This window comes from Ornithodoros turicata, chromosome 8 (assembly GCF_037126465.1).
Source record: "Ornithodoros turicata isolate Travis chromosome 8, ASM3712646v1, whole genome shotgun sequence".
Taxonomy (NCBI): Eukaryota; Metazoa; Arthropoda; class Arachnida; order Ixodida; family Argasidae; genus Ornithodoros; species Ornithodoros turicata.
The window spans coordinates 853913-964416 of record NC_088208.1 but is presented as its reverse complement, the minus strand read 5'-3'; the positions used below and the strand labels follow the sequence as shown (position 1 = coordinate 964416).

Sequence of the window (110504 nt, the reverse complement as noted above, 5' to 3'; positions counted from 1 at the left end):
CTTTTCCAAAAGCTGGCTAGCGTTTTTGCTGCCTTATATGTCAAGAAGCGACTCATTCGGAACGGCTCATTTTGCCGATATATTCGTAATGCTGTAAAGACCGAATGTTATACAGGGTGTCCCAGAAAATGTGTCATTGAATTATAATAATAAAAACTACGCCATCTAGAATCATGCGGTCAAGAGCATTTGTTCTTATTGGGTTTTTGCCACCTCCTAATGTGAATGTCATGTACTCCAAGTTTAATTATGTAAATATTTGCGAACTCAACTCGAAAATTTGCCAAGTAAAGGTCACTTTTTTACCCCACCAATACGAAGAGCGTGCCGAATTCACTCAAATTCATGATAATTCACAGTGATATTCACGAGCTATCCCATCGGAATATATAGCCGAATATCATGCTTTTCCGAGCACCGGACCATAGCGCGCGATGACTTTTTGAGCGCAATCGCTCTCAGTGCGACGAAAGGAGGTTCCGAAGCCAGCCCACAGAGTGATAGTAGAAAAAGTAACAGTTCCTAAAATTGGGAGAGGGAAAGCATTATCCCAGCGAAAGTCGGACGCGATAAGCCGTGCCTGTTTTATCTCTTTCTGCGATGTCGGGGAGGGCTGGGTTTCCAACCTCCTTTCGTCGTACTGACAAAGATTGCGCTGAAAAATTCATCGTGCGGTATTCTGTGCGACCTCCGTAGAGCATGATGTTCGGCTATTTTTTCCGATGGGATAGCTCCTGAATATCTCTGTCAATTACCATTAATCGAATTAATTAGACACGCTCTTCACATTGGTGGGGTAAAAAAGTTACCTTTGCTAGGCAAATTTCCGACTTAAGCTCGCAAAAATTTACATAATTAAACAAAAATAAGCGTTACACGACATTCGCATGAGGAGGTGGCAAAAACCCAGTAAGAACAAATGCCATTAACCTCATGACTCTGGGTGGTGTAGTTTTTTAATGATGTATAATTCAATGACACGTTTTCTGGGACACCCTGAGTAGTATACGACTTGTGTTAAACAAGCCGGGTGAGAGTTAGAAACCTGGACCCCCTCTGCCCTGCGCGTATTTTTCCCCGCGCGGCGCGTCCCTGCGCGTATTCTTCCCTGCGCGGCGCGTGTGCGGAGGGTTGTCCACGTGATTATCGGCGGGGGAGGGCTGCGCGTGCGCTCATCGTAGCATATTTTTCAGCCTGGGCAGACTTCTTTGGCCATACTTGGGCCGAATTCACATATTTTTCCGATACAACAGGTGAGCGGTTTACATGCAGAGACATGCAAAGAAGGGTCATACACAAAAAGTACAAGTCAAAATATATTTATCAATGCCAATCAAGTTGAGATATATTTATTAAAGCCAATAGTGCTGGGAATTGTGATGCCAATCAGGTGAAGGAGAAAAACCCAGCCAAAAAAACCTTCACCACCTGTAACAGGGCGGTGCTTGGGTGGAGGGTTGCTGTGGTGGGCGGAGCGTGACCGGAGGGCTGCGTGCGCTTACCATTCACCCTGTGCTGACTTCTTTCACCATTTTCCTACTTGGGTCGACTTCCTTCCCGCGACAGGTGGGCGGGCCTCGGGTGGAGGGCTGCTGTGGTGGGCGGAGCGTGACAGGAGGGCTGCGTGCGTGCTTACCCTTCACCCTGGGCTGACTTCTTTCACAATTATCCTACTTGGGCGTTGCGTGGCCGGAGGGCTGCGTGTGCGTTTACCATTCAGCCTGGGCCGCCGACTTTCGTCATTTTTCAGCCGGAGTCGACTTGAATCGTAATTTTTCCAGCTACAACAGGTGTGTAGTTTACATGCAAAGGATAGCCATACACAAAAGTACAAGTGAAAATATATTTATTAAAGTCATTAAGAATTATGTTATGACTCTGCGTGAATGGGAAAAACTTAGCCAAAAATCTGAAATAGAAGGAACACAATACACGTAACAATACTTATTACAGGTATGATACACTAGCATTGAATAGGTATCACAAATCAAACAATATTTTTATTAGTGGAAGTTTTCAATGAATCAGAATTGATAGCGCATTTAAGATATTCTTAATAAGATTACAATCAAAATTTCAAGTGCTATTATAAAAAGTCTGAGATGTCCGAATCTGATAGGTGTAAGTAATTTCGAGCACAGTAGCTAAGTTTAATATTCCAATGTGACACAAATTTAATTTCTATTGAAGTGAATAGCACAGACATAAGGCAATAATTCGAATCAACACACATCACTAATATAGAACCTAACCGACATGTAGGGAAATAATAGCTACACCATATCAAAACGAGAAACGATCACCACATCTAATCAAAAAAGATATTCTTAATCAATATGATTATAAACAAAATTTCAACTTGTATTATAAAAAGTCGAATATTCCCATACGTGAGAACCATCTTTGCAATGGCGGGAAGTTCTGATAGTTGTATGTAATTAACCGTGAACAGCAGAGACACTGGAAGACTATGGGACACGAACACAAGACGAAATAAAATCTATACCACTACAATCAAGATATTCCACTTCACCACATAGCACGCTCCTAGCCAACAAACAGAACAAGGAACGACACGAACACAAGAGGAAAGAAAATCTATACCACTACAAAGAAGATATTCCACTTCACCACATAGCACACTCCTATCCAACAAACAGAACAAAGAACGACGTGAACACAAGAGGAAATAAAATCTATGACAATACAAAGAAGATATTCCACTTCACCACATAGCACGCTCCTGGCCAACAAACAGAATAAAGAACGACACGAACACAAGAGGAAATAAAATCTATACCAATACAAAGAAGATATTCCACTTCACCACATAGCACACTCCTAGCCAACAAACAGAACAAAGAACGACACGAACACAAGAGGAAATAAAATCTATACCACTACAACGAAGATATTCCTGATCAAAACAACAGAGTAATCTATCATGCAGAAAATCAGAAGAAGAAAAAGTCAATCTCATCAGAAAATAGACATGTTAAAAATGAACCTCACCACATAGCACGCTCCTAGCCAACAACCAGATCTGATGATATTTACCATGATTTGTTGAAGACAGCTGCCAATAGATGTATGGAAGACCATGGAACACGAACGACAAGGACGACACGAACACAAGAGGAAATAAAATCTATACCACTACATTGATTAATCAAAACAACATAGCAATCTATCATTCAGAAAATCAGAAGAAAAAATCAAACTCATCAGAAAATAGACTGAGACGTGAGAACCATCTTTGCAATAGCGTGAATATCTGTCATAACATTTCGAGCGCAATAGGGAATCTCAGTTTCATATTCCAACATTACTCAACTTTTAATTTCTTATTAAGTGAACAGCATAGACGTAAGGAAATAACGAGAAACAACACAATCAACAGCTACAATTAATAGAGAGCCAAAACCTGCGCACTATCCAACACATAGAGAAATAATAGCTAATCAATTTATCAAAGGCGAAATAGCACAGACTTAACAACATAGCACAGACTTAACGCTGAAGAACAGAGGAACACGCGGCGACACGTAAACAACAACAGAGGAAAATAATCATCACTGAACCATCATAAAATCGACCAATATACATTTTTCATTCTAACAAACACTACGAACCTTGATGGAGGTATCCAAGACGTGGAAAATATGCACTGTTTTCACTCTTTTCCTCAAAGCCAGGAGACTTTATGTCTCTATCTAAGTGACCATAGCACCGCGCATGCTTTATCACTCAAAGGGTTAGGGGCTATATTACTTCGTCCAGCAAACGGGACGCTCTAGAGGTCAGATAAGAGAGTTCAAAGGCGATATATTTTATTGTGCAGCGCAAATAGACGTCGATATCACTCGCTGGGGTCACTATCTTTTCGCATCCTTTCCCTGAAACGGAAATCTTTCGTCAAAGTGGTTGACAAGTCGGCTAAGTTTGTGGAGATGCGATATTGTTATTGAAGATGTAGAGAAAGTCCAAATTATTAATTGATAGCGACGATTTAATTACATCAATTTTTGTAATATCTTGCAATAGAAATTTCTAATGAACCACACAGAAATATCAAATGTGAAATGCAACTCAGAGTTATGAGGCATTCCAATCTTAGAGATACTTACGAAAGCTTGTACAAATTAAACTTAACCAAAAATCTTCAGTGTCGGTTTCTGTATTTTGTTTATGTCAATCGAGTGAACAATTGAAGCAAATGCAAGACAATAATTATTTCAGGCAGTAAGTTCACAACTCATAGAGTATCAGACGAGTGAATACTTGAAACAAAGTCAAAACAATCATTTTCACGACAGGTGGAGATTATAGCATTCTAAACCAGATAAAATTTTAACCAATAAAATAAACATAGATATGCTTTTAATTAAGTGTAGACGTGCACTTGAAAACAGAAGAGACAATTGCTCTACTTTGAAAAGATGGACAGATTTTGTACTCGGTACCATAAGTCATGGGAAGATTTGATAAAAAACTGCTTCGAAAAGGAGGAGCCGCGAAACGATTTCATTATCGCTGCATTTCAATACGTCCTAGACATGGTCGTATTCGGAGATATGGTACAAACTACAGAACTGAAGGTGCAAGAATTTATATGCCGAATCTACAATACTTATAAAAATACCTGCACATCAACGTCGGAAGGGCCATTGGGATTGATGGCGGAGTTTTTGAGGTTTGCCAACGAAGAATGCAAATACACTAGACCAGATGTAATTGTAATCATTGCAATGGGCATTGCGTACATCAAGAAAGCAGTCGGATCAAATTATCATATACAAGCGGTCTATATCGCACGATTCATTACGGATTTGTTGAAATTACACATATCTGAGATGGAAAGTACATAAAATCTTATCACGTGCTATATTCCACTACCACGGCAACGCAATTATTTTCTATCAGTCTTTGCAACGATGTCGAATGAACAGAAGTTCAATATTGTCGTGCAAGGTCTGATGTATCATCACCTGTTGAAACTCAACAAACATATCAATTGCGGTGGACCACCGGACGATTTTCATCTAATACTCTCTTGTACGCCATTCAAGAATCATCATACAAACAAAGGAAACATCAATAAGAGACTGTGCAAGTTCATCGCGACAAAGCGCAAGTTGTTGAAGCAATACAAACACGGCGACAACATAGCGATTGCGTAAATCAACGCTGGATTCAAGCGCCCAATAATCAGAATAAACTATTTAATGTCTTCGGAATTCATCAAAGAAGACAACAAACGAAAACTTCAGAGTTTGAAATAGAACTGTAATTAATCGAAATAAACAAGTGTATAACTGAAACAATAAATGTAATCTTTGTCATCATTATAATGAATTCTGCGCATCACAATGAAAACACCTTATGATTAGATTGAAGATCGCTAAGCAAACGAATATTCCACAATTTGTGTAAGAATTCTCATATGGAATGAGACCCCACCACCAAATAGGTTTTACTCAACTACACTCTGTACAAGTTCATCATCCGAAGGATGGAATTGCCGGAGAAGGATCGGTCATCTATGATTACAAAAAAGGATCACTAAGCTCATGTGAAAACTTATCATATTTCTCAATCAGTTGCACTAGCCTAGACATAGTAAAAGGAGAAGAAAAGGCGTCTTTGAAAAGCAACTCGATTGGTGTCCGGAACAAATAAATAAATATTTTTGTCAGCAGAGTTGTCCATTTGTATGACTGGATAGGAAAAATGAGCCGTCCAAGATACGGCAAAACGGGAAATAAGGCAAGATAACTGATCGCGGCGGGATAAGTCAAAGCGTTCGCGACACAGTGTCATCGACTTTTACAATCGCATTCGGGTTCAGTGCCTGGGAGATAATACGAAGCCTTCGCGAAAAGCGAATCTATTATCAGATGCCACAATGCAAACGAAAGATTTTACGAGCATGACCTGCAGGCCAAGTCTACATTTCTAATCACGTAGTCTTCGTAACACACGGCACACAAACGTATATGAAATAATTTCCAAGTGGCAATCAGATTTTGGGAGCAGCGGATCACACAGCCGTCATCAGAAGTGCTTATCCAATAATAAGCAGATCAGCGCATGTCACACATAAACGTAGATCCAATTCACAAAATATACTAGAGATTTCCCGTAACCATACAGAAAAACTATCACATTATTTTAGTGTCATAGCATCCGGGCACTACAAATGGAAAGCCCATACTTTATAAGTCTTTAGCTCATAACATTGTAAAATGCAACTTCCACACTAAAGATCATTTTCTTCTTTAAATTTTCAAAGTCGAAACTGCACGCTATTTCTCGCATTTTTCTAAAGATATAGATTAAAAAGTTGTGCATATACTCACACATACTATGCAAGATATTTGATTGTGGATTAATTGCTAAAATTTATCGGTTCACATTCAGGAGAAGTGGTGGGTACCACACATCAGTAAGAGTTTAATTACAATTTGAACAGGTATTGCGATTTATGATCAGTGTTGTAGAATGTGTAATTTCACAATACGCAAGCTTTAGGTCGCTCACTTTGACGAGCACTCTTTCACGATGTCAGAGAATTTATTCGAATGGATTGATATTTTCTGTATACACTATAACATAATGCGAATTCTTTATGTCGTGGATATTAAAAGTTACGAATATTTTTCGAACGAAAATTTACTTAAGACTCGAAGAAAGGGTCACCCGCGTCGACGAACCCGTTTCCGGAAAAAGCAACACGCTCGCGTGCGGTACCGCGTTAACGCGTCGGGCGCAGAATCGCGTTCGGTTTCGGGTACGGCATTAGGGAAACGCGGCCCGGCGTGTTGCCGAAACGTCTTCGACGACGCGGGTGACCCTTTCTTCGAGTCTTAAGTAAATTTTCGTTGCGAAAATAGTTAAAAATAGTTGCGAGAGGTGATGGGGGGTTGTTCCATTCGATGGCAGTTGAACAAAAGAATGCTCTGGATAATGTATTGGTATTAGAATGAAAGCGTGTGACCTTATTAGTGTGATCGATGCGAGGAAAAATGACACTCAGGCGGGTGATGGGCGATTGGTGCGGTGCCAAGATGAAAAAGAACCTATAGAAGAGGGCTAACTTGGCAAGACGAGTGAGTCGAGATTAAGATTAATGCGGTTACAGAGATATCGAATTAGTAGTCGTTGGAAATGAAACGGGCAGCCCGACTCTGGATGGGTTCTATGGCGTCGCCGAGATACTTTTGGGGAGGGTCCCAAATAGGTGATGCATATTCCAGCTTGCTTCGTACAAGAGCCGTGAAGGTTAGGAGCTTAAGATGGAGGGCGCCAACCTGAGGGTGCGTCTAACAAAGCCTAGGGAGCGAGAAGCGTTAGTTATTATGTGGTTGATGTGCTCATTCTCAGTTCGGTTGGAGGAAAGGTGGATTCCAAGATATTTGTAAGAATATGCTCGGGTTAATGTGATATCACTTAGAATGTAGGGGAAGGGAGGAAGACAGGAGACCTGTCTTCGAGAAAACGACAAAATGCGACACTTTGCAATGTTCAGAGGCATTTGCCACTCATTGTACCAACGCCGGATTAGTGAAAGGTTGCTTTGTAAGGTTAGTTGGTCAGAAAAAGAGAGGATTTGCCTGTACACTACACAGTCGTGAGCAAAGAGACGAATCGTGGAAGAGATGCCTGAAGGAAGGTCATTTATATAGATAAGGAAAAGGAGAGGGCCGAGGACTGAACCCTGAGGGACATCAGAAAGCACAGGTACATCTGGGGATAGGTGGTTGTTGCAAGGTGACAAATAACGTACGATTAGTCAGAAATTGAGCTATCCAACGGACGACATACGGGTCGAGGTTAAGCAGATAGAGTTTCTATAGAAGCTTAGAGTGAGGCACCATAGCGAAGGCCTTGCGAAAGTGGCGTCAGTCTGATGATTATTGTCCGCGTGGAGAAAGATGTCGTGAACAAAACTGGCTACTTGAGTTTCACACGAAAAGAGCTTTCGAAACCCGTGCTGCAAGGGATAGAAGAAGCATTTTTCTTCAACGTACTTAACTACGTTGGAGTATGCGTTCGAGAATTTTACATACTATAGAAGTGAGTGAAATGGGGCGGTAGTTATTAACGATGTGGCAACATAGAATCTTGCTGGAAATAGATCTCGTGTTGTATAGAACCTTCAGGTTAATAGAGTCCAGACCAGCACTTGACGACAGCTTAAGTGACCCAATGATTTTACAAATGCCATGAGTGCTGATATGAATGGGGACCATAGGTGAGGAGGCGATTACTGATAATGGAGTTTGGGTGTACCCGTCATCGGTGTTGAAAACGGATGAAAACAAGAAAGCGAAAGCGTTGGCGCAGTCGTTGTCGGCGGGTGTCAGTTGGACTGATAAATTGGGATTTTGAGATAAAATTTTCCAAAATTGTTTTGGTTTATTCGTCAAGAGAGACGGGAGGTCGATGGTAAAGAACTTATGTTTCCTTGATCGAGCGCCTGTATTCCCGTTCACAGTAGTGAAATTTAGCCCGTGATACGTCGTCGCCAAGACGCTTTGCCTTCCTGAATAAACGCTTTTTCTTGGTTAGCAAGATTTTAAGACTTTTCGTGAACCAAGGATAGTGATCATAAGATTTCACTCTTACCCAGGGATTTCTCTACACTCCCCCCAGGGGGGGTGTACACCCTCCCTGCATTTTTGCAACACCCCCCCCCCCCCCCTGAAATTTCTCAGGTGACCCCAGCCAGCTGGCCACCAACACGTTCTGATAGTGAGTCCGGCGCAGCGAATTACATCCTGTACTGTCAAACTAGGGCTGTAGGACCACAGACATGCATATGATCGTACCATGCATTTGTTCAAAATCATTTGAAAGTGACAGTTCAATGCATATATTGCGCGCATATACGAGCAAAAATGCGTGCGGGCACGCAAACTCAATGTGGATCATCAAGAAGCATTTGCGCCCAAATCAATCAAGCGAGGTATTCTGCTTTTTTCGCATAAGGTTTTCACCGTTGGTTGCTAGGTATTCATTGAGCTTCGTGAGACAAGGCGCTAGTCTTTTTTCTTTGTCGGTCGTGTGATTATGCATCTTAATGTTGAAATGCCGTTCATAATGAATCTGTATTCTAATGTACTGTGTCCTAACGTAATAACATGTACAACTAAAACGGGAAAGCTGTCCAAATATGTCAGCATTGTGCCACGATTATTTCCGTGTCTAAAGAAAATTCCGCAAGTGGAACCTTCACCAAGCATACCCCCCCCCCCTTAAAAGCTCGGCCCACCCCCCAGCAGTGAATTTCTGGGGAAATCACTGCTCTTACCTTTGGAACATTGTACTCGGTAAGGTAGTTTATGTTGTCACGAAAGAGGGACCAGTTATCCTCAATGAAGTGAGGCGAGGTGCCATGAAAGGAATTTTCAAGCACCTCAAGCATTTCAAGCACAGAGCTTCAAGACCCTCGTTGATGGCTTGGAAGTTAGCTCCGAGCGTAGTCGTATATGGTTTTATCTTTGAATTTATGAACATTTGGACGACTTGAAGAGATATCGAAGAAAATGGCCTTGTGGTCACTGAGACCATCGGTGACATGCAAAGAAGTGATGTGAATATGTTGGCTTTTGCAAAGTTACAACTGCCAAAGTGTCTCAAAAGATAACAGAAAATGTGGAAGAAAGATATACAATCCTGTATTTCCTAAAAAATAATAGCAAAACATTGTAGATAAGATGCATCTGATTTCAGGTTTCATTCTTTTCTTTATATGAGCTTATTTGCATTGCATTCATTTGTCCATTGCGGCCTTCCACTTACTGTCCATTACATATCAATACAGAAAGCTAGCAGACAATGATCAGTGCTGCTGTTTGCTTTGATATTCCACGGTGTTGTTTCTTAAGAAATAGCACAATCTCTCAGCACACAGCTGTGCAGTATATAACTCCGTAACTACGCAGTGCACAAATGCATGGGGCACATGCACAAATTTTTCAGAGCTTTACCATCTGTATTTCAGGTTGTCTGCAATACAGGACATTGTAGAAAACTGGGAACAGTCAGAGAACTATAGCAAGACTTAAAAGCTAAAAAAGAAAATTCTCAAGAACGCTGTATAGAGCTGCTGATGTAATCGTGCAATACCTTAATTTGCACAATTGGACAGTGGCAGTTCTCAGAGCAGCCTTGCCAAAGGAGAAGCATAGGTCACACGGGCCTCTCATGTGATTTTACAGTCAAAGTTGAGCTATCTGTGTCAGATTGAAGTGGTAAATGCAACTGCATCACCATAGAAATTCTTTCTGAACAAAAAGTCTAAATGAAAAGCCTCAGCTGGCATATTATAGCATGGCATCAGCTGTGGGGAGTTTTTAGGCATTGGTGGTGGTGATTGTTTGGCATGTAATGGTGCAATGATAATGGAAGTGAGATTGTTTACAATGGCAGTATGAAGTCAAGAGAGGAGCTTATAAAGAATGAGCGCAGAAAAAGACCCTGACCAGGTATGCAAGTGTTTCCTCAATAATATATGACTCTGAACAAGCAAGCACAATGCAAAGAACAGCACGGATTTGCTTGTAGCTGATGTTGCAGCTGTTGTTGTATGTGTTTGCCAGTGTCCATTGTATGTTTGCTCCACCCTTGAAACACCATTATTGAGACAAATAAGACCTTCTGTATGAGATATTTGATCCATTTTAACAGCAAAGAGAAGATTGTTTGTATTTTGTGCATGGTGGTCTCAATAAACAACAAACTCTGAATGGCTCGGATTTATTGTAACGACACTAAAGTGTGCCCTTTAATTTTTGCATATATGGCGTCTGTGATGTCAAATGCGCTCAATATATGACTGTAGGACAAGTGTGTACATTCCCATTCTATTAAGTTCCAGCAACTGACAGTCTTTGTTAGCTGAACAGAATAAATCAATTCAGTGCTTGATGATTTGTACAAGAATGTTATTTGCAGAGATACGGGGATAAATGAGGTCACAATTAACCATAGCACCGCACTGATAGAACGACAGGAAGTCACGACACTGGCAACTTCCACGCAACTCACAGGCAGGGGCACCCTGGGTAACATAACGAAAACAGCGCTAACACGCACACACACAGGACGCGGATGTAAACAGGACTGCACAGTTCGTTTTCAGTCGTGCGCCCGAACAAACGCAGCCAGCAAAGCGATGCTTTAAGGTGTTCCAGATTTGTGACACCTTGTAAAGTACCACGTCAATTTCTTGAAACCATAACACTATAAAAGTTATGCCTGTGGAAGTCCGATGCAGGATATGGCCACCCTTGCATCAATGTTATTGCTGTTTACTTACAGGCAGCGTACCGTGATGATGCTCCTGCACACACGCTGCGCACATGACACCAGACTTGAAAGCGTAAAAACACGCTGCTGACATGCCCCAGCGATCGAAAGACGATCTTGATCGTTGCAATTCACCACACAGGCCGCACAACAAACGATAAACAAGCGATGGTCCATGGAGGTGCAGTTATTATACGCAACCACAATCGACGACCGAACACTGACAAAAGTACAACGACCGCCTTCACGAGAATACGTACTCCTGCCTCTTCAATAACATGGCAAACGCGCTCTTTGTACATTGTTTTACCTATCATATTAACAAACACAAAGGCAGGCTTAACTGCCGGCCACCCGCACACCATCCAGCAAGCACCTGTAGCACCGCCAGCCAGCGCCGCCTGAACTTTTCTTTATCAACCTCATAACAAAATATATATGTATATAAAACGGGGGTCTTCCTCTTCGCGGCTCTTCCGTCGTCTGCTAATTTCTCCCTCCCCTTAACCATGTCCTGACAATGTGAATAATGCGCATGCGTTGTGGTCAAACGGCTTCAGAGCCGGAGAGATCACCTGATCAACTTAAACCAGACGTCACTAAACCAGTGGCTAAGTGGGACTGGTGAATACGGGCATTGGGGTCCAAGGTAATGACGGAAGGGCTATACCGCATGACTTCAGGTTCCCTGTGCAGTAGTAGTAGAGATGTGATCACAATGACTTCTAATATCGAGACGGACACCATGGCTATAATACATAAGGTGTGGCATGTTATGATGGTACGTCGCTGTCCGTCCATGGTGGTGGTGGTACTGCTGGTGGTAAGATGTTCTAAGGAGTAGCAGTGAGGTCTACCTGCTCAGACAAGGCCTCACTCCAGGCTTCTTGAGTCGAACCGGAAGTGTTTCTTGACGTCGCACGTTACTCTTGCGGCGTGACGGCGTAAGGTATTGCTCGTTTTGTTCCCCCTCCAGCAGCGTACCTTCCTCGTTTCTGGTAAAATGGGGTCTTTTGCGCTCTGTTTCGACTTCTTCTTCTTCTTCCACCATTAAGCGACCAACTGCGAAGAGATCTCCATTTGCGCTCCGAGGGCATCTATTTCGCATTCTTCCAAGACGCTTTCAACATATGTCGGCACAGTTCCGTTAGAAGTCGGCCCAGGACGCACATTCCTCCAGGGCTTAAGTCGAGAAGTTTGCCACATCAGTGAGGCCGACAACGGCGAGCCCTTCCACCACCACCATCACCTGCACTGGCTAAAAAGAAGGTAAAACAACAACTTTAATTTTGGCCTAATGAATGTTTTTTTAGAAAAACATCTTCCGAGGAACAGCACTGGAAAGGGTACTGTCTCTGACGACAGTGTTAGAGGTTGCGCATTCCAGGACACACTATCAAGCGGACCTAGACCGGCAAACGAGAAAGTATGTGTGCTGCCGTGGTGTACTCGTAGCACATATGACGATCACCAACCCCGAAGATGTGGGTTCGAGTACTGCTACTGCTAACCTTTGCAATGACGACTGCCTTCTTTCTTAATGCATTCTTCTTATTCACTTGAGGTTCTGTGTGTTCGTCCTTCTGCCTTCCAGCCTCAGAATATAAATTTTTCAACCTGTTCAAGGGGCTCTTCTCCAGTACACCAGGAATTTCATCGCCAGAAGGTATCCCAACGCTGGTGGTGTTGAACCAAAGAAGGAGCCAATTGCAATGGTGTCTAAAAAGGCCAAAAGAGATACGAGGGCAGAGCGTTGGTGGGCTGGATTTGACCAGGGACTAAGCAATCTTGACGGAGAGAGAGCACATGAGTCCAGCCGACTACAAGCCCCGGAGAGTAAGATGCGGGAAGTTGGTGGCGTGAGCGATGGAGCGATGGACTGGCAAGGCATAGGGTTAAACCTTAAGGCATAGCCTTTGTTTCGCACTCTCCCCACGTCCTTCGATAAAGACGCTGGACCCTGTAGCACCATAGGGAAAAAAGGAGGTGGGCGGAAAGTGTACCGAAGCGGAGCTTTTTGAACTTGACCTTTTTCGTTTCCACGCCGAAGAAAAGGCGTAGTTCAAACAACACAGGGAGCTCGGCCTATATGATGATCTACGGAGAACCGGCGAAAGCAAGACCTCAGCACGACCAATGCAGGGGTTAGCACGTGGCTATAGCTGATGGGCTAGCGCAGCAGAAGATAAACGAAAACGGACCTTCGTCTCCTTCTTTGATTCGATTGGTTGGTGATTGCTGACCAGCGGTGTTGGGAGCATGCAGTATCTGGGGTGAGAGGGTTAGGGCCCACGGATGGCTTCCTCGATTTTTTTCGAGGTTTTATCCAACAGTGTCTTTGTAGAATTTTTAGTTATGTCCGTTTTAACTCGACTGTTGACAAATCCAAAAAGATGAGACAGAACGCAAAGCAGGCCTCACCTGTTCCCGTTCCCGTGCAACCGATGTATAAGGACTATAGAGACGCGTGCAGCACACTCCTCTTCCAGCACATTGCATTCGTGCCGTTGTGGCACGTTGTCTGTGCCGGCGCGGCGAAGCTTTTTGATGTAGTGTCTTTGGGTGGATACCGGCATCTTCGAGTTTCCAATTAGCTTCCAAATTTGTAACGTCCAGACAAGGTTGAAAAGTCAGTCCTTTTTCCAAAGCCCTTTTTCAAACTGTAACAATATTCTGGAACACCATATCTTTTTTTATTCCGCGTTAGCGCCGCGAAGCAACTGTGGCTATGAGTGGCGTACAGACGTGGATAGATTGACAGAGGACAGCAGGAAGGAGTGGGGGACAGGGGAGATAGTATGCGTCCTGGGCCGACTTCAGGAGGAACTGTGACGAGATTCGCCTGGAAGGTCTTCGGAAAACCCAGGGAAAACCTCCACAGTCAGCACAGCCGGTGACGGGATTCGAACCCGTGTCCCCTCCCAGTCTCTGCGTAGAAAAGCGGTCATCCTAACCACTATGCCACGGGAGCTGGTGGAAGACCATGTCTAACTGTGTCGGAAACCACCCTTCGTTTCTGCAAATTAAAACTGCAAATTAACCATGCCGAAACACACTTGGATGTCGCCATATTTATGGCGGAATTAGGTTAGGTTAGGCTGTCTGTATCGTCAACGTAAGTAGTATCAGTGTTCTTCAAGACATCCTGCCCTCCCTATGTAGACAAGCCGTGATGGCAGAAAGCGCCTGCTCGACCGACGGGACTTCTTGATTGCAGAGTTCTCTTTGTTTTTGTTTTTTTTTTTTTCTATTTATTTATTTGTGGGATGGCTTGCCAACGCCAAAACACGTTGTTGCCAGCTGTGCGCCTACGATACGTACAAGTGTGCTCTTGCGTTGCCAGCCTGCAGCTAAGTAGTGAAGAGCGCCATGAACGTCACATTTGTTAAGCGAACTGTGCCACGCTCACGTACACTGCATGATTTGCTGCTTACGAAGTCACGCACAATGTCTCTCTTGAATGCATCGCGTTTGACATTCCAAGAACAGTAATTAAGCTTTTTTTAAGGGCATTATAATCCTGTAACAGTGTCGTATTTGGAAATGACGTGGTATCGTCACTGTAGGTACATACGGAAGAATTACGAATGAATGACAACTCTAGCCGGCAGGCTCCTGATTGACGTATTTGACAAAATTATGCATTGTCGACAGCATACCTCGGCAAAATTCACTCATGCTCATTTTGGCAAATGAGCTGAGCATGAGTTAGCGAACGGACAGCCGGGGTCGAGTGAGTGAGCATGAGTGAGCAAGCATAGAATTGAGCAGAGGATGAGTGAGATTGGGTGAGCAAGCGCGAAGTTGAGTGAGCATGGATGAGGTCCAAAGTGCCGACCTCTGGTCGACAGAGGGCAAGCACCAGATACAAGAACAAACAAGACACATGGAGGCATACATGGTGAGAGCTCAAGATCAGGATAAAATGGAAGAATGACCAAATAAAAGCGTAATACATTGCGCAGTACACAGTGAAAGTATTATTGTCGGGGATATCTTTGCATCTCACTTCCGCTAGTTCACAAGACCAATGGAGTCAGGCCACACGCATTATTCAACCACTAGAAAAAGATGACGATGAGTTGCTTGCATACCTAATGTCATTACTACATCTGGATCTGTATATTGGTTTCAGCAGCCAGGTTACTTCTAGTATCGATGCAAATTCCCCCACATTCCACAGTTACTGTAGTTTCATACATAACCCATAATTTGATCGCCATAAAGAGCGACCATAGAACTGCCTAAGTGATCTGCATAATGCTCATCGCTAGTGAACACTGACATTACAAGAGGGACAAATCCACGGTGCAGTTGAGGTGTTCTATGGTCAGTCCCAAAATGAAGTCAACCTCTTTAATCTTTCTGTGACATTTCATATACGAGAGGTGCTCAAGTCAAACCTTATTACCTTACCTTCCTATGCGTTTTCCTTGTGCCGAGGACCTCTTACGTACCATTAACAAATATCACATGATCCATTTTCATTGTAGCTGATGACGTACCAGACTCCTGATTCATCGCGCACACATTTCGTTCCGCAGCCGCCGGCAACCGCACAGCAACCGCAAAGCACCACCTGGGTACAATTGCGAGCGAGGCAACTGTGAAAGAATACAAGGAATCTCCAACTTTGCCTTCTGCTTCAAACTCTGTCGTCCGCAGCGTTGCGCGTGTCAGCCAGCTAGTACGTTGTGTGTGTATGTTGAAGTGACTGCTTGCCATCACGTTCTGCCATTTGGGTGTAGTTCCGTATCGGGACCACTGGCTTTTAAAAATTAGTGAAACGGCTAGGAAAGTGAATATTGCATAGAAGTGGAAGAAGATCATATACTGAATCTAAAGATGTAACAATTATAAAATTCTGTGGACTAGAAGTATTTTTATATGCATTTGAACAACCCCATCTGATTCACTTTTAGCGCAGGAGAAACACGGGAATCCTAAGCCTAACGGATTCGAAACTTGCCGTCTTGCGAAAGGTAGGGCCGTTGAAATGGGCTAAATCACCTCACTTTAGTGAGGTTAGGTTAAGTTAGGTTCTACAGATTTGGGGGGTCTGGGGGGCGCCCCCTCCCCCCCAGGCACTCACTAGGCGGTGCGGGCGTCGAGACTGTGCCTCGGGTTAGGTCAGTAAGGTCCTCAGCCGGGATGGCGGATCGCCATCAAGAAACCGGCGATAAAATTCAATTTTTATACGGTTTACGCAATATACGAGGGTCATTCCTGTTTAATTTCGTTACTAATTACTTCCGCTTTCACGTAAAAGCGTTTGATTTTTGTTTTTATTAGGTTTTCTTTAAAAAAGCCAGTGGTCCCGATACGGAACTACATCCTGCCATTTCATAGAGGTTGCGTCCACGTTGTCCAACTACATGGTCACGCCCTACCCACCGTGGTGCAAACTTTTCAACAATATCCTCTCTAGCATCGGACAGTCATCGTCTGTATTCTTCTTCTTCTTCTTCTTCTACCACTAGGTACAGTGGCCACCACTGATCTCGATTGTAACAGGCTGGATTGCGGATAGGGAGCGCGAGCGTGAAGAAACCGGCCGCCATCTTACGGTGCCCACAACAGCCGCCGCAGCGATCATGGCAACTTCTTGCAATTACGGTCGTACCAACCGTACTGGCAAGGTTACAGGGCCTAAACTTATACAGGTGAGTCACTCTTCATCAAGGAATAAATAGGCGTCCATTCTGTACATTTATTTGACCATTATGAAGTGTTTTTTTGCCCAAAACGAGCACTGGATGCAGGTTGCTTGATCGCTCTTCCGACGTTCAATGGAGCACACTTGCATTTTACCCGGCGGCAAATACAGTTTGAGTGCATAATATGCTTGAAAGAACATGTTACACTACACAGGTAGTGTTGTCATCAATATATGTGCGAGCACTCGAGCGCTTTTTTGCATGCATTGCTAGCATGGTACACGGTGTTCTCTGCGGAAGCAAGTGCCACATTCATTTCTTTGAATTACCGTCGCGCACAAGTTCGGTATTACGTCATAATAAGACCACGATTATCACATTTTTTCATGTATTGGTATTGTTTTGTGCCTTGGTTTGATTTGTGACAAAGAATCCTACGTAACGGTGGTGTGGCGCGACTTGAATAACGCCTTTGTGTCTGAGCTGTATCGTCAGCTTGTTACGATAGTAATAATTTGTAGCGTGTCGTGCTATTTGTAGCAGTTTTAAGGCAAAAGTGGTCTCTCAATACAGGTTTCGTCATGAGGGCTGCCCAGTGAATAATCTGTGCAGTGTGATACGCCTGGGTGTACAGGTAAGTATCACGTTCCTCATCCACTGGTTTCTACTTTACAGGAAGGAACAACCTCAGTGCACGCACTGTGGTTAGCCTCTCTCAGTTTTGCATATTTTCTTACATGTTCACATCAGAAACACACCTTACACTTTAGGCTCGTTCACCCAGCAATATAATAATTAGAGATTATAATTCTTTTTAGGAGAGTTCCCCATATTCTTTTTAGAATAGTTTTTAATCTTTTTAATTATTAGAAGATACAGTTATTGTAAACCATGTTTTAAACTGATGTTTTAACATTTGTCCAATGCATTTATTAAACAACATATTCATTTTTAACTGGTTCCACCCAAACCAATGTTCTGATGTATTATTTCCTTTGTTGTCGATGCACCATAAAAATTGGAATAATCATCATCAATGCAGGTTACTTCACAGCTGCCTCGACATACTCAAGAAATGGGTGCAGAACCTGCGTAATGCCCACAAACTTTGACTACCACTCCAGAAAGTAAAGGGGTATGTGTCACATGGAGGAGCAACTAATATTTATTCGAACAAGAACTTTCGTGCAAGAGACTGCACTTCTTCAGGTGAAGAAGTGCACCTGAAGAAGTCGACCTGAAGAAGTGCAGTCTCTCGCACGAAAGTTCTTGTTCGAATAAATATTAGTTGCTCCTAACTGTTTTTCATGTTACGTGTGTGATTCCCTCTTCGCGGGCTCCTTGACAGTGTTTCATTTTTTCCCCTTTTCGACGTATATAATACCTTGTATGAACTGTTGTAGATCTAAGCAGCTTCTACAGTACACTCTCAGAAATTAAAACTTGTCAGGGAACTGTGATAATTGTTTCAGTTAATAGGCATGCACATATACGCTATAAGAAGACAATTATTTATTGAGAATGCACTTCTCTGGCTACTCATGTTGTTTACATTTACTGTTGGTCACATTCATTTATCACATATTATATTCTTATATATTATTATTATATTATCACATATTCGATCACATTAAATTTAAAATTTAGCATATATGAGAAAATATCAGTGGGGAAGTTGCTATTCATTGCTCATTCCAACCTAAAATTGAGTGCTAAAAATTTAGAGAGCGTACCTGACCATTGTCATTCCTAAAATATATATTGCCATTGTAGCAAGGTCACAAAACAATAAATGTAGCCTTTTGAGACCTCCCTGCACGTTCATTGTATCCTGAAACGCATAAGTGCAAGAAATAAATCTTGAACTTGAATAAACTTGATGTTGTATAAACTTGACATAAAATGTTGAATAATATAATGAATGATATAAAATATTGAATAAACTTGAACTCGTATATTCTCTTTACTCATCATCAGTGATCTTCATTACAAAAGCATATCGTGTTAGACTTTTTTGTTTGCGTTTCACAGACTGGGTACACAAGGGCCAAAATGACAAAATCACAACTGTTTCAACCTCCAAATAGTCCTGTTGCAATTTGAAGACCATACGTGGAGCTGCATTGTTTGGAACATGCTCCACAGAACAAGCATGACAAAGTCAGCACTGGATAGCAGGACCCCGTCCCCAAGCAGCTTTTCTCACTCTGCAGTTGTATTCAACAAAAGCATGTGAGTGCTGGAGAAGGACATTCAGTTTGGCACAACCGCGCCTGCAAATAATCAGAACAAATAAAGGAAGAAGCAAACAAACATAGAAGGGCTGTACTTCAAAAAGAGATAAGTCCTGTGTCTCAAGGAGGTGTTACCACTTTCTAAGTAACTTAATTGATTAAGCTTACATCACTACCTGATTAACTATCCTAACGAGTGTGATCTAATTGCGTGAAGTAATTATTTGGGCTGCTTCGGTGTGTCCATATTTGCGAGGCAAAGCACCGCTGTCGTTTACTAAAAGACTCTTTCTAAGGCGATGCTTGATATAAATCATACTACACGCATACACGGCTAAAACAACGGCTGTGATTCTACAGAACGATCTCTTTCTGCCATGCGAGTATATCTTTTCCCGGACTGTTCTTTATGGAACAATTTTTGTCCAGAACGCAGTACGGGATATTATATACATGGTTGTTGTTAACCTCAAGTCGTTTCTTATCGAAATATTGGCTGGGAAACGTGCTGTAGTACAATCCCCAGCGCTGCACTGCAGTGACGGTCTAGTTCCGGAATGCAAAACATAACGTAATTACGAATCGAACGGCAGTACACCTGTGAAACACTGTTAGGATACATCAGTATACTGGTACCTTACAAAATTGTGCGATGACAAACAACGATCAATGCTAGCAGTGCAATAAATACTCACAATCTCTGTTGCCTCCCATTGTTTTCTATGGGCACACACAGCACTTTACGGCACCCCAACATGGCGGCCCGAAGGCACGCCTCTCCCCCACGAGCCCCTCTCCCATGCGCGATCCAGCCTTTATACTAGAGATCAGTGGTGGCCACTAGCCACACCCTGTCGGCCGTGATTTGCCCTACATCTTCTTTTTCCTTCTCCTGTCTTCTTTCAGAGCTATTCATAGTTTCCACTCATTCGACAAAATTTGTGATAAACATTTTCTCAAAAGTGTCGTGAATGAAAGTCAATCACGGCAGAAGCTAACTTCCTCGTACATTGGGAACTCTTTGAAATGTTTGCTCCATCTCCACGCGTTAGCTCTAAGAATACCGCACGGGGCTGCTGTCCCCTGCATCTCCATTGCACAGGGAAGATGTTTTCCTCGTATTCTTAGACATAAGGAATTTTTATTTGTCCCTGGACACTACTCTCTTACTGTCCCGCGTTAGGTCAACTATTGGACAGCACCTCATCCCCTGTCAGACTAATGCTGGCGTTTCTTCTTCTTCTTCTTCTTCTTCGTCTTTCTCCACAGTGGCGCATAGCACGGGGCAATTGGCCACGGATCGTGACATGAGGACCCAATTAATGACGGTTATGCGAAGCGATGAGAGGATGAGATGAATAAAATGACTGAATAAAAGATGGGCGGGGGAGCGGAATGACGACCTGATAATCTACCAAAAGACAAAATGGAAGATGCCGACAGTGGAATTTCTCACGCTTCATCTCAACTGCACTGTCCTCTTCTTCAACGACCCTGTCCTGACGCAGTCAAAAGGCATACACGTAACATTCTCCATTCCTCCCAAACTTTACCCATGTAAATTATTTATATGCGTTAAACATATATTTGTAGGCATATTCGCCTCGAACCATCCCCGTGCGCTGATGAGCGGTATGTTGACGACATCCTTATATTGACGTCCAACGGCCACCTCTTGCCAGAGGTATCCCAGCTGGCTCAGTCTACTTGCGAATAGTTAATTTTTGCAACTCAGATGCCGGTGCACGGCTCCTTTAAGTTCACGGGTCCCTTAGTTAGGTTACAGTCTAACCTATCAGACCAAAGGTCTCCCCTGTTGGGAGTGCGACCGGACAGACTTAAGACGTCTGATTTAAACCGCCTCATAGAATGACGGTATGATGACAATGGAACATGAATGAGGAACCTGTAGAAGACACGGCCCGTGGCTTTCCAGTTCCTATCGCCATATGGCAACGAGTTCGCCTGACTTTCCGCGAACATAAGATGACGACAATAGGGTTTCACTTCTGATGCACGTGTATCCCATTCAAAAATGACATTCTCCATACTAAGAACAGCGCAACAACCCAGCCAACGACAACAATAACACAAACACATTAGAAACTGGAACGGTTAAATACTGTGAGACAACCTTTCTTTTTCATTACTTTTGTGTTTGTTTGTTTCAATTAACATACCCCATCCCCCATCCGCGACATAACTACCGTTTACTCGTGTTGTATTACCCCTCTTAAATCAACGATAGCATCTTCGCCAACTAACATATCTTATTACTTTTGCAGTGTCACACTACAACAGTGCTACTTCGTTTCGCAGTCAGCAGTGTACCTCGTTCTTTGTTCTGTCTTCATATTAGAAGAGGAAGCAGATCGTTCCATTCCATGTTCTGACTGATCGGTGCTTGCTCCCTGTTTCGAACCATCATCTGACCATCAGTCTCTTCAAAACAAAGTACGTGGATTCGTATTTTTTCACCCGAACATATGCGCTTGGCTTACAGCCAGGTATACACTCCAGCACTATACCAAACGGATAAAATACGGCAACAGCACTCTGAATCATGGGTCCAACTCGTACTGTAGGAGCAAGATGCACGAACCTAGCCTAACGTAACCTAAGTATAACCTAGGTTATTTGACCCCTGCAGCCTCCCTGTCATTGTCACTGGTAGAAGTGTCGTTACCGTAGTTTAGCCGACACAACTAGCAACGCTCCAGCCTGAGAATACCTGCCTGTGTGATGTTCGGGTCAGTCAAATTAAGACAATAGTCTTGAGGCACTGAGCGTATGACATTTGCTTAATGTGCTTTATTATCACGTCCTATACAAAGAAAAATGTAGTGCCAGGGAGGTGGTATATGTTGATGGCGTTACAACTATATACTTCCGTGGTGGCGTTACTGTCCGTATGCTTGACTTTATTCTTGGATCCTTACAGTACGCAGGCTAGTACCCATTCACTAGGTATGAGTACAGATATTGGCGTGCCCAAGGTTGGGGAACATTAGAGCGTTTTAGTACATCGTACGCAAAGGCGATTATGTACGCAACAGATAGCGTTCGTGATTCTGCGCACTGCGCGAAATTCTCTTTCTGTTATGGGCGTGCGCAGAGACATCAACGCTATGCCTTACGTACGCAAAGGCGATAGCGCACGAATTACGAAAACTCTCTATGGGTTACTTGGCTACTTGGTCTCTATTGGTTGGTTATTTTGCGAAAGTCTTATTTCTAGGTGACAATTATTTGCAACTCTTGCGACAACGAACGAGTTATCTGCAACAACCCACAACTTTGTGTGCATAAATTGGACGTTTCTTGCCTACAGCGTCTTTTAACCATTTGAGATGGAAAGTTTAGAAAGATATATTTTGTTATCAGTGACATTTCTCCAGTGAAAAGAAAAAAAAGCTACACAGGCCACGCTTGACCGAAGCTGAGAAATTTGTATCACGTGAGGTGCCAAACCGCTGAAACGCTTTTTTTTCTTTTTTCTTTTTTTTTTTTGATACAGGAGTAGCTACTGATACTACTGGATTGTGCCTTCGAAGTCGACAGACGCAAACTTTGCCTCTTGAGATTCGCGGGCGTTTAGAGCAAGGCTGCTTATGCAGTTTGATGACAGTATTTTCGTCTACGCGTATTGAACACTAGCATTATAGGAGCGGATTTTAACCCCGGCGGGCCGCACATCAAACAACACACGTTTAGCTGGTCTATTCGGACTGTGCGTCGCCTAGAGGGCGCTGTCCTCTTCATATGTCCTCAAGTGGATGTGTACAGCTTCGTCCAACCTTAACTTGAACACGGCGCCGGCCTGCGGAGCAAGAGGGACGACACCCTAGCGGCTCTAACTGGAATTGACCGGAGACATGTTGAGGGCTGCCCTATACTCCCGTCACGGGGGTGGCCGTTGCTCCGCTTCGAACGGGCGCTTACTGTTACGTAGATATTTGTTATCTACACATAGTTCCAGTCTGTTTTTGAGATTGCTGCGGGCTATTGAAATCTTCGCCATCTGATTAGTGATTGACCGCGTCGTTAGCAACCACGTTAACAAACATGTCACTGGTATGCGTCACATTGCTGTAGCAGCGTCACATTGATTGGAATTAAACAATAGAGTGAAAGCAGTGGAATAATAACACACGTGAATGCATTGCGCTGGAAAAGAGTGTTGCTTAAAGCACCACGTTCCGCGCGACGTTGTATCATGTGTTCGCGATGGCCAGCCAGTTGACAAGCTTGTTCCATATTCTCCCAGTGATTCCCCTTGTGTCGCAGTCGATAATACATGCTAGCGAAGAAAATAAACGTGTTAACTAAATAATGTTGAGTAGCCGGTGCTCTTGTGAGTGCTACCCTTTATTTATTTCACCAAACAACAACAACGAGGATGAGCGGCTTGCTATACGTCGAAATAATTCATAGTAAAGAAAGCCTTGTAGAACGTCGTAAGAATGGAATTTTCCATGCGACGTCACAGTGTGGTTACTTGCCCGCTTTATTCACACTGTTCACTGTCCATTACCACTTCCATGCTGCTTCAAGAATAAATCAAGTCCGTTATGCGAGCGAAATTATCTTGTAGCGCTTGAACGCACAAAGCCTTTCCCGTTTTAATAGTAAGGAAACGGCAGTCTTGAGGCGACTGATGTCGCTTCACAAGGATATCAGATGGCACAAGCTCACGTAATCACCGCAAACAAGCTGGAGCGTTACGTCTCCTACACTCTTAAAAATGAACTTCACCGCATAGCACGCTCCTAGCCAACCATTATCTCGAATGATATCATTATCTGCCCTGATTTGTTGAAAACAGGGGGCGTACGCCTTTTCTGTGACAATTATGAACAGCATAAGTGTCACAGAAATGGCGTACGCCCCCCGTTTTCAACAAATCAGGGCAGATAACGATATCATTCGAGATAATGGTTGGCTAGGAGCGTGCAATGCGGTGAAGTTCATTTTTAAGAGTGTATCATTGCCCGTTCGAAGCGGAGCACCAGTTCTCAGACGGGCACCCCCGTGATGCGAGTAGGACTGCCCTCAACGCTCTCTCCCGATAATTCCAGTTGAAGCCGCTAGGGTGTCGTCCCTTTTGCTCCGCAGGCCGGCGCCGTGTTCAAGTTAAGGTTGGACGAAGCTGTACGTCAGCACTGGCCACGGAAGTAATTTCAAGGCCTGGACTTCTTAATCTCAACACTGTGGACCCATACCGCTGGTTCGCCATCAACGAAGCGACCACTACAAATTCGCAACCATTTCGCATCGCATCATATGCGATTTCGTCGAAAGCGAAAGAACATAAATCTGGGCATTTTCACTCATGTTACGTACTAGGCTATGTGGTGGCATTAATTATTATTATTATTATTATTATTATTATTATTATTATTATTATTATTATTATTATTATTTATTGGTCCATCAAGGGGCCTTTAGGCCATTACATGAGGGAGTGAGCACGTATGCAACACACTGGCACTGTACATCAAACAATGAACATAGACTAAAAAAAAAAAGGACAGCAGACAGAAAAAGATTATAACAAGATGAAAAGCAAAGAATATATCTACATTAGAGACCAATGATGTGCGTGTACATGGGGCGACAATGGTCAAGTGAACTCGGCGATTAATGCGTTGGTAAATTGGATATGATCCGTGAGTTCTGCAATATGCCGTGGGAATTTATTCCAATCTGATGATGTTCGTTGAAAGAAGGATGCCTCGAATGATGTTGTACGTGACCGAGTTAGTAGTACCTTATGTTGATGGTCAACGCGGCAGGAAAGGTAAGAAGGGGAGCGGGTGTAACTACTGCGGAGCGCGGGAGAGTGACAGAACTTGTGAAATAATGACAGCCGTTGAATCGTGCGACGTGTTTTAAGGTCGGTGAGCTCAGCTCGGACCTTGAGTGAGGTTAATTAATGTCAACAAGCGCTTTCTTCATGTGACATGCGCTGCGATTCTCGTAGTTATTTGCGTACTCACCAATGCAACAGCGTTATCGCGACTCTTCAAATGTTCGCACGCTACATGTCCACGCTGCGCTGTCTTCGAGAACGCTGTCGTGTCAGATAATTTCGTTATACAGGGTGTTTCACGAAAATAGCCCGGCTGAATAATTCGAAAACGTCGCCACCTATCGGGAAACTTTTCTTTGTTTTTGTTAGCATCCTTGATGCGCCGCCCACAAACTAGTGTACAGGGTGTCCCAGAAAACGTGTCATTGAATTCTTACTATCATATGAAAAAGAAACTACGCCACCCAGAATCATGCGGTCAACGGCATTTATTCTTACTAGGTTTTGGCCACCTCCTGATGGGCATGTCGTGCAAAGTTTAATTATGGAAATTTGTGCAGTGTGAACTCGGATATTTGCCAAGTAACGGTCACTTTTTTACCCCACCAACATGAAGAGTGTGCCGAATTTACTCAAATTCAAGATAATTGACAGTGATATTCAGAATCTATCCTGTCGGGAAGAATAGCCGACATTGCCGTACACTCTTAAAAATGATGGTGGTGGTGGTGGTGATGCTGAAAGGGCTTGCCGTTGTCGGCCTCACGTATGTGGGCAACGTCACGACTGACGCCCTGGGGAAATGTGCGTCCTGGGCCGACTTCTAGGGGAACTGTGCCGACATATGTCTGAAAGCGTCTGAGGAAAACCCAGGAAAAACCCCAGACAGCACAGCCGGCACCGGGAATCGAACCCGGGTACCTTAAAAATGAACTTCACCACATAGCACGCTCCTAGCCAACCATCATCAAGAATGACAACATTCTCTCCCCTGATTTGCTGAAAACGCGAGGCGGAGCCTATTTTGTGCCATTATGTACGGCACAAAATTATGTACGGCCTCTCGTTTTCAGCAAATCAGGGGAGAGAATGTTGTCATTCTTGATCATGGTCGGCTAGGAGTGTGCTATGTGGTGAAGTTCATTTTTAAGAGTGTAGCGACTGGGGCAGCCGCCCACGGCGACCTCGTCAGAGAGGGTGCTGAACGGCAACCTCTGGTAGGTTGGTTGGACAGTATTGTGATAGAGCTTCAGGTGACGAAGCTACGGTTGATTTTGGCTCGCGCTGAGCGGTTGTTTTGTGTGCTTGTTGTGCCGGTCCGCGCTGCATTCCAGTCGCGGTTCCACTTTGTAATAAACGTTGCTGTTGCTACTCAATGTCTCTACTAGTTATCACAACTGGCTTCGTGAATTTGGAAAAGCGAAAGTGGAAGTGGAAATTTGGAAGTGGATACTGGTTCACGGGCCACGTTGCTGGATGACCGCACGTTTATAAAGCTTGGGAAGCCGAAGCCAGAGACTTCGCCTTATCGACTACGCGGTTTGAATAAGGGCGAAATTCCACTTCGTGGACAAACGGAATTGGATGTTTCGTTCGGAAACCGAACGCAAAGGTTGCAGGTGTTGTTCACACGAATGGAACACACGAATTTACTTGGAAGAGAGTGGATTAGGCGACTGGATATCGACCTCAACAGGCTGTTTGTGGGGAGCGTCGGTATTGCCAAGGAGTCACAAAACGAGATTTTGGGAAAATTTTCAGCGCTCTTCCGCCCTCGCCTCGGAAGGTGCACGAAGTTGCTGGTCCATCTTCATGTACGTGAGGGGTCACAACCGAAGTTCTTCAAACCACGTCCTATACCTTTTGCCACAAGACAGGCAGTAGAGACCGATTTACAACGTCAGGTGAAGAATGGAGTGTTGCAACCGGTGGAGGTATCAGATTGGGCGACACCAATCGTGACCGTGCCCAAACCAAACGTGGCCGTGGGTGTCTGCGGAGACTTTAGTGTCACGGTTAACCCGCAGCTGGCCATTGCACAATGTCCCATTCCAAGGCCGGAAGAGCATACCTTCAAATTAAACTCGACGAAGAAGCAAAAAAAAAATGCTTGTTACAATTACGCACAAGGGTCTCTTCCAATTCCATCGTATGCCTTTCGGGATAGCCTCGGCACCTGCTGTTTTCCAGCGCACAATGGAACAAGTTATCTCAGGACTGCCGTCTGTGGCTTGCTATCTCGACGATATTATTGTCACGGGCCGTAACGACGAAGAGTCATCCAGCTCGACGAGTCGAGTACCTCAGAGACTTCGCGGCTTGCGTGGACCGGGAACGTTCGATCCTTCGAAGGAAGAATGGAACATGTTTCAAGTGAGGTTCCTCGCTGCTATTCGGGTAGGAAGAGTTACCGACGACACCGACAAGAGAGATCTCCTCCTTCTTCGTTGAGCCCGGAAGTTTTCATGCGCCGGTACAATCTGCAACCCAAGGACGTTATGGAAGTTTCTTCCAGTGACATCATGGCAAAGCTGTCGGAACATTACACACCGAAGCGGTTCAAAGAATTTGAGCATTTAAAGCTCTTCGACAGGAAGAAAACGAGTCGGTAGACTCTCAGCCATTGTTGACCGCTGCGAATATGAAGGCGAGAGGGACACCCGGACTTGCTCGTTGTTGACAGCTTTCATCGTTCGCGGATCCGAGGGTGCGAGCAAGACTTGTCCTGGAAAAAGAGTTGATGTTGGAGTCAGCCATTCGTTTGGCGGAGAGTTCGTTGGCGGCTGAAGCAGAATGACGCCAGCTTCATTCTAAAGTTCCTGTCCATAAGATTGCGGGACCAGTAACCGTCAGTCGCAGGTGCTTCCGCTGTGGAAATACCAACCACGGACCCGATGCATGTAGATTCAAAAAAGAAGGATGCCACTCTTGCGGGAAGGCTGGTCATATAGCTAAGATATGTCAGAATGGACGTGCATCGATGTCCACCGGGAAACACAAGCCTAAGCACTCGAGCAGAGTCAAGCTGGTTACGGACGTGTTGCTGGCAGATGAACAGGACGGACGATATCTGACTTGTTACCTTTTGGGCAAGGATATCACAAATGGCGACGAGTCTGAGCTTCTACGATGCTAGTAGCGGACCGGCAAACAAGCACACAAAACAACCACTCAGCGCGAGCCAAAGTCAACCTTAGCTTCGTCACCTGAAGCTCTGTCACAAGTATAAAGTAGGAATCAAGATAATTTGAATTTACGGTCTACGGGAGTTTTCCTTTCTTTGTTTACAAGGCTTCTGACGACAGTGAGGCAGTGTGTGTCTGCGCGGGGGAGAAGGCCCTGGCCCGGGCGCAAACTCCCCTCCCTCGCGACGGCTGTGAGTGCCCCCTAACGAGAGGATTCACCCTAACGACGCGCTGTGTTGCCTGCAGTACCAATGGATAGCAGTACTTGCCTCACTTTCATTCTTGTATGGTGCAGGACATGGGATGCCTAAAACAGATCCGGATTATGCTCTGGAAAAACATTTGGATTCAAACCATTCTGCGTCACCCGTGCCTAACTGCTGTGGAGATCGTCTTTGCGTTTCTGTTTACGATCGCGCTTCTAAACGCTGCCTACTTGCCAGACACTGGAGGGGCATCCTACGTTCCTGCAAAGGTTCATCCGCCTGTGGTTCCCCCAGTGCTTGCGAAATTGAGGCTGGTGTACGGACCGTCGTCTCCATATGCTGCTTTTATGGTATCGAATGCGTTTCCAGATTTGGAGGGTAGGTATCACATTTCTCTAATATTCGACGTGATGGGAGGTTAGCATAAACATGACTGTAACGAAACTTATAGTGGACTTAGAAACCCAATATCCCTAAAAAGGATAAAAGTTCCTGAAGGAGGTATAAGAGGTTCATCACCCAGCAATAGGGCCGCATATAGTGGCGTGTGATCTCGATAAAATTCATGAAAATAATGACGACGATGAGGTTCGGGTAATGGACAAGTGATCAGGATGTGTAGAAGAGAGAGCTATACCCCACAGCTGGGAGATCCGCATTAATAACTGACAATACTGACAATACCTAAACTGACAGCGGGGAGTGGAATGTACTTGATATTGATCAGCGCTATGTCATCACATCGTGGAAGGATCGTCGATAGACGTGCACAGGAGACTGTCACACAGGAGATATAACTGCACGAAACGAAGCATGACTGGAGAATGACTGTACTCAATAACCAGCGGACAAATTATGTATATTGGTGCTTTTTAGGAAGCCATGTATTACAGGTAATACACATCAGCTAGAAGCATCGGCATTATAATACCTCACAATACTGTTTTATGTCAAGTACCATGCACTCAACGCATCATAATACAAAATGTGAGTATTGCATCTCATCCTTGGTGTATGTGGTGTCATCACTATACCTCGAATTATAATACCTCAGAATACTGTTTTATGTCAAGTACCATGCACTTAACGCATCATAATACAAAATGTGAGTATTGCATCTCATCCTTGGCGTATGTGGTGTCATCACTATACCTCGAATACAATTGTACGAAACAGAGCCACCAATATACTGATGCATTGCTTAGTCCTCATCGAGAACGAGTTCATCTTTTGCAAGAGTCGGAGGCATTTGTATCAATGTTATATAACTTTTCTTCAAAGCATTGTTCCACCTTGTAGCTTTAAAACGAAACTATGAGAATGCAAAAAAGAAAAAAAAAACTGGAACTGGAAGTTAAGCTGTACGGCCGATGTTTTTAAATATGTCTTGGATGGTTGCCACGTGATGGTGCGACATATGAGCCAAGATCGAATAGCAGTGTTTTCCACGTTAAAGGGACTATGAAACGATTTTTTTCTTCGTTTCGTTCGAAAGAATACATTTTTCTGAGTCTAGAACCGAAATTTTACTTTCGTCGCGCGAGCGGACTTCTCGGGAGCGAATTTAAACGGAGCGGCGAAGGGAGGACAGCTGGCGCCGCGCCGTGGGGAGCTGCCGAGCGGAGACACAACGGGTAACTTGACGCGACCACGGCCGGCTCAGCAACACGTCATCGTGACGTGTTGCCGAGCCGAGGAATTCCACCAGGAGCATGCGCCGTAGGATCCCGCATATGCGTTCATCGGGAGTGGAAATCTCCATGACAGCAGCTTTCGCGCGATCGGCAGATTTCGGCAGTGGCGGCAGCCACAGCGCGAGCTCGCGGCATTACTTGCCATTGTGCAACACCGGTGACGTAACGGAGAACCGAAGTGCGGTCCGTACAGTTACACCATCGGCAGGGAAATATGCGCGGGAGAGGAGGAACGCCGAAGAGACATTTGCAGCGCGCGCTCCTCGCAGAGTGGAGCGATTTCGTCGGGAAAAATTTGTGGCATATTAGTTTCTCTGCGGGAAGAACAGTTTCCATCGAAAAAAAGTATGGGGGTTCGGGAAATTTCATAGTCCCTTTAATATGACTTACTAAATACACATCTGTCTGACTTTGTGCAGATCCTACACAGATCCCGCCTGACCCGAAGAAGTCACGACCATTTGTGGAGCTCGGCGAAATGAGCGAGGTGCAAGAGAATTGCCAAACGAACGACTATTGCGTGTTCCTACATTCAGATGGATCCAACACGAACGACCTGAACTACAGTGTCGTGGTTCACGTTAACATGACGGATGACCTCGGCGTATTCAGACAGTCGTACTACGAACCGGTGTCACCCGCACTTCCAATGATCGTCTCTCTTCAGGCGCAGATTGAACGGGCTCACTTGAAATGGGTTGAACGAAACGTGGCTCCGTCAGCGCTAAGCGACCAGGTGAGACCAAAGGTTTAATGGGAGAGTTTCAGAAAAAGAGGTTAGGTGGCGACTACAACTATACTTCGTTATGACGTCCGTGACACGACTGTAGAGTAGGCTCCTACATTCTGGTTCGTGGTAATGGTGAAGCGAAGACCAAAACGAGGTTGGGGTGGGGTTAGGTTGTGTCGAGACACGGCAAATTTTTTTAATGGAGAGGACTTAAAAATGGTACTTCGAATGAACTCTGTATAATTTCAATATCACAGTCTTACTTTTGTTCGAGTTTAACACACGTTTATTACAGTAAATGTAGGAAATGCAATAGCTTGTGGAAACCCGTGTCTCCACAACCTCGGGGCGTCAGAGACTGGGAGATTCCAACGGTATACCGCCAACACCGTCAAACAAAAAGGAAGACAGAAGAACCACCGCACCCAAGCAGTGCCCGTGTATTTATATGTACCTGACCCGCCCCCCTAACACGTGTCGTCAACCACCTGTCCCGCCATCTCGTGGCAAAATCAATAAACGAGAGCGATAGCTCATATCCCCCCACTCTCAGGCGTCCCACCCGTCACTCATAGTTCATCGGCGGACATCTCTAGGACTACGTCCGCATTCGTCCTCGTTGGGGAGGAGGCCTTCAGAAGGTGAGGCCTGAGCGTTCTGAGCGTGGCCAATGCTGTGGCGACATCTCCGTGGGTCGGCTGCTGCTTGGCCTTCTGTAGTGGGCCACGTCGGCGGGTGCTGCGATGAATTTCTGGTACACCGCAAAGCGCTTGTGCTGAATGCCTAAGACAGTGCAAGAGTCTGAGAACACCTTACTTGAAGTAGGTTGCATTGCCAGTGATCAACTGAACGGGAAACCCGAACCGGCAACAGGTGTCGAGTAGTTGTTTTCATACTCTCTAAGAAGTCAGCGTCCTGAGAGGAAGAGCGCTCAACCCACTTTGTGAAATGATCAGTAACCGTGCACAAACAAGTACTGGTTAGCTCTAGGACTACTAAGGGAAAAGGTCCCGTCACATCACAAGCAACTATTTGCCAGGGCCTATTGCTATGAACTGGCTGTAAGCGCCCAGGGGGTAAACCACCACGAGGTTTTGCTCTCTGCATATCGAACAAGTACGAACATACTTAGTTACATCCTGCCTCATTTCGGGCCATGTCGCAACCTGACATAACTTTTCATAAGTTTTCCTGGCACTGCTGTGACCTGCCAATGCCGAGTCATGAAAGTAACCTATGAAAGACTTACGCAACTTCCGTGGCACCACGACTCTGCTTGGGGATGAGCCGTCATCGTCTCCTGGGGTATGTATCTGAACAGGACGCCATCCTCGCCCAGCAGATAGGAGTCCTGCCGTCCGTCAGTCGTTCCGGTGCCTGCCGAGTCCTGCTCAGCTAACCATTGAGACACCCGCTGACAAAGGCCGTCCGCTCTCTGAGCGTCTAGGAGCTGCTCTCTGCTCACGACCGTGCCCCAAGACGAAGATACGTCTTGTGCCACTTGGGCTGCTGCCAGACGTTGAAAAGGCGCCTCGGTGCCTTCCTCTTCCCCCTCCTACAGAGGCGTACGGGATAGCGCGTCTGCTACCACGTTCATCAAGCCCCGCCTGTACTCCACATTGAAGGAGTAGCCTTGTGGCATCAGGGCCCACATGGCAAGACGTCCAGACGGGTTGTGGAACTGCTGCAGCCAAGGAAGTGCCTGGTGGTCAGTGTCTACGGTGGAAGTGGTGCCGTCCAGGCAGGGATCAAACTTCCTGTGAGCGAAGGTGATCGCTAGGCACTCATTTTCCGTGACGGAATAATTCCGTTCTGCCGGATTCAGCGTGCGACTTGCAAAAGCCAGTAGACACAGAATAGCGTCATGCCCCTGCAAGAGAACTGCGCCTACACAATAAACGCTAGCATCTGTTTCCACAACAAACGGTTTGTTCAGGTCGGGCAAATATAGCTTGGCCGTATTAGCGATTGCGTGAGAAAGAGCTCGAAAGGATCGTTCCCGCTCTTCTCCCCACTGCCAGCGTGGTATCGTTGAGCAACAGCTGGTTAAGCGGCTGCGCAAACTAAGCACAATTAGGATTGAAATGTCTGTAGAAACCATGCCCAAGGAATGTTACAAGGTTTTACGTTACCGGGAAGAGGATAATCCATGATCGCCTTTAGCTCGTCATCGCTAGGACTGATGGTCCTCCACCACGAAGACCAGACGGCTGATCCTAGGCGATGCTAACTGCACCTTGCGGGGGTTGATGGTTAGCCCAGCCTGCTTCATCCTTGCGAGGACGATTTACAGGTGTTCCTGAAAGTTTCTGGAAAACACTACGGCATCATCCATGTACGCCATTGCGAAGTTATACTTCGCATCTCCCAATACGGAATCCATTAGCCGTTGGAAACTGGCGGGAGAGTTAGACAAACCGAAAGGCATCCGAACAAACTCAAACAAACCCCTATGACAGGTAAAGGCTGTTTTCGGGACACCCTCCAGATGTCGCGAAAATGAACCATCACATCAAGTTCAAACATCAGAGTGTTCCCGTTGTTGTTCTTATCACATTGCCCCGGATGAGCATCCGGGGCTGTGTGTGTCCTGATAGAATATCAGGTGTATTCAGGTGTATTCAGGTATCAGAAGGTGTACTTTTGAAGTACTTTTTTATAATCGATTTCTAATGTGAATACCCTAAGGTATGTTATTACATTTGTTATTACAGGTCCTAACCAGGCACGTACCTATGCCAACATTAGTAGATGCTCCACGTCTCTTTTACCGCTTCAGCACGTTCATTCTTTTGGCGCTGGTGTTCGTGGTGCCCTTCTGCATGCAAGTCAGCATTATAGTTACGGAAACAGGATCTGGCATAAAGGTTAGGTATACCATATTCCTTCCGCATTGCGACATCTTCAACTCAGTATCTGATAGAACTCGCTGAACAATGCATCAATCTCGTCAAAAGTGGCATCTCCGTCGTGTCTGAAAATAGACGTACTTGCACGCAAATGACGTGAGACGGTACAACTGGTTTGGTATGCTGGAACTAAGAGGGTGGAAGAAAAACAAAGTCACAAGAAAAACCCTATGGATCACAGCGTTGTACTTTAGAGCGTTGTGTAATCGATAATAATTTTGTGGTTTTGTGCGATCACTACATATATTATTAGTCTTGCTCTGTTCTGTTTCTAAAAATGGCTACCGAACTTCCCATATTTGTGTCCACGTGGCCTTTCCCACAAAGTCAACAAGAACTAGGTACAGTGCTGGACAAAAGTTTACGAAACGCGCGAGCGGCGTATTTTCTCTGTGCAGAGACACCCTAGCGGCGAGCGGAAGCGGGCGAGTCCACTCGTTCAGAGGGATGGAAGAGTGCGCTTGTGGCGACCCACCGTGGTAGTAGTGGTAACTTTGCTTTTGAGTGTAACGAACGCCAAAATGGTTTCGTTTTCGGTCTACTGCACCGAGCGCGAGTGGCTATCGCGGGAAGGAAGTCTCTCCGCTATCGGAGAGATAACAGGGCGCTAAGATGAATTGAGGTGACAACGGGCTCGCAGTGCCTAGCTTTTTTCTTTTTTTATTAGACAAAAACAGAAGAAAAGAGCGTATACCCTTGAACACACACAAAAAAAGAGGCAGGGGGAGACGATACTGTCTCAATACTTTGTCGGCCCCCTTTCGCAGCAATAACTGGGGCCATACGCACAGGAAGGGAATCGTATAGCCGACGGACAAGGTCCACGTCTTCACGTAGCAAGCGCCACTCTGCTTCTATAAATTCCCAGAGTGTGTCCTTGGTCCTTGTAGGCGTCCGTCTCTTGCTCATCCTATTCTTCAGGCTGCCCCAGACGTTTTCGATGATGTTTAAGTCCGGGCTCTGCGCCATGTCAGCTACATTACGCTGAGGCGTAAAAAAAGAAAAAAGCTAGGCACTGCAGCCCGTTGTCACCCCAATTCATCTTAGCGCCCTGTTATCTCTCCGATAGCGGAGGGACTTCCACTCGCGCTCGGTGCAGCAGACCGAAAACGAAGCCATTTTGGCGTTCGTTACACTCAAAAGCAAAGTTACCACTACTACCACGGTGGGTCGCCACAAGCACACTCTTTCATCCCTCTGAACGCGTGGACTCGCCCGCTTCCGCTCGCCGCTAGGGTGTCTCTGCCCAGAGAAAATACGCCGCTCGCGCGTTCCGTAAACTTATGTCCAGCACAGTACACACATTCCACACAGAATCAGGAGCGGATCAAGGAGGGCGGCCGGACCCCCTCAATTCCAGACTTGAAGATAGGGTTCAGTGGACAAATCCCAGCATGCACGTGGCACTTGTCCACAGCCGACCCCCCCCCCCCCCCCGGGAAAATCCTACATCCGCCCCTGCACAGGATTACGACATCGACTTCTTGGGTGGGAGCAGTCTTTTCTTTCAGTAGCGGCTGAGAATGCGAGGCGCATGGTCGCGAAGGCACCAGAGCGACTATACGAACGTCAACTCATTTGCGTCGACTTCCAATAGAAATTACAAACGAGCAACTCATAAGCTATGCGAAGGAGGAAGGAAGGAGCTGTTGCCAGTAAGACGACGACGTTCTTCGTGCGCGTTGTTTCGGTCTCACTATGTCATCCAACGTCGTGATTGCGTCACGGTGACGTTTCTTGGGTAGAGGTCTATTAATTTTTCGTGAAAACTAATTGGAAACGGACAGACGTGAGAGCAGATTGTCATACTCTCACTGTGCCGCGAAAGGCAACCGGTCCCACAGTATGCCTTATATGCAAGGCTCAGCAGGCCTGTTTTCCATATACCTATGTAACACTGGCGCCGCATAGCTGAACACCTGTTCCAACAGACCTACCTCGGGTCTCGCACCTCGAGACGCAGGCACTTCATCATAACGTCTCTCTGGGGGAATGCTTCATAGTGATGTCACGAGATGATGGGGTTGCCATGGAGGGAACCAGTGGACCCGCCGATGGGACGGCTAAGAGGCAATTATACAAGGTGCTCCGAAAATGCAATGCCACAATAAAATGTCATCCAGCGATGGGCAAAACATCAGCATTGTCTTAAAATAAGTACAAAGTACCAGGCTTCATTAGTACTTCAAGTAAAAACTGACGCGCGAAGAAAGGCACACTCTAGCTTCGATGTAATAAAACAAAGTAAAGTACGAAGTACTATGCAAAGTACGTTAAGTACTCATTAGGCACACTGTCAATTTGGGTGTCAACACTGGCTGATACCGCTGAGCAACGGTGACTTTCTTACTGAAGCGAACATTCCACCTGTCACAATTTGACGAACTGGTAACCGCTTCAGATTCATTAAAGTTACGCAGTAGAAAAATAATATAGGTTCGGATTTGTTCGGTTGATCAATAAGACTACTGTTCTTAGCAGCTCTCTGTTCCGATTCACCTGCGTTTTCGACCTCTGCGGCAGGATGGCTATGCTCCCGCTCCGCCAACTTGCTCTCAAGCAATGTTTGTAAGTCGACCGTCGCCATGCCAGTACTAGACAGCTGTCTCGACCTTCTTGGGCCTCATCAGCAGTACGCAGGCAGGCAACGTTTCAGCGGATGGCGTCAGAAGGTCACGTTACACGTGATTCCTCCGGTCAGGGTGAGCTAACTCACCACTGAAAGCCCAGTGCAAAGGCAGTGAAGTATACTAGGGAAAAAAATAGCCGGAGCTCTTTGGCTGCACGTATAGCATATGTTTGTAAGTCAAACGCCGCTTTGCCAGTACTGGGCAGCTGCTTCGTCCTTCTTGGGCCTCATCAGCAGTACGCAGGCAGGCAACGTTTGAGTGGATGGCGTCAGAAGGTCACATAACACGTGATTCCTCCCGTCAGGGTGAGCTAACTCACCACTGAGAGCCATAACATATACTATACGTGCAGCCAAAGAGCTCCGGCTATTTTTTCTCTAGTGCTCTCAAGCTAATACTATAGGGACCGTGCAGTAAAGTTTCGGAGCGGAGAATGCAGGCGCTAAGCGGTCGTGTAGCTTCCGCGAGCGTGCACGTGCAGCGGCCGTGTTTTGTCCTATTTTTCTCCTTTTTTTTTCTGAATGGAAGTGAAGTCGGTAGTGATGAAAAGACGAAGCAGGGAGCGACCAGAGATTAAAATTCTCGCACTTTGGCACTGTCGCCACTGTGTTTAGCGCGCCACCTAGAGAAGTGCACGTCTCCTATATCATGCAGCACACAAAGGCTTAAACATGTGCTTCGTTCATTTGCGTGTGTTCATCTCACACACTGGTTATGATATGCCGCATGCTTCGTTGCCTTAATGGAGGAATGCCTGAGAAGGCGTCTTCCTCAATTGTAGTGGACTTGCTACAAAAGACTGTGAGAATTGAGCTCGTGCTATCAGTGGTGATGAGAGCGGCCACCTTCCGGCTACGCCGTCCTGATATCTTCAGATGGCACTTTATCAAATATTCTGTTAAAATTATGTGTCCCCAACACCAGCTCGGAACGTCATCGGCACCACCGCTCGTGAGCGGGCCTGCTTCATTGTTAGTTCATTCCATTAAATGTTGTGTATAGTTTACTATACCGTGTCCTTCTTTATATTCATGCACATATGTCTCATGCCGCTATCACGGAGGCATGCTGTCTTTAATGATAATTGAAATCAATGCCATTTGAGCATACACAGAGCACCACCTAGTGTCTAAGGTGCCAGCTTCTCAAAAAGCGTGGATCCAATGCTTCCTGACAGGTCGACAGGTTACACGCTAGTTCAATGCACTGCCGTGTAGTAAAATGTATTGTGACTAATGGGAGGAGCCTAAAAAAGAGGCTCGACTTGTCCATCGCGGATGCGCACCGCTCGTTGGTTTGCTGTTGGCCACTGGGACCGCCATGACACCTGACCGTCGCCCCAAAATTGGGATGAAAACAAACACAGTGAAGCGGGAATCTTGCGACAAAAAAGTTTTCACAAATTGTTATGGGTTAGGCAGTCTTATATTATTGAGCAGGGAAGAGAAACGCTTAGAGAAACGCTGCTTGGTTGCACTTGCGTTCGGTATTGTTGGGTATTGTTTGGAAAAGAATAAATCTGCATTCTAATACTAGCGGCGACAGAGCAGCGCAAATCACGCAAGACTTGCGGAATTCACTCCCGAATGAAACTGGACACCATGGCGCGAACGTCTGGAATTTATGTTCGAAGCAAACCACGTACGGGACGTCGCAAAAAAAGCGGCGTAAAAAATTTTCTCTTTCATCGGTGAAGAAACCAACTAAAAAAAATCGGGATTCGATAGATCTGCCATAGCCCTCATAGGTACCACGCCACGAAATTATGGACAGATTAAATATTCCATGTTGGCCAATGAGGATGCCCTTCAACGATGACGCTGCGGAAGCCGTGAAGTTGCTTCCGCATTTCACATCACACAGACCACAATGGAACCTTCGAAACTGTCACCCATGTGTGGGAATTTTTCGTTCATTCAGTTGATCGAACTTGTTCGTGCGCATGCTCCGAAGGCGTTGTGATGGGAGATACCGGAAACGACCCCCAAACTTCCGCTATATTGTGGCGCTAGTGCTGCTTTGGGAGTGTGAACCGTCCGACACTGTTTTTGCGTGATGTTTTGGAGCGCTATATTAGCACGCTGCTATATGGCGGATTAGGCCTTAAAGGGGCAGTCCGGGAAAACAGGAAGTTGATTTTTTTCCAACTGCCACGGAAGCTTACATGCTGGGTGGAAAGTTTCAGCTCACAAAATGGCGTGGTTTACGAGATATCGAATAAAAAATACTCCTCTGAAGACATCCGGTTTCGTTTTTCTCCCTCGCATACTCCTTGCCCCAAGGATCCTCTATGTACGTCAGCCGTCACGTGAGCATGACTTCCCCAATGGACAAAGTGGAGCGGAGGACTGCGCCGTTGCTGGGAATGCAGAGAGGTGTTTTTGTCTATGAGTGTACTGAACAGAAGGCTACGTCGTGATCCATGCGTTTACATTGACGCTATTCTGCATTTTAGTCTACATAACGCATGATTGCTACTCAAAAACATCATAATGGACAAATGCTAGCACGCAACAATCAACTATCGCGCAAACAGGCATGCGCAAGTCACGTGCGGCATTGCTCTTATGCACGTCACGCGAGAGCTCGCTGCGGCCTTTACTCGGGACCAACTGCGGCATAGAAAAAAGTCGATTATAAATCGTTGGATACGATTTCTTCTTAAATATTTTGCACAGTTGTTGTGAGGAGTATTAGAAATCATAAGGCGGTGTTTCCCAGACCTATGTTTTCGACAGGACTGTCACTTTAAGTGACCAGAGTCAAAAACTGCAAATAAGACGGTAGGGCAGGACACAGCAGCCAGTCTGTGCGTCCTGCATTACCGTCATTTTTTGCCGCTTTTGCCTCAGATATGCATCAACCTGCCCAGCTGTTGTTATCAACATTGTTCACACGTCAAAGCACACGTCATGCCATACTAAGCTAGTGTGACCAGGGATGCGGATTTGCCGTTTGGAGTAGAACGTATACGACATGCAGCAGCGATTGAGTGCTCAAACTGCTTACTGCTCGTTTTAGATGACTTTGACTCTGGTACGTCTTCCAAACTAATGGTAGTCTTGACACGGGGGTGGGGGGAGGGAAAATACTCCATTCAAGAGCCGTAGCGACAGGCGCAGCCGCCCTGGGCGCCGTCGCCAAAGAGGGCGCCGAAGTCCAGTGTTGCGGATTTGAATCCACGGATTTGATTTAAATCCGGATTTAAATCCACCGGAGAGCTGGCAGATTTGATTTGCGATTTGATTTGCGCAAAAAAATATGGGCAGGATTTGGATTTGGAATCAATCGCATATTCCAGGTATGATTTGGATTTGGATGCAATCGCATTTTCCACGAATGATTTGGATTTGGATTGAATCGCCCCTTTTTCAGCGGATTTGCGCGTGGATTTCGCCAAGCTCCCTCACAAGATGCATGGATTTGAAATTGACCGAAGCGCCATTTCGCATTTGTACATTCTACGCGAATTGATGTGACCTTGTCCGAAATCTGCGGCGTCCTCTCCCCAGAGCGACAGGAGTAGCCGTTTTGTTCCAATCACTTCCCCTCACCGCACCGAGGGAACACCAGGCGCAGTTCTTTGAACGCAGTTAACGTTATTCTGTCGATTGGACGGCACCTTTCCCGTGGACCTCTAGCTGAGTTTTCAAGCACGACACGTTTCAAGCTTGCCAAATGATGTCGCGAAATTCTTGGTCTTCGCCGTCATACTGAACGCATATAGGTACACGCATTCACGTCAAAACAAAGTAAAAACGAACAATAAATATATCACATCCTATCATTTCGTGATTTCGGGAAGGCAAGCCTTCCCTACTCCCACAGACAATCATGGCAAGGTGTGCCACTCTCTCTGCCTCGCATGCCCCCCCCCCTTTTTTTTCCCTTGATTACAACAGTCTGTGCTGCGCGAGGAAAATTTTTACAAAGCCCTGAAACGTCAGCATTAAAATAGACCCATGGGCTACATGTTTAGTATAAATATTCGTAACATGTCCGACGATTTATAAACGATCCATTTAATTGTGACCCCCAGAGTATAGTAACCAACGACCTGTGGTCTTTTGAGTACTGATGGTAGAAATCGACGCAGGCGTGTGTTTTTGGGCGTAGCTGAGCCTATGCCCGCGATAGGAATTCCTTCAGTCGGGCGTGTTCGCTCGGTGCTAAATGACGAGGAGGTTCCTGACCCAAAATCCGGTTTTTTGAAGGTGTATCATACCTACCAACCCCACACTGCTCATGCCCCGTGAAGCCCGAGTCAACACCAACACGATACGTGATGATGGAGATGGGGGTTGTGCACCGCCCCTCCCAGAGTGAGCCAGTCATCTACGATCCAATACACTTTTATCAGTATCACTTTTTCTATTTTGGTGTAACACAAAAATTTAAGGGCACTTAACGAATTACGCGTTGGCAGTGCAACAGAAAGTGCGGCTGATTTTCGATAAAGTTTTACTATTTTCTTTCTGGATGCCTTCAACTCAACTCACATCATTCATTCATTACATGTATTTTCGTTGGGCTTCCCTTTGCGCCCCTCTTCCACTGGCATTGCACAGATCCGCGCGGCGGAGTGGCCAGCTGTCGGCTACGCGCCGGCGAGGAGAGCCGTCTGAGCCCACGAGGGAATTAAATGACGGAGGACGAGTTTTTTTCGTGAGGAGGAATCTAATTCTATCACACTGCAGGCCGACGCAGCTCTGGGCTCGGCCAATGCTCGGGACTGCCTAGCTCGGGGGGAAGTATTCATGCCCTCTAAAGCGCGGCCGGTGTTAGCTTCCAGCTAATCGTACGGCGGCTGGTCGCGCGTGAAATACAACATCCACATTCAACGATCCCAACGATCCGACCCGTTGCCCGCACGGGGCGTGCGAATGCTAGAGGTGACACAGTGAGGTCGCCTTCTGTCCACTCTTGGGTAGTTCCATTTTAAATCGACAAGGGTAGGAAATTGACAATTTTTAATTTCCATGAAAAAAATATGTTAGACAGCATCTCGATTGATGACAAATGCAACAATTTCAAGCTCCATCCGATGAACCGTTTCCGATATGGAGAGGCGGAAGGTTGCGGCGGCAAATGTTGGTACGAATTTTTTCCCAACTTTGACCTCATAGCAACGCGCTTCTTGTTTTACCACATCCTTCAAATTTGGCTGATAAAAACTGTGGGTTCAAGACAGCACGCGGAAAAAGTCCCGTGACTCCTACTCTAAAGGGGCGCTACGAAACGATTAGCGAACACACCACTTCCTGCAAAAAATGTACAAATTCGAACTTTTATTGTTCATGAGCAGGTACACGCATTCCCTTAAAGGTAGATTCATTAGAACCGCTAACTCATTCTCTATCGAATGGTATAGATATAATTTATATAGCTCCTGTGGTAGAGCGAGCAGACGGCTGTAAGTAGAAGCAACTCGACAAATTGCTCACCCCCAATTGCACCCCCCAAAACATAAGTTTATACATTGAATTTCCCTCTCCCCCCCCCCCCAAACCGAGCGTCTGGATCCGCCCCTGACACAGGCTGATACGTGGTGACTGATAGTCTGGTACACGCCGAGCAGGCGTAACCGAAAATGTCTTTCTAAAATTTGTCCTGAAATATGAATGAAATTTCGGCCAGCGGATTGATATGTTGGCCCTTTATATCCTCGTCAATCAGACGAAATTTATTGCACTTTGTGCCACGTCACGCTGTTATTTAAGCGTTGTTTAGTGAATACGTGCAGTATTAGTAATTTGTAGACATGGTTATAGGTCTAGTAATGCTACTGCACGAATTTTGGCTCCCGGATTTGTCAAAAGATTCGATAAATCCGGATTTAAAAGCGGATTTGATTTAGGGCCGGACAAACAAATCCGGATTTAAAAGGATTTGATATAACGTGCCAAAATTAAATCCGGACTTGATTTGGATTTGATTTACTACCTTCAGAAAAAAGTGCGGATTTGATTTAAATCCGTTTTGAGCGGCCAAATCCGCAACACTGCGCCGAACGGCAGGCCCTGACATGTTGGCTGGACAGAATAAAGCGGGAACGAAGAAAATTTAGAAAGAAAACTAGTAAAAAATGAACTAGGACCACTCCTTCTACATCGCCTACAGCATACTGCCACTCAAGTTCATGGCTGGTATACCTGATTCTTGGTGACTTCGCACATCTAATTGTACCTGAACCTATTTTCCCTTTTTGTGTGGCACACTCTGTATGTGTACAACGTGACGTGTCTTCTTTTGTTTCAGGAAATGCTGAAATTAATGGGTCTACATGAGTGCATCTACTGGATCGCCCACTTGTGCACTCAACTTTTGATTACCACATTCTGCTCTCTGCTCATATCGTTAATTCTGGTGTATGTGAGATTTGGGAGTGAGAACCAACAGTACCTCTCGGATGCCGATTTCCGGCTCGTTATGTTTACGATGCTCATGTTTTGCTTCCACGTGGGAATGCACACGCTGCTGGTATCCTGCATGTTCCAGAGGTGTAAGTGTTACGTATCCTGCATGTTCCAGAGGTGTAAGCTGCGCTCGTATATAACAATGTTTCCAGTCAAACTTGACGGTGTTTCTTTCGCGAAATGTTTATACTTATGGCGTGTTCGGGTGGTCATATTGTGGCAACACGGCCTAGTGCTAGGATATTGCGAGGTCGGAGGCCGAGCTGGATCACGTGACCGTTGCCACCCGACCATGAGTGTTAGGAATCTTATGGTTTTAGTTACATGGATAAGGGCATCGCGGTCGCCCCTCTTCGCGTCCGTCGCCCGCTAATCCACGTGATTTCAACAGGCGGGCCAGTGAGGGCACTCGCCACCGTTGCAACGCGGATGTGACGACACCGGATGAAGTTGGGCAACCCGCTGCTCGATCGTTTTGAGACCGGGCGAAAAAAGTGCTAGCTGGGAAATTCCGGGTAGAGCCCTGCACCATCCGCGGATGGAAGCGGATATCCGCACGATACTTGCGGATTCGGATGAAAATTTAGCACTTTCTGCGGTGTGCGGATCGGATGCGGATATACCGCGTGCTGTAATTTTTCCATCAGCAATTTATTTGTATTGCGCGCCGACAGCGAGCGCATGCTCGGGTTCACCTTTGGCCATGCGCCGTCAAGACGGGAGAGGAGGCATTCTAGCGTTTTGAACCACGGAGAACCAGCGAGGTAGCGTTCCACGCGTTCCAGAGGTATGTCCTTATCACGTTTGTTGAAAGGTTCACCTTTGCTTGTCGTCGTGAGTCCTTCCGTAACAGAGTGGAGGCATCCGAAATTATACCAACATGCTTCTGGTGGTCTTTACGCGTCCTTCTAAACGTGCGGATTTCGCGGATTGGATATGGACTGTGCGTTTTGCTCAGCGGTTCGGATGCGGTTGTAAAATTGTTGTGTATGCTGCGGATCGGATGCGGATGCCAAAAACCTCATCCGCGCAGGGCTCAAATTCCTCGGAAAGCGCCACGCGAGCAGGCGAGATTGCTTCGCTTTGACAAAGAAAACATGACTGCTCGGGATCTGGCAAAAAATGTTGCCACGAAATGACCACCCGAATTCGCCATTATTGAGGTCGGCAAAAACCTAGAACCCAGTGTGCTGGGTACTCCGTGGCTGGGTGAACAAGAAAGGATGGCACACGAACGTCGTACATTTTTCTGTACCCATATAAGTGGAAAAACCTGCGAACCGGTGAGCGAATGTCAAAGAAGGTACTTCAGGGCGAGAGCCGACCATATTTCGAACACATAAAATTCTGGTGCTTCGATAAAACTCCGGACAGCAGATGACAGATAAAATTCCGTATACAAATTTTCTTGCTTCGCCGGGCAGTACAGCGCTCTCTGTTGGAAATATGGAATTCGTCTGCCGTGCCTCGCTCCTAGTCAAGGTATATCTAAACAGGTAGCGTAGCGCCAATCGTCCCTTATGTCTTGAGAACGACGCCATGATATCGACCGTCAGCGCCATCCATCCATTTACGGACTACTACGAATGTAAATAAATGATGTCAGAGATTACGTTTACATGCTCGCACTTGGTTTGCTAGGTATTTCCTTTTCCTCAGTGAACCATACTACTCATCCGAGTAAGAATACCAGACGAGAACAGAGAAAAATAGATCATGTCAGGTATAATGACATGTATCAATTCGAAATACACACAGTTGTTGTGGAGCTTGACAACTCCAAACAGAAGGGCATCGTGATAACCACACAGAAATTACGAAGGTTCACTTAAGGTCCATCTCTCACCTAGGGCTATATGAACATTCTGATTAGACGTTTGCATTTCTTCAATGAGTGGCCATAATGGGTCCGTCGCAAAAAGCACGACATCGTTGGTGCACAGCTGATTCCTGCCAGTACTCACGCCATCATGGCCGGTAGTAGAACCATGACGATTTTTTTTTTCGCCGGACCGGCAACAGGGCATGCACTGTATCCATCTGTTCACACGTGTTAATATTGGTCTACAGCTCCGAGATGTGGACGTGACTCCCTGGCTAACCCCACAAATACACGAAGTGCGTGTTACAGTACACGGGCATACTGCACGGATAAACAAGTCCACTGACACATGCACAGGAGAGCAGGATACGGAAACGTACTCGGGTGGTAGATGAGTTTGTATATGTGCACTAGTGGGGTAACAGATGGCTTTTGTACATTGAAATTATGAATAACCTTTTAGTACACATACACGCCATGCCCACGTTGTACAGTACTTTTGTTTACGGTCGTACCTCTACCACCAACGCCTATGATCGCCGATGGTATATTCGACATCACGTCGCTCTCCATGATGTTACTGTGAGTGAGGTCGATGAAGATCATCAATTAATTCGCCGACCTATGCGCGCCACAGGCCAAAACAAAACAAATTTTGGAAGCCACCACAGTGCTCTTTTAACGACGTGGTCATGTCGTTTAAGAGATAAGGCTCTGTTTACTCTAGGCAATACTGGCAGGTGTCGCTTTGTACTTTCACTGTTGGCAGTGAACTTACGTGGTTTCAATTAACCCACGTCAAGTAGCAGCACACCAATCGCACTTGATTGCAATTAGGCTCGTATGGCGTTGTATTTGGTGTCGCATATATACAGCGCTCTTCAACAGCATGCAGAGCACACATGCAGCATCCTGCTCGTAGCCCTGTGGTGGTAGCTGCAAAAGCGAAACACCGCGAATCAATTCTGCCATTCGGTACACACATGATGTCTTTCATAGATAAAAAAAGAAACTCCCGCGCGAGCCGCTAACGCACGTTCTGACTCCAAAAACTCGTGTTACGGGCTCAGAAACGTACCGCACCTAAAAACCAAATATAGTTAAATCCAGTTCCACGAGTATATTTTGTGTTTTGATAAAGTTCTCGGTTGACATCATGATGGTGTAATAGACAATTTTACAAAATTGCGTTCGCCAGCAAGAGCGCGGCGAAAAGTAGCACGGGAACTTTGAGGTATACCGCTCCGTCGTCTGCTTCTGTTATGGTTTACCCCGGCTGACGCTGCTGCTGCGCAAACCCATAGTGTTGTTGTTGTTCTTCTTCTACCTCCGCCTCTGGATGTCTTTCGGACGTCTGGACGTTTGGATGCTTTTAGGCGCTCGAAGTTCCCATGAGCCCTTTCGCGCCACAGGTGGCGCTTGCAGTTTGTAAAAAGATCTGTGGGAGTGCGATGCAATGCATGCTATGCAAAGTGGTTAATGGTTTCGTTATCAATTTCTTAATTGTAGCGAACGTTGGTGTAACGTTCTCCATCCTGTACTGGGTTGTGCTGTCATTCTACCCCGTGATTGAAATCGGATCAGACCTATCTTCTTTTTACTTCGCTTCGGTTGGGAAGAAGCTGCTGCTGTGTATCACTCCTGTTGCAGCAACGCATTGGACATTGTGGAACATCGGATTGTACAGTGACCTAACAGGTATTTCAGAACAACATTTTGCTTCTAATTTATGCCGTGCATGCACCGGGAAGTTTATAAGGTTAACGTACCGCGTGACACCAGGCTCTTTCGGAACATCATAAGTGTTGTCAGTACGAGTATTACAGCCGCTGCCAACTAAGCAAAGGAACCCAGAAAGGAAAGGTTGGTACATGACTTGAAGCGAGGCGGCACCACGACCTACTAGATTTTAACGACCATGTCATAATCGGCAACCCCTATAAGGAGCCCGTCCACACAACCCGCTAGGGGTGCTACTCATCGACACGCGAGATCTGCATCACGATTGGACGATGGAAATTTGAATTCTGAACGCGCAGAAGCGTACGTACGACTATTGTAGCACACGAGAGCAATAGCTCCTATGGAAACGCGTAGAATGATCATAGGGATCAACCTCAGAATGAAACATCTTCCGCGGAATATTCACCGCTTGTACAGAAGTACTAAGGTAAGCTGAAGTACAAAGTATTCTAGAAGCTGAGGAAGCAATAACTGGGACGATTAATAGCGCCACCGCTACCTTCCAAGTGCGGCGCTGGGAAGGGATGCCGTGACATGGTAGTTATAACCTGGTAGGTCGTGGTCGACACACAGGATAAGACTACACAGACACACTCTCTAATGCCAGTCTACAAAAATGGCGCAATGAAACACTGATGGTTGGAGTATAATCTGTATAATCTGTACCTGTAATTCATTATCACGGCGTGTCTCATCTTACCGCGAGGGTTGGGGCAAGATGAGATAATCTGCATTTTTTAACTTCTTTTTCTGAGCTTATTTCAGACCGCCTAAATCTGTTCTGCATTTACAGATCAGAAGCTGTAGACCCCTGAGAATACGCCCTTGGCTAGTTTTTTTTTAACACAAAAAATAATAATTCATACTCAACTGCAAACTTCTGTCTTACCCCAACGTTCCCTACTTTCGTGTATGCATGATGGATGACGCCTGATGTGTAGGCAGCTTTGAATTTTTAGTCCACCCTCTCACCGTCTAGCATGTTGGGTTTGGTGTTTGCTGTGTAATACCTCTTCCACACGGCAACTTCAAATGCCCTTCCCAGCGAATGATATTAGCACCGAAGAACATCCTTTCCGTATCACACGGTGAAAACAAATGCGATTACATGCGAGTGGCATTCACCCATCTAATGCTTTCAAGGAACTCATTAACTTTTCCATCTCGCACCGACTGTGTGCCGTCGTCTGTTGAGAGGTGTGCAAAATCAGCAACGATAGACCGCTAGGATAAATTTAACATGAATTAAAAGTTGTACTTCAGTACATTATCACGAATTTAATATTTTTTTACATGAAGGAAGGAAGGATTAACACTTTTTCCGGCCGTACGAACCCTTTCTTCCCTCCGGGCTGCTGACCAACAATTCGCATGAACCTTTAAACACGTCACACCTAACCCTTTAAATACCATGCCAATGATGAGGACGGTGCCCAGAAGAACAACAGTCTCTGTTCGAAATATCGGCGGCTTCTGTCCTGAGGCAACTCCCTTCCTGAGAAAAATTACGGTTTCCGAGTAGCAGTCCCGTCGAGTAATCAAATGACAAAACTGAAATCGTCCTAGGGCAACTCCCGTTTTTACGAAAATGTACACTCTTAAAAATGAACTTCACCGCATAGCACGCTCCTAGCCAACCATCATCCCGGGTGATATCGTTATCTGCCCTGATTTGGTGAAAACGGTAGGCGTACGCCTTTTTTGTGACAATTGTGAACAGCATAAGTGTCACAAAAAAGGCGTACGCTTCCCCCTTTCAACAAATCAGGGCAGATAACGATATCATTCGAGATGATGGTTGGCGAAGAGCGTGCTATGTGGTGAAGTTCATTTTTAAGAGTGTATTGCTGCTAAAAAGAACCACCCCGTATAAGGTACCTATGTCTGAGGTTACAAAGCTGAGTAAACCTAAGATTAACTGAATTGAACTTTGGCTGTGTCTTGAACTATAGTACTGGAGTACTGTACAATCCGTTGTCAATTCATGTCTGTATCCTGTCGTGTGCCATTGAACTGATTAACATACGTGTTATGTGTGTTCACTCGCTCCTGTTCAGGTATCCTGTTTTCGACACTGTCATGTTGTTCTATCTGAATTATTGACTTTTGGCATGAAAAATTGTGTTTCCAAATATTTTGAAACGAACGATCAATTACAATTGGTGGGTTTTCTCGAACGCGTCATAGCATACACTCTAAAAACTGAACTTCACCGCATAGCACGCTGTGCGCCGACCATTACCACGAATGATAGGGTTATCGCTTTTGATTCGAGGAGAGAGGGAGGCGTACGCCTTTTTGTGTCAACTTGGGCATATGATAATTGACACAAAAAGGCGTACACCTCCCTCTCTCTTCGAATCAAAAGCTATAACCCTATCATTCATGGCAGTGGTTTGGCGCACAGTGTGCTATGCGGTGAAATTCAGTTTTCAGGGTGTACGTTCGGAGGTACCTTACTCACAACTGTGTGCTCCATTGAAAACTCAAACTTGTTCCCAGGTACTCCGACATGGTCTATTGTAACAAGACATGTGACACCGCACGATAACATCACCATATCAGAAATGTGGACAGTCATGGTCCTTTCCTGGTTCGCTATTGCCATTCTTGTGTGGTACCTGACCCGCGTGCTGCCGTGGGTCACTGGAATTCCACAACCATTCTATTTTCCCGTACTGGTAAGACGCAAGCTCCACTTACCTCTGTTACAGGGATGGACAGTATTTAAATACATTGTAATTAAAATAATACTTAAAATATAAAGACATGTATTTATAATCATCTTTATAAATACCAATTATCCGTTATTTATTCCTGTAAATACTTTATACATACTCCTAAATATAAAACACACTCTTAAAAATGAACTTCACCGCATAGCAAGCACCTTGCCAACCAACATCTCGAATGATATCGTTATCTGCCATGATTTGTTGAAAATAGGGGGCGTACGCCTTTTTTGTGACACTTATGCTGTTCGTCATTGTTACAAGGAAGGCATACGCCCCCCGTTTTCAACAAATATATTCTTCGTTTATAGAATGGCATACTGCGAACCAATTCAAACGAATGTGAAGAACACTCTTAAAGGGGCACTAAACACTTCCAGGAATATTCTCCAGTTATTATGCTCTATGAAAGAACGTGGCTCACGATATCCAATTATGAAATTCAATTACTTCTAGCGAGCGCCTTTACCACGAAGCAGTGCCATTCAAAGAGCATAATCCGCGTGAGTCTCTCCTTCCTGCTCGGAGAGCACCTACGTCACACGTCTCGCACGTGTAGCAAAGCTGCATTCCAGTCACTGGAGATGGGGGAGATTTCGGACTCCTAACCAATGACGGGCCTCGTTGACGCAAACAGCAGCGTGCGGGGAGAAGCGGTTGTGAGAACACCGCTGTGACCTCGCGAAGCAATACAGCGCTGAAAACATAGTGCGCACATGAAATGGAATATTGTGGGCTTTTGGTACCTTTTGATCTGGCTACCTTGTGTTTGACAAGTGTAAATATGTTTAGAATTGACCTCACTTCTCGATATTAAAACAAAATTAGTGTATAGGCGCCCCGCATTTTGAATGGTTGATGGTGCGCGACGTCAAAATGACGTGTGGCTATTGTCGCCGGGGCATCGCAGGGCGGGGCTTGAGCGCGAAAGAGTGCAGTGAATATTCGGTTGGTTTTGAGCCATTATTTACATTTTTGTGACAAAAAATTTTGCTAAACGTCACTGTAGGAAACGAATCACACTGCATTACAAAAAAGTGCACCTTGCATACCTGTTTATTGCCCCTTTAAAGAAAAGGGGTGTGTTGTAGGTCCTTTTTGGTCAGTGCATACATGTGCCACATAGTATATCACTCCCTTTAGAGTGTACAATTACTCTTCATTACCCTCGTTAAAGAGTCTCCCACTCTCTTAACAGCTATGAAGGGAGTGAGGAGACTCCTTAAAGGGAGTGATATATGTGGCAAGGGTATGCTCCCCAAAAAGGAGTTACAACACACCCCTTTTTTTAAGAGTGTTGTGCATGCGGATTCTCTCTTATTGCGATATTATACGCAGAGATTTTTTTTTCAAAGACGAATAATTTTTAATAAATAAATAAATAAATAAATAAATAATAAATAATAATAAATAAATAATAAAATAAATAAATAATAAATAATAATAAATAAATAATAAAATAAATAAATAATTTTTAATACACTTATACTGTTGCTAATGCAACGGACATATCATGATCATCATGAGTACAACACGACTGAGCGCATGTCTCGCACATCACATCCTGACTATCATCCGTCGCGAGCGTTATTCATTCTGGAAATAAACATCGTCGTAACTAGTCACGTCTCTTCTCGACTTGGTATCAACAGAAATTGGTGCCGTGACCAGGATACTCAAGGTTAAAAGAACGAAGGATACAAGGATTGCTGCTCTGGTTCTCGCATTGTTGGCCACGGTGAGTTTTACGGTTTGACTTACTCCCGTGGATATTCGAATCGAGTCGGCCATGGACAAGTTGAAGAGAGACAGGAAATTTTTACGTTCACAAGCAACAAGATTGAGGAACGATATCGACGAGAAATTGGGAGCTGCCGGTACAACCGCGCAAGATATTGCTATACTAAGAGAGAAGCTCCAAGATATTTCCAGAGATTTGAAGGCTGTTGACAGCGAGCTCAAGGATAAATTCTCTGACGAAGAATATGAACGCGAGATGACTGCCACGACCGAATACCGCCATCAGATTTTGGAGACCATCACTCGCATAGATCTGCGCTCCCAAGTAGTTTCGACGGGCGCGTCGACTTCGGTGGCTTTGAACCCCAGCCCTGTTCCAGCTGCTTCTGTCCATAGGGACAATAAGATAAAGCTGCCAAAATTAGAGCTCCCGAAGTTTCATGGCGCCATAGACGCATGGCTTCCTTTTTGGACACGTTATGAAGTTGCAGTACACCACAACAACGCGCTTACCGCCACTGAGAAGTTCTGTTACTTGACGTCTCTGTTAACTGGGAACGCCGCTGATCTCATCCGTGGATTAAATTTGAATGAGGGCTGCTATAACGAGGCAATTGAACTTCTCAAGAAGGAATATGGATCATCCACACGCATAGCTGATGAGCACATAAGGAAACTGACAAACATGGTCCCAGTCACGGATCCTGCAGATATTTCGAAACTGCGGCAATTCTATAACGAAATTCAATCCCGGGCACGAAGCCTTCAGGTTTTGGGCATATCAACCGATGCCTACAGCGCACTACTTAGACCCATCATTTTAAGCAAGCTGCCCCAAGACATGGTCATTGAACATCAGGAACGACAAGAATTTAATGACAGTACTCGCGGTGCAGATGTGGCCAGTGGCAGTGCGGTACACCTTTACAGCCAGGACTTCCAGGACCTGATGGACTACTTGCGAGTAAAAATAGTGTCCAAGGAACGTGCATTAGGGTATACCGGTGAGGAGAAGCACGAAGGGAAACCGAATATTCGTAAGGTCAAAACCACCGATATGCCAACGGCCTCTGCTCTTTTAAACGCCAACAATGCACGGACACCAAATAATGCAAATCATGAATCGTGTTTATTTTGCAAGTCAGATCAACATCGGACGGTCACTTGCGACAGCGATATCCCACTACAGGAGAAGAAGCGGCTATTAATTGAAGCAAGATGCTGTTTAAAATGTACGAGACGAAATCACATTGCTAGTCGCTGTCAGTCGTACATCAGGTGTCGCAAGTGCAGCCGAAGACACGCTACGAGCCTCTGTGACCCAGACTACATACGCAATAGGAGTACCCAGCAAGTACAAGTCAACACTGTTCCGGTCGACCCCCCGGGAGAGGTGGTTTTAGCAGCCTCTGCAGTTCCCTCTAAACAGTCAAGCACGATAATTCTAGGCACAACAATGGCATGCGCGAAGGGACCTGAAAACACATGCTGGGTACGCGTTCTGTTTGACAGCGGTAGCCAACGCAGTTTCATCACCGAAGAGCTCGCGAAGCAATTAGGATGCCACTCTCACGGAGTCGAAAAAATCAGCATAGGGTCGTTCGGAGGAGCAACAGTCACCAAGGCATTGAGCAAAACTTCGGTCAAGCTGCAAACTACACAGGGCACTGCCGTAGAAATTGACGTCCTGCAAACGCAGCAAATATGCGCCAACGTACTTCCTGCCATCGGTCAAGAGCATCTCAAGGGCACTTTCCTACTTGAGGGAACATCGAATGTCACCACGGCAGATCAAGAACTTCCTATCTCCATTCTCATTGGAACCGATTGGTACTGGAGACTCGTGCAAGATGACATCAGGAGAATTAATGATGATCTAGTCTGTGTCCCCACCGAATTAGGATGGTTTGTGCATGGCGTCGTAAACGACACGATGAATTCTCAAGCCCAGGAGCAAGCTGTAATGCTCTTTGTCCGGCAAGGCCTGCAACGTCAATTCATTAACAACATTTGGGGTCCAGAGGACGAAGCCGATTACGACGACAAAACCGCAGAAGAGGTATTGAACAGGTTTAATAGTACAGTCAGGAACGTCAACGGAAGGTACGAAGTACGGCTACCTTGGAAAGACGACATAGACCTTGGAACAAATGAACGAAACGCACGGAAACGACTTAAAGGTTTGACGGACCGTTTACTTCGTACGCCCGACCTGCTCAAGACGTATGATGATGCTATCCGCAAATATCTAATTGACGGCGTCGCAGAAAAGGTGCCAGAGAACGAATACAATCACGTACAAGTTGATAGACCAGTGTACTACTTACCTCACCACGCAGTCATTCGCACGGACCGCATTACAACGAAATGTCGTATCGTGTTTGACGCTTCCGCTCATGAAACTCAAGAGATCAGCTTGAACGAGAATCTTCACATCGGACCCAATATGAACCCGAATGTAAGCGTTCTCCTACTGAGATTTAGACTACATGCTGTTGCTTTTACTGCCGACATAGAAAAGGCATTCCTCCAAATACTCATCCACAAAAGAGACCGAGATGCCCTGCGATTCCTCTGGTATCAAGCTATGCCCACAGGAGTGGACGATAAGTTGGAAATATATGCGAATGACGAGAGTCACGTTCGGGACTGGCCCTAGCACATTCCTGTTGGCGGCGACATTGAAGAAACTGCTGAGAAAGTCCGAAGTAGAGTATCCGGAAACAACAAGACTGTTGAACGATTGTACGTATGTCGATGATTTTATATCTGGTGCTGACTGCGAGGAAGCCGCTATCAACGTGTACAACGAGGTGAAGAATATAATGCAGAAGGGAAGCATGAACATGCGAAAATGGGCCTCCAACTCAGCACGGCTGAACGCTTTGTACCTGCAGGACCCGGAGGAAGTCTCACCCTTCGCTGGAGATTCCCGCGTGATAAAGGTTCTGGGCATGAAGTGGGATACGGAACAGGACTCCCTCTTTTACAATGCTACCAACCTTCTTCAAGGTGGAAGGCCTGCTGTATGGACGAAGAGGAAGGTGTTGCAGACGGCTCAAAGCATATACGACCCGCTAGGTTTGATGTCACCGTATACGATCGCTGCAAGGATCTACATGCAAAAAATGTGGCAACAAAGTCTCACTTGGGATCAACCTATTCCGGCGGACCTACAGGAGAGTTGGGAAAGGTGGTATGAAGACTTACAGTACCTTACTGAGATCAAGATCAACAGGTACTACGGCATGTGGACGACGAATGTATCGTTGCATGTTTTCTGTGACGCAAGTTGCAACGCGTATGGCGCCGTTGCGTACCTGGTTATTAAAACATCGGACTCTGCTTCTTCAAACATAGTGCTGGCAAAGGCCAGGGTAGCACCAGTCAAGAAGCAGACGCTTCCAAGGTTGGAACTCCAAGCCGCTGTTGTAGCTGTGAAAATTTCAAGAATGTTGATGGACGCATTCCCAGGCATCAAACAAGTTTTCTTCTGGACTGACTCGACAATCGTACTGTATTGGCTACACGGTAAGAGTGAGAATTGGAAGGAGTACGTTCGAAGGAGAGTTAACGAAGTCAAGAAGTATACGAAGCCAACACAATGGAGGCACTGTCCTGGGACCGAAAACGTCGCGGACATGGTCACTCGAGGTCTTCGACTGACTACACTCACGACCAACGACAAGTGGTGGAACGGCCCTAATTGGCTCACAGATGAACAAGCATGGCCTGAAGAGTGCTTCGAAGCACCAAGCTGCCGGGAAGAAGCGAAACATGAGCAAACAGCACTTGCAACAACGACGGCGCCAGCGGAAGAAGTTACTAGCTGCACGAACTTCAGCTCACTAAATAGACTCCACAGAGTAACAGCGTGGATAAAGAGATTTTGTGGAAACTGTAAAGGGGCTTCTATCGATGGACCACTTAGTACGGAAGAGATTGAAAACGCTAAGAACTATTGGCTCCGACATGTACAAGTCACAGCTTTCCCTGAAGAATATCAAACCCTGAAGGCCGCGAAATCACTAAAAAGACGACACTTCATGCAGAAGTACAGACCGTTTCTTGATGAGAACGGCATAATGAGGGTTGAAGGGAGGTTACAGATGGCAAATCTTACGTTCGATGAAAAGCACCCCATAATCATGCCACGAAATGCTCACTACGTCTCATTACTCGTCGAGCAAGCTCATCGAAGGGTCATGCATGGAGGAGTAGCAGACACCCTTGCAAAGCTCAGGGAAAACTATTGGATAGTTCGAGGAAGGCAGGTGGTGAAGAACATTCTTCATAGGTGCACCGTTTGCAGGAGATTCAACCAGACAAAAACGTCTGAGAACACGCCACCACTTCCTGCTGACAGAGTGCAACAATGCCATCCATTTACTGTTGTAGGAGTGGATTTTACAGGACCTCTATACGTCAGAAACACGCACGGTCATCAACGCAACGTGAAAATGTACATTGCCATGTTTACTTGTGCTGTCGTAAGGGCTGTCCACCTAGAAGTTTCCCGCGACATGTCGGTGGCAAGCTTCGTTCACGTACTACGAAGATTCTTCGCACGGCGAGGGATGCCTAGAGTGATATACAGCGACAACGCACCCACCTTCAAAAGATGTAACAAGGACCTTGCTGCATTATGGCGACGTATACGAGACGATGAAGTGCTGGACTGGCTTGGGACCAACAGCGTGAGCTGGAAGTTCATTCCTACAAATGCACCGTGGTGGGGTGGATTCTATGAAAGATTGATAAGGTCTGTGAAACAGGCATTGAGGAAAACCATCGGCAGAAAATCATTGACGTATGAAGACCTGGTCTCAATCGTAGCAGAGGTGGAAGCCGTCATTAATTCTCGACCGCTTTCTTACGTGTACGATGACCCAAATGAGATTCTTCCGCTAACACCAGCGGAGTTCATCACAGGGAGACGCCTTACCATAGTGCCTCCAGAGATGACAACAGAGGAGACTGAACCCATCCATCGCACATGGCAGAAACGTGCAACATTGCTCCAAGCAGCATGGCGAAGGTGGCAGAGGCATTACCTTATGGAGCTCCGCTCAGCCAACCAGTGCAAACAAAACAGGGGGAAGACTATGTCGCCAGGCGACGTCGTGATTTCCGAAGACAGAAAGCCAAGGATGTTCTGGCCTCTGGTCCGCATTCAATCCGGACACAAGGGACAAGACGGGACGGTACGGTCATATACAGTGCGAACGTCTACTGGGCATGTGACTAGAAGCGCTAGCAGGTCGCTGTACCCACTTGAGATACAACAGCATGACGTTGCCGGTCCGCAGTCTGTTGCTAATGCAACGGACATATCATGATCATCATGAGTACAACACGACTGAGCGCATGTCTCGCACATCACATCCTGACTATCATCCGTCGCGAGCGTTATTCATTCTGGAAATAAACATCGTCGTAACTAGTCACGTCTCTTCTCGACTTGGTATCAACATATACTGTATTAGAAACTTTCAGGACATGGGCTTGATCATTACACAACTGACATCCTTTTTAAACACGGTCCGTAAACGAGCGCTGACCTGATTATTTGTAAAATTATTTATCCATGCGTTCTATAGGTTCCCAAACATCAAAATATTTGGCTCTATATTGGCTATATATCGGCAATACTGGTCCAAGATTGGACCAGTATTGGACCGGTATTGCCAATGTTCAGCCGATATTGGGCCAATATGTTGTGCTGCTTAGGTTGAAGTGGTGGTGGTTGAGGTGGTGGTAACAGCTTGCCGTTGTTGGCCTCACAGCTGTGGGCATCGTCACGACTGTAGCTGAAGATGATGATGACATGATGATGACAAGAAGATGAAAGATATAGGCAGGTATAGGCAGTACCGGTGGTTTTGTGAGTCTTCCGATTAGAAACCCGAGTTCGGCTTGAATGATTATATAGAGGCCCCCAAGGCAGACTGGTTACCCAAAGAAAGCGCCCTAAATTCTGGGCCCTCGTGCGTCTCGCGGAGAGGCGCGCTGCCGTTGGGACGTGTAAAATGGCGTGCAAGGTATCGTTCTTGCAGTCTGCAAGAAATTTTTGGCGCGCCACTTCGTGTGCGCGGCAGTCCTTTATAGGATGTGCTCGATTGTTTCAAGCTCATGGGAGCGCCTGCAATTAGCATCATCCACAGCGGCAATAGATTGATTGATTGATTTTGCAGATATGGCGCCCGTCCCTCGAATCAATACCTTTTTTTTTTCTTATCAGAATGAAACACGTCGGCTTTTGCAGCCACAGTTTCTGCCATTTTGGGGGATTTTACTTTATTTAGAGTCTTCCCCACTGCACCGAATACGCACACATTCCGTGCAGAAATCATCCCGAAAGCGCGACATGCTTAACGAAACTTCTTGTACCACATAAGGTGACTCATCCTTTGATAATAAAAGAAGTAACTGCACTTCGTCTTTCTAGACTCTAGAGAGGGGAGGACGGTGCAGCGGAGCCAGTTGGTGCCGGTATTCGTTGCAAACTGCCTATAGGTTTATATGCACAAAATACTAGAAGCATCTCAGTAATATTACTCATGACGTGGACGTGGAAGTACACTCTTCACCCTCTGTGCACGATTCCCCCAGGGAATATAGAATGCGCCGGGCTTATCCCTCAGATGTGGGCGTACCGACGTGGTGGCCTCTCGCCATAACCATTTTGAACGACTCCCATGCATGTACCCAACGACGCTATACGTTCAGAGCTTCAGCCGTCTATACTATAAAGCGCGAATAATAATAACAACAAAAACAACAACAAAAGTATGATTGCATCTTTGTTCGTTGCTCCAAACTCGTTTAAGTGCGGTAGATATACAGGGTGTCCCAGCTAAATGCGAACATATTTCTTGAAAAAAAATATATATATATGTATCACTTTATCCCAGGTGAAATCAATTGCAATATAGCATATGCCGGAGGGCACTCCTTAGGAGGACATTAGCAAACTCCTAAGGCAATGAATTAATTAACTTTCGATAATTCGAAAACTTTTTAATTATAAAAGCTACGAAGTTGTCCCAATGAGAACATCTGGTCCCTTCGGTTACCTGATACAGAGCTGTTTTCAGAACAAAAATCCGTTCGACAGATCTTCCGCAAAAAATTCATGAAGGAAGGCCATTTTTTGTCGTTATTTTGTTCATTGCGCATCTTCAGAGACGCGTCTTTCCTTCACCCCCAATGTGAGAGGGTGAAAAAGCACACTATCGCCTCTTGCGCCCTGGAAAAAGATTAACAGAAAACAGAAAGTGCAACCCAAGGTAAGGGCAGTTCCTATATCATTCGAGATGATGGTTGGCTAGGAGCGTGCTACGCGGTGAATTTCATTTTTAAGAGTGTATACTGACTCCTGTCCTAAAATTGCCGTGCATTTGATCTTTCGTAAAGAAGGGCGAGTTTCGAGCACAGTTATACCACGTTTGCGCCAACATACACACGCGACAATCATTCTAGATGGCTAGTTTTCCATTGCTGTTGCGCACAACCGTCGCGACTGCCCAGTTACATTGTTGCACGAAGCATCTCAGTCAAATTTAATACGAGCCTTTGTTCATCGTCCCCTGTTGAGGGGCTGTCCTCCTGTGAGAATCTGATTGTACGTCCGAACAGATGCAGTCTTCGAGAAACTTATGGTATTAACATGGTCATGATAATTTAACAAATGATTTGTTATGATCATTGTGTGTAATTCCAGGTGCCATCTTGCTCACACTATTTATCGTAGTAGTTACCGTACTTAAATACTGTATTTATATTTTGTATTTATAATAATAATAATAAGAACTTTATTTTTGTTCAGGTGCCCCAAAACAACCACTAGGGTCTTCTTATTGGTGCACCACAAAGGTTATATTACGGAAAACAAAGACATTCAAATATACAATAAGGCAACAAGGTTAACAGAGAAACACGAAGTTAAACAGAAACAATGGCACTAATACTTGTAAGAAACTCATGAGAAGGAGCGAAAATGTCAATGTCATAATGTTGTAACGCGGAGTTCAAGGTTAGTTGTAAACGGTTTATTGGATGAAGCTTTGCAGAAGAGTGAGGATAAAAAACAAGAGCATTTATGAAGAGTATTCAAATACTGCTTTCAGCAAAATGCTAAAAAATGTCCATCCCTGCTAGTGTATTGCCACTACCAATAACGATTGTCGTGCACGTATAGAGCACAACACACAAATACATGCAAATAGTGGGCAAGCCACGCCAACACCACTAAGATACAGAAGGCATCTCCATAGCTGACGTCACCGCATCCCGCCCGACGGGAAGGCAACATGGCGTCCGCTTGTTGGCTCTTTCAAAGACCAACTCACCCGGGTTTTTTATCTTTTCTTCTCTTTCTTCTTCTTTTTTTTTTTTTGAAGTGAAACAGTGGGCTAGCGTGTGCTCTCAACGAATGAGATTCCTGGGCTCATAACTTAAGGAATGATAGCTACACAGCGGCAAGCCGAGCGACTTACAGCTTCTTTTGTTACGAGCATACGAAAACACGAAGGGAGGTGAGTGGAACAGCTTTACTACTCGAGATACGCCTAGTAGAAGAGGTGCATAATTACAGGTACATGTGATTTTGGATGCAGCATTGACTACGTTATGAATGGCACCCGGAAAACGCTCTGATCGGATGGCACTATTACTATTCGCCTTGTTGAGTTTTGTCTTTTATTTCTGAGAAATTCCTTGTTGCTCCCTGTGCAACTCCTCTTCTGCAGATTGGTGTAGCTATTCAACAATGCCTTTAGTGCTATAACGTGTTAAAGCAAAAGTTTCCAAATATATCCAAAGTTCAACACCAATTGCTCTCTTATTTCTCCCAAATGTATTGATGCAGAATGTCCCTTTTTGATTATTCAGGATAGCTATTTCCGATTTCTGAGGGACTTGTCGGATTACTGATGCGTACAGAACGGCATTGACAATAAATGTGTTTCTGCTACAAACGGGATTTACATTCACGTGCTGTTGCTGAATGTTTTCCTCATTGAGGCCTTTGAATGTCAGCAAAAGAGCATGCTTCTTTTAGGTTGCTTCTTCCAGTAGTAACTCTATAGAGTAATTACATAGCACACTAAATGATGCTATTCCAACATTGATTTCCTTGCTGATGCCATTGAAGTTTAGTTAGAAGAAGCAACTTACAACGTTCTTCTTGCTATTCTTTTGGTGCTCTTGGTTGTTTCAGGTACATTTCAGGAGCTGAACTGGGTCAACAATGCAAGAAAAAGAGTTGGTTTTTCGTTTTGTGTGATATAGTTGAGAACGTTTTTGATATCATTGGCTTTCTTGCACTTGCTCCAGCACTCGCTCTCTTTTTTTATTTCTTCTCAGGTGCTTCTTGTAACGTGGTTTCAGTGGGCACATAACAGGGGCAAGCGGTGAACATATACATGGCACGCCATCAAGAGTTAGCCGTGGGACCTTCAGCAGGACTACAACTTCCTCCCCTGTCTTGTGGTCAGCAGAGCGTGATGTTCTTGTGTGATTTTTTTTCTTTTCTGTCATAAAATGATGCTCGCAAACCTATGTAGCAATGTTGAATTGTTACAACTAAAGTGTCGTATGCAGTACTGTACTTTGTGCCATTAAACCCATAATCCCATCCCACTTCATGAGGTAAATATGTATTGATATATCTGTGCATCTCCTTACTTCTTTTTCCTATTGTTGAGGTCCAGTGGTAGTTGACCAAAAAGGAAAATCGCATTAAAACGGTTGACAGCCTTTTATTTCGTACATTTGTCCTTGAGGCTTCACACAAGGATTAAAATTCCTCCATTTCGAACGAGTATCGTAATTGGCCTGGCACCCCCGGGCTCGTCGATCAAGCAGGCTACAACGCAAGAAGCTCGAGTTATAAGATAATCACGCACGCAGTGGGACACGGGCATCTAGCAATGTAATATATCTCGGTGCAAGGCATGATCTTCACGGCGCGGGAGAGGGAGGCATGAAGTGGCCTCGTCCTATCTAGGTCGTGTTGGCCGTACCTTTCGTGGGCTTGAGGGTCGTCATTGTGCATACGGGACTACGGCATTTAATTTCGTATTGTTGTCGTACCTTGTTGTCGCACTCGCGCAATAGACGCACCCCTAACTTGGGTGCAAGAAGAATGTTGGTATTTCTCAGTGCTCACTCATACGTCTGTCTTTGTCGTCCGTTTTGCTTTAAAAATAGAAGCTAAGGGCAATCGATCCCGTTATTTGTTTTCAACGAAAACAAAACTCACTCATTGCAAGCTACGGGTGAGTGCGTTTTGTTTTCGTTAAAAACACGAACAAGGAAAAAGCGTTAGTGTGAAACAGGCCTTATGCAGCATTTTCACTGAAGCTTGAACTAACTGCGAATTCTATTGGATGAACTGGATGAAACCTTTGCGCCGCAAAGGACTGTTAAAACAGAACTCCACCACAACACCATTTTCCCAGCTAGCCAAACATCATTCTGAATGATATCATCCTGGGAGATGGCGCTTACTTTGGACGCAATACGCACGTCCAAGATAGGCTCCTCTTCCCGTTTCAACAAATCAAGCGACACCATCTCGAATGGTGGTTGGTTGGGGAATGTTTTATGTCGTGAGGTTCTACTGTAACAGTGATTAGAAGCAAGAGGGACCCAATCTTCAACTTCTTATCTCATACAACACTACACTCTAAAAACAGAGCTTCACCGCAATGCATGCCGTGCGCCAACCATTGCCACTAACGGAAGGGTTATGGCCTCTGATTCGGGAAGGGAGGGTGCGTACGCCTTTTTGTGGAAATTTGGATATATGGTAATTGCCACAAAAAGGCGTTACGCCTCCCTCTCTCCTCGAATGGAGAGCGATAACCCTATCATTCGCGGTAATGGTTGGTGCACAACATGTTATGCGGTGAAGCACTACACTCGGCACGAGCTCTCGTGCAAACCTGTTTGCAAAGCACCTATGGAGTGCACGATCTTTAAATCTAAAGATAATGATCGTTGTGTGAAAGTTGAAGATCAGGGCTGAGGGCCGTGACCTTTACCTTGTCTCAAAATGCGGGTTAAATGCGCCACTTCTCTGTGAATCTCTTATGTGAAGTCCAATAGCAGCTCTTATTTGAAATATCCGCCTACCAAAACTCATGTGCACCCATGTTCTCATGTGAACCCACGTGATGTTTGGACCGCGCCAAGACAAAGACAACGCTTGCTATGTGCTAGTTCAAGCTTGAGGTCCTGGGAAGATGCGCAGCTTTCCATTGGCGAGGGAAAGGCAATACAGTTGCTCCAAGGTGGCAATACGCAATACTTTTTGACCTGCCCATTTTCAAGGAGTAAAGCAAGCAGAACAAGAAGGATAAGGATGAACAGACGCTCTATACATTTGAGGACTGTAACACTGAATATCTGTTTCCAGAAGATTCACGTTGTCAGAGGCTCCAAAATGATTGTTGTACTATCGAATAAGTATAATACCCATTCAAGCCAGTGACCACTGAATGCTCGCGTAGTGCCCCACGTTGAGCGTAACATGTGAACTTCTCAAAGAGCATATGATCCAATGCTCTTCGACAAGTTGAATGGATATGTGCTTGGCATAATTGTCATTAGTTTTAATGGTCATTGAAGCCTACCCATATTACAGGACTATTACAGTCTTCGGTATATCCTGATTTGCAGCATGCTTAGGGTGACAATATGTCGTCATATGGAGCAACGCGGACGAAGGAAGCCAAGAAAACGCACACGCAATTCAGAACTGTACAAACTGAGAATTTTGTTTGCATGTTGTGTGCGCACGCGCTGACAGCAAGGATACCTCAACAAGTTGCGTGCACTTTTTCTTTTGGAATCCTATTCACAAAACACTTTATGTTGTTTCCACGCGGCACTGGCGGCATCTTGGCTTACTGGAATGCGGAAGTACCCGTCAATGTGTCACTATTACCAGCTCCGGTGGCGCAGCGGTAACGCGTGCGCTTGGAGACTGGGAGGTCCGCGGTTCGAATCCGCGGGCCTGCTGTGCCGTCTGGGGTTTTTCCTGGGTTTCCCTCAGATGTGTAATAGGCGTATGCCGGCACAGTTCCCCTGAAGTCGGCCCATAGACGCAGCTATCCTCCCCCCGAGCGGATTCCGCTCGGTCTTCCACTTCCTCTCCTCCTCTCCACCACCTTTCCCTTCCCGAGAAACAAGCCGCCTAATCAGGCAGGCAGACCTCTCGGGTTCCTCCCAACGACACACCTCCTCCTCCTCCTCCGTGTCACTATCGATCGAGCCGTAAGCATTTGCGTTATATGCGACACAACGTTATACTACTCCTCTCACTTACGGGTCGCACTCGCGCTCGCACTCGCACTCGCGCTCTTTTGGTGTGGTGCACGCCCCCCAAAAGGTGCATTCTCATTACTGAAACACTGTAATGTCACGAATATGAAGCACACGTGTACACGCACAGACACCAGTGAATCACTAATGATACCCAATAAATGCGCAGCCTTCGTACTGGGTGGAAAAGACAGTGACTGTTTCCAAAGCCCCTGCCCATCGTGCTCCTGAACTGGAAGCTGGTTTCGAAGCTGAACCGACCGCGGAGGCTGTCATCTCAATCGTAGGACTGCGAAAAGTGAGTTCATTCTACCTAGTGGGCAGGAGGAGATTTTTGTTCATTAAAACGAAAAGGTTAAGAAGAAGGAATGGTCAATCAGTCGCAAGGCTGAATTTCTATTCCAGGTGGAGCGACCTCCGCGAAAATATCCTATCTTGGATGTAGAACCTGCAATAACGCAGTGATGTGTGACTTTGTGAGCCACTTTACGAGTCACAAACCTTGTATGGAGTGTTCTGGGGTTTCGAACTTTATAGTTTCTCCTATCCTGATGGCGTTTTTCGAAGTTAATTTTCAATTCTATCGTTAGTACTCGAAATTCAGAGAAAGAGAAAAACAGAAAGGCTGTGAGACGGCATACTGAAAAAAGAAAAAAACGCGATAAGGTGCCTTGCCTATGACATGCAGCACTTTCATCCGCAGCGCTACGAAAGAGCACTGTTTTTATCCCCCTGTTCCGGCTAGAAAGCGCTTGAAAACAGCTCTTCTCTTTGATGTGCCACTGTCAAAATTTTAGCAGTTTCTAGCGCCAATTTCTGATGGCCAATCGAGACGATATTTTACCCAAGACGTCCTGGGCACTGTGGTATTGTTTTGCTTCCTGGTTTTGCGGTCTTGTGTTGGTGTCGCGGTGAGCTGAACATGACGTCCAATTTGCTTCCGCAACGACATCCGCATCGACATCCGCATCGCTTGCACGTTATTGTAGCTAGCACTGTACGTACGTCTTTTAAACACCACGAATTCACTTTTTTTGTCTTGACGGCTGTTTTTCACAGAACTTCGGAAGCAATGTAGCGTTGGACGGCATCGACATAAAATTTTACGCAGGAGAAATCACTGTCCTGCTTGGACATAACGGTGCGGGGAAAACCACCATGATTAATATATTGACAGGTAAGACGTGCTTAAGAATTTTCTCGAGCTGTGTAGATATTTATGTGCAGATATTATACTTATATTTAACGCAATATTCTGACGCGTATTTGCGCGACATGCATGGGAAGCAGGGCTATGTTCACGTTCTGTGTCTACATGAAAACTGCAAGACATCAAAGCTGCTGCATGATGTAAAACTCCGAGACTAGGAACCACGAAGGGACAGACACAAACACGAAGTCTCAAACACAGCTGAAAATTTTGCTTCACATACAAGAAATGTATACACAAACAGGGGGAAGGGAAACAACCAGATGAGGACAAAAAAAGGGGTCAGTTCGGGAGAAAGAGTAGTCTGCTCTTTCACGTCGCTCATCACGTTGCGTATATGCTTGGATGCTGTAAAGAACTCGTATACGTGGTCGAGGAAACCTAAAAGGCAACAACGGCAGGGCAGCACTCGGCAGCTAATTTTACCACCAGATTCAGACAGCGTGCGCTGAGCAAGAAACCCACGTAGCCGGACCGTTTTTCAGTCGTACTCCTGCTTGAAGACCTTTGTAATTTCCACTCATGGATACAGCATTGTCGTAGGACTGCCCTTCCTCCCTTCATGTTTATGCATACCCGCGGAGTAAAGCTTTGAACATGTCCTCAGCATTATGCCCCTAGTTAGGCAGGAACTGTACACGATCGAAATTAACTGCTCGGAGGCTGAGATACACAACAGACGAACCCAACACAAGCCTTAGGGTTCCGAAGAACATGAACAACTGAATTATGGAAGTGAACTGTACGAATATCTGTGCACGAGGGTGCATAGATGTTCACACAGAGAAAGGCAGTTGCTTCGCTGAGTTAACACGCAATCAAAAAAGAAAAAAAGGCATACAGTAAGGGCACAGATGGTGGACAGAATGCACACAGAAAGTGCATAGAAAAGTGCACGAAAGTTCTGCATATATGGTTTGCGCGAGAACCCAAAGCCGTGTCGTCTGCAGAAAAAGCAGACAAATGCAACGGAGGGGGCCCCTTTTCGAGGGGACCCCGGAGCAAGCGCCCAGTCTGCCTCGCCCTCCCCCCGCCCCCTTCATTCCGGCACTGTGAGTACGTATATGTTGCTATTGTTGCCAAAACCGACAAGCAACGCCATTATCATAGCAAAGACGAACCACCCGAGATAGGAAGGGAAAAGGACAGTAACAGGACCTCTTTTTCCGGAGTTGTTTGAAAAAGGACAGGCACGACACGTTCTCGAAACGTACGTGTCGTGTCTGTCCTTTTCCATCCCTGTGTCGGATCACTCGCCTGTGCCGTGTACGAGCGAACCTGCGCTTTGACCCCGTTGCCATTACCATAATGGGCGTCTAGCATCACAAAAAGGAATACGACCAAGCTATGTCAGTTCCTTACGGGTGCAACGCTCAAATCGTGCCGTCTGGATAGGGTATCATAAAAACAAAGTAGAACAATGATCGTAACGGCTTTTATGCATTTGCTCTCTTATCTGAGCAACTGTAGATTAGCAACCGTGGGAATGCATACCGTCCAACAAACAACAACAACTTTATTTTCGACCTTGGAGAGTGGGGAGTTTCATCGCCACAGGCGATACTCTACCACATTGCTGGATGGAATGGGGGGAATAAAATAACGAGCCCCTTCACAATAACGATCGAAGTCCAATGGTGTCCAGAAATGTCAGAAGAGCTTTGAGCGCATACCGTCCAGCTTCTCGGTGTCGAGCGTCAAATAGGAACAAGGAACGAAAATAGATCCCCACACACATGTACATAAAGCGCTTCTCTTACAGGTATCTTGTCGCCAACTGAAGGCACGGCCATTATCTGTGGTTACGACATCCTCAAAAACACTACGAAGGCTCGAAAGAACATCACCTTGTGCCCACAGTTTGACGTCTTTTTTCCTGACTTAACGGTAGAGGAGCACCTCACTTTTTTCGGCACGGTGAGGGTCGACAGTTGCTACAACCATATGGTTTTTGTTTGTTTTGTTTGTTTTGTTTTGTTTTGTTTTGTTTTGTTTTGTTTTGTTTTGTTTTGTTTTGTTTGTTTGTTTGTTTGTTTGTTTGTTTGTTTGTTTGTTTGTTTGTTTGTTTGTTTGTTTGTTTGTTTGTTTGTTTGTTTGTTTGTTTGTTTGTTTGTTTGTTTGTTTGTTTGTTTGTTTGTTTGTTTGTTTGTTTGTTTGTTTGTTTGTTTGTTTGTTTGTTTGTTTGTTTGTTTGTTTGTTTGTTTGTTTGTTTGTTTGTTTGTTTGTTTGTTTGTTTGTTTGTTTGTTTGTTTGTTTGTTTGTTTGTTTGTTTGTTTGTTTGTTTGTTTGTTTGTTTGTTTGTTTGTTTGTTTGTTTGTTTGTTTGTTTGTTTGTTTGTTTGTTTGTTTGTTTGTTTGTTTGTTTGTTTGTTTGTTTGTTTGTTTGTTTGTTTGTTTGTTTGTTTGTTTGTTTGTTTGTTTGTTTGTTTGTTTGTTTGTTTGTTTGTTTGTTTGTTTGTTTGTTTGTTTGTTTGTTTGTTTGTTTGTTTGTTTGTTTGTTTGTTTGTTTGTTTGTTTGTTTGTTTGTTTGTTTGTTTGTTTGTTTGTTTGTTTGTTTGTTTGTTTGTTTGTTTGTTTGTTTGTTTGTTTGTTTGTTTGTTTGTTTGTTTGTTTGTTTGTTTGTTTGTTTGTTTGTTTGTTTGTTTGTTTGTTTGTTTGTTTGTTTGTTTGTTTGGTTTGTTTGGTTTGTTTGGTTTGTTTTGTTTGTTTTGTTTGTTTTGTTTGTTTTGTTTGTTTTGTTTGTTTTGTTTGTTTGTTTGTTTGTTTGTTTGTTTGTTTGTTTGTTTGTTTGTTTGTTTGTTTGTTTGTTTGTTTGTTTGTTTGTTTGTTTGTTTGTTTGTTTGTTTGTTTGTTTGTTTGTTTGTTTGTTTGTTTGTTTGTTTGTTTGTTTGTTTGTTTGTTTGTTTGTTTGTTTGTTTGTTTGTTTGTTTGTTATACAGAATAAATATGATTTCAGATGAGAGGTTTAACACGAACATCACTGGCGGAAAGAATGGCCAGCGTCCTGCAAACGGTTAGACTTTCAGCTAAGATTGGCGACCTCTCGGATTCGTTATCGGGAGGCATGAAAAGAAGACTCAGCATTGCCATTGCCATAGTTTCCAACCCAAAGGTGAGCAAAACGCATAAGGAAAGGGTATTATGATAGGGACGGTGCAAAATACTCCACCGTGATGATTGCTGGGAAGCTTTCAGCTGATCACGTACACTTCCAGTTCCAGTTCCTACGTAGTAGACCTGTTCAGTCAAGACGGAGAGTAGCATTGCCAATACTATTTGTTTCGTTCGCCTTCAACTGTACAGCGTGTGGAAATATTCATGAAATGCACATGCATACGATATCTAATAGATGACATGCCTACGGCACCTAGCAAGTGTCGAGTAGTTGTAGGTTAGGACGTGTCGCAATGGATCCTTTGGTGTTCTAAGGACTGTCTACAGAACACAAAGACAAAAAATACCGAAAAAATACTGAGGAAATGTTATTTACACGTATTATGGTACAAGCAAGCACAGGTTGGGACAAAAGTTTACGGAACACTCGAACAGTGTACTTTTTCTTCGGTGCGATACCCTAGCGGCCGGCGGAAGCGTGTGAGTTCATCGCTTCAGAGGGGTGGAAACGCCTGTTGTTAGCGACACACAGAGGTGGTAACGCTATCGCTTAGGGGCTTGGGTGTGTCTGGGAAGTGGAAGCTACCGCTGTGTGTTGCTAACAGCACACACTTCCACCCCTCCGAAACAGTGAACTCACCCGCTTCCGCCGGCCGCTAGGGTGTCGCACCGAAGAAAAAGTACGCCACTCGCGTGTTCCTTAACTTTTGTCCCACACTGCGCGTATTATACAAGCGTACAAGCTTTCGGACGGGGTCCGTCGTTCATCAGGTCGCACCTGATGAGGGACGGACTCCGTCCGAAAGCTTGTACTATAATAATTCTACGGTCGTCTTCAGTGTTTTTGGTCTTCGTATTCTTCAACTACGGTCTTGGCTGGCCCTCTATGTCTTTGAGCGACTGTCTACAGGTAAGAAGCGCGGTGAAGGTATGCGATTGTGCTCAAGAGCAGGCTCAGTACAAAGGTCTTGGAAAAGTACACATGGCCTATTCGAAGCAATATGGCTTCACACTTCTTATGAGTGACCAGAAAGTGAAGTGCAAGGGACGAATATACAACCAGCCTAATCATGGCACCCACTTCGGATACATATTGACATCTGGCAGCGTCTGTCGGTAAGACAATTTTCGAGAGAAGACAACAATCACGAGCTGATCACTTTATGATGATCAAAGGGAGGAAGAGGGGGAGTTGATGATAGTTCATGTCGCTTCAATGCAGCACTGAGACGGGACGAAGGGTGGTTAAAACAAGGAGACAAACGTATCTGCAATTCATGAAATCTGGAAATATTCCTTCTCCCGGGTAGCTTTGCAGACACGTTTGTCTCCTTGTTTTAACCGCCCTTCGTCCCGTCTCAGTGCTGCATTGAATCGACATGCACTTTATGATGGCCTGGTTGAAGAACCGAAACAGTCATGCATTCCCTTGTTGGCGTGGACATATATCTAACAAGTGTGTACCTGATTCTACGTAGGTGTACCCGGCACCTGCGCGTAGTTACAATCTTCTAGTTTTAACGTAGAACACCATTTTTTCTACACGAACGAATGAGACTGTCACAGCTGAATGTGACTAAACCAGCAGCGAGCCGCCAGTCCTGTGCCTGGATGAGGCCTCGCTTCGTTTTGGCGAAATACTGGAGAGTGACGCAACGACTCTGTAATCTTAGAAAAAATGGTGGAGGTGTTACACATTTTAGGAAGTAATAGTTGTCGCGTATGTTGTGCCTAAAAGGTTGTAAAGTTCTACCTGCTACAACACTCTCTGTCACGAATGATAGTGTTGCCACTTCTGATTCGGTGAGCGAGGGGGGGGGGGGCGAGGCGTACGGCTTTCTGGAGCAATTTGGGGATATGATAACTGCTTTTGACACCCTTATACGCCCTTTGTCAGACACTATGCTGACTTAGGTGGTACAGCTTGGGATAAAAGTTCACGGAACACGGCGCTGGCGTATTTCTTCATCGCAACGGCCTCCTGCTACCTGTGAGGAAGAGATCGAATAAGAAACGGGTGACCGGCCGTTCCATCCCTTAGTATGCGTGGCAACTCCTGTTTGCTTCGAGGGTGTCGCTCCAGTGAAGAAAGGCGACACCCCGGTGTTCCGTAAAATTTTGTCCTAAGCCGTAACTAGAGAGCTCACCGCCTCTTCGGAACCCTTATGTTCCTTTAGTGTGCACACCCGCCGAGTTTGTGTACGACCAGACTTGTGCCCATTACTCGAAAAAGTGATTGATTACCGTTACTTCTACGCAAAAAGTAATTGATTACCGTTACCAGTTACTCGACTCCAAATGTAATTGATCGATTACTTAGTATTACTTACGTTACTTAAGATCGATTAAGATTACTTAAGATCAATTACTTAAGTAATCGATTACTCCAAAAAGGTAATTGGTTGCTCGACAAATTACTTTCACTGTAATGTAACTGATTACTGGAAAAAATTACTAACGCCAGATAACGCCGATAGTAACGCCATTGCTAGTAACACGTTACGTACAAGTCTATTACTACACATAGAAGAATTGCGTGACTCCCTCCGAAATAAACACGCGTTCTACCTGGACACGCATCGGCAAACTTATTTTCTTATTTTCCCGACTAACGTGCAGACCGTTTTCTGCGAGGGATACTTTTTGACAGTGAAGCCGTAAGCGGGGGATGGGTTCTCCCAACGAGAAGCGGATTTTTCTCTTCAATTCATCCTTGGGTATAGACAAACGTTTTTTATCCTTGCAGGTTCTAATTTTAGACGAGCCAACATCGGGTATTGACCCCGAGACGAGACGGGAACTCTGGGATTTATTCTTCAGTCTACGTAAGCAATGTAGCATTGTGTTGTCCACTCACGACATGGAAGAGGCGGACGTGTTGGGTGACCGGATCGCCATTATGGCGGAGGGAAGTGTACACTGCTGGGGAACACCCAATTTCTTGAAGAAAGCTTTCGGTACGTTGGATAATGTATAGCGAATTCGGGTGGTCATTTCGTAGCAACACGGCCGAGCGCTCGGAAATTGCTAGGTCGGCGACCGAGCTGGATCACGTGACCGTTGCCACCCGAACATGATTGCTAGGAATCTAGCGGTTTTAGGTACTTGGATCACGCTAGGGGCGTCGCGGTCGCCCGTCTTCGAGTTCTGTCGTCTGCTAAACCACGTGATTTCAACATGCGGGCAAATGACGGCACTCGCCACCGTTGCAGTGCGGATGTAACGACACCGGATACCGTTGAGCAATCTGCTGCTCGACCGTTTTGAGACCGGGCAAAAAGAAGTGCTAGCTAGCAAATTCCGAGCGCTCGGAAAGCGCCACGCGAACATGCGAGATTTGCTTCATTTTGACCAAACGAACAGGACTGAAAGGTGAAAGTCACTGAAAAGGTTAGCCAGCTGTAGGGATCGAACCCACATCTTCTAGATTGCCGGTCCAGGGCTCTACCAATTGAGCTAAGCTAACACGCCTCTCCAGCGACTTTCGGGGTGCGTCATCTGAAGGGACGACAAACCAGCCACTCACTCTCACTCACCCTCCTTTCACTCTTACATTTTTGCTCACTCATACACACATTCATACGACGGAAATCGACGCAAGCGGCACCTGTTGAACAAGAGATAAACTGATGTTCTGAGGCTGGAACAACATAGAGGGGACAGATACAAACAAAGCCTCAAATTGCCTAAGAAATCAACGATGAAGTGACAGTGACACATCAGTGACTTTCATCTTTCATCGTTGATTTCTTAGGCAATTTGAGGCTTTGTTTGTATCTGTCCCCTCTATGTTGTTCCAGCCTCAGAACATCAGTTTATCTCTTGTTCAACAGGACTGCTCGAAATCTGGCAAAAAAAGTTGCTACGAAATGACCACCCGAATTCGCCATTAGTGTGTTCTCGTGTATACATGCCCTTTTGCACCGCTTCCGGTTTGTTGCCAAAACGACATCCGGTTTCGCAGCAAACACGGTCAGCACCAACCGCTATGGCGACTGACACTGCTATCGCTTCTGATTTGAGGAGAGAGAGAGGGCCGTATACGCCCAATTGAAATTGCCACAGAGAGGTGTACGCCTCCCGTTTTCAACAAATCAGAAAAGTGAAAGCTATCATTCTGCATGGTGGCTGGTTCTGAGCATCATTAGTCGGGGAAGGACCGGAAGTCCTCGTGACACCGAAGGGCTTGTTTATGTTTACCCGTAAATGTCGTGTATACACTGTTTCGCGTTGACTTGGCAATACTGTGCGGTGCACACCATACACCGTTAAAACAGAACTTCACCACATAGCACGCTCGTAGCCGACCGTCATTCCGAATGGTATCATTCTGTGTGCTTACTTGCTGAAAGTGGGAGGAGGCGCCTACCTGGGACATATTACGCTTGTCCCAGATATAGTCTGCTAATTCCATTCAAATTTCCTTCCCAACAGATGGTGGCTTAACTCCATTCCGTTCCGGTGCGCTAGAAACGGGCCATTACTCCGGAATCATTTCAATTCCGGAATTTTAATTCCGCAACTCTGATTTGGATATATGGTAAATGCCACAAAAAGGCGTTCGCTTCCCTCTCTCCTCGAATGAAAACACATAACCGTATCGTTGCCGGCAATGATTGGCGCATTACGTGCTATGCGGTGAAGTTCTGCCTCTACATCACTTTGAAGTCCTCAACTCTCCTCTCCCACTTTCTTTTTTTTGGCTATAGTCGTGACGATGCCCACTTGAGTGCAGCCAACAACGGCAAGCTACCTGGACCCCCCCCCCCCTCTGTTTTTAGAGGGTAGCGGAGTGTATTTGACGATCAAATAAACGATCGGCTTCCGTCCTGACGTGGGCCTCAGCTACGCTGGCTACACAATATCCGACACTATCATGTCATTGTGCAACGTGTTGATTTTAATTGTGCATGGTTTGGATGACGTTGTTTTCAGGCACAGGGTATCAGGTGCACTTACAAAAAGCGGCCAACTTCAATATAAATGGCACACTAACAATCCTCAGGCAAACTGCACCCAACGCTGAAGTAGCGGACGATGGTTTGACGGAGGTTCGTATTTCGCTACAAGTGACGGATCCAACCGGCTTCGAGACAATGTTCCAAACGTTGGAGTCGCAACGAGCGGCATTGGGGATTGCGAGCGTCGGAGTTACTGTGTCAACTATGGAAGATGTCTACATCAAGTACGTATAAAATTACATTATAGAAAAAAAAAAACTGGCGAAAAGAAATTGGAAATCATGCGATATATTGATATGGGCAGCACAGCGTGATGATGGCAATGGTTTAATGAGCAGAATGAGAATGGCCGTGCGTGACACGCGCCCGTCCCTGCCGACACCGTCGTCGTCCTCGTAACATTGCCCCCCTCCCGGAGGCGTGACCTCCGGGACACGATAGATGAAGAATGCCATGCTGCCGGGGGCACAATTGATGATGTACTCGACGAAGAGCGAGGCGACGGTGTGGTCGATGATGGGAATGGCTCGATGCGGTGACGTTCGAAATATGGACGGGTGGGCGACGCTGGGACGATGATGGAATGACGCCGTGCTGCCTCCAGAGGGTCGGGGCCGAGGGTATCCTCCACTGAGCGCTGTCGTCGCGGGCGTCGTTGGGCGTCATCGAGGCTGGGGGCATCTTCGGGGCTTTCGGCATCTTCTGGGCGTCGTCGTCTCGTCATAAGGTCGGGGCTGGGGCGCCGATGGCCACGACAACAGCGCTTGCGAAGGAGGATAGCCCGCACCTCCACCAAATGATATGGGCAGCACAGCGTGATGATGGCAATGGTTTAATAAGCAGAATGAGAATGGCCGTGCGTGACACGTGCCCGTCCCTGCCGACACCGTCGTCGTCCTCGTAACAATATTACGCAAACATGATGTATTCCGACTAAAACTTCTGCAGCTTTTCGAATGTTAGCAGTATCGTGACATTTTTTTATTTCATTCACACGCATGTACTCTCAGATCTCTATATTTATGACCACGGTAGCCAACGCATCGGAATGTTTCGTCAGTTGTGTAAGACTGGACGTACTAAATGTAAGACCTTTGCGCAGATCCGTGCATATAATTTGTGCATCTAATTAAACACGTATTGTGTAGCCACGTGCATGTAAAAACCCCAGTCGTTTGTCTCGGAAAAACTTTGATTCCAATTATGCTTATCCAAGTGAACGAGGGGCGCGCACAATGTTTTAGAACCGCACTGATGTGCAGTGTGGAAACCATGGTGCCGTGGAAAACCTTGAATACCGGGAATTGTGAGGGAATTTTTATGCGACTGCAAAATTGTCGGGGATAGCCAAAAGCAGTTCTAAGTCAGAAAACATCCCAGACAAGTGTTACGATTATGGGCAGCGAATAGGGAGTGCCGGTCAGTAACGTTGGGTGGTCACGCTGTTGAAATGTTGCCGCGAGTAACAGTTCGCCAATACGACAAGCTCAGAGATATAAAAGTCAGGTATTAAAACAGAACTTCACCACATAGCACGCTATGCTCCAACCACTGCCAAGAATGATATGGTTATCGCTTCTGATTCGAAGAGAGAGGGGGACGTACACCTTTTTGTGGCAATTGTCATATATCCAAGTTACACAAAACACAAAAACACAAACACAACCATAACACAAAAAGGCGTACGCCCCCCTCTCTCTTCGAATCAGAAGCGATAACCATATCATTCGTGGCAATGGTTGGCGCACAGCGTGCTATGCGGCGAAGTTCAGTTTTCAGAGTGTAACAAGAAAAGACGAGGGTTATAAAAGGCGCACAGTACTAGTTCCCATCCCCCTCCTCCCTACCACAGGAAAGAAAGAAGCGGTTCTCTAAAAGGGGCAATAAGGCGACATTTAATGTGGCTTGAAATCCCGCCGCGTCTGTCAAGCTGCGGCAGCTCCAGCGACAAAGAGGGCAGTGTGAGGTCACTCCCTAACAGCAGACGCGAGAGGATCTCGCTAAGAATAAAAAGGCGCTGTCCAGACGCCTACACCCTTCTTCCCAAGAACGTGCTCTGATTTAGTGGTGTATGGAATGACGTTTTCGCCTTTTTCCCTGAGAGGGAATTCCGGCATATTCTCAACATCCGTCATCGGCTGTTGTCACGTATTCCGTCGAATAACAGTCGAGCTGCTCCACTATATGGCGTGATATTTTCCGTACCATGGTTGGTGGTCAACGAGGAATAAACGGACAGCGTAGTTTCCAAGTCGGCAGGAACGGATACGACCGTCGCTTTATTCTCACGTTCTAGCCCTGCACAGTTACGCTATATTAACTAACAATATGAAATCAAGAGAAAAATGTCCGCCAGCTTGCGTACATCGAAGTTTGTTCACGCGTTTCCAATTCCTATACCTAATCTGTCACCGCTCTGCATGTTCAAGAAATCTGGGCGTCGCGCTCGTGAAACAAGATTACCCTTGAGTAACACACACGATCTTGCTCATTGCAGACGATGAGTAGAACAGTGATGTGCGTCCATAACGGAGTGATATGCAGTGTGACTTACACGATGGCATGCAAATAAGTCACGGAGTCAGATCCCCAGGGCCTTTAACTGTACTCGAGACTATAGAGAAAGCACATATCCCAGCAAGTAGGTGGCACTTACGCATGCATGCCATGACAGTCAGGATATGTGAGTGCATGTCTGTTTTAGGTCCGTCACTCGATCTTAGCATCGAAATATAGATACAGTCATGTCACGTTAATGCGGACGACCCGAAACTTTTTCGGTGTATTTATGTCTCATTCATATGAAAACTCGCTTTTCGGTTTACTCCGCTCTAGTTCATCGAATCCGCCTCGATGTGGCTTTCACAGCCCAGTGGCGTTGCCGCTGGAGGCAATTTGACTCTCCCCACTGTAGTCACTGCGGTGCTGTAGAAGATCTAGAGCACATTCTTCTCCATTGCCCACACTACCAACAATCCCAAACCCTTCTCTCCAGAACCCTTAATGAGCCAGACTCCCACCCCCTCTCTGTCACAAAATTGCTTGGTCCCTGGCCACATCCAACACACCAACGCTCTGCCCTCGAAGCTGTATTCACCTTTCTGGATACCATAGGACTTCGATCCTTATTGTGAAGGGGCTCATTATTTCATTCCCCGCATCACCACCAGCAATGGGGTAGAGTATCGCCCCTGGCGATGAAACTCCCCAGTCACCATCTTGTAATAAAGTTGTTGCTGCCTGTTTTCTCTGTCACGTGTTTGATTGGCATCTAATTGCTCCCACGTTTTAAGTTTCACGTTTGCCACTTCAGAGTAAACCTTGGAAACATGGGGAACACGAAAATCCTGGACGAAGAGCGTAATGGTAAGGATGCAACAAATAAATAGAGTTCTAGTATACATCGTATGCAAAGGCGATAGTGTTCGTAACGGATAGAGTTGGTGGCCCTGGAAGTTGTCTTTCCGTTATGGGCGTGCGCGGAACTGTCAACGATGATGTACTAGAGCTCTAATGACAACTCGTCTGCGCGACCGTTGCTTACTTTTCATCCGGTCGTTTGTGCAAGACAAACAAGGGCCATGACGGAGAAGGGTTGGGTTACGTACAACACGATGTGTTGCGTTAAGAAAACTTAGCTGGGAATTTGACGACATAAAGGTGAAAAAAAAAAAAGGAGCTATATCTTTCTCCGCAATAGCAATTTTGGAGGTAACCTTCGTCGCTTAAAATGGCAGATTAGGCCAGTTGGTACACGAAAGAGCTTGTCGCCCTCTATAAAATTTCCACTATCGCTAGTGATAAGACGTGAAGAGCTGTGTCCTTTCATAGGAAGGGAGTTGCCTCAGGACAGAAGTCGCCGATATTTCGAACAGAGACTGTTCTTCTTCTGGGCAGAACAGTCTCTGTTCGAAATATCGGCGGCTTCTGTCCTGAGGCAACTCCCTTCCTACATCTCTACCGGTTCGCTGGATTTCTACCCATCTGTGTCCTTCCATAGGTCCTTACTGTTGTACCCAGAACAAACCGTAGCATAATAATTATAAATGATTTTTGGTCAGGTTATGCTAAATAAAGTCTATGAAGTTGTGCACCAAGCACCAGACTAACAATTCCTTTTCCTTTCCTTTTTCTTAATTTTCCTTTGTTTTAGTTCCGTACTAGCGCCGCGAAGGAACTGTGCCCACGAGCAGCATACCGATGTACATAGATAGAGAAGGGAAAGCGGGAAGGAGTGGGGGTCAGGGGGATCAGTATGCGTCTTGGGCCGACTTCATGGGGAAGTTGGCAACATTCGTCTGGAAAGTCTGCAGGAAAACTCGGGGGAAAGCCTCACAAAGCATAGCCGCGGTAGCGCGATCCGAACTCTCGTCCACTTCCAAGTCTTGGCGTTCAAAGCGATCATCACAACCACTATGTCACGGGAGCTGCTAGTGGCCACATACAGGGTGTGTGGCTCCCGTTCTGCGATGCGCTATTTTTTTCAAGATGGATTTTTTTTTTCAAAGGTGTGCGGAGCTGAGCCAGCGCCACCTAGGTACAGGGGGCCTGCTCTTGCCCCCTCTCCTTCCTTCGCTATGTCAGAAATCGTCTGCTATTGTGAATTGCCGTTTTGCGAATTGAGGAACGCGCAAGTGATTGCAGCCAACTCGAAACCTGTAGACCTGAACCTTGAGACAAAAAGTGCAACACGCTTTCCAAAGAAACGGGACCGTTTTGCGCTTTGTTTCAAAGTTTACTTTGCAGGGACGTTCGATCACTGCTCGCAGATGACAGTGGTTCGTCTCCATTGCTACGACCGCTGAAAGCCCGTTCGTGATTGGCTCAGGGTGTCGAACCGAAACGTTTTTCGTTCCGGTTCTATCATAAACGATCCGGTACAGGTTCTGCTCCGGAGCAAAAACTAACGGTTCATACCGGTTTTAACCGGTTCCGCTTCTGGTGGACATATTCATTCTCAGAAAAAAAATCAATGCTGCAAAATGTAAATCCGTTTATATGCATACATCGCATTTAATATTAATAGGCAGCTGTGAAATTGGTAGCTCCTGGTTCCTGTAGGTGACTGTAGGCTTTCTCCTTTCTTGACGCGCATGACACAGACTGACTTCTTTGTCGTTATGTCATACGTAAAGTACTTTCTTGCTGGATTGCTGCGATCGCGTCCCATCCGAATGTCTGTTGCTGCTTCCTAGCCAGCAAACACCACCGCACGAGTACGACGCAAATCGAGGAACACGTTTACTCACAAACGCGCTCGACGGCTCCGTGTTCTTTCCTTCGCGTTCTGTCCACAAAGTAGGCGCCATTCACGCGCGCTTGCCCTCGCGGATACGTAAATGTATTCAACTTCGCTGCTCTCAAACGAGGGACGCGTTGCGCGACATTACCGATAGAGAAGCCGTTACGCAGCACCCTTGGGTCGCACATTGGTAGAGAGTCACAACCGGTCACATGTACATCTATGTGCGCGACCGATAAAACGTTACAAAGGGAGCCTAAGGGTCATAGTATACCGACATACATTGCACCGTAACCGTAACCCTCGTAAAGTATCCATAACATGACTTCAGAACACACGACGACAGTTTCATTCGCCTACTCGTAGTCCAAACCGGCCAAGTTCTTGCTCGGACCGAAAACCGTTAAATATTTCTTTCGGTTTCCCTCCTGAGCGACAAAAAAATGTATACGGTTTCGATTCCGTTCCGGTTCGCACCAAACCAGCGGTTTGTTTTCGGTTTTCGGTTCCGTTTTTCGATTCGCTCCGACACCCTGAATTGGCTACCGCTGTAGAGAACACGATCTAGATTGGCTGACTCTTCTTACGTCACGCCGTTACGTCCTGAAAAACGAAAAAAGTGGGGGGTCACCTGAGTGCTCCTGCAAGATTTTCCAATTTGCTCAATCTATCTACTGAACTCGCGCGTCCGCCAAATCAAAACGTTTCTTCTCTGCTGAAGCGGTGCCAAAAAGGAGGGAAAAGGGAGGGAAATCGCGAGAGTGAAGGAACACTTCTAAGTTCCCATCCAGCACGACGCGATACGACCACGTCGAAGCTTCAAAAGCGCGTTAAAGAAAACGCTGTACGCATTCCCAAAACTGCGAAAAATCGTCGTTGCCAGACGTCAAATTGTTGGGGCCCCCAGTGCTTCCTTAACAGGCTACGCCAGGAGGGTCACGAGGACCTGCTCCTTCCGTCCCTTTTCCATTCATCCGCTGATTAGAGCACCAACGTTACAACTCCACACTTACCTTGAGGGGGGAGAGGGAAATCTGGAAGGGGTGGGTCACCGTGATCATTCACTGCTTCGTGAATTAACTTTACGAAGAACTCAGCGCGGCCAACAATTAGCGCGTCTCGAAGCGCCAGTTTTCGAAACATTTTTTAACAATGCCCCAAGAACCACACAATCTCGGCCTTACGTAGGCAAAACCGGTCCAATATTGGTTGTGTATTACCCAGGTTTATCAAATATTGGTTGGCGGCTATATTGGTCCAGAATGCCCAACATCTTACCAATGTTGGCTAAAAGCTGGACACATTGGCCCAGTATTCCCCAAAATATTCCAATACTGCGTTGTCAAAGAGGCGACAGTGTGCTTTCACCTTCTCACACTGGGGGTGAAGGAAAGACGGGTCTCCGGAGATGCGCAATGGCACGTGCACCCTTCACTCTTAGAAATGAACTTCACGCATAGCACGTTCCTAGCTAACCATAATCACGAATGATATCGTTATCTGCCCTGATTTGTTGAAAACGGGAGGCGTACGCCTTTTTGTGACACTTATGCTGTTCATAATTGTCACAAAAAAGGCGTACGCCTCCCGTTTTGAACAAATCAGAGCAGAAAACGATATCATTCGAGATGATGGTTGGCTAGGAGCATGCTATGCGGTGAGGTTCATTTTTAAGAGTGTTGGAAGTCGTTTGGGATGTGTGTTAGCTTAGCTCAACTGGTAGAGCAGTGGACCGGTAATCCAGAAGGTGTGGGATCGAGTCCTACACCTGTCTAACCTTTTCCGTGGCGTCCTTCTTTCATCGTGGAATTTTCAGATATCAACAGATATCAGGCACAGTCGGCAAATATCAGAGTTCAATTCAGAGTCTACAGAGAAATGCCGTTGCTAGTATGTTTTTCATACCGTGACTTCTGCAAATTATATCTGTTCGACATGGTTTCTGAAACACCCTGTATACACAAATATTAGCACAATTCTTCACTAGTATTCGGAGAAGTTACAGAAACAATTTGTTCTCGCAGCCGACGAGGACGTCCAGCGCGTGACCGTGCGGCCGCAACTCAAGCCGAACGCTTGCCAGCGACTGCGAGGCCTGCTCACGAAACGGTTCATATACGTCTTCCGCGTCTATTCCATTTTCGCCGTCGGAGTGGTGGTGCCTTTCCTGATAGTGTGGAAGATGTTGGACTGGGAACACACGATAGGCACCAATGCGGGCGAAGAAGGCATCCGCCAAAACCAAGTAAAGAGGACGATCGTGGGCTTGGACATGTATCCCGCTCGGACTGCGGCCTTCCTCGAGCATGACAAGGACAACGAAGGCTTTGTGAGGACTTATTACGCACCTCTGCTTCAAGCGGGAGCGTCTCACATAGATATCCTTTGGAACGCTACAGAGGAGTTGGTGAAGTTGGCGGAAGACAACTACGTGAACTACATGGCATCGTACTCAGTTGGCGCCACTGTAGAAACAGCAAGGTGCGTAAAGCAACAGCGGACAATGATTCCTAATTTGCGGTCTTTATTCTCTTGTCACACTACGTCATTTAATATTTCAGGGACAAAAGCTTTTCGCGGTAAGCGAACATCGCTACACATGAACTATACTCAAAGCGACATTCTGTTTTGTACGTGTAGAGCGTTAGTGCTAGGAAAGGACAACTTACGTACTGTGTACACATAAAATAAGCTAAACCGCACTGAAGGCTCTCGGGAGGTGGGAAATGCACAGGGTATGTGAATGCAGCCGAAAGCGAAAACTCCAGTTCGGATGCCGGTGGTTTATTTCGAAGAGAAACTGTAAGCTGCTAGTGGGAAGGGAGTTGCCTCAGGACAGAAGCCGCCAATATTTCGAACAGAGACTGTTCTTCTTCTGGGCACCGTCCTCATCATTGGCATGGTATTTAAAGGGTTAGGTGTGACGTGTTTAAAGGTTCATGCGAATTGTGGGTCAACGAGGAGGAGGAGGAGGAGGAGTGCCGTTGGGACGAACCCGAGAGGTCTGCCTGCCTGATTAGGCGGCATGTTTCTCGGGAAGGGAAAGGTGGTGGAGAGGAGGAGAGGAAAGGGTGAAGTGGAAGACCGAGCGGAATCCGCTCGGGGGGAGGATAGCTGCGTCCATGGGCCGACTTCAGGGGAACTGTGCCGGCATACGCCTATTACACATCTGAGGGAAACCCAGGAAAAACCCCAGACGGCACGGCCGGCCCGCGGATTCGAACCGCGGACCTCCCAGTCTCCAAGCGCATGCGTTACCGCTGCGCCACCGGAGCTGGTTTGTGGGTCAACAGCCCGGAGGGAAGAAGGTTCCGTACGGGCTTCTACGGCCGGAGTGAACGGCTGCTTTGTTAGAGTGTGGAGGGGATTATGTGACGTTCACATAATCCCCTCCACACTCTAACAAAGCAGCCATTCACTCCGGCCGTAGAAGCCCGTACGGAACCTTTCTTCCCTCCGGGCTGTTGACCCACAATTCGCATGAACCTTTAAACACGTCACACCTAACCCTTTAAATACCATGCCAATGATGAGGACGGTGCCCAGAAGAAGAACAGTCTCTGTTCGAAATATCGGCGGCTTCTGTCCTGAGGCAACTCCCTTCCTACATTCTACCGGTTCGCTGGATTTCTACCCATCTATGTAAGCTTCTAGTGGGTCTATAGGCTATACGCGTCAGTGCTTCCCCGCCTAGCAGGGTCTCCGTCAACTATACTCGGCCGAAGGTTACAGTTATCTTTCTACAATGGAGAGAGAGGGAGGGGCGTACACTCTAAAAACAGAACTTCACCGCGTAGCGCGCTGTGAGCAAACCATTGCCACGAATGATAGGGTTATCGCTTCTGATTCGAAGAGAGGGGTGCGCGTACGCCTTTTTGTAGCCATTTGGATATTTGAAAATTGCCACAAAAAGGCGTACGCCTCCGTCTCTCTTCGAATCAGAAGCGATAACCATGTGATTCTTGGCAATGGTTTGCGCACGGCGTGCTATTCGGTGAAGTGCTGTTCTTAGAGTGTAAGAGGGGGTGGGGGTGAAACTTGCGCGTCACACGCAGGGATGCGGAGAATACAATGGCATATATTCGGTTGGGTTCTGAAGACACGAAGACATGTTGTCCACAGTGGAACGCACGTAAATGTAACGAAGCCATCGAGTTTCGCATCGTAAAAATTTTTTTCTCAGTGTGATGTGACAAACGGGCCTATACCTACGATAACTCTTCATACATTGCACAAGTGTGAGACAACGTCTGTGCACACTTTTCCTGTCCCCCCCCCCCCCCATCTTATAGGGGCATCGGACTGTACCATTTCAGCTCTGCAGCAAAGCAATTCGGTATGTTACAGGATAACAGCTTGGTGGAATCCTTTCTACGATCTCAGCGTGTCGCTGTCTTTGAGCCTTGCCAACACTGCGCTACTTGGTCAGATGACGGGGGACGTACGGGCCCGCATGGTGCTTACCGTGGTGCAAGACTCTAAAAATTACAGCTACGGCAACAATTCCGTCGCACAAAAGCAAGAGCAGTTGCTGGACTCTTTCGTTGGTGGAGCCATAAACCAAATGCTGAGAGCTGTCTTCATCCCACTTGCGCTGGCCTTCACGGTGGCGGTTACATCACTGTACGTCGTCATGGAGCGAATGAATAACAGCATGGCTGTGCAACTCATGACCGGCACTCAACCTGCCCTGTTGTACTCGTCCAATCTCATCTTTGACTCTGTGGGCTTTGCACTAACGTGGATCCTGATAGGTGTCCTTTACACCACGTACTACGAGGTGCTTCTGTCTACGGTAGGTAAGTACGACGGAACTTTCACACTAGCAGCACAATGCCCATCTTTTCATTGTCCGACCGCGCACAGAATGCATGGCTTTGATATGACTTCCCACAGTCTTCTACCCTTTGAGAGCCTGGACGGCCGTCGCGTGACGTCCGGAGCATGCAAACTTAAAATAACGATAATAGTATGTTCAGTCCCTATGTGGAGTGATTATAAAGGTACGTAAAGTCGAACTTCACTGGCAACGCTCCCGTCAAAACGTCGGCATATGAACGCTTACCAACCAACTACGGGCCAATGACTACCAACTATTCGAATTATACTTAAAACGGAACACCGAACAGGGTGCCAAAATTTACAAATGAGGCCAATTTGCAATTTTTTAATTGGACAAGGTAACCCTCCACTGAGAGTACATTGACAAAATAATTCAGCTGAATATCTTGCGTGGTTATGAAGATATGTGACACCAAACTTCATGCGAAAACTGGCGAACTCAGCAATCTCTCATGCACATGATAGTGATGGCCGAAATACTGTCAACAACAATGAGGCTGTACGCTTTCGTCACCGTGTCAGCATGTTCACAGTGTAGGTGACTGTAGCGAAAAGGACTGCTTACCAGACGCTACATGTATCGCAAAAGTCATGCTATCGGGATGGCGCGATGAGACCAATGTTGATGGTGAGGAAATCGGTTTGATGGTGAAAAACTGAGGAGTTTGTCACTTCATTGATATTTTTGGACGATCTCTCTATCGCCTGCTAAATAAACATTGATACTTTATTTTTCGTTGGGAAGTCCGTCATACCGGTCTAGACTATATGTTGCGAACCAAATTATAAGCTTTTCCTTGCTCGTTCACATTTGTGACGTAGCACAACGTAGAGAATGCGAGGTTCATCAACCAAATTACCGCGATAGGGAATGGGACAGGGTAACATCCCTGGCGATGGAACACCCCACCCATCATCAGAAAAAAAAGTCTGGCAAGAGCCATTGCTAGATTGATTGGAAACGCGTTAGCATTAGGCGATCGGAATCCGCGTTACGTAACGGGATTTGGGAAACGCTAACGGGGATCCCTTCATGTCTTCTTTCGGTGCCTTCATTTGCTTCATCCTGGGTTATTCGTTTCCAATGGATCCGCCAATAATTTTTTTTTTTTTTAGAGGCTATAAGTTTTTGGCTTGGAGTTTACCTTTACTCGCGTGTTTTTCGTCTTCTTTGGTGCTCACCAGAGCATTTATTCCATTGTGTACTTGAAATAGGCCTATACGCTCCTTGCACACCCGTAAGTTCAGACTCGCCCACGTGTCTGGCGCGCCGCAAAAGACCACCCACATGCTCCTCTCGTGACGTCACCCGCCACGGCCCCCCTACGTCTCTACACCCTCCGTGACCTATTTTCCCTTATTTTCAACTCTCTAGTTCCCTCCTCCTATATCGCGCGGCGTACCTCGCTCTCCACGTGTCGGCCACAGACCGACACCGACACTTTTTCTTGAAACGCTACTTCTAATGCTACCACACAAATAAAGTCGTTGCTGTTCTTCGGCCGTAGTGCCGAAATGATGGTACTGAAGACACTGTGTATGACACATGACTTCCGGGTCTGCTTCGTGTGTTATATATATAGTATTATTCTTCCGTGTATTTTTTTTCTTTTCTGTACTTAAATCTGTGTAGATTACCGGCCACATCGTGTCACTGCTTGCGCTTGAAAGGATTGGATCACGTGAGATACTATAGGTCACACCGTATGAAACTGCACAAGATATATGACAGTGGGCAGGGAGCAACTATCTCTATGGGAAACTATGGGAAACTCTAGGCCAGCCATCATCCCGTAATAAGCTGTTGTTATTTGTGGGAAACTCCATGGGACTCGGGAAATCGCCTCTATCGGAAATGATGTCGACGGTTCATGTCGATGAAATAAAAGAGTCGGCAATCGATTAAGGTGCTGGCAGTGGAATTGCAAAGTGATTATTAAATTCTTATGTGTGGCTCAGTACATCGTTCACGCATTATACGGCACGCCAGAATATTGAAGTAAAAAATAGCAACCTTTGAACACACTTCCTTATCTAGCGCTGACGTCAGGGGGGGGGGCAGCGTATCGGCTGCTTCTTATTTGCTCTCGTAAGCACGTGACTCTCTCCCGCTGCTCCTCACCCACAGGTATACGCCACGATGTCTCAGACAATTGGGTTTGGTATTCCCAACGCGAAGTCTCCATTACCCCCTTGACGTAAAATTTGAAATGCTGCTCGATAATGTCACAGAGAAGCGTTTATCTTTCACCTATCTGGCGAAGTGTCACACGCTCGTTGTCGAAATGTCTTTCCAGGTGCTGCTGTGGTTGCGTTCTTTGTCATTGCTGCAATGACAAGTAGCCTGTCATATTGCATTTCGCACTTCGTCGATAGCCAAGGAAAAGCGTTCACTGTGGAGCTGTTGCTGTTTTCAGTTGGAGGTAAGGTTCTAGTTGAGGGCCCCTGCTGTACAGCCGCCGTCAGATATAAACGGGATGCACAAGGGCGTGGCCGGCGTGAACCGCAGCACAGCAAAGCGTTCTCCGCCCGCTTTGAGACGAGGGTCCCTGCTCACGGCTACACCCCGGCAGGCAGATCGCTCGGAAACAGGACACGACCCGGCGCGCATGCAGCGCCGCCGCTGGCGTACAGCTCGAAGCTGAGTTAACTCGAACGCGCCTCAGACCTGCGGAGCGGGAAGAAAGCCAGCCTAGCGGCGCTTACCAGAAATATAGGGGAAGGGTGTTTCGACTGTCCCAGTTTTGTGCTGCGGTGGTGTCCGCACCCCACTCGGCACCGCGATACCGTCGGCTGTTGTCATCATCATTGCAACGTTTGTTTGGTTTTACGGCGATTATGTAGAGGTCTACGCTGGCCGATATCGCATGGTATCGTGCCAATGGCAATGCAACATCGAGTCAGCAGCTCACCGCAAGGTGGACACCCCCGCAGCGCAAGTGGGATAGTCGAAACACTCTTTCCCTTCATTTCGCCTAAGTCCAGCAAGGGTGACTCTCTTCCCGGTCCGCGTCCGGTCCGGTCCGGAGGCCGGAGGCCTTAACTGTGCTTCGAGCTGTACATGGGTACGCAAACACGGTTCCCTACTTTACTTCCCTACCGGTTCGCTGTACTTCTACCCGTCTAGGATCTTCTGAGGTCGTCACGTCGAGGGAGGTCTTGAGACGCATCCTCACGTAAAGCGCATCTATAGTTGTGCTCTTCCCAGCAGCCGCGCTCGACCCATAAACCCCCATCAAGTCCTTTGGGCTTCTTTGTCCCAACTCCCATCCACGAGAGTGGTAATGAACGGTCTGTTCGATTAGACTTGCACTCCCTGAATCAGTTCTGGGCGGTGCAGGGCCACTTCTGAACTAGCGCAGCACTAGGCCAGCTCCAGTTCAACGGTGCAACACAAGTGCCGCCGCGAAACGAATATCGAAGTGCAGCGTTAGTGCAGGCCTTCTGCTCTCCGCGAGTCTTAACACGGCTACAAATTGTAAGAACGCGCGTGACATTTCAATTTCATGTGCATTGCTGCTTTCTAATTTCGAACACAGTGAACTGTTCAACAATTGTGCAAACACTCATGGAACTTGTAGATTCTGACAGCGAGGACGAAGAGTTCGACAACCTGGTAACCGTGATAGCGTTGAATCTTCTGCGAACCGACAGGAATCGTGTACCAATGTACACCGAAACTGTAGTGAATCGTTATTTCGACTTCGAATTCAAACGTCTCTTCCGGCTCTATCGGGATACGTTCGAGAATTTGGTTCAAGAATATTATTTGCCTTGTGTCGTCTGCTGCCATTGCCGCCATTACTCTGCACTACTGACCCCTGCGGGAGTGCAGAGTTTCCTCACACTAGGGCTACACTTGGCGTGCACAGGTTTGAAACGAACGAGACGGCGCAGGGGGCGCTCGGCTGCACTGGCGAAACGAACGGGCGAGTGCAGCACCACTGGGAACTGGTCCATGCAGTGCAGGCCTAATCGAACGTACCTAAAGGTTATTATTATGATTATTAAACGGCTCTGCGCGGGTGGCGGGGTCGTCAGCTCGGATTAAGCATGCCGGCAGCCGTACACGGATGCACGTTTTCTCAGTGCTACAGGTAGGTCTTACGGGAAAACGCATGTTTTTTCGCAGGTACCATCATTCTGGCTTTCGCGGCGTTCATCTGGGTTGTGGGACTGATCTCCTTCGCACTCTCCCATAGCAGTAGTTGGGTTACAGTCGTTATCGAAGCAATGATGATCATGCCCCCATGCTGCGCTCCCTACACCCTGATCAGACTACTTCGAATCGATTCTCAAAATCAAATCTGCCACAAGTATAGCGATATAGTTTTCGAAGACTACGCCGAGGCCGGCCTTTCCGACATGTGCATACTTTATGAAGCTTTTGGATTGGATTACTGTTGCGAACGTAAGTAACTCTGTACTGAGTCTCTCAACTTTATTTTTTATGGTGTTGCTTTTTCGTTGGCACAAGAGGAGTCGGTTCTAGGACTACTCTACCAAGACATTCTGCCAGTATTAAAGAGAGGTGTCTACACACAATGACAGCAGGAGTGGGACATGGAAGAAAATAACAAGCTACACGTCACACAGCCACACTTTTCCCCCCCGCATTGGACTGAATACATCAACAGATCCTCCGAAGTTCTTTACGCGAGATTGAGGATTTGGCACACATGGCTCACGCATCACCACCTACTCAGAGGTCAGGATCCGCCAGCTTGCGCGCACTGGGGTGACAGCTTGACTGTCTTGCACGTACTGGCATCCTGCCCTCACTTCGGACACCAACGCCAACAGTATTTCACCGCATTCTACAGATACCATGTCCCACTCCACCCAGCCCTTCTACTGGGTGACACTCCTCTTGTGCCGTTTGATAATGTCATCCAATTTTTGACCATGTGTAGCCTACTAAGTCAGATGTAGATGTTAAGCATTGCTCCGTTTTTATCCAATATCACCGAACTCCTCATGTAAATATCTCATCCTGGATCACCTCATCGACCACACTTTTAGATAGCTTTTAACTGCCATACTCACTTGTTATCGTCATTCTCCTCTCTCTCCTATCCTGGTCCATCTCATCGCTCATACCTGTATATACCACACACACTGTCTCTCACATCATCTCTCCCATAATCATCTCACACCACCACACTCACCATAGTTTTGGCGCTCTATGGCCTTTGCTGCCTTTGTGCCATTAAACCCATAATCTCTCTCTCTCTCTCGCTTCTTCGTTTTGTCTTTCTTTCTTTCTTTTTTTTTTTACACGAAGTTCCAGGTACTGCTTCAACATGGTGCTATTCAATTGTCTAGTATACTTGATCAAAGATGATATGAATCAGTCTGAAACGGAGACATTACTTTCGGAATTTGGACGCTTCGTCTACCGCTTTCGCTGCAGCAGCCTTGTACCAAGCAGCAGTTCATGTGCAAAACAATTATCGTAGATCACCTGTAGGGCGCCAGACAAGCCTTTCATTTGGACACCCTCTATAGGAACTATGTACCGAGAGCACAACAACATCAGAGACGACCAGTGTAAGGGCCAGTTCTCACTTGGCGACGCCCGACGCGGCGTCGTAAGCGGGCGGCGGAAGTAAAGGCGCATTTCCGGCGCCCCGTCAGCGCGCACGATTTTCATGTTCCCACCACAGTGGCATTCCGTCGTTCAAAGCAGACGAAATCAGGGTGTCGAACCGCAAAAAATACGGGTTCGGTTCGGGTTCGGGTACGCGCTGCTTTGATTTCGTTCCGGTTCAGTTCCGGTTCGACCACACCAAAAATCGCATCGGTTCGCAGCCTCGAACCGGTTCGCGAACCGGTTCAACGCTTCCATTTTACATGTTCCGTAGAACAGCTTTTAACAGGAAATGCGTGGCTAATAGCTTACTGCTGTTGTCTGCACTGACGTTTTTAGTGGTCAGGTACTCCCTTTAGCGAGAGAAAGGAGAAATGGATGAACACTTACTGCAAATAGAGTTCACGCTCATGAAGCGGTGTAGTCCTGCTACTTTCCGTGACCAATTTTTTTTTTCTTTTTTCACACGCACAGTGCCAGCAAGATACACTGGAAGGAAGCCTGGTAAGATAGACGACGGTACTTGCCGGAACACTGCGTTCGCAACGTGAATCGATCTGAAACCGAACCGAAGCATGTCGAAAATGAGCCTGCCGGCCTTACTCTGTCCGAACTCACAGCAGTGTACTAGTTAATCCACAACACAAAGGCAATGTGTCACGACACAATTGCACTACGAATAACTGCACTTACTTTACAAACACACAGAACTGCGTTTACTTTTCAAACCACGACCAATCAAACAGGCACAGTGCTGGGTACGCTCCTGCTCCACTTCTCATGTTTCTGACTTGTTTAATTTTTACTGCTCTCGTGTAAAGGGAAACGTTGGGCGCTTACTTAATCACACATTCCTGCTATGAATATACATAACTAGCCTACTCCATTCCTGTTTCATTCGTCCGCGTGGCGCCTCGCCTCTGAAGAGTAAACGCCGCAACGCGTGCGTGGGGCGCTATCCACGGCGCTCACTAAGGACAACTGCGCTTCAACATGCTAAAAAGACGCTGAAAGTATACTTACTATACGTCCTCGGACGTATAGTAAGTATACTTTCAGCGTCTTTTTAGGATGTTCGCGTCAGCGTCGCATCAGCGTCGCATCAGCATCAGCGTCGTTCGACTGCTACGTGAAAATTTGCGAAATCCATGATATGAACGCGTGATAACACCAATGTGTCTTCATCCTGGGATTGAGAGGAGCTTGATGCTGGCTTCCTTTATGTCCGAACCGTTTCGTTGCGAACCGGATACCGCTATTATTTTTTGCGGTTCTGCGCATGTTCGGGTTCAACAGTGTCACGCAAATTTCGGTTCGAGTTCGGTTCCGGCAAAAATAACGGTTCGGGTCCGGGTTCGGTTCGACACCCAGGACGAAATATCGGGAGGCGTGGCCTTTCTGTGTCACCTAATTGGTCGCCAGCTGTCGTTCTCGGCAGCTCTCGCCGACGTCGCGAGAGAAGTTCGGCATGGCAGTTTTTTTGGCTTGACGTCTCTCCTCTCCCGACTCCGGAAATACGCGTCTATCTTCGCCGCCCGCTCACGCTTTGTCGTAAAACTGTGTGTTTCTCAGCGACAAGTTTGTGGAGTAACTTGGGGATTGGCATGTCACGAAAAGATCCATCCCGACGGCCTGGACGAAAACCGAAATATACACCACAGAAAAAGCTCCCTACTAGGCATTACAAATAGCAATCTCCATGCGATATGACATCCCACTTTCTCACGATCCCATCTGCGCCCTAACATAACGATTTCGCCACTGTGTGAGGCATGACCATTGACGGAACCGGCATGATCGATGCCGACGTGTTAGGCAGTGTCTACGCCACCGCGTGTGGACGACATCGCTGGAGACTCGAACGACGTCTTCGTTGGGTGGCCATGGACGGGCATCCGCATGTCGTCCGCCCGACCCTTGTCGTCATGTGCTTTTTTTTTTCGAAACCAGTAATTAATGTTACGACACTCCTGCATCACGCGGACGCCACAACTTCGACACTCATATTTGTACAAGTCTAAAGATGGGAATGAAGGTGCATATGACAGAGGCGGCAGTTATCTTCACGAGCACAGTGCCAGCGGTACAGTGCTTATGGTGGGTTCTTAACAGCGTGTGGGGGCGTCGGGCAGGTTGCTGGTCGCCATCGGTGGGCAGCAAGGGTAGGCTGTAACAACCGGACAACTTGATAGCCACATGCTTTCTGTAATGACCTAGAGTCAAGTCGGAGTAGCAACCAACACTACTTTATTCCCAAGCAGAACACGCGTCCGATCAGTTCCAGAACCAGCACAGAAGAACGTGAGCTCGCGCTGCTGTGCTGGCATTGTACAGTCAAGCGCGGTATCTTTGAACGTACACAACAGTCCTCCCCACCTATTTCGAGACCACCACACCGTAAAAGTCCGGCCTTTTTCTAGCTCGCTCAGAGCGTCGCAGGCCCGATACACCAGGATCTACTAATGTGTTTCCTGTTGTCTCCGGCGATGCTGTATTGTCTATGCTCGGCGTAGGAGTTGGGGTTGGAAATAACCACCATTCACTGCTGGCGTCGTCGTGGCTATTGCAACTTGCCTGACATCTGCGCATCCGGTTTGCATGCGCTCTTTGCAGTTCGCCGTCCTCGCGTTGTGCCTTGAAAGTGCAGTTGCCTTCGACGCCAACCACCGTGGCAGGTAGCCATTTGTGGTTACCCCTGTAGCTACGTACGAACACCTTGTCACCAGCTTTGAATTTTCGCTCTAGTGACTGGTCAGCTTCCTCCGTCAACTGCTGTCTTGGCCGGACATCGCTTAGCAAGGTCCTCAGGCTACGGTTCATGAGCAGTTGCGCCGGAGATCTTGTGCTGTCCGCGCATGGTGTCGTACGTAATGCGAACAACAGACGTGATAGACGACAGTCCGGATCGTCGCGTCGTAGTTGTCGAAGCTTGATTTTTACGTTCTGCACCATACGTTCTGCGACGCCATTCGACTGCGGATGGTATGGCGGAGAGAACATGTGTCTGATCGAGTTCCTTCTTAGGAAGTGACAGACGTGCCATTGTCGGTAACCACGACATCGGGCAATCCGTGCGTCGCAAACACACGGCGAAGATGACGGATCAGTTCGGCCGCCGACATCGACGACACAGAAATTACCTCCGGCCATCTCGAGAAAGTATCGACGATCACCAAGAACGTGCGCCCTTGAAAAGGCCCTGCATAATCCAGATGCAGCCTTGACCAAGGCTTCTGCGGCGGCAGCCACGGGTGTGAAGTGTCTCTCGGTGGCATATTTCGCGTTAATTGGCACGGGGTGCACCGACCGATCATGCTCTCAATGTCAGCATCGATCCCCGGCCACCATACAAAGTTTCTGGCCATTGCTTTCGTGCGTACGATCCCCGCGTGGCCTGAATGCAGTGTGGTGAGGATCCCCTGCCGTAGTGCTTGAGGGACAATAACTCTGGTTCCCCAAAGCAGGCAACCATCCTGAATAGATATCTCGAAACGGCGTGTCCAGTAAGGCTTGAGATCTCTCGCTTGAGCTGATGACTTCGGCCAACCGTCTCTAGACCACTGTTTAACCCGAAGCAACACCTGATCTCTGTCTGTTGCAGCAGCAACGTTTCTGGCATGTATCGCTGCTTGTGGCACTTCTTCAATAAGGAAAACCTCCGGAGGGTTGGGTTCAGCTGTGGCTCCGGGCTCCACCTCTAGTGGCAATCGGCTGAGGGCATCGGCGTTGCCCATGTCTTCTCCCTTCCGGTAATGGAGTTCGTAACTGTAAGCTCCGAGCGTCAGCGTCCAACGAAGCATCCTTGGCGAAATTGCTTGTTGCATTTGCCGATGTGGGTGCAGGAGACCAAGCAACGGCTTGTGATCTGTGTATATCACAAATTTGCGTCCGTAGAGGTATTGCCTAAACTTGGTCACTCCAAATATGATTGCCAAAGCCTCCCTGTCGACCTGCGCGTAGTTGCGCTCACTTGGGTGTAATGTCCTGGAAGCGAAGGCAATGGGCGTCTCGCACCCGTTGTCATCAACGTGGGCAACCACCGCACCTATCCCATATGGAGATGCGTCGCACACCAGAACTAACTCCTTCCCCAGCTCGTAGTGGCACAGTAACATTTCAGAGCTTAACCCCCTTTTTAAGTTTCCAAAAGCTTGTCTGTGTTCACTTGTCCATTTCCACTTTGAACCCTTGTCCAGAAGGCGATGTAAAGGTTCTAGTAAAGTAGCCTTGTTCCGGATAAAACGGTCGTAAAAGTTAACAAGTCCCAGGAAAGCCTGGAGCTCTTTCTTGTCCTTCGGCTCCCTGGCATCGTGGACCGCTTTTACTTTCTCAGCACACGGCGGATACCCTCGTTGCTGATGTTGAACCCCAAGAAGCTCAGCGAGGACATTGAAAACTTGCATTTCTTGCCGTTTAGCCGAAGTCCTGCACGTTGCAGTCGTTCTAGCACTAGCTGGACTCTCTGGTCATGCTCCTGAACAATCTTCCCAGTAATGATGATGTCATCAAGAAAGGCTGCAACGCCAGGAACAATATGTAGCACCGTCTCAATGAAGCGTTGAAATATCCCTGGAGCAGCGGACACTCCAAATGGCAAGCGTTTTACTTCGAAAAGCCCCAGTGGCGTATTCAACGTCAACAGCGACGATGACTCTTCATCTACTGGCAGCTGTAGATAAGCCTGCTCCAGATCAAGCTTCGTCAATAACACCCCATTGGCCAGGACAGCGAACATCTCTGTGGATGTGGGCAATGGATACTTGTCTGGTTGGCTTACTGTATTCACCGTGCATCTGTAGTCTCCGCAGATGCGGATCGTTCCGTCCCGCTTGTGAACCGGTACAATTGGCGTAGCCCATTTTGAGAACGCGACCGGCTCGAGGACTCCTTCCGTCACCATCTTCTGGATAGCCACCGACACTTTGTCGCGCATGGCAAATGGAATCGGGCGGCATTTCTTGAAAACAGGTGTAGCATCCCTCTCGATGTCGATCGTGACTGGTGGCCCTGTGAACTTCCCCAGTCCTCCTTCGAACACCGGGTTGCGTAACCAAACCTGGTCTTTATCAAGCATGGCATGAACTCCTTGAACCTCAATTCCCAAGTCTCTGAACCAGGAGCGCCCGAGTAAACACCGGCCGTCGCCAGGTGCTACCAGCACCGACTGTCTAGTGCTGATGTTGTTGTGCTGCACCTCAACGTCAAGAGAGCCTAGGATGGGTACTTGTTGCTGAGACCAAGTCCGAAGAACCGTTGATGACATCTGAAGCGGTGGTGGCCGGCTCCAAAGCTTCCGGTACACCGTCTCGCTGAGGACGGAAGGTCCGGCCCCAGAGTCAACCTCCATGGTCAATGGTGCTCCGTCCAGTCTAAGTTTGACCATGATAGGGTCAGTGCCCCCTTTGTTGCCTTGTCAGTCCATGTGGTACATCGAACTTGTCACCTCGTCCAGGACGTCGTCCTCGATGTGGTTAAGAGGTCGTGGGAGAGGAACTCCGGTTGCTGACTTCTGTTTCTTAAAGCACACACGCTCCAGGTGTCCCTTCTTTCTGCAGAAGTTGCAGACCGCATTCTTGAAGCGGCACGATTGATTGTCGTGACTTCCTCCCTAACGGTTACAGCCATTCTTTTGGGGTTCACGACGCTGTTCCTTGGAGCGGTGTCGCTTTTTAACTTTTCCCGTGGCCTGATTCGAAGCGTAGTGAAGCTCTTTCGCTGCGTCTTTAATCTCCGAGACGTTCTTGTTGGCGGCTTCAGCGACTAGCGCAATCTCCAAGGCCGACTTCAGCGTGAGCTTGGAATCAGCAAATAACCGTTTCTGGATCGCTTGGTCTCTGATGCCGCACACCAGACGGTCGCGCAACATATTGTCCAAGTCCGTGAAGTTGCAGAATTCACTTAGCTTCCGAATTTCAGCCATTTACTTCGTGATACTCTCCCCTTCTTGCTGGTCCCTTTTATGGGTGTGGAATCGCCGAAGGATCCGACGGCTGTGGAGCAAAATGTTCCGTCAGGGCATTGTGGACCTCCTGGTAGGAGCATTCGGCCAGTTTTCGAGGAAGCAACAACGACCGAACCAAGCTGTAGGTTCCGGATCCGCACAAAGTCAAGAAAACTGACTTGCGTCGACCGGCATCCGATATCCCGTTGGCCTCGAAGTACAAGTTCATCCTTTCCAGGTAGTACTCCCAGCCGTCCGACATGTTGGGATCGAAGGGCTCGATGTGTCCTAGGTATCCCATAGCCGTTGGAACTGACTGTCCCGTCACGTCGCCTGAAGCTCCGATAGGCATTCCCTGTTGCAGTCTCTCTACATCCGTCGACGCCAGTTGTAATGACCTAGAGTCAAGTCGGAGTAGCAACCAACACTACTTTATTCCCAAGCACGCGCCCGATCAGTTCCAGGACCAGCACACAAGAACGAGAGCTCGCGCAGCTGTGCTCGCATTGTACAGTCAAGCGCGGTATCTTTGAACATACACAACACTTTCGTAACGAGGTGGCATGCATCAACAGTTGTGCACGGGAATTATTTTTCTAAGGCGAGCTCAATGCACAAATTGTGACCAATGAGACGCGGGCGCTGACCATCGGCCATCGTGCTTGCAACAAGTCCCTCCGTTCCCTCACCTGAAGAAGGGCGATCTTCTATACCAAGTTCTACGCCACGTTCTACACCAATGTTTTAACTGACAGCAAAAGTGTTCGCTGCCAGATCTTTTCGTACACAGAATGCAGAACATCGAAATTGTAGGACTGTCAACTGTCACCTGTGGCACATTAGTGTTACCGTTCCCTGTAGTATTACAACTTTACTTACGCAACTTTGATTAGCGCTTCCCCGTCAGCACTGACGTTGACGACAGTAATGTTTCACCAACGCGCGGCGACATGTGCAATCGTCACTTCCGTGGACTCCTCGAAAATTGGCACGTACCGTCAGTGGTCCTTCACTCTAAATCACGGTCTTCGGTGAGTCTTCGATAGTTATTTTTCGTCTGGCCTGCTTCATGGTATCGGTTGGCCTGGTTTACGTTCAGCGCTCCCAGACACACAACTTTTCTCGACGTACCTTTAGTCATTTCCAACAGTGTTTCTATCACGCGCAACATATGTCTCTGGACGATGACCCCCTTCGCCGACATCATCAATGACGTTGCCGGTGCAACCCAGCTAGCCCCAGACATACACTCCCAACACGGCATACCCTGACAGAGGACATCGCAGGGTCGCGTGTAAGCTCCACCACTATCGTCCTGTTCGGGACAACTGGCACGCGAACGCGTTGTCATGGCGAAGTCCGGTCACGTCTTGGAGATGGGCCTCATTTTGCCGTCATCTGGCCCATGGTTCTCCGTGCTGCACATGGTAGCCTGGTGACTACGCCTGGCCGGCACCTCCTTAGCTGAATTTTATCAAATGCTCATGATAGAAGCGCAAGAAGACACACAGGTACCACCCGATCGAAAAATCCGACGAGGCTCCATCAGAAATTCTAATGGTTCATTAGAATATTTTGATGGACCATCAAAACAGGTGGTCGGCCCATTAACAGCTCCTAGTGGTCCAACAGGACTGTTAGCAGTCCGACAAATGCTGTCCCACAGCCCGTCAGGTTTGCCGAATGGCCCCACCTGCTGGTACCACATAGCCCCTGGTGGCCGAACAAAGGGTATCCAACTGACCAGGTGAGCTTAGTGCCCCCACATGAAAACCCAATGGTCCGTCAAGTAGGATTTTGCGGTCAAACAGGTGATGTATCATTAGTAGATCAGGAGCCCCTAATGGGACATCAGAGATGGTGGGTCTGGCGACGTTCCACATTATGTAACATGAGTGCATTACAAATTAGTTACCGGGTGTGATACTTGTATAATATGAATGCATCATATACACGTGGAGTTGAGAGGATGCCCGAATTCGTGATTGTGCAAAGGTACATGATTAAAAGTGGCTGAAAGCGAATTTTTTTCTCCCTATGTATACACGTCTATGTCTACAGGCACAGCAAGTTTCATGCGACTGACGGTGATTTTTCGTTATTTCTCCAGAGTACATGAAGGGAAAAAGGGGCAATGAAATCATCTTAAACCCATTAGCACTGAGTAAGCATGGAATTGGTTACCAGCTGTGCGTGATGGTCGTAGAAGCAGTGATCTTCTTTCTCGTCATCTGCTATCTCGACTCCTCGACGTCCACCTGGAATGCGGAGAGCGATGGGCTTCCATCGGCCGACAGCGACGTTGAGCAAGAGCGAAATCTTGTCCGTTCCATCTGTGCCACCAACACCTGGTCGCAGTACACTCTCGTTGTGCGAGGACTGAAGAAAGTCTTCAATAATCTCATCGCTGTGAACGGCATTTCGTTCACGGTGCGCCCTAAGGAGTGTTTCGGATTGCTCGGCGTCAACGGGGCGGGGAAGACGACCACGTTTCAGATGCTCACGGGTCTTCTTCCTCCTACGGCCGGAGAAGGGTACATGGGTAACACCATCATGAGGGGTAATATAAGCCTGGTGGGTATACCCTGTTTCATTCATGAGTGAGGAATAACCCGAGACAAAGAGGAAGCGAGACGAACGCAGCGCGATATCAAACTCCGTAACCCTTCAAGGCGGACTCGTGCGGTCTAGTTAACGTTCCCTTCCGGAGAGAGGTGGCAGCACCGTCGCAAAATTGTTGGCTTCGTTTTGCTTCCCACCTGTGCTTTAAGGAAGTAATGTAATCGGCGTCAGCTTACAGAAGTTGATGGCAAACGGCAAAGCCATTGGCAGTAAGCCTGTCAAATTTGTTGTTGTCTCCCGTAGATCCAGTTTAATTCAGAAGTTTAATCCACCGAAAATTACGGGATAGCATCAGGCTTTCAAAAATATGTCATTCCCTAGATAAACTCGAGAGGAACATGCATGTGCCTGTTTTGTGTAGGAATTTAGCCAGGTTTGCGAAAACCCTGCGAACAAAAATTCCCCGTAGACGACTTAGGAAGTGAGTCCGCTTCAACACAGTGTTGCTGTGTTCGTGTTCTACTTCTGTTGCTGCTTACTCTCTAGGGTTATTTCGCTGCCATCACGGATCAGCTCACCAACGCCCTCGCCCCTTTTTGTAATTCATTGAGCTAGTATACCAGCAGCCCTAAAAGTCATTTCTCTATTCCTTTAACCTCGCGATGCAGCGGTTTGGATGCTGACACTTGGGAATTGTTTATTCTAGTGGCAATCGAAGATTGGATATTGCATGCAGAGCGGCGGAATTATTGGACAGTTGACTGCATACGAGTCCCTGTACCTGATGGCTCGTTTAAGAGGTGTACGGGAAAAGGAAATAAAACCTCTCGTTAACAGCATGGTCAAGCTTGTAGACCTCACTATGTATGCCAGCAGAGTGTCAGACGACTACAGGTAAATATGAGCTATCCCTAAATATGGAAGGATGATTAAGGAGATAACAATGGAGATATTTAGCATAAAGGTTCTATTATGATACAAGAAGACCGTTAACCATATTCCATTCCTAAGGGCTCGAAGGACTGGCTTCGAATGTTTCCGCCCTAAAGCAGATGATCGCGATCGTGATGATGAGGGTACTAATTATTTCGCTCGCTGTGGCGTAAGAAGCCGGGTACTGTAGAAGTTCCGGCAGGCATGACCACAGTTTAAACTGCATCGTTTGTGGGCTTCTGTGACTTCCAAAATGCCAGAGACGGCGAACGCCATCACAAAACGGAGAAATAAATAGATAGATAGAGAAATAAATTTATTTTTGGAGAAATAAATTACATCATATGCGTGACGGTTGTGGAACGCTTCGTCGTCGAAATTTGCTACTTGCACGCCGTGCACAAGCAGGCGTCCCTTCCCCAACAACACCAAACATTCTCTGGATGTACGAATAATGTGCTAATATAATAATAATGATGTCCGAATAATAACGTCCAGTGGATATCCCTCGGATATCCACCGGACGTACGATGGACGTACGTCCATAGGATAGTCGGTGTTTTTGGTGTTGTAGTCATTCAAACTGACACAGGAAGATTTTGCGACAATAGTAGTTCTGAGGTGTTGGCATGAAATTACTACACCCGCCTAGGAAATGCACAACTACACATTTAACGAAATACACGCAGAGCGTGCGAGTGTGTGTCTCGTGGAGGGAAAGTATTTTGACCTTTATAGCAGCCATCGTAGCATCGAAGCAGTGAACAAATAGCCAAAGGTCCCTCGCGTGGCGCCTTCATTTTTCCCGCACCAGGCATCATTTTCAAATCACAGATGGTTACACGTAAAAATTTTAAGTGAATGGACGTTTTTCACACCCGCGTCGTACCCTAGCGGCTATGTAGCGAAACACGGTCGGCACCATATTGGCACCATTTATTGAATGTGTAGGGAACCCTCTTCAGCTCCTTCAGGGTCACAGAGCATGCGCAGAAGCGTTGTGAAAGGTTCATTTTATTATTCGTCGCTATAACAAATACTACGGTGAACGACGTCATAGTGGTGAGTCTGTGGATTAACCTTGCCTGCCTGAGCTTTCTTTAAAGTGTACGAAAACCTCAGCCCACCGCATTTGACGCCCACCGCATTTGACGTCCCTCGCTGAAGACGGCGTGTCAAAGCAACTGATACCAATGTCTATGATACCGTGCGCAGTAGGCAACGGACGCAAGCAAAGAGCAGGCGCCCCCTAGCAACGAAACGATTTTACTGAAAAACACACCCAAACAACCAAAGGCCCACCTACGGCCCAACCACCGCAGTGTCGTCGTTCCTAGCCAGTCTTTGTGTTGTGAGCCACACATATATTCACAAATACCAGCCACACAGGCATAATCGCCCTTACTTATGAAGTAAGGCCAGTGATTTCCCCAGAAATTCACTGCTGGGGGGGGGGAGCTTTCAAAGTGGTGGGGGGGGGGGTATGCTTGGTGAACGTTCCACTTGCGGAATTTTTCTTAGACACGGAAAGAATCGTGGCACAATGGTGACATATATCCACAGCTTTCCCGGTTTATTTGTACACGGTATTACGTTAGAACACAGCACATTAGAATAGAGATTCATTATGAACGGCATTTCAACATTAAGATGCATAATCACACGACCGACAAAGGAAAGAGACTAGCACATTGTCTCGCGAAGCTCAATGAACACGTAGCAACCAATGGTGAAAACCTTAGAATACCTCGCTTGATTGAGTTGGGCGCAAATTTTGGAATGCATGGTACAGTAATCTGCATGACTGTTGTCCTACAGCCCAAGTTTGACAGTACAGAATGTAATTCGCTGCGCCGGACTCACTCCCAGAACGTGTTGGTGGCCGAGCTGGGTGGGGTCACATGAGAAATTTCAGGGAGGGTGTTCCAAAAATGCAGAGAGGGTGTACAGCTCCCCTGGGGCGGGGGGGAGGGGAGGGTAGAGAAATCCCTGAGTAAGGCCCTTCGTAGCTGCTTGCCTGCCACACTGCTTCTTTCCAGCTTCCCCGCCGTCAATTTGCTGATGCCCGCGACCTTGGGGTTGGGGTTAGTAGGCGGGCACGCTGGCAACTGGCCGTGTTCGCACTGAACATTGGCAGAGCTCGGCATGGGATGTATTTGCTGGAATCGCAGCGCTTGTGGCTGCTGGCGAGTCGAGCAGCCGCTGAGCTTCGGCTACAGATTCGACCTTACATCTTTGCTCTTCCGCGAAGACGACGCAAAAGCACAAACCGCATGGCGTGCTATACGAATATATTAAATGGCATTCGTACGAATGACATTTTCCGCGAAATGAGATCGCCACAATTCACTCGCCCAGGAAATGCCCAACCTCGCTCCTATTGTCCGAGTACAAGAGCAATGTAAAACTTCCATACGGCCGCTCTGTACTGCGCACCGAGCAATTATTTCATAAATTACACAAAAAGAAGCATTATTTTCGGCAAAATGCCTGGCGTTGTTAGCCATTGGCTTTTAGTTTTTTTTTTCTTTTAATATTTGCTTTTAGTGCAGACTGCCACCTAACAGGCTAGACGAGAACGATTTTCCGACATAGTACAGACCATTGATTATGAAATAAAGCAAACTTTCTCATTTTGTGGGATAGTACAGGTATTCTCAATCTATTTGAACGCGTTTACGCTCTTCCCTTTACCCTATCTCTTACGCGTAGTGGGAGACCAGCAACGACATCATCGCGTTCAATGTCACTCATATCGGACGTATAGCACGACCATCGTAAGGAATGGCATTCGGGACCCAACTGACATGACACGCTGTTTTCCTTCCTTTTTTTTTCCTTTTTTTTCTGCTCGTGTGGTACGGGTATTAGTAGACCGTTGAAAACGACATTCTCAAGTTGCTATAGAGTACGGCGGGGCAAGATGAGACAGAAATTTCCAATTGAACGTGTAATTATTATTTTTCGTGTTTTTGCTTTTTTTAACTAGCCATAGGCACATTCTCAGGAGTCTAGAGCTCCTGACCTGTAAATGCAGAAGGGACGTAACCGGTCTCAAATAAACATGCAACGAGACATCCAAAACTGCAGAGTGTCTCATCCTGCCCAAACTCTCGGGGCAAGACGAAACATCGTGTGGGGCAAGACGAGACACGCCGTGGTAAAGAGCTATACAAATTAGATTTCGCGTTCCAAACGGACAAAGCCCGTGGGCCCTTACACAACCCCCTTGAGCCCACTGCCCATATGATGTGATTTGTATTCTTAAAGGGGCAATAAACAGGTATGCAAGGTGCACTTTTTTGTAATGCAGTGTGATTCGTTTCCCACAGTGACGTTTAGCAAAAATTTTTGTCGCAAAAAAGTAAATAATGGCTCCAATCCAACCGAATATTCACTGCACTCTTTCGCGCTCATGCCCCGCCCTGCGATGCCCTGGCGACAATAGCCACACGCATTTTTACGTCACGCACCATCAACCATTCAAAATGCGGGACGCCTATACACTGATTTTGTTTTAATATCGGGTAGTGAGGTCAATTCTAAGCATATGTACACTTGTCAAACCCAAGGCAGCCAGATCAAAAGGTACCAAAAGCCCAAAATATTCCATTTCATGTACGCACTATGTTTCCAGCGCTGTATTGCTCCCCGAGGTCACAGCGGTGTTCTCACAACCGGTTCTCCCCGCACGCTGCTGTTTGTGTCAACGAGGCCCGTCATTGGCTAGGAGTCCGAAATCTCCCCCATCTCCAGTGACTGGAATGCAGCTTTGCTACACGTGCGAGACGTGTGACGTAGGTGCTCTCCGAGTAGGAAGGAGAGACTCACGCGGATTATGCTCTTTGAATGGCATTGTTTCGTGGTAAAGGCGCTCGCTAGAAGTAAATGAATTTCATAATTGGGTATCGTGAGCCACGTTCTTTCATAGGGCATAAGAACTGGAGAATATTCCTGGAGCTGTTTAGTGCCCCTTTAATAAAAACACACAGAGCATTGACAGAATAAGCGTGCGAAAAGCTACAGCTCAGATAATAAGAAAAAGGATCACAGAAAATCGCACCTCTTTGGCGGGTTTCTATACGTTTGTGGCAGATATGATTTTTTTTCTCTCTCTCTCTCTTCACCGCACACACCAATCCTGACAATTCTCACGTGCAAGAAAGAGGACGTGCAGAGCCACCTATGGGTGAAGTTTTCAAGCGAATGTAGCAACTCGCGCCTGAGACAGGCGGAGCCGAGCAAAAAATGGCGCGTCTTGCCCTGTGTCTCATCTTGCCCCCCCCTTTACCCTACATACCAGGAGGACCAATGAACAGCTTGTATGACTCAGAATCTTATCCGCTGCTTTCCTCCTTACAACCTTACTCGTAACAGTTTCCTGGCGTAAAAGACAATTGCCCTCTCTATGGCCCTACGTTCGCGGTTAAAAAAAGTGCGCTCATTGTGCGAAGAAGTACGGCTGCTAATCGTTTGCCACGCTCTCGTTCGCAGCGGTGGAAACAAGCGGAAGCTATGCGTAGCGGTGGCCATGATTGCACTTCCCGAGCTGACATTTCTGGATGAACCGAGTGCAGGGGTAGATGTGGTCGCAAGAAGGAAGATATTCAACAGCATCAAAGTTATTAGAGTCACTTCGGGAGTCTCGATCGTCCTCACGTCGCACAGGTAATTACCAGAACAGCGAAATAGGTATAAGACGTAATAATTATGTATGGCCAGTATATGAACACAGAACTTCATCTCACACTATAAAGTGTTCTGGAAAGTCGTTCTCTCCATTGATTTGACGAAAAAAGGAGCAGTTTCCTGTTTGATGTGTGGAACAAATTCAGCACGCGTCACGTATTATGACATCTTGGCTATCTGACTACGTTGAAAGACCACTATTGCTGTTACGCTAGATCTGCACACAGGAGGGATACATCACATTCTCCTTCGTGTTATTTGGAGTAACGCTTTTGGAAACAGGAGGCAAAAAATACGTCGAACAAAGGTTTAAAAGTTACAAGGGCCACGGTTGCAGCTCTACGTATAGTGTAGCCGGTCTCCTGGCACTGTTTGACGGGATATTGCGACGTCTTCGTTTTCCGTCCCGTCGGTCACTTGACTTGGTGGTTGGCCGCTTTTAAGTTCGTCATTCCGTTCTTGTTCTGCATCAAGTGTGCGGTCACAATCCGTGCTAACGTCTTCGAAGAGACTTCCATAGATGGGAATTGGTTCTGTTTCCAAAGATTCGGCTCCCTCTCGCCGTCACCACAACGTACGCCAAAGGGTCAAATGCGAACTTATCAATTTTATTCCGTTTGACCAGGACATGAGCCCATTCTCGTAGAAAATGCTATTCACCTTTGCGCGTGCCTTTATCTTGCCACCTTTGTCTTCGGAACGAGTTGAGCTTGGTAGCTCTGCAGTCACATGGCACACTACACTTCGCGAGGTAGTGCGTTACTTTCTCCATTTTTTTCTTCTTTTTCTTTGTCTTTTTCTCCATTTTGGGGCAGTGCTGTTGGCTATAGAGGATCGCGACCAGGTCCATGTGTTTTAGGTTGGTACCGTATGCAGTTACGCACTGCCTTTTCTGCAGAAGGGTATCGAGGTTGAGTAACCAGAGGGTCTCTCGGATAAGTTGTTTGACTGTTTACCATGTCTATGTGTGCTTTGAGGAAAAGCTGAACACACGCTCCTTAAGGTAGCAATAACCAGGTGCGTCGCAGTATTCGGCCAGCGATGGGTAGTGTTTGAAGTACTGTACTTCAGGTACATGTCAAACTGCGTACTTTGTACTCCGCTTCAAGTACTAGAAAAACAATTCTGTCTTACAGCCGCATTTTTGAAACAGAAAATACATCGCTGAGAGGCGTGAAGTTATTACCATACAGTACTTTAACGTTGAGAGTTAAAAACATCATTTTCCTACATCACGTTCTAAAACATCAGTAAATAAAAGCAAAAAGGATAAAACACGTTGTGACGTGCGGCGACTTGAGTTTGTATTTTCGGTTGTCTCAATACACTAAGCACTAAGGACACTGTGCACTAAGCAGAGATGTCAGCAGGAATTTCCCCTCCACGTCCCACCACAATCCTGCGATGGTGCTGGTGCTGCACTTAGGTAATCTGGGTGATCCGAATCGTCTGAGCGCATGATCCGAATGATTTATAATTATCGACGTTTTGTTTGTGTGCTCTTGACGCAGCATGGACGAATGCGAGGCTGCCTGCGACCGCATCGCCATAATGGTTTCTGGCAGACTTCATTGCCTGGGGCCACTTCAGCACCTGAAGCAGAAGCTCGGCAAAGGTTACACGCTGACGATTAAAATGGCCGTGAAAGACGATATCCTTCGAGCTCATTTCGAGGCAGCAATCAGTGAAGTCTTTCCTGGCATCTCGCTCACAGATTATCACCAGGTGATTCTGCGTTTTAAGCTACAACAAGTAGACATAGACGAGACGACAGGAAAGAACAGTTCGTTGGTAGTACCGTGTCCTTTTAACACTAGCCTTTTTTTTTACCGCGAAGTTTTACCGTAGTTTTACCGCGAGGCTCGGGTTCCCTTCATAACTGAAAGTGGATCTCTTTCTCCATTCGTTTTGTCCTCAGTAGTTAGCATCGTATTTGCGATATATTATCATACAATCCCAGTAATACATGTTCTCTTGTATGCACTATTCTAGGGATTGTACGAGTTCCAATTGCAAGAAATGCTGCCATGGAGCGAAATGTTCCGAAGAATAGCCATACTGCGAGCACAGTTCCAGTTGGAAAGCTGTTTGGCGTCGGACACAACTCTCGAGAAAATTTTCATCAGCCTCGCGAGACGACAGTTGTACGGACAACAGGTCAATCCTGTTGCCCCTGCTCCCCAGCAGGCATACGTTGCCGCTCCGATGGGTTATATGCCTCCGGAAACTTTCAAGATATGAATGTTTTGCTCACTGTCGTGAAACGAAATACATGCTTCGTAGCATGGGGGATGTGCTTGATCTGTATCTGTGTGATTCGATTATGTCATCTGTAAATAACAGTGCGTGTCAGAAGCGAACCCACTCGTACAGGAATATGAACCTGAGCCCGGTGAACACTCTTGACAAGAATGACAACACGTACTGCTTGCGAGACGGTTGTCTCAAATCAGCACCTCGTGGTTTATCCTATCTCAAATCTCGAGGTGTTGCAAGGTCGTTTGTTTGGAGTAAGAAATACGTGCAACATATGGTCCTCCCTTTAAATACAATGTTGGAACAACATTTTCGATGGCAATCAAGGAAATATGGGCTCCAAAACTACTGGCACATTCTAAGAAAAAAAGGAGTGCGTGCGTACTCCTTTTGGGGACTAAATGCATTGCCACAAGAAATAGTCCCTTTCGGGAGTAAATGCACGGAAGTAAATCAATGTTACAGAGTGGAGACTGCATTTCACGCGCTGTTGTAAGAGTCCCAAGTACATAATTCGTGTGCATGCATGAAAATATTTTGAAGCAAACCGTCCACCGTAATATATCGAGTGATACCAAATCTTGCGCCATCCACAGTGCACAATTTGCGAAGAAAGTTGCGCCAACTGTTTCTTACTCTGTGTGGCTCGAAAATTGCTACGTTTGGCTGAGTTATATAGCCTTATGCCGTTCAAATTGACCAAGGGCATATATTTACGTAGACTGTTGCACTTAGGAAACCATTCGCGAAGTTCAGTGACGATTTGCAGTCCTGGGGAGTAAATGGCGGGACTAAATGTCGGGTTAGGGAAGTAATTGCAGACTAGGGGAGTAGAAGCTGCGATTACTCCCCGTTTTACCCCCCTTACTCCAGTCGATTTCAGACAACCGTGTCGCAAGCAGTACGACAGTGTTCACTAAGCTCGGGCTTATATTTCTCCATTGATGTTTTCCACCGGCTGGCTAACGTTTATGCAGTCTTATATATGTCAAGAAGCGACTCATACGGAACGATCCACCTTGACGATATATTCGTAATGCAGTAAAGACCGAGTGTTATATACAGGCTCGATAGACACGAAAAATAATTACGAGGAGAGGTACCTACGAGGAGAGGTACCTACGAGATATGTGTGTAGCGATTGTCCCAATCGCCGGGGCTGCCACCAATAATGTTTATTCTAGTGAAGAAACGCAGAGCGCGCTGGCCGTCCTGTGGGTTCCAGAGGCAGCACAAGGTGCGCTAGTATACGTCTGAATGATGTAGACTTTGGAAATGGCTATTGGACGTCAAAGAAAGTAGTTCCATTGCTTCGTACCCGTCGCCTAGACATCCTCTATAGCATAGCTAGCATTACGCCATAATATACGGCTAATATTTATATAGCCGTTATAATACTTATAATAGATTGATTCCTTCTTTCGACCAAACGTCTAAAATGGGACAGTAGTTATCTATCCACTGAGCCATCATATAGGCATGAACTACAATCTTGATCGTGTACTTTGTGCTGGCCTTTGAGTACTTTTTGCATGTACTTTACCCCACAGTACTTAAAGGGACAGTCCGGGAAAACCGGAAGTTGATTTTTTCCAACTGCCACGGAAGCTTACATGCTGGGTGGAAAGTTTCAGCTCACAAAATGGCGTGGTTTTCGAGATATCGAATAAAAAATACTCCTCTGAAGACATCCGGTTTCGTTTTTATCCCTCGCATACTCCTTGCCCAAGGATCCTCTATGTACGTCAGCCGTCACGTGAGCATGACGTCCCCAATGGACAAAGTGAAGCGGAGGACTGCGCCGTTGCTGGCAATGCAGAGAGGTGTTTTTGTCTATGAGTGTGCTGAACAGAAGGCTACGTCGAGATACCTGTGTTTACACTGGCGCTACTCTGCATTTTAGTCTACATAACGCGCGATTGCTACTCAAAAACATCATAATGGACAAATGCTAGCACGCAACAATCAACTATCGCGCAAGCAGGTATGCGCAAGTCACGTGCGGCATTGCTCTTATGCACGTCACGCGAGAGCTCGCTGCGGCCTTTACTCGGGACCAACTGCGGCATAGAAAAAAGCCGATTATAAATCGTGCGATACGATTTCTTCTGAAATATTTTGCACAGTTGTTGTTTGCACTGTATTAGAAATCATAAGGTGGTGTTTCCCAGACCTATGTTTTCGACCGGACTGTCACTTTAAGTACTTTTCTCGCCATAAGAAGATAAGTAGAAGAGAAATTTCACACTTTCGTTTGATTAGGACCAGGAATTATCAGTATCTTATTTTCTTCTTCCGAGAGGAAAAGAGCGAAATCAAATGTCTACGGATGCAGCTGTCACTCAGCGGTGACACCATACGACGTCAGGAAACACTGAGTTGAAGCTCGAAGCCAATCCGGCGGCCGAAAGAACGCTTCGAAGGCGCCTTGGTTCCCAACGGCTAATCGCGGCGTGCAAGAGACGCTGGTCGCATAAACACCAGATAGCTACTTGTGAGTTGCAGATAACAAGCAGTATCGTCGACAAGCATGATAATATATGTAGCCATTGACGTACAATAAAATAGGTTCAACTATAGTTCATTTCGTTTCTTATGCATGATGTGCAGTCTCCATGGCTGTATCTAACGGCTCTGATGCACATGCGCACAGCCCAAACCGTATGCATGAGCCCGAACGGTCTCCGCATACGCGACAGAGAAATGAGATGCAGAACACAGAAAAGGTAACCGGAAGAGCGCACTTTCCTATCGAGAGAAACCACAGGATGCAGAATGCTAGTAGGGGGCAAAACCACTATTTTTATGCGCAGGGATCTGGACAACTACTGCTAGTTTGTCGAATTTGTTGATTGAAATCGGTTCCTAGAGTGTTACCACAGGGAATGACACATTTTGGCGCAGATATCACAGTCGTGGGTGCCGTGAGAAGCGATTTTGTTGCATCTCCCATAGATTGCTATGTATTGGAAATCTGACAAACTTTAATGCACCAAAATTGAGGGGTTTGCTTCAGGCCTTCAAAAATGTGTCATTCCCTAGATAACCTCGAGAGGAACATGCCCGTACCTGTTTCGTGTAGGACTTACAAGGGAGTGGTTTACAAGATATCGGGAACAAAAGTTCCCCACAGAGTTTCTTAAGAAGTGGATCCGCCTTAACTTAACCAAGAGTGCCCATATTTTGCATAAATCTAGATGAATGAATGAATAAATAAATAGACCAGAGGCATGGGCTAAGGCGTCCCACTCGTTGGTGGTAGCCAAGGTCGTGCTGACGACTGAGAGATGACGGGTTCGAATCCTCCTACCACCGGCTGTGCTGTCTGAGGTTTTCCGCTGGGTTTTCCGAAGACTTTCCACACGAATGTCGGCACAGTTCCCCCTGAAGTCGGCCCAGGACGCATACTAATCCCCCTGTCCCCGACTCCTTCCTGCTGTCCTCTCCCCGTCTGTCCACATCTGTACTCCGCTCATAGCCACAGTTGCTTCGCGGCGCTAACACGCAATTAATAAACGAATAAATAGGATGTGGACTTTTATTTATTATTTATTTATTTATTCATACTACTGGCTTACAAGTAAGCCTAAGTAGGGTGGGATACATACACTTAAGGTAAACACACAAGGTCAACAAAAAGAGATAACAGAAGACATTACTTCAGAACTGTCGCTATCAGTTTACAGAAATTCTCAACCGTAGGACTATTCATTATCGCCTGTGGTAGCTCGTTCCATTCCAGGACAGTCCGCGGGAAGAAAGAAAATTTAAAACAATCACTTTTCGCGCTGAAAGGTTTAAAACGTAAACTGCGTGACTGCCTAGTTTCTCGGCCAGAGAAAGGCTGCAGGTAAAGTGTGCTGTCGATTTTAAACTTGTTGTGAATCATTTGGTAAAGGAACCTGAGCCGCTGCATTTTCCTGCGGGAACTAAGCAACTCAAGCCCTGCCCTATCGTAAAGCTTAGAGACTGAATCCAGCTTTCTGTATTTGTTAAAAACGAAGCGCAAAGCTTTCCTTTGCACTCCTTCTAATTTATCAATATTGGATGCGGTAAAAGGGTCCCAAATAATGCTTGCATAATCCAGCGCAGATAGTACATATGTCTTGTATGCCTTCAATTTTGTGGCGGTGGACGCTTGATGAAGATGACGACGCAAATAGTATAATTTACCCATTGCCTTTCTCACGATAGTATCAATATGCTTATTCCATCTCAAATCATTGCACAACGTCACTCCGAGATATCTACAGGAATCAACACATGATAGAACACATCCATCTATACAATACTGAAAGGACAATGGTATTCTTTTCCTCGTGACATGCATGTATGTGCATTTTTGAAAATTGAGAGTCATTTGCCATGTTAAGCACCAATCATTAATCCTACGAAGACATTCATTAAGCTGAATCTGATCTAATACAGAATTTACCTCGGTGAAAATTATGCAATCGTCAGCAAAAAGACGTATTTTTACGGGAATATTCTCAGTGATATCGTTTAGATAAATTAAAAACAACAGAGGCCCTAGAACCGAGCCCTGAGGCACGCCGGATTCCACATCAGCCAAGTTAGAGCTGCTCTCACCGATCTGTACCAACTGCTGTCTGTCAGCAAGGTAGTCCTGAAGCCACGCGGTCAGATTTGAGTTACCCATTATAGCTTGTAGTTTTAACAATAGCTTATCATGAGGCACCTTGTCGAACGCCTTCGACAAATCCAAGAAAATTATGTCAGACTGCCCCCGTGAATTAATTGTTGCCGCAAGATTGTGAACTGTTTGTAATAACTGGGTTGTAGTAGAAACACCTTGGCGGAAACCATGTTGTGCTGGTGTGAAAAAATTGTTTTCTTCAAGAGATGTCACCAGGTGTTTATGGATACAGTGTTCTAAAATTTTACCACACGTAGGTAGCAGTGACACCGGACGATAATTAGATGCTTTGAGCATATCTCCAGACTTTGGGACAGGCACAATTTTTGCTTGCTTCCACTGTCTCGGAACCTTCGCTGTCTCAATTGACTTCCTAAAAATTATGTCAAGATAGAAACTACACCACTCTGCGTAGCGCAAGAGAAATTGATTTGGGATGCCATCTAGTCCACACGCCTTTTTGCCATTTATGCTAAGCAAGGAGTTGAAAATCCCTTCTCGTGATAAAACAATGTCAGGAACGTAACAAAGGTCATGTGCCGGAAAGGTTGGCCGACTACCGTCGTCACGTGTGAATACGGAGCAAAAATACTCATTCATATGGTTGCACATTTTGACTTTATCAGTGACAATACAATCATCTATCAACAACTTACTGATGGTGTTGTGCGTAGGAGAGAGGAACCTCCAAAATTTTTTTGAGTCAGACTCAAGGAATTGGTCAAGAGTCACACTAAAATATGTAAACCTCGCTTGTCGAATCTTACATTGACATTATAGGCCTGAGGCTGCTGCACAGCTGCACTCTTTAAAAAAGGGTGTACTTTAACTCCTTTCCTTGCCACATATGTAACACCCTTTTGGAGAGTACTATTACTCTCAAAAAGGGTGTCTCCTGACTCCCTCAAGGGAGTAGCATAACACCTTTCTCCTTACTGGTGTTATGCTACTCCCTTTTGAGCGTAATTGTACTCTCCAAAAGGGTGTTATATATGTGGCAAAAAAGGAGTTAAAGTACACCCTTTTTTTAAGAGTGATGACAAGAAAAGGGACTACAGAACTCAAAACACCGTGCGTGTGTGGATTTGGAACGAATCCTACCGTAGTGTTGCGCGGCATCATGCGCACTGCTTCATTCTTCAATACCGATTCACTGAACTGCTGCCCACAACAGTTCTCGCGAATGTTCCACTGACAACATTTATCTGCAAGTCAGTCCTTCGGACAGCGACGCCAGTCCGCTTCGCAACGCGCGCACTATATTTTTCACCGGGAATGCTCCATGGCGCGTCACGCGCGTGCACGTGCAGTGGACTAAAAACACCGATGCACGAGCTGAGGCGTCGTTCACTGCT

General features: G+C 46.4%; 1 protein-coding gene across 1 annotated transcript; it reads left to right on the top strand.

Moving 5' to 3' along the window:
* Window positions 1-21571: 21571 nt before the first annotated feature.
* Window positions 21572-104532, top strand: LOC135366337 (ATP-binding cassette sub-family A member 17-like). Its single transcript, XM_064599008.1, has 21 exons — window positions 21572-21658; window positions 28497-28785; window positions 30521-30837; window positions 33546-33698; window positions 42629-42872; window positions 46118-46306; window positions 48854-49032; window positions 63323-63451; window positions 64213-64330; window positions 66126-66280; window positions 67319-67474; window positions 70223-70433; window positions 72412-72661; window positions 82027-82478; window positions 84819-84944; window positions 86654-86932; window positions 96163-96626; window positions 97321-97508; window positions 102042-102215; window positions 103748-103961; window positions 104229-104532. Exons 2-21 carry the CDS (start codon window positions 28500-28502, stop codon window positions 104475-104477), a joined length of 4533 nt encoding a protein of 1510 aa, XP_064455078.1. The 5' UTR covers window positions 21572-21658; window positions 28497-28499; the 3' UTR covers window positions 104478-104532.
* The last annotated feature ends 5972 nt before the right edge of the window (window positions 104533-110504 follow it).

Excerpts from the sequence above, each read along its gene's own strand:
- LOC135366337 (XM_064599008.1), top strand. The coding sequence starts at position 28,500 with ATGGGATGCCTAAAACAGATCCGGATTATGCTCTGGAAAAACATTTGG. Across the intron at positions 70,434-72,411 it reads TTTCTTGAAGAAAGCTTTCG|GCACAGGGTATCAGGTGCAC; the intron begins GTACGTTGGATA and ends CGTTGTTTTCAG. Across the intron at positions 82,479-84,818 it reads GGTGCTTCTGTCTACGGTAG|GTGCTGCTGTGGTTGCGTTC; the intron begins GTAAGTACGACG and ends ATGTCTTTCCAG.